The following is a 128,578-nucleotide window of genomic DNA, read 5'->3' as shown; positions in this document are numbered from 1 at the left end:
CAGTGTGTGAGCCACAATATTCCAAACCTGCTTCCAAGCTTTCCCTTACCTTGCAGCAAGAGCTGGAACTCGATCCAAACAGAACACAGCAACTTAGTTTGAATAGCGATCAGACATCACTGGTGATCTAACATTGATCCTCCATAAACCTTGATAACTAATGGCAGATGTGCTCCTGCAGTAGAGTTTAAAGCCTGGGGAACCATTAAATCACCTAACCCAACCTCCCAGATCTTTTTCAGGACACTGCATTTCCCCTACCCTACTGCATTTCAGCTACCTCTGAACACATCATCTCCCCAGAAGATATCCAAGTCCTTGTCTGTAACACTGAGGGCAAGAGAATTCACCACTCTCCTCAATAACATCCTAGATAGAGAGTAACATATCAGGGCTCTTTTGGGCTGTCTGCCACGGAAGAGACAAGACCCAAAGGTGCGAGATGCAGCCAGAGCAGTTGATCAGACTGAGGGAGCAGTTTGGCCAGAGGGCATGGACCAGAGCTCAAACGCCTCTGTGCGTCCAGCCCCCGGGCAGCACATACATACCCCGTGGGCAGCGAGCACCCCGCTCACCGAGGGGGGTCAGTACATTTGCAGCCCCGCTTCCCGCCAGGCCACACAGTGCCAGTTCACCTTTATTCTGCCCTCCAGGCAGCTTTCAGATCACGGCCAGGTGGCAGAGTGCCACAAGAGTGACATGAAAGACACCTTGAGGAATGCAGCCTCAGCTGCATTTTCCCAGCCCACGTGCCCTCAGCTGCTGCATTTCCCACACAAGGAATGTCCCCATCCCTGCCAAAACCTGACAGCCCTCTGGTCTTACTCCCCCCACAAAAGTCCACACACGCTTCATCCTGGTAAAGCCAAACTACTCCAGTAGTTCAGGTATCAGCATATCCCCAAGGAAAATATGTCTAGGACTTACACAGACGCTGTCCTCCCTGCCTGCTAAGATCCCCTTTAACATGGTTGCTTTGTTATTATCTCACCCACAGCCCTCACAAACCAAATCTGAAGCTTTGAAAGGTAGCCCTCCCTCCAAACACCAGCTAAACCTGGACACAGTTTTGTTCTCTAGAGCATCAGCATCCACACAACCCCACTCCATCCCCTTCCAACCCAAGTTAATTCATGGGCACATCATGACAAACCATCACTTTGTTACAATTACTGCACCCAGCAGAAGCATCCTCAAGCACTGCTGACACCCCCCACTTCCATGCACCACTCTCCCTGAGTGAGCTCCTGCCCTTTGTGCTCACCCACATGACTGACTGCCCATCACCTCTTTGGCACAACACTGTCTTTACCACACTTTGACACCATGCCCAAGCACCTTGTAGCCTGGGAATCCCAGATCCCTTCTGTATAACCTCCCCAGACCTCGGCTGCCAACACAATCCATGTGTACCCATAGCTGTGCATTTCATCCCCTAAATCACAAGGGAAAGTGGTGTCCTGCTCTTGGCAACACTCATATCCTCCCTTTTCTACCCTACAACTACCAGTCTGCATCACCTGAACAGGACCCCAATTGCAAGTTGCAGAGAAAAGAGGGAAGGATTCGAGCATACCAAAGCTTAAGCTTCTGCTACAAAGACAAGACCCAAACACTTTGGGAATTGGCCAGAGATGACCAGGTGTTCTGGGGCAGGAGCTGCCTCTTTCTAGGTACTGCACAAGGAGTTTTGGCCTCAGGTGGGACTTCCCAGCCTGTTGCATGAATCACAGTAGCAAGTTCACTTCCTCCCTGACCTAACGTGCAGCCTCTCCAGATACAGCCAACAGGCTGATCCAGATAAAAGAGCATTGATAATAACTTTATTTGACACATGGCATGTCCCATGATCAGAATTGACAACTCAGATGCAACAGCCCCACAGCAGCCACTTCTCTGTAAGCACTCCTCCCATTTCTACCTTTGCCCTACTTCTGCAGATAGTATGTTAAGGAAATAAGCACTGAGTTGTAAAGCCACGTACTTCCTAATTGACAAGCCCTGAGCCTAGGCAGAGCTCCCCTGTCTGCTACCTGTGCAGGCACCGTGCTCCTCTCCCCTTCCCGCCACGAGCTGACCATCAAGTGAGATGGCAGCAGCAGGGGACAAGGAGACACACTGGCATCAGGCTGGTTGGTTTTGCTGGGTGTGCACTCAGCAGGGGCAAAGATTACACGGCCAGGAGACAGCAGATATCTCAGCTGGTAAGCACCAAGTATCCTGTTCTGCAAGAATAGACCACACAAGGCATGTTGCTATGAAAAATGCTTTATGGCAGTGTGGCATGGGCACCTAGGTGCCCTCAACAAGCTCTGTATGGAGACATTGGGTCACCAAAAGCAGAATGCTTCCTTTTGCCCTGCAGTGCTCAGGAAATTACACCCTCAAAGGCTTTCTCTGCCTTCCTCAAAGGCCTTCTGCTTTCCTAACCCTTCAGGCAACCAAATAGCTCCATAAAACCTGACTTGTGCTTGCGCACACCCTGCCACGATTCCAAACAACAAGAATTTCAGGAATGTGGTTGTTGGTGCTGTTAAGGTGAGCATGGTACCAAACACACCAAGCATTGTAACTGGAACACAAGGAGCTGGCTGACTGGTTGAAAATGGTGGAATTAAGATGGCAGAGATCTCATTAGTGATTTAAGGAGTCACAGCAAAGGCCAGCTACCAAACTAAAAGAGTGCCTGGTAAAGACCACCCATAAGGAATGAGCTCACTCAGATTCCCAAGGTTTGTCTGTCTCACTAGCACCTCTTCTATCTAAGAACAAAATGGGATCTCTAGGTTTTACGTGCTGAGCATGGCACTGTTCTGCATGGGACAGATGTGGACAGCAATGGGGCAGTTATGGGGAAAGAGAGCTGTCCCTCAAAAAGGGGACAGGAAAGAAAGAGCTCAGTTGGACTCCAAATGCACTTCAAGTAGGGGTCCTGCCATAATGTAGAATTTATGTTGATCAAAAGCACGCTGGGAGCTATTGAAAACTCAAGAGAGATCAGACACTCTTCTCTCCAGCCCTCTGGCTAACTCCAATTCACCAAAATGCCACTTTCTTTATGTCGAATTCTGTCACTAGCTCCCAAACTGGCTTGTGCTGTTTTACAGCAGACAGTGGAGTGCTTCTTTAGGGGGCTCAGTCTTGGATGGGAATCCTGGGTGCTGCAGAAATGAAAGTCTTTCTTCACAGCTTGCCACTCCCCTGGGCACAGCGCCTCAATTTACTTTAACAAAAGCAAAGATATACCACAGTCCAAAGACAAACACAGGAGTTACTACTAGATTTTGTGATAACCATTCTCAGGTGTTAACCACTACTTTAGACTGAGTAAACACCAACACACTAGCATGATAAACCAGAACAAGAACCAGCTGTCAGAGCTGTGATCCAATCCTTAAATGAGGCCCTATTCAGCTAGACTAATGGGGATCTCTGTCCAGGGATTTAAGACCCATTTTTCCCCAGGGCCAGCATTTTTCCCGGGGGGGGGGGGGGGGGGGGGGGGGCAGAAATCCCTCCTCTTCATCATCCCCCCCCCCCCCCCCCCCCCCCCCCAAGCACTTCATGTCGTTCAAACTTATTAGTCACAATTTCTAGACCTTACATCACAGAAGACAGCTAATCCCCCTTTAGTTCTAGAAAGTGGGATAATCCCAGGTCACAGCCAGCCCGAGGCACTGCCCGGCTGGAAAGCAGTCAGAGTTGCCAGCAGTTTCCTTGGTGCTGATCTCTCTCACTCATTACAGGCTCCATCAACAGCAGGTTCGAGCCTCACTCCCCAGACACACCAAGCCACACCACTGACAGGCTGACTCACTGCCAAGCGCCCTTCATATCAAAGCATGTGAGAGGCAGAAAACACCCCCCCCAAAATACAGTGTCCATTCCCTTACCAGCTCCAAATTCACTGGTGCTGGTGATTCCCAGCCCCTGCTTGGATAAGTACTGCAACAGTCATCTAGGTAGTGACATCCGACATCTAGTTCTTACTCCGCCCTACCAGCAGACTGTATTGGCTTTGTGTGGCAAGGTTTTGGTAGCGGGGGGGGGGGGGGGGGGTACAGGGGTGGCTTCTGTGAGAAGCTGCTGGAAGCTTCCCCTGTGTACAAGAGAGCCAATACCAGCCAGCTCTAAGACGGACCCACCGCCAGCCAAGGCCGAGCCAATCAGCGATAGTGGTAACGCCTCTGTGATAACATTTTTAAGAAGGGAAAAAGTTGGGACAGATGGAAACGGCAGCTGGAGAGAGGAGTGAGAACATGTAAGAGAAACAACCCTGCAAACACCAAGGTCAGTGAAGAAGGAGGGGGAGGAGATGCTCCAGGCGCCGGAGCAGAGATTCCCCTGCAGCCCGTGGGGAAGACCATGGTGAGGCAGGCTGTCCCCCTGCAGCCCATGGAGGTCCACGGTGGAGCAGATATCCACCTGCAGCCCGTGGAGGACCCCACGCCGGAGCAGGTGGGTTCCCGAAGGAGGCTGTGACCCCGTGGGAACCCCACGCTGGAGCAGGCTCCTGGCAGGACCTGCAGATCTGTGGAGAGAGGAGCCCACGGAGCAGGTTTGCTGGCAGGACTTGTGACCCCGTGGGGGACCCACGCTGGAGCAGTGTGCTCCTGAAGGACTGCACGCCATGGAAAGGACCCATGCTGGAGCAGTTTGTGAAGAACTGCAGCCCGTGGGAAGGACCCACGTTGGAGAAGTTTGTGGAGGACTGTCTCCCGTGGGAGGGACCCCACGCTGGAGCAGGGGAAGAGTGTGATGAGTCCTCCGCCTGAGGAGGATGAAGCAGCAGAAAATAACATGTGATGAACTGACCATAAACCCCATCCCCGTCCCCCTGTGCCACTGGGGGGGGTTGGTAGACAATCCGGGAGTGAAGTTGTGCCTGGGAAGAAGGGAGGGGTGGAGGGAAGGTGTTCTGAGATTTGGTTTTATTTCTCATTACCCTACTCTGGTTGATTTGTAATAAATTGAGTTAATTTTCCCCAAGCTGAGTCTGTTTTGCCCATGACAGTAATTGGTGAGTGATCTCTCCTGTCCTTATCTTGACCCACAAGCTCTTTGTTATATTTTCTCTCCCCTGTCCAGCTGAGGAGGGGGAGTGATAGAACAGCTTTGGTGGGCACCTGGCATCCAGCCAGGGTCAACCCACCACACAGACAAAGGGAAATAGCTGCTCTGTCACCTCTCTGCTCCCCCAGCCTTCCTGCAGAAGCAATTGCCTTTTGTGGGACTGGGATGGGAACATGGCCTCAGGACTACCAGCCCTTGGGGAACCATGAGCCTTGGCAGCATGGCTGGCAGAGCCTGATCTTGATCCCTAACCCCCACCTCTGTTAAGTGCAGGCAGCCTGGTTTCCGAGGCCACTTTCCCACACAGCCTCACACAGGACCCCTCCCTGAGAGCTCCCTGTCGTGCCCAAGCTGGATGACAGCTGGGACAAAGCATTGCCAATCCCCAGACTCCGTATCATGGGCTCTTTGTATCGATGTACAAAGCCTGGGAGGAGACACAGAAGAGACAGCCAGTGTCTCTGCTGCCTGGGATGGATGCAGAGGTGACCTACACCCACAGTCAGTCTCCATGGGGATCAGTAACTGTTTGACTACACTTTGAGACCAGCCAGAAAAAAACCTCTCACTGCACAGAGCTACTTCTCAGGAAGTTTACCAAATCACACTATCCAAGTGCAAAACCAGGCCCCTCCGCCCTGCAGCTGTTTGTTGTACCCAAGTAAAGAATGAGACAGGCTTATGAAGCACTGTCCTACATTCAGAAATAGCGCATTCCTAGGGAGACAGGCACGCAAGCAGAGAGCAATGCTGACCTGACACGCAGACCCCTGCCTGCATCTCCGCAGGCACCGCAGGGTGCAGGCAGAGCTCTACAGCACAGGCACTCGCATATGCAGCCCCAGCTCCTGGGGCATCTGCAGCGTGTGTGGGCAGTGAGACACCACAGCAAGTAACAGCACCTTTTGCAGCCTGTTATCGGTTTGGATTTGGCTCTGGCAAGGGTGGCTTTGGAGGCTTGATGCTCTCCTCAAGACACAGGCTGCAGCTGGCATAAGGCAGCCAGAACCAGGTCTCTGCCCGCAGCTGTGAGGGCTCTAACTTGTCCATTTGCTCAAAGAAATCTTTGTCCACAGAAGCATCAGATATGGCAGTCTCAATAGCAGTAAACCTGACTGTGACCAGGAAATCTTCCACTAGAAGATAGAGAAGCTGCATGTTACAATCCAGTGGCTGATATCCTGTCAACTTGGTTCAATCCATGGTGAAACTGTGGCTCACAGGATGGGAGGAGCATCATGCTTCATGTCTCTACGTAGGACTACCCAATGCTTTTTCCACCACAGGAAAACTCACAGAAACGAGGGGGGAAAGCTCACAAAACCAAGAAGCAGCAGCAATCAGTTTCGTTTCTGTCCTAGTCAGACTCCTATTTAATCCTACAGGACATGGCACAGCCATGCCTAGAAACTCTCCATTCAAACACTGACATTTTGTGCTCTGCCCCTGCAAGAATGCCTCTCCCCTCCAGCCCTGACTCACAGCCGTCTCTTCCCTTTAAGCAACACCACCCCACTTCCTGCACAGCCGGCGATCGCTCAGCACCAGCAAGAAGCGCTGCCACATCAGCGCGCAGGCTAGTGAGACAGTCTGCTAGTAAGGCAGCTTTGTTTCTTCTGCACTCACGCTACTGCCTAAGTTCAAGTTACATTATTCCATTATTACTCTCCCTCAAACATACCCCCCTTTAAATAATAAATATTGAGCTATCTGAAATCAGAATCTGATGCTATAATTAGGCACCCCTAAAGCACACATTGCTGTGTTACACAACACAGCTCAGAGCTCCTGGGTACTGGGTGAAGCTATATTAGCATTTTATTCACATCATGAACAAACTCTTAAAGCAAAATCTCCCAAGTGTTCTTGGTTACTGAGCTTTGGTTCCAATGACAAGGCAGTCTCGGAGCATGCAAACAGATTTCCCTGGTCTGAAACTAAACCAGAGATGAATTCCAATCACTAGTGGGTGTCAGTCTACAAGACTAGACTAGAGTTAGCCAAAAGTAAATCTCCAGCACACATACAAAGCGAATGTCATGTCCTTGGCACTAACTGTTTGCACAATATCTAACCCCATTTATTGCACACAGCTTGTTAATGCTGACACAGCTGGTCACAGTCCTGTGCAAATCTCAATACCAAGCACTACTGCCAGACCAAGAAATGCCTTCAATTCATTTAAAGGATGAGCTTAAAACAAAAGCCAGGCTCCAAACTTCAAGGCTTCACTGCTCAGCCCCATTTCTGCTTTCTCTTCCCAGCAGCAACAGGGCAAGCTCCTGCCTTAATTTGTTCCTACAGCAGCACCAGGAAGCATTGAACTACCTGCAGTAACTCATTAATAAACTGGACAAATATTTCGTATTACTCATTTTCATCTCACTAACACAGTGATAGCTCCGTCCTTTTTAAAGGACTAGGTGTAAGGAAATGCCATGCTTTGCGGGAGGCCTATAGATACTGGTGGCAGTGAAAACCCTATGACATGTCCAGACAGCAGTGCTATGAGCTAGAGCCACAAGCTCTGTCCACAGCTCCCCCACGTATCTAGTGCAGTTTATAGCCAAGTATTTGCACATCTAGCTCCCACTGGATGCAGCAGGATTAAAATACTTCTTTAAAAATCCAACCCTGGGGCCATCCCTCCTACTGACTTTGCTTGGCAAGAGCCTAACTGGGTAGCACGGGGCCAAAACCTTGCCAGCTGCCCACCCAACCTGTACAGCTGTTTTGGAATCTGCATCTGCCAAACAACAGCATAAGGAAAAAACCCAAACAGGTCAACATTTTAGATGTGTCATTTCCCAAGATTACCATCAACTGTTAAGAACATTTATGTAATCAAAAGGGCAATACCAGTGGTCAAAGACAGCCCTTCAGCTGTCTCTAGTCAGCATCAACCTTTCTAAAGAAAAGGATTACCTAATTCAACCTAAAATTGAGAGCATTCTTTCAAACACAAGTCTTCTGCATTATCTGCAAGACACGATCTAAATAATTGAAAACTTCACTGAATCTAGGTCACTGACAGAGGTTTGTTTTTCAGCAAGATGTTCCAGATGGATTAGCTAATTATTTTTTTTAATTCTTGCTGACTTCCAATGTCATACTTAAGGATACCCAATAGCAGATGGAGTGGATGAGATGAGAAGTAGGAATGACACTGACAAAGGCTAATTTCAGCTTGTTGAAGCTGGGCTCCTTCTCACTCTCACGGAAGATAAAGCCACAGCTGCAGGGGAATCATGTCTGTGACTGCTGAAGGTCTACAGGTTAATTATAAGAGATGTGCAAGAAGTCTCCGGTAAAGCAAGCTTATCTTCCATTTGCAGTGCAAGGATCCACACACAGATCTCTACAGGTCTCCAAAACCACAATGGTTGAAAACCCATCCAAGGAGAGGAGAGACCAATTTCACCTCTTCAGAGGATGAATCCATGGAACAACTTCTCCTGGTTGACTATGGAAGGAGCCCTAGTGGAAGTGCCACTGCTACATGGATGGTAGCCTTTCTGAGCATCTCCCAGTATAACGCTAAGGCTCATTAGGTGTATACAGTTCATAGAATTGCGAAGGCAAATCTTTTTCAACCCTTAAATATTTTTTGCATGTTTGCAGCCACTACATCAAGCAGTCCAGAGTCCAACAGTTGACCTTACTTTTGGGTATGTTGGATTTTCCTCCCCTTTATTTATCTGCATGTAATAATAGCAAGTTACGTAGAATCAGGAAATGGCGTCGGCACAAAGCTCAAACTAATTTCCCTATTAAAGGCCTTGCGCAACCATTTTTACAGCAGGCCTTTAATGACATCTTTCATCTAGTTACAATGCTGAGATTACAGGCATTTTCAGGTAACTTGGGCAGGTCATCAATACTTTCTGGAAAACAAGTTTTCTTTTTCACATTTCTTTATCAAAGGAAATCACGGTGATTATGCTCATTTCAGAGAAACTAGAAGGTGCTATATCCTCAAAAGGGTACAAATCATATGAAAAGCAATTTGTCTCCACTTGGCACAAATAATTCTTCAAAGCTGCTTTATCACAAGCAAGCCACTTGCATCCTAAGTACTAGAAATGCAACAAACTAATGTATCAGCCAATGTTAAGCATCTACCAACTTCATCACACACCTACATTCAAGATCCCATATGAAATAAACAGTTTATTGCTCTGCTCAAGGTTTCCAGACAGCTTAAGTCAATCCGACAACAATAAACTTCAAAGAAACACTGTGTAACCGCTTAAAAAGGCTGTATTTAGAGGAAGTACTGGCTGTCCAGCCATGAAGTATCCAACTTCCAAGAACCTAATCGCTGTAGGATACCTCAAACTGCGCGTAAGAACTGAGACATTAATATATGTTACATTTTAAAATCCTCACATTTTATTCCTCCCTCTCCAAATTCCATGTCATACGTTCAGGAGATCAGCATTGGAAAGGATGAAACACTTTAGATTAGAATTGTCCTATTTCTATTAGCCAAGGAGCTCCAGCCCTACAGATCTTGTGCAGAACTCTGTGGGCCAAATTAATCCCATGCTGTTATTTCAGTGTTTCTAAAGTTTTTTTGTTTTGTTTTGTTTTTTTTTTAAAGTGCCCTGACTTTAATGGGTGTTTTGTACCAGTACTTTCTGCAGAATCAGATCTTCAATGCATTAGATGCCTAATGTCTTAAATGTTTAAAAGCTTAACTGTTTTGGAGCAGAAGTCAGTATAGTGACTGGCCCTGTCAAAATCATTATCAGCAATTAAAACCGAGGCAGATATTCTCAAGATTATTCATCTCTAAACTTCCTATTTTTTCTCATGTAAAATCAGATCATGGGATCAGAGTTCTGAACTTTAAATTTTAAAGCAATGATTTTCTTTTTTTAATTATTTAACAACCTATACTGCTTGCATACCTCTCCCACTGGTCAAGTAATTTCCTCGCGATTTGATTGCTGTGCACATCATGAGCCATATATTTGTAATATGCAACTCCCTGGGACATGCAGCCATATCCACCAGCTACAGCAAAAGTCAAACAATGGAGCCACTGTTTCAGCTTTGTCTCCTGGCTCTCCTTCTCAGCTAAGGTTTTTGTGTCTCAGCTTCCTTTCAGTGCTACTAGATCTAAGCAACCGCTGCAGCTTTCCTTAAAGGTCCACTTTCTGGAGTCCTGGGACTTTGTTAACAAACAAACAACGACAACAACAAAAACATTCCTGGCTTATAAAAAAAGAAGCTTAAACAGGAAGTAAGGTGTTGGAAGACAGAAAGACAATTCAAAGTACACCAGATGGTAAATTCAGAATTTTTAAGCCAGTCACATAAATCTGGGAGCCTAAGTCTGGTTTGGGGAAGGTTGGGGAGTAGGGGAGATTTATGTATATATTTGTGCAACTGACAGCTTTTTACCTGGCAGTATCAGAGAGCCATAGAAAAAGCCTCCTGTTAACCTGCAAACAATTTATAAGATCTGCTCTTGAGATCATGCTGTTGCTCAGCCTTCAAGTCAGACGTAGACTCCTCTGTGTTTGTGTGAGCCTCCAGGCTGCCACATCACGCACCATTCTCCTCCTCCAAAAGGCAGGATGCCCTCCTCCCTGCATAAAACCGGCAGCTCCCCATGAGCCAGCTAACCCTGCAGCAACAGGGCTGCTAACCGTCTGCTCTGACAGCACTCCCACACACAGGCTGGCAAGGTAGACTGCTACCTAGTACAAATTTGAACCAAAGCCACTCATCACAGAGCTCAGCTCTCTCCCCTCACTTCCTCACACACAGACACAATCATCGCTCCTGCAGGGCAGGGGGATGCTGTGACCATCCCCTCCCACCTACTGCAGTTAAACCAAACAGCAACTCTGCAGAGCAACTCAGCCTTCCTGCTCTTCACTGCTGCAAAGAAGGATTGCACAGAGGAGGCCCAAGCACAGCAAAGCCACCGTAACATACAGTGCTGCCCAGCATCTTACAGTGATGAGCAACCAGGCCATGGCAGCACACTATGTTGGGGCATCAGCAAGTTCTGGACATGCACCACAACACATGCTTGCTGGCAATCACTGCACAGTGGGAACAAGGCATCTGGGGGTACCCATGTGGCTTGTAGGCACCTGAAAGGCCTGGCTCTGCAACATATCAGGGCTTGCTACACCTTGCTTTTTCCACAGTGCTCTCCTGCCGAGGAACGGTTTCTGGTGGTTCATTTCCTGCCCGTCTTCATTCTTGTGGGAACAGGAGTCTAGCCATCCAGTTAGTTCTGCTCTGTGCTGGGGAACATGTAAAATCATGTCATGGCTCCAGGATTTACTAGCTCAGGTCTGCCTTTGCTGATGCTTATGCTTTTTGAAGAATGTCTTAGCATTCACCTGGCTTTGAGCTACAAAAATGTTTCTGATCCATGCTGTTAACAAAGAGCGGTGCTAAAAATCCTCTTCTAATACCTGTGTCTCAAAGGAACAATGCACCATGATCCGAGCTAAGCAGCCAGCACACAAGACTGAATTAGGCAATGCTCGTGTGGCCTGGCACTTCTTGGCAAAACTGAAGCGCAAGCATAGGCTGATATTCAATTGATCCTGAGCCAGGATCAGAGCATTAGAAAAGCAGGGTTACATATAAACTCCCTGAAACTTCATGATTTGGTCTAGAAAAGTTTGGTTTTGAGCATTTGGATAAACTCAACCCCAAAACACAGAATGCAGATACAGATCTGCAGATCTACATCCTTCTGAATTATTTGCCACACTCCCAAAATCACCCAAGTCACCGCACTTAATCCTCCCATCAAGACTTACCCTATTCTCTTAAGGCTGCCCAGACCCAGACCTCAGAGCAAGCAATTTTTCACATTTCAGGAATGGTTTCAGCTGCAAGCTTTGGGTTTAGACACTGGTCACAACAGAGCTTTGGACCTCAGTCTCCCAGTCTGGTATTGCCCATTATAATTGGAGATAAGAGCATTTCCAAGGCAAGTACCCATATGAAGAACCCCCCAAATTTCAGCACACTCAGATCTAAATTCCAGGATCACCAGACTTAAAAGAAACTCAGATTCACCAGCACACAGGTCAGCAGTGCTCTCTGTGTTCTGGCTCCCTGCTTCTCTTAGCTGCACCTTACTTTGGCGGGTCCATCTGTGCTATTTTTCTGTGGCTTGTGGCCACATGTCCAAGAGGACGAGTGCAGGAAGAATTAAAGGCTGTATGACTGCACAAAAGCATGCAACACATACAGCTCTGTATGTGTGTGTATGTGCATGGGCATGCGCACTGCCCCCCACAGAATTAACCACTGCATTTCAGGCAAATGTTGGGCAGAGTGTGTTCCCCCAGAGACATCAGTTACTCCCTCCTCGGGCCTCTTAGCTGAAACAGGCTGTCGAGTGGGTGTTTGGGGAGGGAGCTGTTGGCCGCAGAGACCACCAATGCCTCCAGGTTGAACGGAGACAGGCAAGCTCCCTTCACTGTCATTTGGCACATGGCCTGGGATGCGAGATCACGCATGTCAGCAAGCGTAACGGGTCACAGAGACATCCCACAGCCTGAAGGCATCCTGCTGTGAGCTCGGGAACCCTGCCAAAGTGAAGCTTTCATTTCTGGAGCATCCTCAACCCACTCTTGCTTTCAGCATGCCCTTCTCCTTCCTTTCCTCCATTTCTAGCAACACTGGATTCTGCTTGCTCCCCGAGAGAAATAGGGCAAACATAACCTGATTAACGAAGGGGATTTGGGCAGGAAGGGGTGGGGGAGGGAGATTAATATGCAGAGAAACACAGAGCCTTTCCCTCTCACATTAGCTCTTGTCTATTCAATAATTAAAGTGTTCTGCGGTGACTCTGACTTTGGGATTCGCTATAAAAGCTTCTTGTAAACTCTCTCCCAGCATGCAGATATCAAAAGAAAGAGAACATTTGGTCTGACAAGCTGAAATTTCTTTCAGACTCTGGGTCGGTCAGAAGCTTACAATCACTTGGATGTGAGCCTATGGCTCCATTTTAAAACATAAGGGTCCCTCTTGCTGTTGTTCATCAATTGACAGTTTGAATCCAGCCTTTATTTGGCTAGGCTGTCTTTGAAGCATGGTTTAGAAGTTAATGCAGGCTTTCTCCATTCCATAGATGGAAAAATCTCCAAGGCTGGCAGAAATTTGTACAGGCTCATATGAATAAGGAACATGCTACACAGGCTCTGGCTGCCCTCCAAGTCCATTTTGATATTCTGCTTTCTTTCCATCCATTCTTGCTTGCTTACCGTAAGACATATAGATGTTTCAGGTCAGAAACGCAAAGCTATTCACATGCAGAAAAGATGCTTCCCCTGACCTTCCAAGGAGCTATTTTTGGCTGCTCTTATACGCCTAAGACCTCTTATGGAGGTCATGCACTGAACTAACTGGCCCTCAGTAACCTTTGCCTAAGAGATATTAAATGTTACAGAGATTATTTTTTTATTATTTTAATTCTCTCCATAACCTAATATCATATTGACTCCAAATCTCCGGATATTGTTGTTACAAGGGTGCATATTTTAAAGGGGATGCAAGACTGAGATTATTACCCAGGGAATGTATGTTCAACATTACATCTAAATATATACAAACAAGAAAAATAGTAAGGACATATCCTTAATCTAGAACTTCCCAAAATTTGAGTACCCTCAGCCTTCAACTGCCTTCACTTCTCAAGACCAAACCTGGAGATAGAAATACCACTTAGCCCCAGAAGTTTCAAAGTGAAACAGATTTCTTTTCCTTATTGTGCCACTCTGGGGGCACAAACGTTTGATGAGATTAAAAATGAAGGAACACTGGGTTAGCAGCCAAACACACAGACAGAATGGTACTCCATAAAGAAAGCAACAGACCTAGCTCCTTCTGTCTGAACATGTAAATACACCACATCACATCCTGGCAGTCAGAGTCGTGGGCTCTGGTCTGTCCTGTGTCTCATGAATTCTAATGCTGACATTCTTCCACCAAACTGGCACTGCCCTGTCTGCAAACATTCCAGTCCAGAGGCTGAGAGTGAAGCAATGGGTGAGCCCCAGTGCCCCGCAGCCCGTGCAAAGGTTTGTCATGGGGCAAGGAGCTAAGGCAGACTAACGGGACTGCATATCCCTGTTGCCACTCCAAAAATTGTTCGCTGTCACACAGTGAGCAAAAGATACAGCATGCTGATATCTTTTCACTTATGACATCACAGCATTAAATATCAAAGATCTTCCACAAACACACAATGAATCCTACATAGACTATAGAATGTATAAAGCAGAAATGATGTACAACTAGCAAAAAGGATATGGAGAATATATCCTTTCTGTGAAGGGTGAAGTGTTCAGGAGACCCAGCCTCCAGAAGTCCAGCTCTTGTGCACACACATAGAGCATCCATGACACTATCTCCCAGCACCTCACATTATCATCATATTGGCATCTTTTAAAAGGGTACCTGCACTGAGATACTGCCTCTTAAGGCCAGAGCTGCATAGGGTCTAGGGATACAACTGAATCTGGATAAAGTTATGAGAAAAACAACACAAGGTTGGAGATAGCCAGTGAGAAATGGCGTACCTTGCATTTACCACGCCAGACACAGGATGCTGTTCCTCTTATTATAAGTCCCAAGCTAGAGAATCAACAGATTCTGCAAGTATCAGGATTCCCCCCATAGGGGCTAAAAGTCAGGTGCTTGCTCCCTTTGGTAATATCCACCTCCTTAAACAGGACTTACCATAGCTTGCAAAACAACAAGGCCATGCCCTGCAAATGTTTGCTAAACATTTGTGCAATTTCATCCAAATACAGGCACAGAGGGTCCACAAACCAGAAACTCCACACTTAGCACAGCACTGTGAAAATGATTCATTGGCAGTCCGTAGGCAAGCAGCAACCTTTCATTTTCTATTTAAAATCTGAGTGTAAATAAGAAAACTGAATTAATTGACAGAGATAAGGGTCAGTATTTGTGTAATACTCTTGAAAAACACAGCATACCAAGACAAGCATCATATTTGGCAATCATTCGGCCTTACTCTGCTTCCATTTTCACTTCCCTGTTTTGTTCTGCCTCTTTAGTTGATGAGCTCTTTGCTGGGGAGAACTGCTGTGCGTCTGTACAGTACCTATGCTGTGAAGCTGTGCTCCCGACGGAGATGTTCGGCTTGGTACCTGCTTGAAGTATATTAATGATTTCACTATGGCTGCATAATGAAGCTGAGTCAAAAAAGACTATTGCATGTTAGCAATGCAGACTGCATCTCTCTTTATCTACTACTTTCCTTTGGAATCACTGCCACAGTTTAGACCTTTGGTACTGAATCATGGTGCAGCATATCACATTTCAACTAAGAAACACAGGCAATTAAAATAAAAAGAAGGAATGGAAGAAAATTAAGGCCACAAAAAAAAATATTTCTTGAAAAGGATTAGAAATCAACCCCCTCCTCCTGCCAAGCCACACTTTGAACATACACGTGACCTCAAGGCTCACATACAGCTTTGCTCTGAGTAGGGTGAGGTCACCAGCACAAACCTGCAAGTGTGGGGAAAGTGCAGGCCACTGAATGCTCGCAGTGGCCAACTAACATACAGCTACAGCACATCTAGATGATGGTGTAAATCCCTAGCAGTACAACCTAGGAGAGCTTGGTCATTAAGGAAATGGTGTGTGTCTTTCCCTCGGCTACCTTCTGCTTATAAAATAAAATTAACCAGAAAAAAATTTAAAAGCCCAGGGAGCAGAACTTTTGAAGAGATAAGGCAACAGCTTTCCCTGGGGGATAGCTCCACGTCCACTACAGCAGTACGTTCTGCTGGCAGTACATATGACATAAACGGTATTTTAAAACTCTGCCTGGTAACCTCTCAGCACAGTACCTGCCTTTCACAGTTGTATATGCTGTCCCACACCCCCCAGGGCTCTGTGTTCACCCACAGAGCTGCCAACAACCACCACCACCACAAAAACAAAGATCTAAAAGAGTACCTCGTGAAGAAACAGTCAAGTTACTTTTCCCATCTGAGAACAGAAGAGCTTAACTCTGTAACACAAGCTGAAGTCACCCCTCAGGACTGCTATCCTAGGGCTGAGCCAGCCCAGCTGCAGCTCTTTTAAAGAGCCTCAGGTGCGGCCCAAGTGTGGGGACGGAAATGAAAGCAGCTGGTTGCCTACTTCCATTCTATTGCTAAGTTTGTTGAACTGCAAGTTAGACTTCATCTTTCTTCTCCAAAGAACGGATAATCATTTATTACACAGTCATCTGTAGGCACACACATTTTCCGCATTCACTGGGCATTATCTGAGAACACCACCATGTGGGATAGACTATGAGGCTCTTGTGACATCCAGGCTCTGAAAAGAGACTGCAAAACCAGAATGTGATTATCTCTTGATCTCTGGCCTTCCCACTCCACTCCAGGCACAGAACTGGGTTTTATTCACCAGGACCCACAAAGAGCTACAGAAAATGTCAGGAGCTGTAAAAGTTATGCTTTATAGCACTGATCTCTTCAGTGAAAGCTTTGAAGAGATGTATCCTGCATGCTGAAGTGTGTCCTTCATGAAAATACAGACCAAACTATTTTCAATGTCTAGGACTTCCTTGACTTTGTAACTTTACACTGCTAAAGTGAGAGCTTCCTTTTGCAGAGTCCCAACTGTGATGCTCCCATCTCCTAAATGGATGAAAGAGATAAAGGGATCAATTCACATCTTTCTTGTGCACTGTTTCTGTACAGCAGGCAGGGCAGGAAGTTCTTCCACCAAGTCTGTGTGTCTGTAATGTCGAGATGTACTCTCAGCTTTCTACAGTGAGTGGTTGTATGGCCCAGTAACTTCTCAACCATAGGATGCTGAGTTTTCAGCAATGTAACTTGGAATTTTGATTCACAGAAACGAAAGTTTGGCCACAGTGATTTTTGGTTGGCAGAGAATACATAACCTGCTATCATTTTGAATACACAAAGGGTCAATCAGATACATAAGGTGTGAAATGCTAGAAAAGTATCTCCCTCTGTATGGGAGGCAATACTGTGTCATTAAATGTACTGTGTCCCAAATGGCCTGAATCAGTAAAAACTTGTCTTTGCAGGACTCTAGCTCTTTATCCAGAGCTAACCAGCTTGTTGGCATTTGATGTGCTGAGAAGGGATCCTCGGGAAATCAAAACTGACAGCTGCAGAATTAATATGAATATTAAAATAAGGGCAAGAGGGTCTCTGCTCCAGAAGGAGTGCAGGGACGTGCCTCTGACCTTTTGCTGCTGAAGCTGCTTGCCCTCTTGAATTGGCAAGTAGCAGTGGCAGCAGTCAGCAGCCCTCCTCTGATATCGCTCCAGTTCCTTACTGTAATTTATAGAAAGTCTCCACTTACCGCAACCTGCCAGGCACTCAAGAACAAGTTAGATAACAGTAATAGTTCTGCTGCTGCCAGTTTAGAAGGCAGCAGCAAGGATGCATTAACGATTACACTCCCCTTGATAGTGAACAGGAGGCAGGTGCTGAAATGGCTGAGATTATCTTTGTGACTTTGTTAGGCAAAGACTGAATAGCAGCCCCTGCCCACGGGAGTGCCTTTCCATCTCTCTCTGACCATGTGATTTATGTGAGCATCCCATTTCCTGCAGTTCCTAAGTAAATGAGTAAGTATTCAGAGTTGCATCAAGGGAATGGGTTTGGCTTGGAAAATCCTGCACAGTGACTCATGCTTCCATGAGTAAATTAACTTCCTTAGAGAAGCAAGACAAAATCATGCATTCTACTTAGTCCAGCTACCTAGAGTGTTGATTTAGGAAGCTATTGCAAGAAATACAGTTTTATCTAGCTTTATACTGAATGCATAATCCATTGCCATTGTACTTGCAAACATAACCAATCTTTTAAGGGGAAAAGAAAAATTGGTGTAACTTGGAAGTTCTGCGTATTGAAACATGTCAGCTAGAAAACAGTTTGCAATCAAAAACATACACCTGACAAAAGGGCATTGTGGAAGTCTGGGATCTTCAGAAATTGACAGTTACTTACACAGGTCTCCATACATATTACCCTGGTGCACATTTAAAAATGGGTTGTAGAAACATATGTATAGATACCCAGAAATGAGAATTGCATCAGCTAGCCCCGCCCCCCCCATGACAATGCAAAGAAAAAGAGGGTGTGAAGCAGCAAAAGCACTGGATCTTTGTAATACCAGCGTCCTTACCATAACATGCATGCACGGAAGCAGCCAAAGAGAGGGACCTGGAGGCGTATGACCATGGCTAATCAGTTATGTGCAGAGACACCTCTTAGTGCAAGCCGAGGTGAAACTCATCTTTTAACTTTCAGTTTTCTTAGGAGATCAGTTCAAATGGTTTGATGTGGCTATACTGTCCAAATTTGAAGAACACAAAATACGGATTTTTATAGAGTATGAACCAACTTCCTGTATCTTATCCTGATAAGTATTTTGAAATTGCAAGAATTCTGGCTCTGGGAGCTTTTCTGACGTTGACAAATTAGCAGAGTATACCAAACTTCTGGTGCCAAGCTACTGCATTTTGGGGTCCAGGCCTCTCTGGTTTAGGTAAAGAACCGCCATCATTTTCATTTTGCTTTACAAAGCTGAAGTGTTTCACAATTAACTAATCCCTACAGTACCACTATCACGTTGGTAGATAAAGACCCTCCCCATTTTACAAAGGAGAAATGAAGCCATTAAAGCTGGAGGAAGTTGTTCAGGCCCCAGAATAAATCAAAAGGAAAGACAGGACTGGAACATGATGTAGCTATGTCTAGTGCCAAGTCTTTCCCTCACACACTGACATCATACAAAAGCGAAGCCCTTGGTGATGTCAGAACAAAAGCAGGACTGATCATGCTGGGAATAACACTTATGATTTTTAGGGCCAAATTAGACCTCAAATCTCAGGTAGAGCAGAGAGATTCCACTGACCTTTCCAGGGCTGGTCAGCATCAACGGTGGCTTTGGGTTACTGCTAACCTCCTAGCTGAACTGTAGCTCATACAGCAAATATGTGCAGGTCATGGTTTGGTGTCATTATTCACCCTAGCAGCACTGTCAGATTTGACGTAGTCTGTCATGAGCCAGGACCTGAGCAAATGGCAAGTGTAGAAATTAAATATCACCATGTAAAACTTCTTGCATATTAGCAAAATGGAGAGAAATTTACTAACACTTTGTAAGTGTTTTATTGAAAATAGTGAGATGCACACATTGAACTCACCTTGTATAACTGTCTCTGGACTTTATTTTTGTGATAAAGGTTTAATCGGTATCTCATAGTTTAAAGACAAACACGTTGTTTAATAAGAATGCGGCATTGTTTCCTTCTGTTATTGACCAAAGCCTGACCAAATGCCGCCTGAGGCCAGTGGAAAGGCTCCACCTGTAATTCCTAGAATAAAAATATAAATCCACATTCAGCAACTTCTATTGCTTTATTTTTCATATTTAATCTGTGAAATCTAGTATGGCAAAGAGGGCAAGCAGGCTGAGGAAGGGCCAAGCTTCCCCAGAGAGACCCTGTCACATTTCAAACATTCCCATCACTCTATCAGCACCACCTCCTGCTACTGCGATGAAAGGCAGCAGCGGAAAAAGAACAGGAAGAATAAAACTCCTTATGTATACAAGTGAGGAAAGTTGGCCCCATCCTTACAATTGAAGTCAATCACTTAAAAGAAATCAAAACAGACCTGGCCTCCATTTTCCGAGTGCAAGAAAAATGCCCTTAATTTGCTCACCCCGTTCTGTTTGTGTTGATCTGAGCCTTCTCCGATTGAAGCTCTCTGAGGCAGAAAATCAATGTCAATCACGCCAGATGACTGCTTTCCTCCAGAGCATTTGCTGCTGCTACTACGATCACAAAGGACACATAAAAGGAAAAATTTGGCAGTCGCAGCCTTCTTAGTTTTGTAACCCAGGTGAATTAACACTGGCATATTAAAAGCTAACGCTACGTTTTAACAAAACAAGGCTTCTTGATCTGCTTATCATCATCAAGGACATGTTGGGACCAGGATGGTTTTGAAACATCCTAGTTAGCTTGCTTTGGCCTACTCTACTAAAGGTAGGACCTCCGGTATCTGAATAGGCACCAGACAGCTAAGGACAACCTGATGTCTTATGTTACAAACAACAGAGATTTGGTCTCGGTTCTGTTCTCAGTAACAAGCAAGTTTATTTTGTCTGAGCCACAGGGTAAGAACAATCTTATAATACCAACATCCTTCTCTTAGGAGCCTTGGTCTCACCGCGACAGTAGTAAAATACCACTTCGTCTACATTAGTTACATATTTTTAAAATGCTCATTAACCTGTCCAGCCAGTCTTGTCTTAGAAGCCTCTTATCTTACATTTAAACTCTTCAGAAGTAAAATTTTTTATAGGGAGAAAATATGTCTTCTTCATTCCTGTCAAATGTTCATGTCCTGTCTTGCCAGATGTCTAGAACCCAAACTCTGTATGAGATGTTTAGTCCCATTCATATAAAGCCACTGTAAATTCCTGGGATGCAGAACTAAACTTCCTAATCCATCCTTGAGACTTTTGGTAGAACAAGATGCTCAGTGAACCCAGCATAATGCAGAAGGACAGAACTACATTATATGGTTTCCTTTTATTCTGCATTCATGCAGCATTAGGCCTACTCAGCATCTACCTGCACTTTCCCTTCCTTAGCGACCAGTCTCCTCTGACATGACACATCTCACAAGCATCACTCATTCCTCAAGCAGCAGCAAGGAACAAAGCACATCTAGTTTTGCAACAGATAGGTCATTATATTTAACCTCCTTAGGTAGAAGTGCTGGTCTTTATAATAAGAACCAAAATTTTGTATTTTTCTGGCTTGTTTCATGCAAATCTCCTTATTCTATGTTTCAAGCATTTTCAGATGTTTCTCACCTGTGTTTTTTGTTTCTTTTGTTTTGCTAATGGACTGTCAAAGAAATGATGAGGCTTTGGGCTACTGTTCCTGTCAGATCACCACAGCAGAAGGGAATTGTCACTGGGATGGTCTGTGACAAGGCATTAACGTGCCTTGAACAGCAGCAGAAAATTCCCTCAGCTGTAAAGCAGAGTTTGGTAGATGAATACAAGCCTTAGGTGTGATGAGATATACCCATCTTCACACCATCTGCTCTGGTCTAACGTGACCGAAGGCCATGTTTTATGCTTGCATGCACTGTGAGTGGGATGAGGTTGTGGAGAGATCAGGACCTCCATGACAACCTCCTCATTTGTACATTGGCTGACTCTAGTGACTAAAGAGGTAAACTATATAAAGTGACTTTAGAGGACAGAAAAGACATCCCAGACAAAACAGAGATGGAAAGGCTGGTACGGGTAGAGGAAGACAAAGGGGTTGATCAGTAAGGAAGGCCTTCTGCCATAGCAAGATAAGCACCTCAAAAAGGAAGTCAAGTACATTCTAAAAGCTGCAGATAGATATTGCCAAAAATCAGCCAGAGTCTGAATCCCAAAAGGAAACCAAGACGAACGTCACAAAGGTACTATAGCTACAAGAAATAATTAAAAAAAAAAAAAGGATCACTGTAAAACAAGAATGGGAAAATAAAGGTAACCCAGCTACTCACACAAGATTAAATTAATGCTTCCCTGATTTTCATTAAGGATGAACATGTTAATCCATGGGGTGAAGACAGGATGCCTAAGAAGAGGGGTAGAAGGGAGAAATGGATACAAGATAGTAAATGAACACAGCCAGCTGGCAAGCAAAACTCAAGAGTCTACTGGAGGAACCAGACATTCTCAGTCCCAGAATCCCAAGGCACAGTAAACCACAAATCCAGGTGCAAAGATTTCAAGTAAATTTACTGACTTGGAGGCATTGCCACAGGACCAGAGAACAGCAAGTATTTAAAGTGAGCCATGGTGGAAGAGGTTTGGGCCTGTGCTTTTGATGTCCGTGCAGTTCTTCTGGAAAACTTGCGAAGGCAAGTTTAACTACAAACATGAAATTCAATGAATAAAGTGATAAAAGGTAGCATGGGTTTACTAAAAGCCAGTTTTGTGGGACAACCCTGTAGTGTAGTATAAAATTGAAACTTCAGGCATCCAGGAAATAATAAAGATATATTTTGCTCTTTGTTGGTATCCTAACAAGAAATAAGCAAAGAGGAGAAGGACTTGGCTTTACTAACTAACCACAGGGTGATAAGGAGCTGACAGCGTGGCGTGACTGTGAAAAAGACAAGTGTGAGTCCCATCATGGTATTTCCAGTAAGGACAAGAAAACATCAGTGTTCCAGTTTGAGGCATTGCTGAGATGACTGTCTAAAATGCTCCATAAGGCAGCCTCTCTCAAGAGAAAAGCATTCAAACTGAGAGAGTCCTGCAGAAAGGACGTCCCAATGACCAGAGCACAGCTTGCATCACGCAAGACTGAAAAGGTTTAGCTTATGTAACCTAACAAAACAACAGATGAGCGGGAATTGGGTATGTAAATACACGGAAAGGGGAAGTAAACGACAGAGAAGGATGTCTGTAACAAAAGAAACCCAAATATCTATAGATTTAGATGGAAATCAGAAGTGAGTTTCTAGCCACCAGACAAGAGGCTCCATCTGGAACTATGACCCTAAAGCCGAACGCCTTGTGCCGGTGATGAGGAGGAGCACGGGGCTGGCTGCGAGCGGGCGGCACTGGCCGCGGCTCCCCCGGGACTGACGCGGCGGGGGGGGGGGGGGGGGGGGGTGTCACTGCCCGGGCGGCGACGGTGCGGCCTGCAAACGAGGGCAGGAACAGCTTGAACTCCCCTCGACTCTCCAGCGCCGGCACCGTTTGCCGGCTGTGCATGCACTGGGCATCTTCCTTACCCCTTCACCCATCCCGGTTAATAACAAAATGAGGGAAATTTTCCCCGACGACACGACTCTCCCTGCCAGGACTCCTCTTCACCACCCTCCTCCGCCTCAGGCTTGAGACGAGCCCGCTTAACAGCCCCCAGAAGGGCTGCAGGGTCGGCGCTGAGCTCCTCTTCGCCCGCCTCAGCTTCCCTCACGGTGCCGACCGTTACGGGCCGAACGTTCCAGAACGGCCGTTAACGGGTGGAAGGTTACCGTCCGCTCCCCCCCTCCCCTTTCCCTCCTCCCGCACCGGCCCGGTACAGCTTCCCCCTCCTCTCCACCCCGACGTGTCGGCGGGCACGTCCTCCACCGTGGCGACCCGCCCGCCTCACGTCAGCCGCCCGGCCCCTACTTAAGGCGGAGGCCGCCTCCTCTCCCCGCCGTTACAGTCGCCGCCGTGCTTGCTTGAGGACGCTCGGTAGGTGCCTTCGCGGGTTGGGGGAAGGAGGGGGGGTGGGCGTCGCTGGCCACCAGCCCCGGGGGGGACTCGGTCGAGCGGGCGGCGCCGAGCTACCGTCCGCTCGGCGCTGCCCTCTCGACCGAGTCCCCCCCGCTTGGGTCGAGGAGCTGCCAGGCACAGCCCTGGACTTGAGCCCGCCGCCGCGTTGGGTGCGGTGTGGAGAGGCACCACGCCCTCCTCGGCCGCCTTGTGCAATCAGCGTGATTTCTTCACCCCCCCCCCCCCCTCCTTCTTGAGACTCCTGCGTGCCCCCCCCGCCAACTTTAGCCTGTATGAATTAATGTGGCCCCAGGGAGCTGCCTGGTGGGAAGGGTGCTGGGAGTGGCCCCGCAAAGGGCTGTGAGGATGGGCTCAGGGCTGCGTTTGGAAAGAGAGCATTTAATATACCACCCCGGCTGCTGGCTTTCCCCTAACCTGCTTCTTTCAGGGGAATAGCACTCTGAAAACAAAAATTTTGAGTACGAAGTGTAACTGAGAAAAGCTGGAGTGGGTGCTCCCCACCAGCCCCGCGCACTGAAGTGCTTATAGTGCAAAGGGAGAACTTGGCACATGGAGAGAGCGTGCACTATACTGGGCCACACTTAGGAGACTACTGCGAGTGAAGACTGACATATCTTGGTTAACTTTTTCTAAATACGGGCACTGCTGGCTTCCTGTCCCTCCTCCCCTCCCAACCTCACAGCCCTTGTGTGCTCTGCCAACGCTGCCTGGCCTTTCCTGCTCTGAACGAGTTGCTGCCTGTTTAGCACTAACTTTAAAATCATGTTGTGTCTATACTTGCATCCATCTGCAAGGCTGCCCCTGCCTCGGGCTCTTCAGGCAAGGCAGAAGTGTGCAGCACCACCTGGGAAAGCATGGTGTTGGCTTCTGCAGGGACACTGGGGTGAAAGCACCATACTCCATCATCATCGTGGCATTTCAGTACACCTGTGGTCAGATCAGAACCCATATAAACAGGCTGCCATGTAGCTGGTAGCTAAAAAAAGTGAGGGCAGGAGAGGTGGTAACACCAGACTCTAGACATCTTAATTCAAAACTATGCAGTTTCACTTTAAAACAAATCCATAAAGTCGACTTTGAGGATCACACACTGTGCTTAAGAAGGGCTTCCCTAAGTGTTGTACAACTGCAGCTCTGGAAAGGCTTCAGGGCACAGAGTACCAGTTTTTCAGGGCAGTAGAATGGAGATTGCCAGATCATGCTGTGCTTAAAAGTACTAAAATGGTGTCCTTTACCTAAATCTAATATGGATGGTCATTTAGAACATTCTACTAATGCTGCTGGAGTGCCACCCAGCTATATAATCAACGGTTCTCAGGCTGTATTTGAGGGAAAGCTATAGCAAGCTTAAACAGTGCATTGTCATCAATAATTCAGTTTTTTAAACATTTTGCTGCATACAGGCAGTACTGCCACATGTTTTAGGCATGTGATTTAGATCCATTTTCTTACCATCCTGGAATAAAGTCAGTCTTGCTTGATACAAATATTCTGGTGTTAGTAAAAGCTCCAGAGCCTGGAGAAATAATCTGTTGCTTTCCTTGCAGCAGTACACCATGTCTGTCAAGGATCAGCTCATCCACAATGTTCACAAACAGGAGCAGAGTCATGCCCACAATAAGATCAGTGTGGTTGGTGTGGGTGCAGTTGGTATGGCCTGTGCTATCAGCATCCTGATGAAGGTAAGTGTCATGCTTGGGATGAAGCAGCACAGTTGCGACTACTCGAGGCCTAAAAGAGGGACAAAAAATAATCTCCCTTATTAGACTAATTGAACTAGCACACAAGATGAACTTTTGGTTGTCCATTTTTTTCTTCGGGCCCGAAATGAAGCAGCAGTCTTCAAGCAAGAGAACAAATAGCTGTAGTTCTTGTAAACCAAGTTTATCCCAGTATCAGATAGAACATGCTCTGTGTATCATTTTGACTTGAGAGCTGCATTTACCTTTGAATGACTTCCAGAATCCCTTCTCAGAACTGAGGCATCACTTTGTCTGAAGCAGAGAGTGTGGTGGAATAGTTCTTTGCAGTGTGGACTGGAAAAAGTGGTCCTAGACGCTCTGAATGACTTGTCCTCTGCATTGCATTATTATATTGAAAATGCTGTGTTTAACATCAGGCTTGCTTTTCTTAACTGTAAAATAGGTTGTTTACGAACAGCTATTAAATTATTCTTTATCATTGTTATGCTAAATTGTACAACTATTCCACACAGAATGTGGAGATGAAAAGTACAAAACTAACACAATAAAGTGGATATCCCGAAGACTTAAGTACTCTGCTTGGGAACAAGTAAAGTGATACAGATAAGCAAAATTGCTTAAATAGATCACTGCTTTTAAAACACTTGTAACTTCACAAATTGGGTACTTTGAGCAAAGAGGCAATAAACTTACTATTTAATCTTGGTCTCTTGTAGGACTTAGCTGATGAACTTGCCCTTGTTGATGTTGTGGAAGACAAGCTCAGAGGAGAGATGCTAGATCTCCAGCATGGCAGCCTCTTCCTTAGAACACCAAAGATCGTCTCTGGCAAAGGCAAGTAGTTGGCTCTAATGTGCTTATTGTTTCCAAATGGAGATAGCCACTTCAGATCTCAAACTGGTCATCCAAGTCTAGCACTTAGCCTGTCGTCCTAATTGTTATGAGGAAAGCTCACTTCACTTCTGCTCAGCTGACATTGTTTCATATACCTTGTTAAGGCCGGTCCAACTAGGAATCCTCTGTTCCAGAGTTCATTGCTTAGTATAGAAAGAAGAATTTCTCAAGTACTCCTGCACCTTTGAGAATTTTATTTCACAGCCAGTTAGCCTGGAATGTGTTATTGCTTCTTGGCTATAAATATCTGACAGCTTTACATTTAGTGGCAACCTGACTAGGGCAAATGCTAGTCATCTCACACCTTAGTTAATGTGCAGCTCCAGTAGCCACAGGTAGTAGGTTATGAAGGCAGAGCCTTCTTCCTTTTCTACAAAGCACTGGCACTGGATGCCATACTGACAGCTACCCCATACCCATCTGTGCCTGAGAAGTATGTAATACCATTGCCCAATTCTAGATGTTAAAATTCTGACATGCCCTTAAGGTTGCCACTTGTGGCAATGAACCACAGTCTTAAAAAAACCCTTAACTTTCTAAAGAAGCAAAGTCTAGGGTAACAATTACCAGGAGAATTTCAGCACCCTCCAACTTGAGGATTTTAGATATCAATACTGAAGGGAACTGAGAACTCCTGTTCTGAACTGTGTAGAAAGAGGTCATGTTTGACACAGCCTTTTGTTTGCAGATTACAGTGTCACTGCACACTCCAAGCTGGTCATTGTCACTGCTGGTGCCCGTCAGCAAGAAGGAGAGAGCCGCCTTAACTTGGTCCAGCGCAACGTGAATATCTTCAAATTCATCATTCCCAATGTTGTTAAATACAGTCCTGACTGCAAGCTGCTTATTGTCTCAAACCCAGGTTTGTCTTGTGTTGCCTTACAAGAGGATTTGGCTTAGAGAACAGTGTTTTCTTCAGTAAGGTGGCATTAGAGTACTAATATGACCAAGCATAGGCTTTTAGAAAACACACCGCACAACCACATAGCAAGAAGTGTCAACTTCCCTCTTCACACTCAGCAAGCTGGTCCTCTGAGAAATAAACCAAATTGCCTCCAACTTGGGTATTCAGTTGCCTTTTAAGTGATCTTTAGCATAGGACACGGGAAGGGGCACTGATAATTGCATGTGTAGCAGAAACAGCCTCTCAGTTCTGCCTTTAAAATGGTAATTTTGTTAGTCCACTGCAGGGCCTGGTGATGGGCATTACTTTATTCTCTATTCCACATAACTAGTGTGCAGATAAAATCCTTACAGATGAATGGAAGATACTATTGTAGTTATCAAACTGCTCACAAGTGGCACTTGTTATCCTCCCTGTTCTACTTACAGTGGATATTTTGACCTATGTGGCCTGGAAGATTAGTGGTTTTCCTAAACACCGCGTTATTGGTAGTGGCTGCAATCTGGACTCTGCCCGTTTCCGCCACCTCATGGGAGAAAGACTGGGCATCCATCCTCTGAGCTGCCATGGATGGATTGTTGGAGAGCATGGAGATTCCAGTGGTAAGGGTGAAATCCAGCTGGCTGTTACACAGAACTTTTTCTGATAGTTTGTTTGCAAGAAAAATCTCCAAAAGCTATACCAAAACGTTGCTCAAAAACCTTTGCACTGCAAGCACCTAAAGAATGCAAGTCCTGCTTTAAGTAGTCTGCTGCATAGAGAAACCCTAGATGATCTATATTTGACCTGAGTTACTCTGCTTGGAAAAGGTCATTAATGTAACCTGAGGAGGCTAAATATTTCTAGGCTAAGTTGTTCCCATAACTCTCCAAAAAAACAAACTGAAGCAGCAAGAGGGTTAAGTTCTCTGCAAGGGACTCCCAAAAATCTGCACTATACCTACTGGTAGTCACTCAGTTGTCTTTACTGGCATCTCTTGATTACTTCAAGATCTATATATAGGAATTGAAGTGCAGAGGGAAGTCTAGAGGACAGGAGAAAGCAACTTTCTCCTTACTTAACCTGTACTTTCTCTAGCAGCACCAGAGCAGTACTGTCTGCTTCCTGACACTCAGGAGGACTCATTTGGAGTAAATTCTTATTTTGAGCAACCTTTGCAAAATACAGAGTTACTGTCATTTTAGTTCACGTTGTCTCAGTGTTTTGCTTTAGTAAAGGTATAGTCAAATGTTGTGACATCATGCATTAAGAAAGATGTTTCTATGCTCCTAGGTTCTTGGCCTGCAATTTAGATTGGTCTCATAGGTCATACTATATTTAAAGTCCTATCTAAATCATAGTGACGTGTGTTGCAGAATAATCCAACTATATCTTCTGTTAACTGTTAATTTGAGGAGGACAAAACTAAGTTTTCTTGTGAGATAATTAATCTATGTGCAACTCTCAGTACCTGTCTGGAGTGGAGTGAATGTTGCTGGCGTCTCCCTGAAGGCTCTTCATCCAGACTTGGGAACTGATGCAGACAAGGAACACTGGAAGGATGTCCACAAGCAGGTGGTGGACAGGTAAATACTGATTTTTTTTTTTTTTTTCTTCCCCTGTAAGAGCTGTAGTGCCTCTGAACTGCAGTATCTATATCTGGTTTCATAATACCATAGCCCAAAACAAATGTCAAGATGCAGACATCGTAGAACTTGAAATAATATTTTAAGGAATAATGTAGATTTGGCAGAGTTAGTTTTTCATGGTTAGTGAACTTTAAATTAGGAAAGTGCTTTAACTTCCAACTTTCCAGTATAACTGTGGGGAGTAGTGTAAAACGGAAATAGAATTCTTCACTGCTGAGTTCATTTCAGTCCTGTCAGGAAATCAGTCAAGCTTCTGATGTCTCCAAATTGATGAAGGCACCTCCAAAAGCCCTTCTTACAAACTTTAAATATTTCAGTTGATACTTCTTGTTTTTTAACGAGTAACTTTGTCTCTGCAGTGCCTATGAGGTCATCAAACTGAAGGGGTACACATCATGGGCTATTGGCCTTTCTGTGGCAGATCTAGCTGAAACTATTATGAAGAATTTGAGGAGAGTGCACCCGATCTCTACAATTGTTAAGGTAAGCAGCCCCTTTTTGCTAACTTTTGTCCTACTGAAAACTAAAAACCTTGGGAATGCTGAAGAGCAGTGATAACTTCTAGTTTAACTTCAACTAAATTTAGTTGAGTGTTCCCAATAGGATATTTTATAAAATACATAGACATACACGAATTCTAGCCTAACTATCCCCTTACCTACTTTTCAGGGCATGCATGGAATAAAAGAAGATGTGTTCCTAAGTGTTCCTTGTGTACTGGGCAATAGTGGCATTACTGATGTAGTGAAGATGATCCTAAAACCTGAAGAAGAGGACAAATTAAGGAAGAGTGCAGATACACTTTGGGGGATCCAGAAGGAACTACAATTTTAAATCTGCTCAAGTAGTTCACTCTTTGCAGTTTAATGGGTTTAGTGGTTTGTCTTACATTGCTCTTTCCAAGTAGGTCAAATCTTTCAATGTATGTGTCTCAACTAGAACACACAAAAAGCTCAAATCTGAACAAATGAGTTTCCTGAAGATAGCATTAAGAGACTATTCTAGGGTTTTCCCTGTTCAGACACCCATTTTCTTAGCCAGAGCTAGATAACTTAGTCTTGTACAGTGAAGTGGTGTGACTGAAATCCAGCACTCAAAGCAGCACTGCCTAGAAAACCCTTTGCCTTTTCCTCACCTTGTTTAATGTTGGTTCAGAACAATAAGTAACTAATTATGATACAATGTGAAACCAAAGACTATCTTCTTGCAGTTAAAGGATTGTCAAGCCAATTGACCAACCTTCTCTGCTGGCTGAATAGCTTAAATATTTCACTGTTGGTAGGTCCAAATGTATTTTCCTAACAGTGCTTTAGAATTTTTGTGTATACAGTTGTTTGTTTTTTAGAGAACCTTATTTTTGTGTACTATGTCAGCCTAGGTGTGAGTTTGTCTCCTGAGCATGTTTAAAAAACATTAAGGTTTCTGTATACAAGACAGTGACTGTCCAACTGTAGTACCAGCTCCAACACCAAATAAACCACAAACTGTTACTTCTTTCTCCTTGTTTTTCTTTATAGGGCTTTGTCTCTAAAATGCAGCTTCACTTGGACCCATCTAAATCAAACAATAATTTCTTCAGTCACACTAACTCAAACCTCACCTGTGTAATAAGGTTATGTGTGCAGCTACTCTGTTGTAGGCCCCAGATATTTATGTAGTATACAGTCTCAAGGGAGGAATGAAAAAACAGAAGTATTTAAGTACTCAGAAGTTAAGCTTGATGCCCCTATTAATGCAGAGAAACAGGCTCTATTGCCATTGCTAGAGTGGAGAAACAATGCAACAAAGGGAAGTGTCTTCCTTACCTGTACACACAAAAATGCGTGTAGGAAGAAATCTTTCCACATCCAAGTACTTGACATCCATAAAAAGTCAACTTGCTGCTAAGCACAGAAAAGCATCTCCTCTGGAATAGCAGCCACACATAGAAACGGTGACCAAAGTTACTCCTCAAAGCAAGTTAGATAAGGAAGAACTAACTATCTTCTGTCATTAATATTTTAAAACAATATACCTCATTACAATGATGAGGGAAAGGTCTTATTCTTAGCTTTTTCTAACATTAGGACACAGTATGTAGCTTAACACAGAAATTGATCACCAGGTTAAGTCCAGGGTAGATTTTTTAATATGGACTGCAGCTGGTGATACTTCTCAGAACAAAGTATTTCATAATAAGCTGAAAGTGCTCATGAAGCAACTTCAGTAACCAAGGAAAAGCTGTAGCTACTGTACTGCTTTCTCTTCTATCCACATGACAAAAATAGCACCTGGAAAGACAGCACATAGCAATAGTGACTATGAATTGTCATGTTTTATGCCAGTGACAGAAAGATGGTATGAAGGCATTTTCAAAGCTTTCAGAAGATCCACAGGACTTGACTGACTGACTTAAAATTTTTGTTTCATGAAGTCTCACCCAGCTTTTTAATATGAACTCCAGCCTCCTCAGATCCAATGGTAACATCAAAAGCCTTAAGATGAACGCTCAGTTTTGAGCCACACTGATTACTGCACCAAGACCAAGAAACATCGGTTTTCAAGCTAGCTTTGCAGAGGCAGTCTACAAAAGCAAATGGAGGACAGCAGCACCATGAATCCCTACAGCACTCCCAACTGGGAGATGCTCTGTACAACATACCCTCTTTTGCAGACAGCGCAGTGTTTAACCACTAGGCTTGTCACTACAAGCTCTGTCCAATGCTTCCTGTGGCGTTCTGGTGTGTAGTGTTTTCTGCCTGGCAGGTAGTGCAACACCAAATGTAGCAGCCTGTCTTTTGCCTAGCATTTTCTAGTGGAAAAATGCAGTATACATCAAGGCTTCTTAAGGCACCATAAGGTATACTCCACTATGACCATGATCTGATAGTAGAACAGGCAAGTCAATGTAACAGTTGCTAGGCTCACTTCAAGAAAATAATCCTTGGATGTCAACAGCTAGGTCAAACAGCAGGGCCTTGAAATTCTGAGTCTTCGCTGGTCATAACAAAGGTTAGTTACACCAAAACATGAATTTTTCCAGTTCGGGACACTGAAAAGTCTTCCAAATCTCAGAAGTGAAAGTATGGTTAAGCTGACACTGCATAAGCCAGGCCTGTTTGTAAAGCAAGCACATCATACACAGTTCTGTAGAGGAAGAAAATATGCAACAAGTTTTATTCAGCGTAAGTCCACCAGCACAAAGATTACAGGAGATAGAAAGTGCATTAATAAAAGCTAGTCTTTACCAAAAAGAAAATATATTATTGATTCAAAATATCTTACACTTGAATGATGTAATAACTTATTCTGGGCACCTACTGATTAAGAGAAATATTAAGAGAATGGCTGCTTCATAAGGAAATCTAACTTCCCAGTTAAAGTCTGAGAATTTAGTAGAGATCACTGAGTCCAGCTGTCTTCCTTGCTTTCTGCATTAACGCCCTCAGCTGGAACTGCTTGCGAGACAGAAGACGTACATGCTGCAGAAAGAAAAGAAGAACAACAGCTGGCTATTGGGAAAGTTTTGATATGATCTTAATTATATTGCAATTCAAATTTTCAAAGCATGACATATTCCATGACCCAAACGGGATGTTAGTTTTTTGGAAACACTAAATGCATTAGTCTACTACATGGCATTTTCTTGGCTTAAAACGACCTGCAGATAGCTGCCAAATGCAATCACTATAGTATATTTTTTGTGATTTTAATTATTAACTCTGCACATATTCTTATCAAAGAGAAAAGCAGTAATATGTACTCCAAGGTGAAGTCAGATGAATGCACTTCCCATGGGGCAGAGAACAGTTCTTTTAATAGCAGATAACCAGAACTAGCAAGCTACATAAGGAGGAAATAATATGTCTCTAAGTACTGCATTGTACATAAAAGCAAAGCTTAAGTGGTAACTTGGGGTGAACCTCAACTGTTAGAAAAAGGAAGGACTGGTAACTCTTGTTACCCAGTGGCCCCACTACAGACTATTAACACTTCTGCACACTACTCCTTCCAGATTCAATGGCAACATTAATTACTCTGACATATACATTTTGTGTAGTTTTATTCCACGTTAAAAAGTGTTTTTAATCTTTTCGAAATAACAACAGATCTGTTTTTATTTCATGTGCCATCAACATGCACGTAAGTTCAAAACAAAGGTAGATTATTAGGTCAGACATCATGAAAACTTTCAGCATTAAGGACAGCAAAGAAAGGGAACAAATTGTCTAAGAGAGTCTCTGCTAGAGACACAAAACTAGCTGGCTTTCCTTTTTTTCCTCCTACAATTCTAACACTCCACTGGCTGCCTCAGCACAGGCATCCATAGACTGCAAGTGAAAAACTGTCTGAATATTCCCATCACCCTTAAAGTTAGTTTCTCCAGAATTAGGATGCAAGCCCAATGGAAAGCTTATGCTGACATTGTTGCACCCTAATGATAAATGACTTCCTATCTACAAAGCTTTTAAAATTGGTCTTTTATCTTAATTCTGAAATTCCTCTTTTAAAATTTATGTTTCAACATGTAAGTATTCATGCTCTTAGAGGATCCTCTTCAGTGAAGAAATCACTAACATTAATAAGCCGAACAAAAGAGTTTGAAGTATTATTTAAACATATTTAAAATGTACATCTTAAAAACATCCCAAGAAACCTACCTTTAAAAAGACATCTAGATCTATCACTCCACGTCTCAATGCTTCCCCAAGGTAGAAGATGGTGTCTTCAATTGCATTTTCCTCTGCATATAAGTTCAGGATCTGCTTGTAAAGTGGTGCTGTAGGAATAATAACTTCATCTATGTCATTATTTTCTGACTGACTTTCCATTTTCTCTAAGGCAGAACTGAGCTCCTCATCCTTCTTCTTGAGAAGTTCAATGTTCTTGTCAACTTCAGCCTAAAAACAATTAAGATGTTTATTTCTTAGGTCTCAAGAGCTGAATGTCGTCTTGTGATACAACTGTCAAGATGAAAGATTTTTAGACATGCCAGTTGATTCTTTACTTCTCTACTCATCTCTATTATGATTTTCACAAAAGAAAGAGCTACCAATCTATAGATTTCGGATTCTTTCATTTTAAAAAAGTAAAGGCTGTTTTAGATAATGTCAATCCATTACCAATTTGTAATTGTAGAGAAGGCATGCTAACAGTCTAAGTATTTTGAAGGTGCCACATAAGGAAAAATAACCCTTTAAACTAGCTAAAGATAATAAAAGCAAAGCCAAAATAATTATTTTCTTTGGAAATGTGTCTTTTGGAGTAAGTTCCTGTGTAAGTTTGCTGAGCGTGGATCAAACAAACACTTAACTGTATTGACAGGAAACAAAATATGCTGGCTTTACCCACTAATGGTAACTAATTTAGCTGCATCTGTACAAGATGTACCTCCTTTTGCTACTTTTGAATTTGCCTCCTGATATTTTTGATATCCCACAGCTAACATACTGGAATAGACTGTACACCACTGTGTTTTTCCTCACATTACTCAAAGCCGTACAGACTATTATATTCCACTCTCTCTGGTCCCACTGTCTTTTTTCCAGACTGAAGTCCTAGCTTACTTAGTCATGTTTCATACAGCAGCTGTCTGATATGCTGGGTCATCCTTCTTGCCTTTGCATCAAACATCTGCAGTTCTATTATGTCCTTTCCTTCCAAGATAGGAAAGACTAGAATTAAACACAACATTTTAAGTGGGCACATCATAGATTTATACAGTGACATAATGGTATCCCCTGTTCTCTAGTCCTGATTAATAATTTCTAATTATTTTTTTAAACCATATCTGAGCACTGAGCTGGTTTCAGAAACTGCTCATCAATCCCCAAACCTTACTCCCAAGCAGTAATGCAAGGAGCAGATGGACTAAGCAGATGATGTCAGGGCTTAATGAAAAACTGCAGGAATTTCTGAGCATACTGAGTAGGAGAGACTCTTGTCTGGGAAAGGGAAAGTCTGCAGGTTATACAAGAAGGCTGTGACTAAAATTAGCATCTCTGCACTAAGACACGAAAATGTTCTCCAGTGCTGCTGTTACACATAATTATCCAGAAACTGAGACACAATTATGAAATAATCTCACACCACTGACATCTTTCACAGGGAGATGGGGAAAAAGAATACTGTTCCTCTACTACTGAACAATGGCATTTGTAAGATACATGCAGGACAATGCATCTTACGGTCACTGCTATTTCTGACTTGCTTCAGTCTGAACACATGCACCTCAATTGTGAAAGAGAATATATATTTAAAAAGCAACACACTGGAAGGATTGATATTTCTATCATGCTTAATAATGAATTAATTACATGCTTCTGTTCACTACTAGGACTCAGATACAGAGCAGTGTTTCATCTCAGCTTACCACTTCTTGATCCAGGCGAGTTACCATCTCTTCCAGTTTCTGGTGTCCTTTCTTCAGGTCCTCTTCTGTCCGTTTCAAGGCATTGAGTTCAGCTTGTGCACGATCCATTTCTTCTTTCATCCGCCATCTCAGTTTATCACTGACTGCTGAAATAAGGGAAGCTCGAATGGTATCCTCGCTGATAGTTCCATCTCTACTGGGTCCTGCACAAGAAAATTCATAAGCATAAAATTAACTCTGTTCTGCACTTAAAGCCAGTCTGAAAAAAGTGGCTAACTTGCTGTATGTACTTTAGCAATACGAGACAGTAAAATAAACTGGTTTCCATAATAATTTTCAGAAGCAGTGAAGAGACCACAGTGAGATAAAACACATTAAGATGTACACAAGTAAATTTAAGAGTATGCATCCATTCATTCACTTTATTATTCTCATATCCACAATCTTCCTTTAAAAATGGGCTGGCCATTTCCCCTGAAGTCTACAATTGTTGTTAGTCTAAGTCCTTTTAAAGAAGAATAAATTTCTGGTAAACTCTACAGGAATTAATGGATACATGTATTCAACCACAATTAATGTAATGGCTGGCTTGACACAGCGTATTTGCCTATAGGTACTCTGTCTTGAGGCTTGCCAATTACTGGTTTTGGGGATTTTCTTTTTTTTTTTTTTTTTAAGATTAATAAAAATAGTTGAACACTAAGCTAACAAAAATAATTTCAATGAAAAAGATCTTAACTGCTGCCCTTTTATATTTATGGAGATCAAATAGCAGGGTCTGTTTAAGTGACAAATTACTGGACAGTATCAAGTGATTAAAAAGCTACAGTATGATCTAGTCTTTCTAATCATTCAGCCATCCTAGGGCACATATGGGAGGGCAGTAAACAATCAGCATTAACATAGAACATTTGTTATTGAGGTAATCTTACTTTAACAAGCAACATTTATTGAAAGATTATAAAGCTGAGAGAGAAATACTAATCCATCGTATTAGCATATGGTTTATAGATATATTCTAGCAGACTAAGATCAGATGGCAGTCTTTTAGGTACATGTGCAGTGTTATACTGGGCCTACCATCTGTTTTTTTAAACTTCTGCAGCATGGTACTGTAATTGGAGCGGGATAGGGGGGAACATTGTTTATAAAATTAGGTAATGGCACCCATGAAGAAGCTGTAAAAATTCTCTCTGGATAAAATACTTCTTTGATGTTAGCTGAATAAAGAGTATTAGTCAAGCATACAGAGATTCTGTGGAATTAGTTATACAATTTGATTCTAACAAAAGCGAGCATAGCTATTTTGGGTAAGTGTAAGACAAAGACGATGACATACAATTTGATTGCAGGTATACTAATTTGCCAGTTTCACTTGGTCCATCGTGCCCAAAAACCCTGGGTAGTGATTTTAGTAGTAATCAAACAAACTACTGACCAATATTGTTCTAGTATTATATAACTAGCTTCTATAAATGATTGATGTTACAATTAAACAGCAACAGAGGCTGTAACTGAGTTAAAACAACAGAGGTTACTACCTTTTTTGATTGTTTTGATTGCTAAGTACAACTTGTAATTTCAGCTTATTAAATCACATTTCCATGCAGCAATACTAGAAAATACAATAGAAGAAAAAAAATTCTCTAATATATTTCATTAGTCCCTCTCCCTCTGAAGCACTAGAAGCTTTCACATTTAAGCCTGAATATTAGCATTGCTTTTGCAAATCAGCCTTTCAATGAGACCACCTAATTTCAAGTCTGTCACTAACACCTCTTTCAATAGAAAGGTAAATCCTTTACGTCTGTTACAGGAAGTGCTGTGTATCTGCAGACCAGGAAACTCAGATTGCTCTAGAAAACGTGAAGTGGCTACTGGTTACAGAATTGTACCTGTATTTATCACAAACCACTTCAGTCATTCTTCTATGAGAATAACTAGAGCGTCACAGTTTACCCATGCTTGTGCCTCACACCTTTTAGATCAGTGAAATTTCAATTGGCTTGTAACAACTACTAATAAAGCAAGTGCCTAAACTTTCCAACTTTTATGGGTGAAATGTAGAGATTTGAAGTTCTGTAACTGGAAAGAAAATTTGCAAAAAGAAATTTTACCAGTATATCTTTTTATCCAGAGACAGTTATCAAAACCCCGAAGTTGTCACGGCATTATGTACATCATCTTTCTCAGTACCCTAGATCTCAAAAAATTACAAAGTAAAAAAATATTCATCAAGTCTCCTGTGAATCTTACATAGCTAAAGACAAAACCATTAGCAGATCTTTTGTTTTTCCTCCCCAAAGATTCAGGAAAGTGTCTCAAGTCAGCTGAAATCCAATCAACCTCTTTACCTTTCTTAATAATCACAGGCCCTCAGAAGAAGCAAAAGCGAACAAGCAACTCAAACCATACATTAATTTTGCCATTTAAACACAGTAGTTCAAACATTGGTATTTTTAGAGTAAATTACACTAACTAAGATGAACAGTGATAAATGTATTTTTGAATACGTTGCTGATAGTTCTCAATAACTAAATTACTATTAGCTAGAAATAAGATTACAATAATTTTACTACATTTATTCAGGAAAAGGGTGGGCTGTTTAGTGAAATTTTGACATTACAGTGTTCTTGGGTTAGGCTGGGTATCTTCCTGATAACCAGCAACAATCCAGAACACAGTTTAAAAATCTAAACTCTGCCATTAGAAACAAGCATCTGAATGGAAAAATTAACAATTTTCTGTTAGACCATCATTATTAAAAAAAAAAAATAAAAATTCTATTTCGAGCATCTGTTGGTATTGTTACACTAACAAATGCAAACTGTTGTTGACAGGACTGCACACCTCAGAATCCTTAAAACATCCAGAGGATTTTTTGGGCTTCTGCTGCTAACAGAACAAGATTGCATAAATTCATATCTCTTCCCTATGCTTTTTTCTCTATTCCTGTCTACAAAACCTACACTAAGCCAGGCATGTGGAAAAATAAAGCTATGCAAATGACATGAGAAGAACTATGGGGAGATGCACATCATGCTTACCAATACACCAAATTCTTCTAAAATTAAGAAAACATTAGATTTTGTTATGTAAGCACTTTACTTACATACAAATTGCACCAGAATGTGTATTTTTTTAAAAATAAGCTAATTACTATCGGAAAAAAGAGACTGAATTATTAATCAACTGGTGCAAAGATAGCCTTATGAAAACCTAAATGTCCCAACACTTGATCTGATTTACAGTTCTGGCTTAAGCAATTCACTCTGCTGCCAGTCAACAAGGTAATTTTCAATATTTCGTTAACTATCTATTAGAATCAGCAACAGAATCTGTCAGATGGCACCATGCACACAAACCCAGGAATTCATCGTTGCTGCTTCTTATGAAAAGCAGAAAAGAACAGTACTTTGTACACTGAGAAGTAAAACTTAAACCAAGTCAGTCACACTATCTGGGACAAAGAGTTTATTCACTGTTTAGGACTTCCTGTTTAAGGCAGACAATTGTAAATATACATGTTCCAAATCAAAACAAAAAGGTCCGATTTCACTTCAAGAATAGCATCAGCATGATTTCAGTTACTGTTCACTTTACATAATGAATTATTCTCTAACACAAAGTCAGAACAGTCATCACTTCTACTCCCCCCCCCCCCCCCCCCGATAGCCCTCACTCTGGGAGATTTTATACAAGGCTCACTGTAACAGTAAAGTAGGACAGAGAAAAAAAATAAAATCACAATACAACTAACACAATGGAAGTTCACATAGAAATGCCAACAGATAGGAAAGAGGTCTTCGAACATAGAAAGGATCATTTTAGTACAGCTCAATTAGATTTTATGTATCTTCTTAAAGAGCATGAACCCTTAGCATTTTCTGTTACTTCCATAATTAGCCCAGCTTGGGGAAGATTTTATGGCACATAGCCATTAAATCCACAGAGCACTGAAACCCTTAACCTTTACCAGGGAGAGTCTGGTTTCAGAAGTGACCTTACATAATCATCAAACTAGTAACTGCATCAGAAAGGTAATTAATGGCAGATGACTGAACAGAAACAAAAACCCTGAAGGACTATTTAAAAAAACCAGCTATTATTAAAAACTTAAGCTACTCTGAATGAGTATTTTCATTCAATTCAAACTAAGCTCACTGTAGGAAACACCCCACCACCACCCACACAAAACTCTAAAGCACCTGATATGCTCCTAAATAAACTATCACAATACACCATAGCCAAACAATCTGTATAGGAAATAAACATTTTCAGTGTAAAGAAAAATAAAATACTGTACTATAAAAAACCAAACAGTACTGTCAATACAGTGGATTATTAGAAACATGTTTGCATTTCATTTGGCACAGGAGATAAACCATGTATAACAGGTGTATGACTTTTATCTAGCTGCATCAAATGAATCAGTCTAATGTTAAATTGCCACTACAAAATCTGACATTACAACATGGTATTAGATGATCTAACTCAGGACTTGAAGACCCTTCTATGATATCTGGCAGATATTCCACCTCTGTTCATCTTCACTGGGGATGAAAATGAGGGAAAGAACTGAAATGGGACATATCTGCATTTTAAATTAACTCCTTACTACATAAAAGCAAAACTGGATCTGTTTGAGAAAGACACTGCAGAAAGCCGATGCCCCCTAGAAAGGTTCTTATCACCTCCCTACACAAGGGCCAGTGGAGACCACTAATTCCCAAGGACCCAACTACAGCCCCCCAACACTGAGTACTGGTTGAGCTACTTAAGTGGGACAGCATCTTTTGCATGGTAGACACACATCACCTCAGAGTGGAGATAACCACTGAAATGGCCAACAACTTTCAGAGAAGACTTTTCTAATTCAGAAGGCTGAAAGAACTTGGACACAAAGGATGGGATCAGGCACAAGAAGAATATTAGATACAACTTACTATTGTTTCCAAATTCTGTAACAACAGAACAACTCCTCAAATATTTTAAGAGTAAAGTAGAAGCATCTACCTTCCCTTGCCAAGCTGTGAACTCGCTTTGTCCCCATGTGTGTGAATGAAAATTTCAAAACACACAGTTCTGGAGGGAAGAGTGTGTATAAATAACTGAGAGTTCACACATTAAATGAAGAACCTATGGAGGCACTGTTGCGGACACATATTTAGCTAACGGTCGCAAGAGCATTTCAGACGCCTTTAGAAGGCCTTGAACAGAATAAACAAGAAGACAAAAAAAGAAAGATGCCAATTAGAAGAACACAGGTGCGCATTCCACGATAAAGGGAACTTGGCACGAAGAACCTCAATTCGGCAGTTTATCTTGACCAATTAGACTGAGACAAGTTTCGCATGTTTTAGTTAGTATAACCAATTGTGTCCTATGTTTATGCGCGTGTACAGAGTTAGTATAACCAATTATATTTTAGCTTACGGCACGTGGACAGCTGATGTTTAGCTTGACAAGGTATATAAGCACGCTGTTTGGGCAATAAAGGGAGAACAACTTTAACCGTATCGGTGTCCGGTTGTTACTCGGCTCACGTCTCCAGATGGTTCCCTGCAACAAGTGGCGCCCGAACAGGGACATGACAGTTTGCTGTAACCTCCAAAGCATCGCAGAACAGTGATACCGGGAGGCTGGACCTGACAGTTTGCTGAAACCTCCAAAGCATCGCAGACAAGTGATACCAGGAGGCTGGGGACGTGAGAAGCAGAGGTGGGCACAAGCCGAAAGTAAAGCGTCGGAGCCTGGAGTTCGCGCAGCTGAGCGACCCTCTGCGAAGTTAAGAACTGTCATGGAAGACGAGGCGGCGGTTCGGCTCCTCGCAAGTATCCTCTCAATGAGAGGGCTCGAGGCAGATATTAAAGGGATTCAAGCCCTTGTTAAGTGGGCCCGGGAGAAGGGACAGTGCCAGTCAGCTCCGCTTTTCTTCAGTCCGCAAGAATGGCGAGAGGTCGGGGGAGGAGATGGGGTCTACGCTTTCCAAAGAAGAAGAAGCAGTAGTTAAGCTCCTCCAACATATACTCTCAAAGAGAGGCATAAAGTATGATGAAGCTTGTTTAAAGCGGCTTTTAGAATGGAGCAAGGACAGAAACCTTTTAACTAGTGTGGGTACAGCTTTTGAGCTTAGTACCTGGGAAGCTATCGGAACCTCCCTATGGGATGAAATTAGTGACGGGTCTAAAGAAGTTAAAGGTCTTGCAACTTTATGGAAAGTAATTAAGACAACTCTGCAAGAAATGAAAGCAGATGGTAAAGCGGCTGCATCTGCTTTTGCTGCTCTCTCTCCCACTGCAAGCGAAGGGGAAACGTGGGGAGAAAAACATAATGCAGCGAGAGAGACTTTTGGCTTCCCTGGAGCTTGTCTACCTGCTCCTATGCCCTTGACTTCTGCTCCACTCCCTGGGACTGCCAATATTAATCAGCCATCTGACAGTTCCCAAGCCTCCCTAACCGTATGCTTAAAGGAAACCCTACAGAATCAGGAAGCGAGTAAAAATCCACCTATGAGAAAACAGCCCCCAGATATTGCCGCTCAACATGAACAAATTATACCTAGCATATACCCTCCATTGCCTCCATCTACGCCTGGGTCACCTCAAGAGCATGAAGAGGGGCCGGAGCTCACTTTTCTATTACTGACTGCAACTGCTGCAAAGCTGACACAGCTGGAGGCTGCTGTGAAGCGAGAAAAACTGCCAGCCATATCCTTTGATGCACCCTTCCCCCCCCCCGCCCTCTTCCTCCTCCCCCTCCTTCAAACCCTTTTTTACCTCTGTCCCCTCCTTGTCCTACACCTATACCTCTGCCTTCTCCACCTCCCAGGGAACTGATCCCCACCTTTCCAGAAACAACGGACCCCCGGAATAAATGGCGGGGAATTATTCGTGATGCCTTAATTGAGGGAGAAATCATAGCAGCTCCCACAGCGTTTCCGGTTATTGCTGGGGCTGGGGGTGGACCTAATCAATGGGTTAAATTTGATTGGAAAATCATAAAAGAAGCAAAGGTTGCAATTGCTCAGTATGGTTTAAAATCTCCTTTTACGCAGGCAGTTTTGTCCCCTATATTTTCTGGGTCAACCTTAACTCCACGACTCGCGAATGCTTGCTAAAACCTTGTTGTCGCCGTCACAACAGTTATATTTTTTCCATAGGTGGCAGGAACTCTGCGACGATGCAGAGGCAGGAAATAGGGGACGTCAACAAAATGATCCCTTATTTCAATGTACTGCTCAAATGCTGATGGGTTCTGGACCATTTTCAAACGCCGCTGGGCAAGCTCAATTTGATACTCAAGTTTTAATGCAATCACAGGAATTGGCATTTAAAGCTCTTCCAAAGCATACCCGAGCAAGGAAAGGTTTCTCCTTCCTATGTTAATATTCAGCAGGGAGAATCTGAACCATTTGCTCAGTTTATAGACAGACTGCATACCGCACTGGAATCTCACGCAGATCTTGATAGTAACATGAAGGTTAAGTTGCTTATCAGTTGGCGTTTGAAAATGCAAATGCGAAAACAAAGCAAGTATTGTGCATGTTACCTCGAGGTGTTACTGTTAGTGAGATGTTAGAAGCTTGCGACCGTATGGGTGAACAAGGGAAAGCTGCTCTTTTTGCTTCTGCATTTGCCGCAGCAGTGCGACCTCTACTACAAACAAAATGCGGGGAAAGGTCAGGAGGAAAGAAATGTTTTAATTGTGGAAAGCCAGGGCATTTTAAGGCGCAATGTAAAGCTTATGGTAAGGTCTCTGGTAAAACACAATGCGATCAATGTGGGAAAAGAGGCCACATGACTAAAGAATGTAAATCAAAGTACCATGTCAGCGGCAGGGTTTTGGGAAACTCCCAACTGAGCGTGAGATCCCCGCACGCTACGACACAAATACAGGGTGTCTGGACAGCGTCCCCTCCGCCACAGCAGGAAGTGCTGGAGTGGACATGGTAACAGCAGTAGAAGTAACTTTGTTGGACACAAAGGTGCACTGCATTCCTTCAAACATGAAAGGACCTCTTGGTCATGGATTATGTGCGATATTGTTGGGGCGATCATCAACATCTCGACAGGGGATTTTTGTCTTACCAGGAGTAATCGATGCTGATTACACTGGTGTGATCATGATCATGGTCCAAACAATAACGCCACCCGTGAATATTGCGAAAGGTGCACGCATAGCACAGTTCCGTTTGAATCCTGAGTACCAAAATCTAGCGAACTTTTGCGAGGAGATGCAGGTTTTGGATCCTCTGGTTCACCTGCAGTGCTATTGGCCTTAAATATTCAAAAGTCAAAATCAGAGGAGACAGTGAGAATTATGGGACCAAAAAACGAAACCATTGTTTTAAAAATGATCATTGATACGGGAGCAGATGTTACCGTAATTCCCAGAAGTAAATGGCCTAATGAATGGCAGCTAATACACACCACTGAAGGGATTTATGGAATTGGTGGGATGCAATCCACTAGTGTGAGCAAAGAGCATTTAAATTTCTGTTTTTCTGACAGCTCTGAGGTGAAAACACGACCATATGTTTTGAACGTTCCCATCGCATTGATTGGGCGAGACATCTTGAGTCAACTGGGTGCGAGGCTGACAACTCAGGGTTTTTAATCGCGGCCATTGAAGGACTGCCAATCCTAAAACTGAGATGGAAAACTGAAACACCGGTATGCGTTGATCAATGGCCGCTCAATGCAGAAAAGCTGTCCAAGATTCAAGAGTTAGTACAAGAGCAGCTAGAGGCAGGACATATAGTTCCCTCTACTAGCCCATGGAATACCCCAATTTTTACCATCCCAAAGGAAAATGGGAAATGGCGTTTGTTGCACGATCTGCATGCGATCAATGCAGTAATGCATGATATGGGAGCCTTACAACCTGGATTGCCCTCCCCGGTAATGATTCCAGTAGATTGGAACATTTTGATTATTGATCTGAAAGATTGTTTTTTACTATACCGTTACATCCTGAAGATCAAGAGAAGTTTGCTTTTACAGTACCATCAATAAATAAGGCAGAGCCTGCATGACGGGATCAATGGACAGTTTTACCACAGGGAATGAAAAACTCTCCTGCCATGTGTCAACATTTTGTTGCTTGGGCTTTGAAACCAATCAGAGAAAGATTTGCTCAATTTCTGATCTATCACTATATGAATGATATATTGATTGCAGGGAAAAATATGAATTCTGATCAAGTCCTCAAGGAATTAATACCATGTTTGGAGAAAAAGGGACTTAAAGTAGCCTCCGAGAAAATACAAGAAAGTTCTCCCTGGAACTATCTTGGTTGGGTTATCACTGCCACTCAGGTTAGGCCACAGAAAATAACGTTAAAAACGGACATCGCCACATTAAATGATGCTCAGAAACTAGTAGGTGACATTCAATGGATAAGAAATTTGTGTGGGGTTTCAAATGAGGACTTAGCACCATTATTGGCGCTTTTACCTACTAGCACTAACGCAAATGACAAACGACAGTTGTCCATAGAGCAGACAGAAGCCTTACAATGTATCATGGATAAAATCGTGAATTCTAAGGCGGCACGATATGACCCTGACCTATTGATACAGCTGATAGTTATAAATGGCGAGAAGAGTAGCGATCATCCAGTTGCATCATTAGCACAATAGGATCCAGCACTGAAAGATCCTTTGCGAATTTTAGAATGGATATTTCTAGCTTTTAGACCAAAGAAGTCGATATTAAGTCGACTTGAGTTGTTGTCTCAACTAATCATGAAAGGAAGATCTAGACTAACAGAAATAGCAGGACATGAACCTTGCCTTATCATAATCCCGTTAGTACAAGCCTATTTAGAATGGGTAATGAGACACTCCCAGGATATGCAGATTGCTTTAGCAGGATACCATGGCAAAATTGTGAATACCTACCCTGCACATAAATTGTTTTCCTTTCTGCATGGAAACAGTTTTGAGTCTTTTCCAATTAGATCTGAAACACCAGTACAAGGGCTTACAGTATTCACAGATGCCAGCAAGAATAACAGAAAGGCCGCAGTTACATGGAAAAAGGATGGTGAATGGCAAGACCACATCATACAGGGTCAGGAAAAGGACTCCTTACAGACATTAGAACTCAAAGCTGTAGTTTAAGTCTTTTCACAATGGACAGAAGTACCATTAAACATAGTGTCTGATTATGTTGTGGGAGTAGTTCAAAGGTTGGAACATGCAGTTCTAAAAGAATTAAAAAATGTTGTCCTGTCGGGTCTTTTCCGTGAACTTTTGTCGTTGTTGAATCAACGCAATGTAGCGTATTTTATTACACACATTCGCAGTCATTCTGGACTACAAGGAGGCCTACCACAAGGAAATGAACGAGCCGACATGCTAGCAGCCCCTATGTGGACAGGACCACCGGTGAATAGTTTTGAACAAGCCCGACTATCACATGCCTTTTTCCACCAAAGTGCAAAGGTGCTTTCTCGTCAATTTGCTATTTCATTAGCAAATGCACAAGGCATAGTACAATCTTGTCCTGATTGCCAACAGATTGGTTTTGGCATTGGCTTAGGAGTAAATCCTCAAGGCTTGCGGCCTCTTCAATTATGGCAAATGAATGTCACTCATATTCCTGAGTTTGGCAGGCTAAAGTATTTACACGTATCCATAGATACTTTTTCTTCGGTTATTTGGGCCACGCCATTGACAGGTGAATCAGCAAAACATGTGAAAAAACACCTAAGAGGATGTTTTGCGATTATGGGTGTTCCTCAAGCCATAAAAACAGATAATGGACCCGCGTACACTTCTCATACCTTGGCAGTTTTGTCAGCAGTGGGGTTCGACACCACACAGGCATTTCACACTCTCCAACAGGTCAAGCTATTATCGAAAGGGCACATCAGGTAATTAAAGGACTGTTAGCTAAACAAAAAACGGGGGAAATGGGTCTCTCCCCACAAGAAAGAATTTGGAAAGTTTTATATGTACTCAATTTTTTGCGGTTGGCAGGCAACGCCGATAACCCTCCCATGGTAATTCATAGCAGTGCCTTGAGCAATGATTTACCCACAGTAAAAACAACAGGAATTAAAGTAATGTATAAGGATTTGAACACAGGACAGTGGATGGGCCCAGCAGAAGTGCAAGTAACCGGTAGAGGATATATGTGTGTCATTACAGATTCTGGACCAAAGTGGGTACCGGCTTGCTGGGTAAAACTGTGGAAAGCTTCTGCCACTGTGAATGGGAGGAACACCACAACAGATGACCCGGGGGATAAGGGAGACAACGAGAGCTATTGTGTATTTTATTAGGTATAATGTTGCTTTTACTGTGTTTAATTAATTGTGTTCATAGATCTTGTAGGTCACCTTGGCCAACATAACAGGTCAAGATTCTCTGTGCATTGCAACCGCATCACAAAGCCCATGAACCCATAGACAAGATGGCTATGACTCGTGCAGCGCGCCTGGCCAGCGAGCGCATGCGTCATAGGCTCCCCATGTTGCAACCGAGGCAGATTTTGGCACACGCTGGCCACGTGTGCTGAAATCCATTCCTCTGCAAATGTATAAATACCGGGATTTTCCGAAGAGCATCGGGCTGGTGTACGGCAAGGCCATCGTTGCCTCCGTGGGGACGTCCACGTAAAGCTGGCACCTACCGATTGCTGGGCTGAGTTTGCGGCGCAAGACGGCACAAGAATGTACGGATGGTCCATCTTCCTCACAGTCCTCGGATGGATGTAGTCACAGATACTGCCGCAAGCCAAAGAAAACATCTGGATGACCCTGGCTGACGTGACCGGACAAGATTGCTCATGCCTCCATACAGCAACACCAAGCAATCCCTTTTTCACAGGTTTAATAGGGGGTTCCACTGGCATCAATGAAGTTTAAGAACTTATTGATGGAGACCCCTGTGCAGGAGGTCATGGACTCAATGGATGGGAATACCTGGTTTCCACGGATCGGGCATTCACCCTCATTGCCACCCCAGGAATCACAAATTCTGGGGTCCCTGAATACAGATTGGTGTAGTATTATCTGATTTACTGTTAGATGTAGATAGTATTAGACACACAACCTTACAAAATAGAGCTGCTCTTAAATCATTAATTAAGATAGTTTTGATTTATCTTGTAGTGGGGGTTTTTTTTGTATTTTAATTTGTGTGCCTTGTATGTTGCAATGTGTTTAAAAATTAATTGATAGATCAAGTAAGGCTGTGTTAATTGACGTAAAACAAAAAAGGGGGAATTGTTGCGGACACATATTTAGCTAACGGTCGCAAGAGCATTCCAGACGCCTTTAGAAGGCCTTGAACAGAATAAACAAGAAGACAAAAAAAGAAAGATGCCAATTAGAAGAACACAGGTGCGCATTCCACGATAAAGGGAACTTGGCACGAAGAACCTCAATTCGGCAGTTTATCTTGACCAATTAGACTGAGACAAGTTTCGCATGTTTTAGTTAGTATAACCAATTGTGTCCTATGTTTATGCGCGTGTACAGAGTTAGTATAACCAATTATATTTTAGCTTATGGCGCGTGGACAGCTGATGTTTAGCTTGACAAGGTATATAAGCACGCTATTTGGGCAATAAAGGGAGAACAACTTTAACCGTATCGGTGTCTGGTTGTTAGTCGGCTCACGTCTCCAGATGGTTCCCTGCAACAAGGCACTTGTACATCATGGCGCAAGAGACTACAAATGATTGATATTCTGAAAAAGGTTACAAACAAATCTCCGTCCTTAGCACGTAACTGCTCCAAAAGGACTATCATCCAATTAGAAAGTTACTGCACCAGCTTCCTACTTAACTAGATGACCTTTATCACTGGTTCTCAATCTGTTACACATACACCAAAAGTGAGGTGCAGAGCAGAAACCAAGCTAGTATATTTTGCCAGCAAAGGGCCAGGGAGCAGCAAACTGGAAAAGATACACGTTAACGCCCTAGACCTTGCTGCTGAAGGGAAGAAAGAAGGAAATAACAAGTAGAGACTATAAAGAAGCAACAGTGAAGAGGCTAGAGAAGAAACTCAGTAAAAATGAAGCTCATTCCAAATGCATTGGAAACCTCTGCTTTAGATAGCTATGACTTTTGGAGTAAAGAAAGTATAGAATAAACCAAGTGAGTCCAGTAGATGATTAAATGAGGACAAAAGCATAGTTATAAACCATGACCACGAAGAGAGCAACGCACACAATCAAAAGTTACCTACAGTTAAAGGGTGAGAAAGGTAGTTACATGCACTATTCTTCAAAATACTCAGAGCACACACAATGCATTGCACAAAACCAGGAATTTATCAAGTTCCTGACTGAATAAAATATAAGGCAAAGAACATAAAATGTATTTTATTCTTCCTTTGAATAACTTTTTAAATTGAAGATCAAGACTTTGGAAGGTCAGATTAAGAACAATACATTCCTCTTTCCATTTTCTTTCTTTACATATCAGTTATAGAGGGAAGCTTCACTTCAGAGTAATCCTTTCAAAGCTACTCACCAACAGTAGTCACAGGAGGCTGAGGAGGGTAGTACTGAACACTAGTGGTTGCTGGAAATGGAACACCACCCGTATAAGGATAGTTTGGGTAGCTGCTGTGACAAAGATAGATATGGTAATGTTATGTAACTATTTGTAAGATATCATCCATGTACATTATCTTTGTATGTCACCATGTTAAACTGTTTTTTACATAATAAAACGTTTAAATTGCAGGCTAACTTGTACTTTTTCTCTTTTCCTGTTCACATTAACATCTTTCACAATTTAGATTTCTGGTATGATTTAAGATGATACCATTTTATCTGAAACCCTATCTAGTTGTTATTGCCTGGTCAAGCATTTGGATCATTCCAAATTCTCTTCAATCTCTTAATCTTGCCATGCCATTTCCAACTTGCCATACGAAACCCCGAAAGTATCCAAAAGAAATTATTCTAGCTACAAACTCACAAACAGCAATTTCAATTTAATAATTTTTAGTATGAGAATAGTTAACAAGATGACTGCTGAACTGCTTTATGTAAACCTAAAAATATTGTGCAAAATAAGATTGCAAGATGAAACTCCTCCAGCAATTCTCAGCCCTGCTCTGAAGGATGAAGGAAAGCAAAAGTATTCATTTGTTCCCTGAAACAATTGCAAGATGACATATGACATGACAGACTACAAAACCTTTCTAAAATACATTTACTATCAACTGAAACAAGGACTCAAATTAGTCAGTGCTAGACTGACACACACCTGCATACAGCGGAGTATTAACCATGGCTATAAGTAAACAAAACGGTACAAGAAAACACGTAAAATAAAAAATAAGCATATTCTGTGCCTCTCCAGATAACTGCAAATTTAAAATTAAAAGTTCTTAAAACCTTTCTGTTAATTCATAAATTATATTATTTTAAAAACAGTTCTTCTATCATTCATTTTTGTACAAACATTAAGAGCACTTCAAATAAATGTGTTCAGGAGGAAAAAAATTGCCATAAGAACTTATCAAAATCCCCATTTTTCACTTCTTAAAACATAACACCCCACGTTCCTAATGCTTACAGGGTTTTAAATGTTTTAATTTTTTTTACATCAAAATGTTATATACTACAGCAATTCCTCATATGCTCCTAACACAACATCAGAACGTAAGGATATTAGCAATAAAAAGAATTAGTTATGATGTGAAAAAATGTAGGTACACACTAGGAGGCAGCAATCAGCATCTTACTATTTGCTAAGACAGAACTGCAAGTCTTCTGGAAAAGCTTCATTCCAAACTATTACACAATATACTTTAAAAGTCTTGTTTTTTATTAATAAAAAGCATTTAAAATAATTTGTGCCCTTCAAATTCTCCTAGAGTGCTCTGAATTAAGTCCACATTTATGCTGGAGTGAAGTTTTGTATTAATCCAGCAATTGTTTTGTTCAATGTTTTGAGTTGCTAATTACCCCAAACAATACTAACAAAGCTCATGAACAACCCCAGCTTGTAGGGGTACATTTCTTTCTGTATCATGTAAACATATCAACGTTATAAAAACTAATCCAATATACGAATGAAGCAAGATAACATCTGGGAGTTAGGTAATAATTTTCAAAATATATTTATCACCCAGGTATATTGTATTTGAAGCAAGCAACACCAAGAAAGCTAAACCTTTCTCAAACTTTCTTTTGGCTATTGACAAGAATTCAGTCCTCACTTTTACAAAAAACTGCTAACACGATAATTATACAACAAATATACCACAAGAAAATACAATTAAGACTAGTTACTATTCAGTGAAACTATCATGAAAGTGATGATGGTTTAAAGGGGTTCTTACCTCGGGTTTGGAGTGCTTCCTGCTGGATAGTTAGATATTCCACCTGGAATGCCCGGCATATAGGAAGCTAAATAAAGTAATGATTTTGTGTATTTTTACTTTTCAGAAGTTTAATATATATTAAGATCACATATATATTAAGCTGCAGTAAGACGCTTTTGAAAATATTATTGAACAATGCATACAGTATAACACAATGAAACAAGAGAAAGAGGTCCTTCTATGGCCAAAACCCCTCAAAAATGTGTACCCTGCATCCTCTAACACCATCACTTCTCACAACACTCCCAGACATTTCCCACGCTGCTCCTCTGCAGCTTGGCAAGAGGGATACATGCAGATGTTTGTTGTGAGCTACCTCTGTGCCAACTGACCAACACAGCTGTTTCCCCTCAAAACACATAAAGGACTAAACTTTAGTGGACCTTCCCTCCATGTATTGGCCAGTTAGAGAACTTCCTTTCTGTATACAAGCACATTTTCACAAAATGCAGGCAACTTCTGCATTTCTGAAGATTCCACCTCTACCTATCAACTGTGGTTAAAATATTTTCAAGAGTATTTTGTTTGGAGGAAGAGTATGAGAACTGTAGTTGAAGTCAATTACACACTCCTTAGAACAAGTAGCTAGAACACCTTTCACTGCATATTTATTTTTTTCTTAAGCATTACTTTAAACTAACCACTGTATGGATAAAAATGGGTATTGATTTAAAAAAGCACAAGTGGTCGTACTAAGTAAAATGTGGATAGTTAAGAAAAAGCATCTGCAGCTAGCGAACTCAATAAAAATGGCATGTTATTAATGATGACGCACATGAAGAGCTGTCTCCGTTTTTTATAATAGCTGAAAAAAGAAAATAACCTTTCCAATGCAGCCATTGTTCTCTACTCACTAAAAAACAAGTGCATAATTTAAGTACCTTCAGAGTAGCTAGACTTCACAACAGTTGATCAGCTGTTTAACAATCCAACCATATTCTTATCCAGTAATTTCTGCTATTTAGAAGTTACACTTTAAAATTTTTTTTATCAGCACATATAAATGTCTAAGGCTTTAACAGTCTTAGCCATTTTAAGTTCCTTCTTGGAACTCTGACAATTCTATTATAAAAATTATGTTTTGAATATATTTATTCCACATTTCTAGTAATTTTAGGAATATTACATCAAATAGTTGTTTTTTTTTTTTAAAGAGCTGAGCTATTTTCATCCTTTAATGCTTTCAAATTATTCAATTTTTTTAAAAGGGCTTAATTTCTTCTTAATCAGTGTAACTAGAACTTAAAAAAACCCCAAAACTAAATGTCTGTAAAATAAGGAAAAACTGATTACACTAGTAGAACTAAGTAGCTATTAATAATGTGAAAATCCTGAAACATTTCCACTAAAATTACTTCAGCTATGCTAGAACTGAGCAACTACAAGAGTAATCAAGTGTATTTCAATTGACAGTCCTTCCTTAAAGCATAATACAGGTCACAGTCTCCACTAAAACTATACTTGTACTGACACCTGCTGTTCTTGGAAAATCAGAACAGTAAAATCATCTAGTGCTCTTATAGGTAGGCTAGAGCTGGACAAGCTAAAAAGTCCCAAACACTTACCTTTAACCAACTACCCCTAATGGTCCCACTTATGTTTGCTACCCCTTTTCTCAGTGTTAAGAACCTAAGACCCTGTTAAAAATCGTTTCCACTGGAAATTGTAATGAATAGTACTTCAGCTTTTCAGATGTAACACTATGGTCTGATAAAAGCCGTATTTCAATAGAAAATGGACACAGCCTTAAAAATACAGCAAAAATATATAATCCCCAATACACCTACTCTACCATTAAATTAACGTAGAACTGCTATATCATAAAACAATCTGCAGCTAACCTGTTCCCCCTCCTGCCCCAATCTTTGGCTTGAGTAGGTCTACTCTACTGGTTTTGGTTTTTTTTTTTTTCCACCCAGTGCAGAGTGTCCTCTTGGAAGAGTTTCTAGGATTTTCTGTTTTCTACTTCCCTTTTTTCCCCCACCCACCTATCCCCAGTCCTTAAAACAAGATGCCGCCAGAAGTTTAAATAAATAAAAGATTCAGAAAGTCTTGAGAATTTTTGCAAGAAAATAAGAATGGGCACCAAGTCAGAGTACCAAATCAACAGAGAAGAATGAAAAATCACATGGCAGGGTTTTTTTCATATTCAGCCAGCAATTATTAAAAAAAAAAACAAACAACAAAAAAACCCAGGAGTGTGGGCATAGGAAACGCAAGCCATATGCTTCTGCTTATGAAATCAATGGTTGCAGGAAACTTAACAGACGGACTTGTATTATCAGAATAAAAAAAATTAAGATACAAAGAGACTTATCTGAATGATCTCTTTTTAAGGACATCTCTGAATGTTGACAGGTTACTGGTTGTTTTGAGAAGCTTGGGCGGGGTGTTTGTGTGTGTTTTGGTTTTTTTTTTCTAAATACAAACCTGATTTTTCCCTCCCTTCCAAAAGCCAAAAAACCACACACATTCTTCCAACATAGTTCAAAAAGGTCAAGTACAGCACAGGTGAATTCAATAGCCAGCAATATAGAAAGTCATTCAAGAGTAGAATACATCATTTATTGACGAACTGTGCAGAGCAACAATCACTTTGGAATATTAATACGAGTATTTGTAGAAATTAGTAGTCATGACCACTTACTAGTTGGTGGGCCTGTTGCCTGGTATGGTGGGTAGCTCGATGAAGCGGTAGGCCGAGAAAAGACTGGAGGCTCCTCACCAAACACAACAATCATGACCTGAATCAGTTCTAGCAAGTCTGACTGGGGCTGTGAGGGTAAGCAAATCACAAGCTGCTGATTTCGCTAACAGAAATTTAACCGACTAGAATAACAAAACGATACCATTCCATCAGCTCTCAAAAGCCATGTTTTTATTGGTGGGGTTTTAGTATTTTTTAAAAATATATGTATGTATATATATGTGCATATTTAACTTCTTTTCTGGATTCCTTTACAGATACCAAACCCAGCCAGCTGGTATTCAAAATGGTATAGCAAAATACAGCTGCAGCAGCGTTTACACTCAGAATAAACTGGGTAATACATGGTTCCATATCAACTGCAAGGCAATAAATGACTGAAGATGACTATGCAATGATGGGTTATAATTATTTTTTAAAAACTGAAATCCACTCTCCAACATGAAAAAAGTACAAACCCCTTAGGTGTTCAGACATTTCAATTTCATACAGCATATAGCTTTTGCTCAGATTCAGAATGGCTCAACAGAAAAAAAATACTCTAACCCACTAAGGAGTGGCACAAACGTCCTTTAAATATAGCTAAACTAGGCTTCTCAGTTTATAACTACATTGAATATAGGCATGATGTCATTTTGCCAAAATAAGGACAAGCATCAAGAATGCAGCACCAGATTAAATATCATATTTCCATATTTTCTTAGCTCTATAATCCACTTCCTTATTTTTAACCAGCCTCTCAAACTGAATGAATTCTGTAACACCTCTATCTTAGACGATCCTCTTGCTTCTTCAACACCTGCATCCTGATCTGGGCAGTCATTTTCCACTATTACTATGCAAATGCTGAACTACCACCCATGCTTAATAAATTTATTCCTGTTAATAATTTTTTACAGAACTATGCGTCTTGTACAATTCTTCTGACCTTGTCAGCACAGTTTATCTTCTTTACAAGTCCATGTTTTGGTCACAACTTCTATGAGGCCTGCACTGCTCAATGCCTTTATTTGTTGGTAAAGCAAATATATCCATATACTCGAAGCTCCAGCAATATCTATATAAAGAAGTCCAAGTGCTCATACAAGTCCATTTTAGTCACAGAGATTAATTTCAGCACAGAGATGTTTTAAGAGAATTTTTAATTCCCCTTCTGTAAATATTCTTATCTCACAGATCTTCACATCAGTGTCCTGCCAGGGAAGGATGCCTATGCTGCAGTGTTTAATCAGACAAACTGTAACTAAAGATGCAATTAACCAGGCAACAGAATGCAACACCGTGAACCTTAAGGCATTACAAATAATAAGCAGTTGTTCTCATTAAAAAAATGGTTTAAGACCTCAAATAAAGAGGATTATGGTTTTTCTTAAAAATGATACAACTATCTAAAGGAATTCAGAACTGCGCAATTTGAGAATTTCAAGTTCCCTATACTTACATATTTCCACTCATGCAGATAAGGAAGGTATATCTTTCCATTTGCATCAACATGCTTCCCAGTTTTTATTGTCATAGAGCTAGTGGGTTTAACAAAACAAATTGGGGGGTTGAAAGGGTAGGTGTCCAGCAGCCACAAGCAAATTGGGATATTGTATGTGTTACCTAGAAAAGATATTTTGAAAGATTTTAAAAGTTATTCCAACTCTTCAACTGTCCTCTCTTCTCCAGATTTATAAAAAATTCTTAAACCCAGTAAATCCAACTGCAGAGTCAGAAGCAAAAGCTGAAATCTGCTAACACCATTCAACAAAGGGCTCACAATATGGCCATAAACTCAATTTTCAGAACAATTTAACTCTGATTTACAATTATCATTTATCACTGATACATTATCTCATTTGTTCTACAATGCAACATTACTAGAATCTAATCTGAATTATCATTAGCTGCAGCAATAAATGGTTTGCAACCCTCATTCAACTGAGAAGCCTGAAAAACATGCAGTACTGAAAAAAAAAAAGAGAAATGTTACAGAGCTGTACAATACTGAAGAAGAAATGCTCAGCATTAAAATTTTATTCCACAGCAAAAATAGGGAACAGTTTCTTTAAAACATTATACTTCGGACAAGTAAAGGATTTCCAGAAAATAGTGATCACCGAAGTATTGAAGTTGAACCAGGACAAACTAGTTTTTCATGTAATTTATACATAATTTATAATAAATGCATACCTCTGTAAGGCACAGGAATGGTTCCACTGAGGCTCATCAACTCCCTAGATGAACCATCGTTAAAAACTGAAAGGGAACAAACAGTATTTTTAAAAGAAACGTATTTGCTACATTAATCTCCGTTCAGGTTCAGTAGTCCACCTATTTATTAGCATAAGTTTTCAGAAAGTTACACATATATAAACTCAGCTTGAGATGTTCTACTCCTGCACATTTATGGACTAGCAAATGATTGTCTACAGTCAGGTAACGTATTTCTGAGAAACGAATGACTAATTATTGTCAAACTACCTTCACTGCAAATAAAACTGTTTCCTCATTCAGACAGCAAGTAAAACATGTTGGAACCATACAAACTGCAAATCATACAAATCACTGCAAAGATAACCTGAACTCAAACTTAGTGTAAAGAACAACTGTCATTTTAGGATTACAAAGAATTCCTTATGCTTTGTCCAAACAAACAGGTCAGCAAGACTACTGAAAATTACTGGGCTATAGGCATTTATTACATAATCAGTAAAGGTAATTTAACTAAACAATAATACACTAAATAGGAAGAAATGCGTAGCACTTGACTCACTGCCAAATCTTAGTCTTAGCTCACAAACTGCACAGGAACCCTGACCTCAACTTACTGAGTTGCTGTATTTAGCTTTCCCCTACTTTCAATCCAATAGACTATTCTTGGCTGAATAAATCAACTTCTATTTTCTTTTTTTTTTTTTTCCTAATTTTATTTTTATTTTCCTAATTTCACCTGAAAGTTTCTAGCCATACTTCAAATGTAGCTTATTGTGTACAATTCTTTTAGTGCTAATGTCCTGCAAAGGTAGGTAGAACATGTTGGGACTTAAATAGGGGTATGTACTTCATTATTAATATAAACTTGAAAACTGTCTCAACAGCAACGTAACCATTTTCTTGCTCATTTCACTGCTCCAAATAATATCAATTATCTCTACTTGGTTGTGTGCTCAGCCTTTCCCAGGCAGCTTAGAAAGAGTTAGGTAACACAAATGGGCTTCTTGCTGCAGCTCAAAGCTATCTAGAATTCTGATCACTATCGTTACGCACGTTATGTGTACAGTATTCCAGCCACAGTCCTTTCACTATTGTTTTTGATTCTCCAGTCACTGTATGAATTTTTATTTCCGTGACAGCTGCTGGCTTGCAGCTATTCAAGTTAAAACTAATTTATCTTTTACCTATCCATGTCCCTTCTTAATACTTCTCAATCCAGATTTAGAATTTAGAAAGCAAAAGACTATAAAATCTCTGATGATGTATTAGTAATATAAATTAGGTCACAGAGGAATCCCACAGGTGACAGTTAAAAAAAGGTCAGAAGGAGGATGACCTCAGTAGCTATGCTGGCTCACTGTATCTTGTGAAACTATACCTTCAGCCTCTGGAGGTGACCCTGGATACCATCTTCATTTAATGCACTTGAATTTACTCAGAGATAACAAACAGGGATTGTCATTGTTAAATTTACATTACAAACCCCCTCATACCAATTTTCTATACACTTGACTGTTTTCTTCATGCTCTTAAGGACAGCCACAAATACTTTTAATGAAGTATTTGTTCACTGATTTACAGTTCTTTCTAAATAGAACTCTAAAAATATCTTTATATGACAGCAAAGCTGAATTTTTAAGACACCAGCAATCTCAGGACACCAACCAATATGACATCACCGAGCGATTAACTAAAAGTTAAGCTGTGAAAAATGCAACACTTCTCAGCACGTTAGACTGACTCAGTAATACAGAAAGGTTATTTTAGAAAATAACCATCTGTGTTTCCAAGGAAGTATTGATGTCAAAGATCAAAGAGAGAAACTCAAATTATGTTTTCTAGTTTTAATCTCCTTTTTCCCCACAAAACCTAGCAAATGTACCTAAACCATCAACAATTCAATAACAAAAATTTTCTCATGCACAGACTAACCATATGAATCCATGACAGGTTTGAGGTCCTTGTACTGAGTAATAACACTGGTTGTCTCCTGTACAGTTAGGTCTCTATATGTATACTAGAAAACAAAAGAGAAAGAATTACTTGAGAGACTGTGTTTTCAGTGTAATTTAATTTCATTTTATTTTACCCAAAAGACTGCATTTATGAGAGTTTACATTGATATACGGACATTCTTCTCCACTCTTATTTTGGAATAAGAATTTATTTCTCCATATTACTTAACTGAACATTGCCTATATAACTTACCAAACTTTAACAAGGTGTTAAGATGCTTTTAGTCTTAAATAAGGGTCCATACATCAAATAACCTGGGGAAAACTATTGCATTTTCATTCATGTTCTACCATAACCAACAGTATCTGAGAGATATATGTGGATCTGAAAAAAAATGTATCTCTGAACAAATATAGTGATGTTTTGAACGTTCCTGATACACAGCTATCTAGGATCTGAACCTCACATATCTTTCATAGCACTTTTCAAAGCATCACAGTGTTTATCAACCATTGATCAGTATTTTCATGTATTTTATCAACTAGAAAGCAGACATTTCAAAGCATGATATTATCAGCAATAATACTGGTTTCACCCCCTTCCTTTTATCAGGAGCAGGGAATAACTCACAGCACAGAAGTTGTGTAAACCACAGATACACTACTACAGAATTTAACAGTTTCAGAACTATAATCCACAGATAACAAAAGAGATGCTCCTGGGCAACAGAGAGCTGGTTCACCTCATGGCGCAGCTCTTTAACCTTGTGGCCATTCCTCCTGACAGCTACCATTAAAAAGAAAAGCTAACAATGTAGTCCCTTGACAATGTTTTCATTGTAATAAAATAAAATAAAAAAATTACAATCTTTAGACGTCTTAAGGAACATAGACAGCATCCTTTCATTCAACTATGGTAGGAAGACAAAGGGCGCAACACAATGAAATGTCCGATACCCAAAGCACCCAAAGCACGCAGATGTTAACAACATCTGAACAAATTAATTCAGACATTATCAAAGAGCAAAGCGTGGTGCCACAGCTAAAGGTCACCTTTGCTCCGACAAACACTCATGAGTTGTGAAGCCTGGAAACTAACTCTTCTTCCTATTATCTACAGAGATTGACAAGGATGCTACTCCTGGGCATGATAACTCTTATTTAATGAGCAGAGATGAACACACCATGCCATTTCCAATAATGCCACCTCAGCCTATAAAAAGCACCTGCGCTTTGGGGGATGCTGTGACTTATCTTCCTGAAATAACCAAGGGCAAACCAGCCACGTGGTCAGTCTGCAAAATTCTGGTCTGTGGGAAAGCAAGCAACCCCTCCAGTAGGGACGCCTGTATGTGGCACCTGCAGAGGTCAATCAGCCAGAGGGTCAAGGCAGCCCCTGGATGCTGTTTTGACAGGAGGGCTGCAGCAAAGCGTCTCAGCCTCCTCTGGAAAGTGGGTGCAGGACTGGGAGCGTGCAGGAGGGGCTTGACAGAGGAGAGACAACTTTGCTAGCATTTGAGTACATTCCTCCCTCCTTCCCCAACACCTAGCAGAAGCAAGAAACAGGTAACAGGCATTGCTAGAACATGGAGCCAGAGGTCTGTGAAATTTCAGCTAGGCCAGCCAAAGACTGGCAGTACATACACACATCACTGAATGTGTTACTACAGTATGAATAAGAGCATGCCACCAGCTACTGTAAAAAGAGGGGATCTTTTTACAGGAATGTACCTTATGGCGCAGGATATAGACTCAAGAAGATTGGCATAATCACTATCAAGAAAAGAATTGGCTTCCACTAACAGAAGCTCCTAACAAGCACAAGGATTCAGAGTCAGGACTTAACTCCACTTTTGACACAAGAGTCTCAAAGTCAGTTTAGTCAAGGAATAGATAAAACAATGCCTGCCTGCTCAGCAGATGTACTGGGAGTCTGGTATACGGTGGTTGATAGGGCTGATAAAACCCATATTTGGTTATCTGGGGTGCTTTTAAAAATTAGGCCCAAGACCTGAAAATTAAAAAATATTTTCATACGTCTCTTAAAACTAAGAACAAGAGTATTGCTGCAAATAGTTTTTACACTGAGTGATGAATAAATACTTACTTAGAGATAAGCTTGTAAGATTCCAGCTACTGCCACAAGCAAAATTAAGTGCTACATCAGCTAATAATTTCACTACTTTGATCCAGATAACTACAGAAGATCAAAGTTCTGTACATTAAAATGACATATGAAGAAGTTTTTCCTAATGAGAATGATGGCTTTTCTAGAATTTTTTATTATTTAAAGCACAAAGCATACTCTTTTGAGCTTATTTCTCTTTTCCATTCTAAGGAGTACTAACATATTACAAGACAATCTTTTCCTGCATTCATATAGTAAGCAGTGAGCATTTCCAAGAAATGTCAAAATCTCTTTGGAAAATGTAAGATCCTAGTGATTTCTACAGAACTAGCTGATTAATTTGAATTCTTAGTTTCTAAACTTTTTTTTTCCTCCTCCATTCTCAGATGGCAAATACATCCTCCTCATTTTACATATCAGGAAACAGATCACAGAGAGATGCTTTTCAAGATCAGACAGCAGGTAAGTACCTGAAGTTGAACTAAGTGCTTATGTTCACCCAAACTAGGGCTTAGGTCTTTTGTTATCTCACGCACTGAACTATTCAATATAGGAAATATCACTAAGCTTTCCTCCACAGAAGAGAAAGTGTAACTGTTTTTGAAAAATAAAGTAGTGAAATAGTAATTCATCAGCTATTAAGTACATTGCACCTTGAACATACCTATATAAAGTCAGATGGGGGTATAAAATGGGCGAGTGTGGGGGAAAAACGACACGAGATTACCTTAAATTCTGTTTCTTCTGTGCCATGGCAATAGGGAAGACAGATGTATACAAATATATACATGATCTCATTTGCTGACACTGAGTTAGTATTCAGCACTCATTTTCAAGCTGAGAAAAAAATCTGCTTATGATTGCATGAAGGTGAAAGACCCTTTAATAAGGTTTCTTAAGTTTTGACCAGACCCTCGCCTGTTGTATTTCATTTTAAAATTGTGCAAACACGATGATTAAATGTTGTTAAAAAAATCCCCCCAAACAAAACCATAACTCCCCCTAAATATTCAGCCTTAGGGGTTTTCATTTCAAGCTGCTGGACGAAGCCCAGTTCTCACCTAAAGAGTGGCACAACTACACATGGCTCTGTACGATTCACCGATTAATGATTTACCTTCCAAGAGATTTTCTTGTTTCCTTAAACAAGGGTGATAAAAACCCCACCCCTTGTCCTAGTCAATGAATTTGAACTTGCCTTCCACCTTCATTTAACCAGCGAATACAAATGATGCTATACAAGCCAACCACCCACGCGGCAGCTCTGATCCACTTCGATGCGCGACAGCCTCAGGTAGGCAAGTGGCGTCTATTCAGCTTTTACCGGCCACATCCTGCCCCAGAACTAAAGTTTTGTAGGACTACAAATAACGACAGATGTTCGGTTCTGGCACACTATCCTTCCCCTTACAAACGAAGTCAATTTACAGGTGGCCGGACACCACCTTTCCACCACCACTTCGTCCGGCCGCCGACACGACCACCCCCGGAGCTCCCCGCGCGCTGCCGGCCCGCCACAAAGACGCCGGCTGGCGAGTGTCCGTGACCGCCCGTCAGTAAGGAAGCGGGAAAGGGGAGCCGACCGATCCCGGGGGCCAGCGCCGCGGCTGAGGGAGACGCGGGGCCCCGGCTCCGTCCCTGGCCCGGGCCAGGCGCCGAGCAGCCGCGGGCGCCCCGCAGCAGGCCGCGGGCAGGACCCCGCTCCCCTCCGCCCAGCCCCTCGCTGAGGCTGCCGCCGCGGAGGGCGGCCCGCCCGACGCGCCAGGGCAGGCGGAGGGCAGGGGCGGCCCGCAACCACCCAACCGGGCCGGCGCGGAGGGGAGGGCAGGGGAGGGGACTCTCGGTGTCCCCGGCCGCACCATTACCTTGGCGAGCATTTTCTTGAGCTGGCTCTCGGAGACCGCCATGGCGGCCGGCCCCTCCTCCGCCCAACCGCCGCTGCCGCCACACACCGGCCCGGCCCAGCCGCCCCTACATAAAAACAGGAAGCGGCCGCGCGCGCCCGCTTCCGGCAGCACCGCCCGCTTCCGCCCGGCCGTGACGCCACTTCCGCGGCTGCGGCCGGGGCCGGGGCCGGGAGAGCGGAGAGCAGAGGGCCGCGGAAGGAGGGCGGGCGGCCGGGCTTGCCCTCTGCCGTTTGGCAGCGCCCGGCAGCCGCTCCCCACCCTGCCTGTCCCCGTCCCTCAGCGACGCCACGCCCTAGCAGTACTTGGCGTTATCGAAAACAGCTCACAGCACGTCTAACACATTCTTCGTAGTGCAGTTTATTGTTAAAAAGTATTTCCGGGAATTAATTTCCCAGGAGAAGGGAAGGTGCCGTCACCCGCCACGGTGACTGAGCTGCGGTCCTGCGGTTGTTTTTCAAGGAACGCCACACAAACACGAGAGTGATGAGCCAAGATGAGTTACTTGGAAGAGGGGGCAGCTTTTTATGATTAGAACTATTAATAAAAAAACCCCAAATAAACAAAGCACTTCGTTCAGATTAGAATAAGTGCTCAACAGATTAAACAAAACACGTTGAAGAACAATGTAAAACCATAATTTTATACTGTTTTTTTCCAAAGCAAGAGAAAAAAACCAACAAAAAACCAACTCCAAAGTCCAGCCATCACATTGGGTGCTTTTTTTTAACGTAGCAGCAAAGTTGGTCACCTGCAGCCATCACTAATTTTGTCCTATCACTGACCACCACAAAGAAGGAAATTTGAGCACTCCATTAAAAAAAATAATCTGAATTACTGAAGGTTTTTTTTCTTTCTATCTTAATTCTGAGACCAATATAAACTCAGAATTCCTTGTAAGTCTGGCTCTTTGAGATACAACCAGAAGGCACAAAGGAATAGATCTTTCATTCTGATACAGATCCTACTTTTGCTCAGAAAGCTTCATCAATATTTAACCAGTCACACCTCAAAACACAAACGTGGAATGACGTTCCTAAGCTGCACACAACAGGAGTGGAGCTCACATCTCCTCTGCCTGCAACATGACTCTGAGGTATAAGCAGGATGAATATAGTCTTTTACCAGTGCAGTGAATCAAGAGCTTAGAATCCCCCAAACCCCTTTATCTTAAAACCATCTGCTCTTTGATTTATCGAAAAATCCACATCCTGCTTTTTCACCACATCCCTGGCCTCCCCTGAGGAGGGTTACGGGTTCTGTTGCCTTCTCAAGTAGCTGTATTCTCCTCAGGCTGATGTAAAGCTTACTGACATCAGCTGGCTTTGGATCAAGGCCGGAACTCGCAGATACTTCCACACTACCTAACTGTCAGATTTTATTCTTTATTTGAAGCCCCCCCCCGCTCCTCCCTTTCAGGAAGGGCACCTGTTCCAATGCTGCACAGGGCAAGAGTGTTGCACGTATGTACTGAGAACTGCAGAGGCTTTAGTGCTTTGAACATCCTTACAAAATAAGAGCAAACAAGTCATGACCAGAAGGTCTCAGACATCATATTAAATACACAACATAAATTCATATCCAATACTTCAGGTTTGAAGGACACTGCTAACATCATGCTTTAGCTTTTTTTCCCCTCAGTAATAAGCAGGAGTCCATTGACATAAGAGCATCTGTGACAGCCATGAAAGATCAAGCTATCAAACTGCACCCCCCAGTGTCCTGAAGAGCTGGAGTGTGACCATATTCCAGACAAGCCCCTGATGCAGCACTTAAAAACCAGGAGGAAGATTCTAGTTGGCTCTACACACCGGAGTTTCCGCAGAGCTGGGTAAGCTGCTCTCCTAGACTGTGTCCTAATGAGGTGCAAAGAGCTAAGAATAACCCAAGAATCAGGCTATAATTAGCAACAAAAACCCACAGGTGAAAGTCACCTGAATTTAGGTAAAACATTCTTGCACATTACCCTCCTCATTTTGGCTTCCAAAAGTGCACTTTTCAAATAAGAGATTACTGTGCAGTGCAGTATTAAATAATTTAAACCAAAACTGAGAAAGCACTTTTTGAAAGCAAAGTAAAAAAAACCTTCTTGTTTTATATAGAAATCTGTATATACCAAGCAACCCTTTCTACCTAGCAAATCTCTGACTTTTGTGAGCAGACACTGTGGTTTCCCTTGTGCTTGCTTACAGTTTCAGTTGCTGCTGAAGGTCATGAATTGATCCTGCACTGCTTTGCAGTTTCTCTTGCACTAGTGGATCTTCTTCTAGTTTGACCATTTCAATCACTCCATTGGTTCCAAGAATACACGGTAGACTTAAGAATACTTCACTGTTTATATTGCAACATCCCTGAAATAACACACAAAGAACACTGTTACACAGTTACTGATTTCTGCTCTGTCTGAAGCATGGAGCTACACAAAATAACTTGATTATTTTCATTAAGCAAGGATATTCCATCATATGGCATGTTTTGTATAGGTCCAATTCCAGTTATTTTAGATGCTGTGCAATGGGTTACTCTATAGAAACTTTAAAATATTACTGTACAGATAAAAAAAATCTTGAACCATGCCACACTTGGAGGAGTTTCCCAATATAGATACATCAGACCTCTATAATGCAGGCAAAGCTTATACTGCAAAACACCATTTAACCAGTTACTTAGGTAGAACAAGCAGGGACACATGTACAGTATCATTAGGTCTTTTGGGACTGAACAAAAGAAATTTAAAAATGCAGCCAAAGAGAGCTATCCAAGGAATATTTTTCAAGTATTGATCCCATATTAATTCTGTGAGAGACTTTATTGAATTTATATCCCTATAATTCAAGTTTATACTGTAGATTTTGGTTATTTTTACGATCTGAATGGCAAAATGTACATTCTGTAGTTACTCTGCAGTTTAAAGGACTTGTCACTCCTCTGTATCTGCATTTAGTTCATAAACAATTAAAAACTTCACTTGAAAACATAATGATGAAATTAGGTGTATGTCTGTAGTTGATACAATAAGCAAGCTGCTCAACTTCCCTGCGCTGGGACATGCAAATCACCCTTCTGAAGCCTGTAAATAGAAGTGATCAGTAAATGTTTCTACATGTTTTTTTTCCTCATATGAAATGACTTAATGCTTTAATGAAGCCTCTTAGGATAAACTTTAAACAAGGTTCAGTCTACAATTTTAAGTTAAATATAGCTTCATAATCTTCTTTTCAATGTAAAGTATCAAGGAGTAAAAAAGCAGCTGTTTCAAAGCTGGTCAAATAACATACTGGCAGAAAATGCATTTTGTACTTCCATAAAAGACACACAACTCTCTTGGCCCCTGGAAAAATCTACATTCAATAATGAACACTTGGAAACTGTGACACACACATTTCTCTTCATTTGCCAAATCCAGCTATTCAGGGGGAGCTGGTCAGCAACCTTGAACGTATTTTCCCCTCTAGACTCTTGTATTTTTGGGATAATAATCCACTTTTAATACTGGTTTCAGATTAACACAACAATTGATTTTTGCTCACTTTTGGACTAGAATTGAAAGCTGGTTTTGGAAGAAAGTAACGGAAGTACTGCTACTTCAGAACAGTTACTTTAAGTAAGATGTCTGTGCTGCTGAAATTAATGGTCATATCCAGTATAAATAATATAATTACAGTGCCAACCAAAAGATATTCATAACACATTTACCTTTGCCAGAATGGATACAGAATGAACCTTCCTTTTATCTTTCAGTATACTGTCAGTCAAATCAGCAACTGAGAGCCCAACAGACCAAGATCTCTGACCTTTTCCCTTTAGAACTTCCATAGCTCTACGTAAACCAGGAAAAGGAGAAAAACATGATGTTTAGATTTTAATTATTCCTATTTTGGTTTATATGTAAAACCCAAAAGACAGATTAAGTGTACTGTATCAGGTAAAGTGTACTATAAAACCATGATTCTCTGTTTTGGAAAACAACAGAAGGGAATTAAGAATTGCTTTAAAGAATTTCTTTGTGTATATTTTACCCACACTTGTAACAATTCTCTTTTCCGTCAAGAGGTGTAACTGATATGTGGCTAATTAAATCAGATAAATTGATCCAAACATGTACTTTGAAGTAAATTGCTTTCACACAAACTCTTGAGAAAAGTGTGCTAGAAGGCTTGTCTACTTTTTTTTTTTTAAAAACACAATCGAGCTGGCAGCTCTAATATTCTAGTGTATATTCTACAAAGCTTGTCTCATCCGTAGATCGTCACAGGCACATTATTGAGAACTTCAGAAAAACAGTGGGCATATACACATATATGAAAGTGAATGACACTCAGACCTACAATTTCCTGTAAACTCAATATGTCAACATTTTAGAGCAAACTTCCTCCTCCTCATAAAGAGCTGAAGAAAAAACTCTGCAAACATCAAGTGCCTAAATATGAAGAAAAAAAAATATTAAGATTATAATGGTGTTACCTGTTAGCCACCTTTTCTCTTGAGTTACAAGCAGCCATTGGTTCCATTTGATTTGCAACTAAATTACAACTGGTCCATGATGGTACTAAATAGAAACAACCAACATTTAAATGCATATCTAAACAGTAACTAAAATAGGTACCAGATAAAGTGGGGAGAAGAAAAAAAAAATAAAACAAAAAATTCAAGCTTTCCAAACTCTCCTTCCCCCACAACCACCCAGATGTAGTTGATGACCTTCTAAGGTTTGCCGGACTGCTGAAATAAACTCTACAGTAGATCACCTGGCCAGAGACACTTGCTTAAAAATGAAGTAATACCTAATAATTCTTACATTAGCAGTAACCTACCATATATTATACCACATTTTCTTCCTCCTTCTGTACCTCTAACCTGTATTGTTATACCAAATAAAAAGCATTTGAGGCTGTATGTTCTTTTTTTTTTTTACTGTGACAAATGTCAAATACTTTTGCTACCACTTGAGGTCTACAGTCTCGGGCACACACCAAAACTGTATTATTTAGAACGATTATTAAGAAAATCTACCACCCTGCTTATGACTACCTTCATTACTTTTCTCAATTATTCTTTCATTAATCAATTCCTTAAGCACTGCCAGGACATTATATACTCATAGTCATAATAAAAGTATCACTTTACCTTTGTCTTCCCCTTGTTCACCAATAATCCAAGCATCTTTTGCCAGCGCCTGTGCTTTCAAAAGGTTTGTCAGTATATACTGAAATCTCTCAGTATCTAGATTGGCACCTACTCCAATAACTCTGCTTTTCGGAAACGCACTCAGCTTCCATGACACATATGTCATTACTTCAACTATGTATGAAAGAAAAATATGTTGACAATGAAGGACAACTCAAAATTCAACACAACTGCAGATTACGAATCACAATTACAAAAGACTCAGGACCGTGTTGTTTACTTTAGAAAAGGCATAGGCATGTAAAAACGTATCAGTAGTTTATTTCAACCTAAACCACCAAGTCAGGTGGGGAGGAGGTGAAGAAAATTCACAGTTCAAGTAAAGTTTTAAGAGAAGTCAAGTGAAACTTCAGAATGAGTCACCATGCTTCCCTCTACCAAAAATCTCACATGCTTCTAAATTTAATTCAGCCAGTATTTAGTTTCTTTTCATTTGGCAAGCACTCTTTTCTCCACCTCCACAGCTCTAAATGATAGGAAGGGTAAGAAGCACTTGAGAAATAGAAAAGGGCTGTCTTCAGTGCGTTTACAGGACAGAGAGGCTCACACGTACTTCTTTCCCTTTTAAGTAGTGCTTTTCCTTGTCTTACTTCACAGAACCACTGACCCAACAGATTTAAACTTTCCACCAAAACATAGCTGCAATATTTACTATCAACACCACATTATGTATATTAGTAGTCTGTGAGTCTGATCATATGGCACATAACACACATGCATCTATCCTTACTGCACAGAAGAAATGTATACATAAAACTCACAACTGACAAGACAACAGCTAATGGATGCTAATCTTGTAGATACAATCAGGCGGAAATTACATACAGAAACATACAGAAATACATACCTTTTACACAAAACAAAGTATACTATTTTCTTTTATCTTGGTAACAGTAAAGAAAAAACTCTCAAAGACAGTGTCCTGCTCAAAGCTGAAAAGGAAAACATCTTTCAGAGTAGCAAAAATTTTTTACTAAGTGGGTGTATTCAGCAGTAACGTACTTTTAAAACGGGCCAAAGAGAAAGCCAGCTGAGGGACAGAACATTAGGTGAAGTACCAACATACCTGGATGAGAAGCAACAACGAGAACAGTGTTCTGACTGTAGTGCGATATTGCTGGGATAATTCCTCTGAACAAATCCACATTGCTTTGTATGACATCAAGGTAAGTCTGAGCATTACCCAGAGAATTAACTGTAAGTACCACAACTTTTGAATCAGCTGAAGCAGAAAAATCTGAAAATACAACGAAATTATGTTTTTAAAATTTATGTCATTCTATCAAGTTCTGGATGCAAAACAAAGAGCCACCCTAAAGGCTGAACTGCAGCATCCAGCCTAGTTAGGGATTCTTCCCCTCCTGTCTCCCCGCCGTATCACCCAATGTGGTATTTGGGGCACTTCCACAGCACCTGTAAAACACAGCTCTCCCACAGAACTATTTTTCCCATTTCATAGTTGGCAAACACAGAAGGCAGACTGCAATTTGTCCAAAGTTACAGAGTGAGACCAGAAAACATCTAGATGGGGTTGACAGATAAGCTTTTCCAAGTTTTCTTGGCAAGAGAGGGGAAAAAAACCAAACAAACATGAAAAGGCTGCTTCATTTTTATTCTGATTTTTAAAGAAGTGGAAAGACTTTCAACTCCTTTATCTGAGGCTTCTATAATTTTTCATCTTATAGCTCAATCTAGGACATGCAGACAACCACAAGAAGTGTTCCAAAAGGCTATTTATTAACTCAAGTAAAAGACATGTATTTATTAGCCCAGGAAAACACACAACTACATTTGCTGCAGAAATTCGTAAGTCAAAGCTGCCTTCAGCGGGTAACTGCATATCTGAGTACCATACAGGCGATCAGCTTGGACACAGAAACAAGGTAATTTGACTGTCACACCACTTCTGGAACCAGCTGAAGCCAAAGCAGAGGCCTAGTGCACTGACAAATTGGAAACATACTAAGCAGGATATAATTAATATGAGCTTGCTCCAAACCTAGATATAAGCATACTAAAACAACAGGTGACAGCGTATAAGCATTTTCTAATATTGTAACACTACTAATAGCATAGCCAGCAACAACATACAAGCTTTTTGTACCACGGCTAAATGTAAATATGTAATAGGTAACCACAAAGGCACAGAGATTTGTGGTACAATTGCACAACCAGGGTTCAGGAAAAAACGTGCTAGCAGTAAAACCTGCAATATAAGATCAAAGGATGTAAAGCAGGCAATGTCAGGTGCAGAATAAACAGGTAAGATACCTGGTGGAACCAGAACACATCCCTGACCACAAAATAAGAGAAATTACATCAGAAGCACAAGAAAGCCCGCACTTCATCTTGCAGAAGGCACAAGGAGTATAAAACCACCACAGACAAGAAAGGAAGAACGGGAAAGTTGCTCAAGTCAGTTCCAGCTTCCCCTGTGAAAGAGCTTTTGAGCCGCATCACCTCAACCTCTGTGACTAAGACCATCAAAGACTGTAGCCATCACCACTAATTACAGAAACATGGCATCCACTCTGTTGAATTATACACTCACAGCTAATTGAGGACAAGATTGTTAAGAACTAATTGTTTGAATATGCAGTGATAATGATTAAGAACTAACTATCAGCCATGTGCATGTTTAATCAACATCAATCTTGGGAAGTAGTACTTTGAAACTTACCTTTATCTATCAGATCTATCAGCCTTTTTAACAGTGCTCTCACAACTGTCTCTAATTCCCTAACATACATACATTTTTCCCCCCTTCCTTCCTGTTATCAATTAATATGTACAATATGATTGAAATAACCAGGGAGCTGCTAAAGTCCTGCGTACAGCCCCCATCAGTTAATGTTTAAAATAGGGAAACAATAACTAGACATGATTTAGGGCTTAGGAACTAACTATTAGACAATGGGGCTTTATGTTTATGTCAGAAAAGGTAATGGATTGTGGTCTCGTCAATAAACCTTGAAGAATCGCTTGGAACTGCCAAGATTAGGGAAGAAGTAGGTAAAAGGTAATTCCTACATGGGGAGATTGCGACCACCGACTCATTGACCACCTACTCAAATGATACCACCTACTCAAAAGACGACAATGAAGAAGACAGAATCTGCGCACTAATTTACATGAGGGGTGAAGAAGAAAGAACCAATCATTAAGGAAAATAACAATGAATATGTATTAGTTAAGTGTATAAATGTGAGAATTTTTGAGACAAGGGTGTGCTGTCTTGAGACAGGCACCCATTCATGCGCATCAATGAAGTTAATTTGAAAATACCTCCATGCTGTGTGTTATTGCCTTGCACACCGAGTAAATGAACCCTGTTTGAGGGACAACATTCACCCTCTCTACCTATGACACTGAAGTAGTAGCTTGGCTTCTCTCTATTTCTGTGCAAGTCCAACTTCAGCATTAGCCTCTTACCTGAGGAGTACAGACTCACATACTTCTACCTCTATAAACAGAATGAAAAAAGCCCGAAATAAAAGCGATGCAAGCTTTGCTGAACCTTCCCCTCCCAATTCTGCCCTGAAAAGATGAAGAAAAGCAAGAAGCTATGAAAAGATAACATCTTTTTAAAAAGATGGTCTATATGCCAGAGCCTCTATATCTCCCCAGATGTCCTGCTCTCATTAAAATGAGCACAAGCACACACAGTACAGTACTCGCTCCCATTCCAGCAACAACATCTAATACCTTTGCTGATCTCCACATTTGGCAGAGCAAAGATCTCCAAGTCCATGGTCCCTCCTTTTGCTGCACCGTCAGAAAGATCCAAAAGAACCACCTTGTCTGCAGCACCCTGTATGAATAAAAATAATGCAGATCAACAATAAAACAAACCAAAACTTGTTCTTGTGGGGATAAGGAATAAAAACCAGTATTCCTCCAATTCCAGTGTTTGTTGTACTGTGTATAAAACAAACAAAATTACTGACCAAAATTACTGTCAAATCACAAGAAAATTAATTTACTTTAGTGAATTTAATTGGAAAATGACTCGTTATGAAACAAACAAAAAACTCAGAAAACCACCTCTAGGAAGTTATAAATGTTGATGTTACTGTTGTCTCTGAGCATACAGCTGTAATGAAGTACAGACCATCTACAGACTATCTTTTTCCAGGGGACTAGGAGATCCCAAGTGTACGAGGCCACCGCTCAGGCAAGAATCCTTTAACTAAGGATTTTCAAAGTAAGTGAATTCAATATTCAACCTTTTGTATTTAAAAAGCTGACTGAGAAAACAAGGCAAAAACTTAACACTTCTGTGTGTCCATAAGTTAACTGAAGAGAGAAATGACTCTGAGAACTGAAAGAGAGAATAAGCAGTGACATGGTTATTAAAACTGCTGAGTTATTTCTACGTGTCATACACTAAGAAATAGGTTGGAAACCTCTCTATTGATCAGGTCTGTTGCTATTTATAATAATTATGTACCTTTGCTGCAACTGCTAGCACACATGCAATGCCAAGATCTCCAGCTCCAACAACAGTAATTTTGTTAAAACATCCTTCGTTTTTGCCTCCACCAATTTTACTCTTTGATTTCATGTCAGTCTCTCCTACAATTAAAAGAAAACCACAGACTTAAGTGCTAGTCCACACTGTATCAATAAAAGTATTGCTGCTTCATAAAGGATCATGGTTGTGCCAGCGTTAAACCATATTACATAAATTTCTTCAAAATAGTGGTCAAGCCTGACCACAAAAAATTCATCACAACTTGCAAGATGTAAAACACAAATATTCCTCTCTGGATAGGAATATTTTTTCACTAAACGGAAAATATGAGCATAACGATAGCAAGAAGCTAGACACTAAAGACCGTGCAAACAATACTCCCTTTGCTACTGTTACAGGTGTGAATATATACCATGGTCATAAAATTTGTAAAATTTTTTGTATTTTGAAAAGACATGCAAAATGGAATTTGATTAAAATACAACGATCTGAGGTTGTTTAGCTAATGCTACTGGTAACACAACGATTCTCATTCTGACTATAATGCAGAGAGATATGTAACAGAAACATTGACTGACTAGAAACGTGTATTGTGCATACACACACGTGTGCTCACAAGCATGTATGTGTACACAATTACCAGAAGAAACAGCAGAAAAGGGTTAAAGGGAAAGGTTTGCACTAGTTGCCACAGATCACCATCTGTGGTTTCACTAAAAGAAGAAAAGACTAACCTGAAGAAAATACATCAGGATGAACAACAACAGGACTGAAGCCATAAAATACCCAGATAAGGAAAACACGAGAACCATGAAATTCCTGAATTTTGCCCAAGACTTACAATGGGTGAGATAAATTAATGAGGAAAAAATGCCAAATAGCATCCACTCCCAAAGGGTGTAAAAGACAAGTCCGAAATCAGCTTGTCACCACTGAACAAAACGAGCCCAAGAGACATCATATGGGCTCAACAGCCAGCACTCCTTGTCCTCAGTGTTGCACACCAGTGATTGTGCTCAGGCGGGTCTCAGGGCTTACGACTGCGGATCCGAGAATGTGGGTGAATGAGATCTGAGAGAATGAATGACTGTGACTGGGTAAAATCAACTTGTTTATAATAAAATCACATTTCCCTTCCACAAGATCTCACACAGGGTTTTGCTGCAGTTATTTCCAACAAATGAGTAGTACCAAGTCTACAGCATTTTACAGTAGGTTTAAATGCAAACATCCAAAATGAGCTGCTTATTCAAATAAAGAGAATCTGAGCTCTCAGTTCAAAAAGAGGCACTTTTGATTATACAGAGGAAATACCAAACACTGTGGACATGCAAACACCAAAAATTCAGATATTAAAATTGTGTAGGCATCTATGTTATATCGAGTAACAGCAATAAATAAAACAGGGATTGTGTAGGAACATTACAAACAAATATATGAAAACATCCACACCTTCAGTAATCTTTGCAATGTAGGAGAGAAGTTCTGATTGCCTGGCTGCATCAGAAGATGAGAGTGAATACAAAGGGAGTTCTTCCTCAAATTTTGCAATCATTTCCTTCATTAATCCAATGACAGTTGATTTAGGCTGAAATATAGCAATAGAGAAGATAAAACAGTTGACTCACTATTTCATAGAGTAGTATCAGCTGTAAACTGCAGTATTTTGTAAAGAACCACAGCTATACAAAATTTAATCAAATTATAAATATTGACACCCTTAACACTTACATTAACATTTTAGGTAAAGGAAAAGCCTGGGAAATTCTAGACCAATAATGAAAAATATATCCCATCCATTTCAGAAAACTAGCATTCATTAAATCATTTTTACTGGCTTGACAGTCATATTTAAGTAAGTTATTTAATACAGTACATAAAATCATTTAGCAACAGCCTTGGCTTTTGAATCTCTATGCCAATGTTTCAGAGTTCTGCTGTGTCCTGGTTTCAGCTGGGATAGAGTTAACTGTCTTCCTAGTAGCTGGTACAGTGCTATGTTTTGAGTTCAGTATGTGAAGAATGTTGATAACACTGATGTTTTCGGTTGTTGCTCAGTAGTGTTTATTCTAAAGTCAAGGATTTTTCAGCTTCTCATGCCCAGCCAGCGAGAAAGCTGGAGGGGCACAAGAAGTTGGCACAGGACACAGCCAGGGCACCTGACCCAAACTGGCCAACGGGGTATTCCATACCATGTGACGACCCATCTAGTATAGGAACGGGGAAGTGGGGGCGGGGAATCGCCGCTCGGGGACTGGCTGGGTGTTGGTTGGCGGGTGGTGAGCAATTGCACTGCGCATCATTTGTACATTCCAATCCTTTCATTATTACTGTTGTCATTTTATTGGTGTTATCATTATCATTATTAGTTTCTTCTTTTCTGTTCTATTAAACCGTTCTTATCTCAACCCACGGGTTTTGCTTCTTTTCCCGATTTTCTCCCCCATCCCACTGGGTGGGGGGGGAGTGAGTGAGCAGCTGCGTGGTGTTTAGTTGCTGGCTGGGGTTAAACCACGACATGCTGAAAGAGACATACCCAAAAGGTAGGAACTTCCATTGAACTTTGTTGAGGGATAGTCAATTGGTCTAGTATTATTATTCATTATTCACAGCAACAAAGGAAGAAGTATCAAAGGGTCCACATGAGACTTTTACTGCTTTGTAAAAAAGTCAGTCCCTTTTTTCTTCAGCTTAAAATAATTTTCCTTACAATCACTTATAACTTCCTTTACAATCACTCCAGACAGTCTGAAAGCTGTAATTTCAAGAGACATAACATTCTACTTCTCTTTGCACAATCATTACATACTTAAGATTAACAAAAAATGCAGAAAACAAAAAGCCCCAAACTCTATCCACTCCTCTCCATTGATCTCCATATGATAGCATGCTTTATTCCCAAATACTTTCCTCCCATCAGCCACTCCATCTCTTACATGGCTCCAGTTTTGCAGGTAGGGCAAATAAATCCTGCCACGAGCATCAACATGCTTTCCCACTAAAATGCCCATGTTCACAGTCGGCTTCAAGAAGCAAATGGGGGGAGCAAAGGGATGAGAATCCAGAATCCACAGATGAATAGGTATGTTATAGGAATTACCTGTTCAACACAAAACAAAAGCCATTGCTAACTTCCGCATTGAGAAGAGACACTAAAAACCAGGCACGTTTGCATGTGATTCACACTTCATAATATCAAAGAAAAAAAGCTTCATGGATCACTTTCTAGATTCACACTGGAAAGTATTTACATTGCTTAGGCTAGTTAATAAAAGCAGACTTGTCTGGATCAACTTGACATGCTACCGATTGTCCTTCTTAATATAAAGCTTTGTTGTTGTTTTGTTTCCCAGGGTATTCTATCAGCCAACGTGTCCGCCTTTTCTAGGCAGAGAAATCTCTTACAGCTACCCATTTCATACTTATTTTAGGACTCAACAACTGATGAAGAGAGGCATCTATTAAGAGCTTTACCTCAGACTTCAAAGGCTTTAAGTTAAAAATAAAAAATTACCAACTAGTTATTTTTGGGCACTGCCTATACAAGCATAGGGCTTGTAGAGTTCATGCAACCTCCAATAGAACCAAAGAGTTTGCCTACCCAGTCTCAAACTACATGATTTTTTTAATAGTTAATTGACTTATCTAATACCACTTTATTTCAGCATCTATGAGTGCACAAAGGCACTTGTTTATGCAGTAGAAGTGGCTTCTGCCAATTCATGCAAAATACTTTATAGCCACCTTTAAAGAAGCTGCATAGTATATTGTTAAGGGGCAGTACCCAACACATTCTACAATTAAATTCATAACTGGTAAGGAAATTATATTTGACTTATCTTACCGTATTTCACTGGAACAGTACCACTAAAATTCAGGAGTTCCTTCTGGGATCCATCCTTGAAGGCTGAAATTAAAAATGTGATTTAAAAAAATAATAATAATAAATCCTTTCAAATATGGCATGGCAATCCCATCCACGACTACCAATATACAACGCTAATTTTTCTTTAGAAATCAAATACATTGCTCCTGAAAGAACCAAGGCTAAAATGTTACTAAGGTCCCCCCTCCCCCTTTGAGATAATTCCTTAATGGAATCTTAATGAAAATTGCATTGGTACAACTAAGCACATCATTAGTCTTAAAATCCCTTGTCCTGGGTAATTCTGGTGTTGTAGCAACTTTCAGTCAGGCTAGAGATTCTGGAAGTTACACTTGATAAGCTAAAGACATCAAAGTGCTTTCAATACAGTCATGGGATATGGGAAAAATGCTGTTACATATCAAGAATTTAAAATAACATCAATCTTCTATAATTACTGACAAGTTAAAATAAAATGAAATTTAGTGAATGAGTCAGGTTTTTATATGTATGCATTCCTGAAAGAACTTTCAAAAATAGTCACATGGCATGAGAAATTTTACTGCAAGTCAAAATAAAGATAGGAACACAACTGAAAGATACACTAGATTCTATTATACACAATCTGAACCTATGACAAGTAAGAATCACAATTAGTTCAAAGTAACTATATCACTTCTTACTGTATGTGTTCATGGAGAACGTGAAGTTTGGGTAGGTCTTGTTAACATTCTTTAGTTCTTCTATGGTCAGGTCTCTGAACTTATACTGGAAAAGGTGGAGAAAAAAAAATCAGAAAAAAAATGTTTCATTTCAAAGTCTTTTTCTTTCATTACCACAGATAGGGAAAAGGAACCAAGAGAAAGTAGAAACACAAAAAGGGGAAGGTAATAATTACTTGTAGTATTATAAATGGTTTTGGTGTGAAATAAATTATCAAAAAAATTGATAAAAAAAAGCCTTAAAGGTATCGCAGGTCTGCTGTTGCTAGAATAGAACTCAAATTCTGAACATCACTCCTTATATACCATTCCTTCCTCTTTACAACTGTGTGAGCAGAGGCTTAATAAAATTTAGTCTCCTCTGCGCACCTCTGCACACACAATAATCAAAACCAATATAAAAATATAAACCCCTTAGAAAAAAGAAGCTGTCTTATTACTGATAGAGTGACTACTAAAAACTCAGATCTACCTGCACACATTTTAGAAGAGTTTCCTAAGATGTTGATTGCCATAAACATATTAAATGTGTTAAGTAATTAGCCTTTAGGAATTTTTTCCCATGTTTAAGCTGTCCTTGAGAGCTGAGAAAATTCAAACAAAATAACGCATCCCTCTTTCCCACCTACAGTAAACCTGCCCACAGATTAACAGAAGTACTGATGCTTGAAATGTGATCTGAAAGTAATTATAAGCAAGAATGAATCACTGCTGCTTCATTTAGACTGTCCCCAGCCAGTCTGATATCTGAACTTCCAAGAGATTTGCATCCTCCCACATCTTAAAGTTATCAAGACTATTTTCCATTTCCTACTTTAGAGTATCTGCTTCTCATTTTAGGAAGTCAGGAGTTGTCCTGGAACCCTCGCCTAAGCAAACACAACTGTGGCCTGACAATGGCTTAAAGAGCTGCTCACTGCACTGGAATACTTGTCATGAAGTAGTAGCTAAAATCTACACTCTCTTCAGTAAGGCACCCACCAGAAACAGCAGCAATACTACAGCTACGTGGATGGTATGACTGTTTTCCACTTCATACAAGAAAACACAAAGCTGCTGAAAGGAAACACCTTTTAGTCAGCTTCTCCACATTTGGGCTTACAGGATACTGCAAAGTCAAGCAGTTATAAAAAAAATAAAATCAAAGGTGCTCAAATTAGGAACGTGTCCACAACTTAACTCATTTTCAAAAGTGCTGATACATCTGGTTGTGAAAGCAAAGCCATCTTTCCCCAGCTGACCCCCTTCTTATTTGTAATGCAAGATGAGGCATTCCTATTGAATATTCTGTTCTTTTCCAAAGATCAGAAGATTTATGAGGTGAGTCAGATACAGACCTTTCTCATTAGGTACCTAAAATTATTTGGCACGCCCAAAATTTAAATACGCATACCTCAGTTTCTCATATGGAAATTAAAACGCCTTTACCTCAGAGCGATGCTATGAAAGCAAATCAGTGTTTCTAAAGCGTGGCGATACGAACGCAGGGATTGTCACGACAAATCCCCGAGGACATGGGCAACTCTCCACGCCGAGTAAGGTTTCAGCGGCGTGCAGCACCTCACACGTCTGTCTGTGTCCTGAACCACGGGAATAAAACGATGCGTGGGGCAACTTTAAACTCGGCTGCAGTACGGCAACGTTAACCCTGCACCTCGAACGGGACAGACGTCTTTTACAAGCGATGATCGCGACATTAAAGACGGCTCCGCGCTGCCCGCAGGGGAGGGGAGGGTGGCTGGGCGGCACAACATCCTCAGCGCTGCCCTTCCCCGCCCAGCACCTCAGATTTTGACTCGCGGGAACTCTTGCCGACCGGGGGCCGCCAGGCGCTGCATCCCTGGCGCGGCCCGCTCCCTCCTCTCCCGCTTCAGGTGAGCCGCTCCCTTCCTTCCCTCCCCCCCGCCTAAGAAACCGGCGTTTTCCACAACCCTCCCCCCAGCCCGGCGCGCCGCGGCGGCGGCTCCACGGCGGGAGGGGCCCGCGCGCCCCCTCCCTTCCGGGCGCGCGCACCTTGCCCAGCCGCTTCTTCAGCGCCTCCTCCGAGAACTCCATGGCGGCGGCGGCGGCGGCGGCGGCGGCGGCGGCGGCGCCGTGTCGTGCCGCCTCCCAACAGCCCTTGCGCGGAGCGCCCGCCCTCTCCCTCAGGGCGCTGCCCTGCCTCGGGGCGGCTGCCTCGGCGTTCAGCGGCTCTCTTCTCCGGGGGAACCGTAAAAAACAAACCAACAAAAAACAAACAAACAAAATCCTTATTTTTTTTTTATTTTCCTTCTAATGGGTCTGCGAGCCGGAGGTCACATACACGTTTCAGTACCTTACCGCGGCAGGTGAATGCAAAGAGCGCTCGGCGGCGTGCCATTTCCACCTGTCACGGTAGACACCAACCTGCCAGCCAGGCCGCAGCCTCTAAAAAAGGCCGAAATCTGTGGAAAAAAAACAACCTTACAGCTATCTGGGAGCCCGCTTAGCCGCCTTCTTCAAGACGACAGGCAAGGGTATACCACACGGGGCGCTTGTGGCCGGAGAACAGAGGTCTTGCAGGTTCCCCACGCGCTGCTCCTGGGGCACCCGCTTGGCAGGTGCGTATCCTGGAGTATGCCTGCCATTTCCTGCACTGGAAAAATGAAGTCTGCAGAAAAACATTACAGAGCCCATGTGGGAGATGAACAAACGTTCCTCCAGCAGATCGCTTCTAACGGCTGACAGCACCAGACAGTTCTCAACTACTGTCCCCCTTTCTATTTCTTCTTTCACTAAAGTAATACGAGTTTTGAATGTAATCTGGCTGTGTGCGATAACAGAGAAGTAATCTCAGGTACAAAAGCATACATAGATATTACGGGGATTTCTTCCCTCTATGTTGACAGTATCACAACTGATTTGCCACTTTATGGAGTTACAAGTATGTAAACAAAAATCTGGAATGAACTTCTTTCCCTACATTAATCTATCTCTTACTTTTTAAGCCTCCCTACCACACAGTAAAGATACCAGAAAACTGCCTTTTGGAAAGTGGACTGTGCAAGTCTGATAGCCAATTCAGTGGAAAACACGGTGGATTCAGCTAGGTGAATGGAGACAAATGCTAGTCCTATCCCCATAACCCACCAGAAAACTGCTAGATCATAACAGAACAGACCAAACATGATAGCAGCATGCTTCTACAAGTAGTTAAGATCTCTTCAAGAAAGCTCATACAATTTTTTCCTCCCTTGCTCAATGAGGCGTGAGGCAGACAGTAATCAAGAACAAAGGTTGTGGCTGGTACAGGCATAGCAGAAAATAATTAGGTTTAGAACAACCTTTATCAAGTTTTTCCATCATATGTATTGTCTACTGATGCCATTCTGCTTCTGTGCTGAAGTTGCTGTCTGTGACACAATGAATGACCTTGCAATTTCAGTGTTCAGTTTGGAGACTACCACAGCCTCAAAGGAAAGCCACGCAACTGGACCGCTCAGGATCAGTCCCTCAAGAATTGGCACTGCAGATTCCAGTACGTGCTATACATCGCTTGCCCAGCAAGTACAGTACCTCTTCAGTAATGAAGTTCTGCAAACAATCGTGATGGTAGTTAGTGACAGCAGTCATTACCTTTTGGATGTTGCTTGTTTTGTGAATAATACTGAAGAAGTGCTGTGAGGCAAGTTCAAAATAAATCTGCATCCCTGCAAAGGTGTTAGCTGTTTTATGGAAAAGAAGGTCATAGTACCACTAGCGGAACTCCTAAAAGAACAGTTTTAGATTTTAAGCTGTTTCTGCACAGTCCACTAACAAGGCAGAACCTGAGATACACTTTTTTCAAGCAGCAGCACAGGCCCTCTGCCAGGACATGTTGCTGTAGTTCAGCAGATTTACAATAACTTACACACATTGAAGATCTGCTTTTTGGCCCTTTGAGCTTTCTCAATGAATCAGCATTTGGTTATTTTTAAATATTGCTTATTAAGACATGATGTTCTCCATATCAGAGGCTGATGTATAATGTCAAGCAGATACTTTATTTTCCAGCTGTCCACATTCAATGCAACTAAGTTTCAGAAAGGAGGCATTAACAGACAACTCAGCTTAAATAAGAGAGACTGACCTTATCTTTTTCTGCCATAGGATGCTAAGATCATTACATATTGGTCTTTCTTGCACTTGAGAATCCCAGCTAGGTGGATTCACAACAGCGTCTTGTACCCAGCATTGTGAAAGCCTGTCCAGAAGCAGAAACCATAGCTTGGCACTTAGGAGGAGAGTGTCCCATGGCTGCAGCAGCAGTGGGAGTGGTGGAAATAGCCAGGCTGGTGCTCAGCCCCTAGCAAATGACAGCTGGGGCTTTGTGAACCCCAGGGCAAGGGGGAAAGGGTTATGGGACCTTGAATGGGTGAGAGGGTAGGATGCCAAACTTGCCACGGACTGGCTCTCTGTGAATGGAAGATATGGTGAGAACTGTCTTTCCTCCTTCCTGGTGTCTTACTTTGCTTGGTCCTACCCTGCCCCAAGGCCCATATTTGTGCAAAAGCTGCTGACCTCCAGGAGGGTGTTTGCAGGGCAGGATATGTGAAACAGCAGCAGCGACCTGGCACGTCACCTCCAAGCCCCCGGCCCTACTCTGCACCGTACATGCGAGGCTGACAGTATCCTAGGCGCTGTGTCCCCAACCCCACCAGCCCAGAGAAGCCCCTGCCCTGAAGAGGGGAGGAAGGAAGTTTGTCTTGGGGACTGTCACCAGTATAACCTTGCACACTGCATTCTCTGGGGTGGTGGGCTCTGTGGTAGAGACCCTCTGTGAACAGGGGGAAGTATTCTGGGCAAACTGGGTTTTGTGGTAGGAGAAACAGGAAATTAAAGTGTTACCAGGACCCCAAAAGCTGTAGTCTAGGACACATGCAATGGCAGCTGCCTTCACCCCAGCCTCCTACAGACTCTGTGGCTACATGCTTTTTTGGAGGGTGGACACATAGTGAACCCTATGATGGGCTGTTACACAATGATCTTTATGAACATTTATCTAAACCCTTTTAATAGACAATTTGAAAATAATTTTGTTTCACAAAGGTCCTAGCATAGACTAATGTTTGAGAATACAGCATTCCTTTTACATTTTTAATCTCAAGCATTTAAATTTTAAATTTCTCCCTGTTTCACAGTAAAAACAACTAGGAAAGGCTGATAGATATTTACGGTTGTTAGTAGGTTAGATGTTTGGAAACACTTAAAAAAACCCTGTGTGCATACATAACCAAAATAATCATAGAAACCAGAACAGTAACAACATACCCTTGGTAGCGACACACCACTATCATCTCAAGAGTAAGAGTGGTAATACTGTTTCTGTGCGAGGCTTGGAGGTCACCATTGACTAAGCGTGCACCCAAACTACTGATCCAAATTTTAGTACTCACTGTTCAACTCTCCTTTAAATTCAGGGTGGTATCTGTGCCCTCTGACTCAAAATCTGCTCTAAACGTCATCTGCAATGAATAACTCCGTATTAACAGATCCTAACGCCAACTAATTTCTAGATAATGAAATACCTTGCTAGCAGGCTAACGTTCTGCCTGCACAGAACACAGCCTTGCTACCCCGTACCACCCTGTACTGGTCCTCCAGTAGTTCCTCTCCCCACCATCACTTGATCTCTACTTTTTGTTACTAAAGTTCCCTTCTGTATTTCAGTTTCTGAAGCTGGCTCTTGACTTCCCGAGCCCAGCACCTCCCAAGCATTAAGCAAGGAGGAAGCCAGCAGTACAATTGTAATTTCTGAAGATATTTTCTGCTGGTTATACTTCATCTGTGTATGTTTATACACTTGCTTCAATCAGCCAAAGTAGTACGAGGCAGGCCAGAAGCACTCAGGGTAGTGCTGAAGTTGAACATGGCCAGATGGAGAGATACCATAGCTCCATGAGCAACGAGGGTGTTCTGTTAAATGCAGTCTTGAAGATAAACACACCTTGCCTTACACCATCTGTGGATGGTTGTGAGGCAGTAATGAGGCTTCCTTTACTGGACATAGTAAATCTTAATCTGCTACAAAAAGGTTCGTTCTTTTATTCTATTTGGTTATCTATTGGCCAGAGTTTTGACTAACATCTCTTCGATTTGGTGTCAATTCTAAGTTTATATGATTTCTAGAGGCAAAAATACGAAACCTAGCTTTCAGGATCAAGTCATATTATCAAACACTGTCTGCTCTAGAAAAGCTTTCAAATGATATCAACTTTCAGCACAAATAAACTGGTAAAGCCAGTGCGACTGGTAATGCCGTGCTCTTCCAAATGAGGCCATGGCATTCTGCATATATTCCTACCAAACAAGCTACAGAAAATTCCCCAAACTAGCATTTATCAAGTCATAAAGTGAGAGTTGGATGCATTGCAATTCCTTTCTCCATAAAATATCACCCTATGTATTAAAAAACATAGCATTTTGCCAGCGGTACAGGTCCTCTTACTGACTGAGATGTTTTCTTTGAGACTTGGTAGAAAAGTTAAGGTGGTTAATTATAGAGAAAATAGGCTGCAGTTTCTCAGGTGCTAAGGGAGGGGTCAAAATAAAATGACAGTCTTGTGGAACACAGAGCTAGTTCCACAGCTTGTGGCTTTTGAATTTTATTCAGCTCCACACAAAAGGAAAACAGCATCATTTTTACTGTCTTAAACTTTCATACTCCAAATACTAGTCTCATTCCTCTGCTTACCTGCGGGCATCCTGTATTTCTAAGTATGCTAGCTTAGAACAAAGCCAAGGGAAAGGGTTGTCAATCATGTGAAACTACAATTCAGGAACCATTTCAAAGAGTTTTCTCCAGTGGAGAAAATCATGCAATACTATGACTTGTCCAAATTAAGAGTAATGGAATGGAAATTACAAGTTGAACTTATAAATATTAAACCCTATGGGCAAAATCTGCAGTTCTGAAATACAGTCAAGTGATCATCCCAGATACTGAAGTTCGGGGAATAAGTGAAGACCAACTGCAACACAAGTGGCAGGAGCAAGTTTCCTCACAAAACCCAAACTGGCTTCAGCTCTGGAAATATCACAAGCAAGAGCGTTATTTATCTCAGTGTTCACCTTTGTTCTAAACCAGTAAGTCACCTGTGTGTGTGAACTACACTGCGACCATTTTATACGTCATAACTTTCAGTTTAAAAGCACCATCCAACCAAGCAGTTTTGAGGTACCCGAGGCCTCCATGCCAACTGCATATGGCAGCAAATAGTCTTCCATAAATTAGTTAATTTTTCCTGCAAGTTTCAGCATCTCTCACACTGCTCATAAACAGGGCTCCCCATAGCCCTGGCCCATATCACACGCTATATGCTGCCATCACCACCTTCCCTGAGTACAGGCAGCTAGCAAACAGAAACCAGGTTAATAAAGGGTTTGCTGGTTCACTCATTTTGGCTGGGGAAGAGGGATGTTAACAACAGCGCATCACTCTGCATGAACTCTGAAGATTCACCTTATGTGACTGGGCTGCCTGTCTACGCATCATTTACAGTCACAACTGACACTGCTGCAGAGGTCTCAAAAACAGACTTCCTGCACATTCTGTACAAATCAGGAACCAGATAAAGTGGATTGACTCACATTAGTGTCCCTCCTGTGCAAAAATAATGATAAGCAGAGTCCTTTATCAATTGCAGAGCAGCAGGACAATCAAGAGGTGTTAGCACTCTAACATATACACCACTTCTTTGTCTGGACAAATCACATTACTTACTGGATGTGTTGAGAGACCACAAAGTATTCATGCAATGCAAGAGCTGGAAGAAGCTGGCGGGGAGGAGAATTATTGTGATAGGGAGTTGAGGACAGACCCATAACAAACATCATATATCCTTACTTGTGTCATTCAAGGAAGGTAGTTACCTCTCATGAAGAAGTCCACAAAAGAGGTTAAATACATCGAGAAGTACATGTAAGGCACTTAAAAACATCCTTTTACACTCAGTGTGTGCATAAATATGCTCTCACAGTTATTCCAAGTGCACTAATAAAGCCTGGAACTCTACACTCAAGTGTTTTTCAAGTCAGAATCAAGCCCATTCCTTTAATAAGGAAAAAACCCACTGAAGCTCTTGATTCTCTTTAAATTGTCAATTGCTATCAACTTTCACACACATAATAATGATAGGAGATGGCATCAGACACTTCGTCTTTCCTCAACCAAGGAACATTGAGAAACCAAGGAACATCTGAAACACGGAAGTTGCATCCAGCATACAAAGAAATCTATGAATTTGCCAGTGCAGGGAAAAGGATATAGGTAAAAATTAAGACTCCCATGAAGAACTGAATAGAGAAATCCCCAAAGCAAAATAAGTACCAGACAGTTTGGGAAAACAAAGGCATTCATCACTTGTGGGCAGAGATGTTAGGACTAAACTGGTGACATGTTTCATTACTTCAGGAACCTCTTCTGTCATTCATTTCATCCCACAGAGTATGTTAAGCATGATATATCAAAGGCTTTTGGAATCCCTAGGCTCATGGAAAAAATAAATAAATGTTTCCATATGCATTTGAAGTGGTAAGAAAAGGCTATCTGTGGGATGACTAAACTGCAGTTCTGTCTTGTGGAACTAAAATGTTATTTCAAATAAATTTCAACTAAAATTTGCCTTCAAATGAGGGAAATCTGGAATTATTTTTTTTCTGAACCTGAGTAAAATAATTTTATCGCTTCCAGAGAAGTACAGCTTTACTGGCTGGATTAAGATAATAACTCAACGTAGAATCACTCTCCACCCTGAACAGAATATATTTGCTTTGAAATAATGACTGCTTACAGCTATTAAGATACATTAAAAATCAAGGGAATTCCATACCAGGTAAGTTTTCATGCCTGCTAAACAAGGTACTCATAGGACACTGATTAAATGCTAATTTGCAATATGATTTAAAAATATATATGTATTTTTAAGCACAAGAGCGCGCAAGCATTGCTGTTTCAAAAGAAAGGCAGATGGGCTCACTTTGATGTGTACTCATTTATCTATTTGGAAATGGGTCACAGCAGTAGCTGATCAGAACAGTCACTGGTATTTACCTCCACCTGTCAAAGCAGTAAATAGTTCCATAGGAGACAGCAATCAAGGAGGTTCAGATTATTTACACTGGAATAAGAGAATCTGAGAAAGATGCTGCTTATGAAACTGCAGGATGAAACACCACACTCCAGATAGAAGAGATTAAAGGCAACTGGCACACTTGTGTATATTATCATTCTAAAGTACATGTACCTCCAAATATATATATTATGTCACAAGTGGGAGATGCCCATGACTTTCAGACCTTTTCTGAATGCTTAAGTGACTCCATTAATTTTTCATATATTCTTGCTGGCAGCAAGAGAACAAGAGAACTATTCTTGGAGAACATTCAGCCTAATGCTGTTGTATGTGACAGCTCAGAGGAAACCAGCAGAAGAGAATTCTGAAAAATATTCCATAAAGTAAACCAATGAGAAATAGCAGTAAAATGTTTAATGCCTGTAATTTATTGTATACATACTCTGCAAAACTTATATGCATTTGGTGTGTGCAAAAGTATACACTTCCTTGACAGCACCAGAAAACAGTTAAGCTATGTATGAGTTTTTAACCTGATTTGTCACATTGTGTAAAAAGACATTGTGCACAAATGTTATCCCCAAAGAAAAAAATCATTGGCTAAAACTAGAAGCACCCTTATTTACACACTAACACTTTAATATTGCATCACACCCACTCACCAAAATAAATAGAAGTACATTCATCACAATTTAAACACCAGTCTCTCCATATATTTATTTTCTTTCTGACATGTTTTGGTCTCCAGAAATATGCTATATCTAGAAATATGCATCAGCTACTAGATTATGTTACAAAATGCAAAAAAAATAGAAAATTAGTCTTCCTGGACAATATTTTGGACTTTACACAAAAATAAATCCAGATTTCCATAGAGATCTTATATACTTCTTGAAAGATTTTTATTTTAAAGCACAGCACAGAGTTGCACACTAAGGCTTCCTGTGATATGCGAAACCCTGGCCCCCAAAAGACATCACTGTAAAGTGAAATACAGCTCAAGTGTAAATACAAGACATTTTCAAAAAGTAGTCATCAATAGAAAGTGCCCTTCATTTGATTTAGCATTAGCAGTAAAGAAGTAGCTACTGTAGTTGTGCAATCAAAGCCAGACCTGGAAGGGTTTTATGAAAAGTATGTCATTTCACACTATCAAGTTTAAGGATATAGAATCTGAGATAGCAGAAACCAACCAACCTTTTTATACTCCTACATTCATTATTTTTTGACACAATTTAGTAAAAAAGGCACATTGTCAAACAGTGAATTAAAAATCTAAAAACCAAACCAGAATTTCATTAAATACAATTGTTAGCTTAACATTAGATCCTCATAAACCAATATAAACATTCTTCCAGTTTTTCTTAACCTCAAATTCAGATGCACTTCGGACAAGTACTGAAGTACTCACATTAGATTAATACTATTAAGCTGGCAAAGAGTAAATGTGGTTTTTGGATACAAGGTCAGGAGTTAAAAACCAAAAATCCAGTTCCTTCCTAGCCAATTTACAAATATGCAGCAAATGCAAACACATTAAAACCCAAACATTTGTACAAAATTTGAAAAACATTAGCATCCCATGCCAATTATGAGAAAGTACTTCTTGACTGTAAAATTACAAATGTGTCCTTGAATAATTTTTCATATGAAATAGACAAAATTTAAGTAATGATCACTGTGTGAAGAAACAGTTATACAGTGTCTTAGGGAGGCTAGCAGAGTACATTCCAGTCACCATCTAAAAGACAAAGGACAAAGTGCTTTACAGATCAAGAGATTTAACTGATCTTGCATGGTTAAATAATCATAAAGTGGTGAAATAATCAGGTTTTATTTAACCTATATTTATCTGAAATGCAGATTTAATTCCCAACTGAACCAATTTTGAATTAATATATTTCTTTTGCTTCATAAGAGACTTTTTCCCTACCAGGCAGGAAGTTGCTCACAGCTGATGTAGCAGTCTGGGTTGACAGACCTAGAGCCTTTCTCCATCTAAAAAGAATTAAAAAGTAAAAAAACCCAGTAACTTGATCATGGTCCCAGTGTTCAATGTCTTGAATGGACAATTCTAAGAACTACAACAGAAAATTTTAGATGGTCCCAATGAAGCAGAGTGAATACAACACACTTCTAAATAAGCAGTGAGGTTACGCTATCTTGCATGGTCTCAAGCGCATACACTGAGAAACATTTTTTGTTAGTCAATATAGAAAATCAAAAATACAGAGGAGCAATGATGGCATCTTCATCTGGGCTCCCTGTCAGCTAATACTGAATTACTTCATAGAATCTATCCCAATAGCTTACTCATGTCAGTGTTTTACTGAGGCAGTGAAATGCTACAACATTGACAGAAAACATCTCAAAAAGGCAATTCTGTTTTTTCTTACATTAAGAGTCAGATGTTTAAACTTCAGCAGCTTCCAAGGTTGTTCCTTACAGGTTGCTATCTGAACTGCTTCCTAGAAGCAGCACTGTTAAGAATAGCCCCCTGACAGGAAAGGTTCCTTAGTTGTTTCTCTACAAGGTAATTTTTCCTTTTTATTCCTTTACTGCCCCCCCCCCCCAAACACACAAAGCCCTTTTTGTACTTTTCCAAGTACTTCCAGCATTAAAACATAACAGCCTCAGCAGCTGAAGCCAGAGGTACTATCAATGGAGTCCTGGAGCTCGAGGCAAAGCCAAGTAGTGATACTGGTGAGCTTTGAAGGGCAACCTGGGGAAATCAAAGTAGATGCAACACCAGATTTGAGCTTCAGACTCATAGTACAACTCCTGTAGACTTACATGAACCCTGTGCTGATTGTAAACAAATTCAGTTACTGAAAGAAACAGTCTTTAAGTGCATAGTTAGAAATAATGTGCAAATATGGGCGTTAAGGTAAGTAACTGAACTAACTCTCCTGCTATACTTAACATTTTAGATTTTTGGTTTGATGAAATTAATCACAAGTATTAACTAGTTAACATGAAGTTGTTAATATTGAAAAGCTGCAAACACATTCTAACAAAACTTAGTTCTGATGTGCTTTCTAAATAGTAAACCTAATTAGATAAATGACTGCTTCACATTTTAAATCATTTAACACATCAGATGTTTAATGCAAGAAAAAACATGTGCACCACACACAATTTGTAAAAGCAGCAGAAGCTGTTAAACAAATGTGAAGATTTACAGGGCAGGAAAAGAATTCCCAAGCATACGCTTGAGCCCAAAAGCACAAGTTACATACAAACACTAGAAATTCCTGTTTTCAGAGTGTGTATTTATCATACTGAATTAGATTGGCATTGGAATTCCTGACACAACAAAAGCCAACATACTTTTTTGGCCATATCTGTAACTGTACAATCTGCAAATAACATGCACTTTTCTGTCTAGAAATAAGGAGGTTCAAATTATTTTTATGGGTCCTCAAATCAGAAAATATGCAGCACTTTATTGCTTTGAACATCTGTGGCAACGGCTGAATTTACACCCAAGCTGCTTCTGTACAGAAGATGACATTTCAATACTTTGAGGCTCAAGTTGGGAGACAGAGTAGGATATAAAGCAATTTCTCTAAGTCTCAAGAAATATCAGGGAACAAGAATGCTATTCCTTTCTTTCAAGTGAATGCAAAATTGGTTTACTGGTATATGGGCCCACACAGTTCTGAGTCAGTGCATAGCTAGTCAGTATTTCTGCTGGCATCTTGAACTGGTTTAATCAATGGAAACATCTATTAATTTTATTCCACTTAATATGCATTAGTGCATTAATTTCTTCATAAAAAACCAACCCTGGCAAGTATTAAAAATAAATATCTTATTTAGGTCAAACTAAAGACTTGCTTTTCAGTACTTTAATCCCTTTAAATATTCTTTTGCCCTCTAACAAGCAAATGGAAACTGAAGTAGAATAAGAGATGTATGGAGGCAAAGGGTAGCAGAAACATGAACAAAGTCAACACCATAAGTCAGTTAACGTGTCCTCAGCTTCTTAGACTGTCTCTTGCGTTTTAATTCTTCTTCTTCCCGTCTCAATTCTTCTAAGTCCTCCTGAACGCCAAGTCTCAAGCTGCCAAATAAGATGAAATCCTTTATACACTACTCAAAAACATGAAATTTGACCTCTACCCCTCCCCCAAGAAAAGCAATTCTAAAATTGTTACAGCTGATTTAGCAAAAATTTTAGATCAGTTCAACAGTTAAATTTTCTTTAATTATAGCAAGAATACAGCTTTAAGAAAAGAAATCAAGATTTTATCATTAGATTAGAATCAAATCTTTTGAGGGAAAATTCTTTAAAACTTTTGTTAAAAAAAAAATCAAGATTGTGAAAAAACTGATTTTAATATGAAAAGTCATTTTTTTCTGAAAAGCAGCTGCCGAAACACACCCATCAATTCTTGCCAATGTAACTCCTACATACAAGTCATAGCATGACTGACTCTCACCAACTTCTGAGAGCCACCTAAACCTTTTACATTGGCAAGGGAGAGAATGGACATGTCAAACAGTAGAGCAGCAAAAGATGTCGCAACTTCCTGGCTTGAGGCACCATTCAGGTAGCTACAAGCACAACATTGCTCCACCCTCAGTCCATCTAGCTGCCATGACTCTGGTGAACAGGCCCATGGAGGAGACTCTGCTAATATGGTGTGTTCTAGCTACATCCCTGCATGATTTCTTCAGCTTCCTAGAAGTCAGTATGTTGAAAGGCATACTTAAAACAGTATCTGCAATCACTGATCTCCTCTTCAATAAATAAGGGCAGGAGAGTCTTGCTGGTTTGATACTAGGAATGGGTGCATAGCAAAGTTACCATTTTGTGATCAGCTACTGCCTCATTTGCAGCCCTACCAAGTGCATTTGTACATCCACAGTTCATTATGAAGCAACGTAAGGCAGTGTAGCATGCACCTCAATGGAAAAAGTTCAACCACACAACAATGAGGACTCGACTGTTCTGGGCTAAACTGCTCCAGTACAGGCTCTAAAATGGATTTTATGACTAAACAAGCATAGCAAAGTCATCCTGAATTCAGGAAACTGCAGTCATCCAAATTAAGAATAGAAACAAACAGGATCTATGTGATAAAACTCTGGCTTGAAGCATCAGTTTTCAACTCAGAACTTAACTATAATTTTAGTGGGCCTGCTTGGTTAGAAAAAATTCCTCATTTCAAGGGTCACAATGCTTTTAACCAAACTCTCAGTGAAAAGTAGCTGAGCACTGAAATAGTTAAACTCAATTTTACTCAAGTTTACCTCCCCTTCCTTTATGCTGCATGTGCAGTTAAAAGTTTAGCCAGGTATTCAACTCTGCAAAACCTCACTCTAGGTCTTCAACAGAGAATTCAGTAAACAGCAATATCACTGTAAAATTCCAGTTGTTTCCTCTAACTCCATTTAACAGACTATAGCTTTGCACGAGCTGGAGCTATTCCCCAGGAGCAAGGAGGAATAAGGACACCAACTAACTTAAAAAAGGTGCAAGTTTCCAGTGCTCAAGGCACCTTCTGAATAACAAGATAAACATTTCAGGAGAACAAGAAAATTTGGTAACTCAGTACATTCCAATATTTTCCATTATCTATAAAAACCTCTTATAACTTTCACAAAGCTTGTTCCACCAGCCATTAGAAATCAAAAAGAAAATGAGTTTATGAACACCAGATTTTATAATAGCAACCTAAGAATTGTGCAGCTCTAAAGGCCAAAACCAATGGTCAAAACGAATATGAAAATATAATCTTCATATTTGAATTCAGCAATTACAAAAGTTTGTCAAAGTACTTTTTATACATACATAGAAATATACACACACAAACACATGTATATAGATAAAACCAAATAAATCTTCTTCCAGTCCTCAAACTAGCAGAATATTGTAATGTTTGGGACAAATTGAAGGGTTTAGCTTTTCAACTGAAATGTAAAGTATTTTTTTAAAAGATTTTTGGGCAAAAGTTGGGTGTGGGTTTTTTTTTTTTGTTGTTTGTTTAAACAAGCAAAGTTTGGGATGCATGAGAATGAACATACAGGATTTATTCACTGTACCCACCACTGGCTGGCTGAGTTTCATCTTTACCTAAGCTTTCTTATAAAAAATGGTAAGGCTTATTTACCTCTGCTATAAAAAGCAGCAAATACCCACTCTAACTTAGCCCCATGACTTGGGCAATAAATAATCTTCCCACTTTCTGAGCTTAAATCCGTGCATACCTCCTAGCTTCTTCTTTCTGTTGCTCTCTCCAGCTGCTCTCCATGTAACGTAAGGCATAATCACTTTCATCTTTGTATCTGGAAATTAAATATTAGTTTTCAGCACAATAAAAACCATGATAATGTACAGTTGAGTTATGAATTCACATCCCTTCTTAGAAAGAATAATTACCTTGTCATACACAGATTTTAATGTTTTGAAAGAATCTAAGTTACAAGCCTTTAAAATGCTTGCTCTCTTATACCTTATTGTCAGACAAGACTGAAGTATTGAAATAAGCCAAATAAGAGCCTTCATTTTCCAGCAGTTCCTAGTCATACGAAGTTAGATCCTCTTACAGAACAGCTAACACCATTGCATTCAGGCAGCTACATCTGATGAATTCTGAAATAATACAGACTGCTATAGAAAGCATTTTAACATCCAATAATAGGGAAGAATTGCTATGAACTATACAGGCAAGACATGGAAGAAGCTGTGTTATTTTCCAACTATGTCCTATTGCATCAAATGTTATTGCTTCCCAGAAGAGCATGGCAAGCAGTGTGAAAATTCAAGGTCCCTTCTGCACAGAAGCAGCTCTAATGCTTGTTAAATTTCTGGAATACAAAACCATTTTTGGATAGCAGCAATTACCCTATTTCTAGAACATTTTTACCTGTTGAACCATATTAATTTCTGTTGTTCTGTTGCTTGTTCTGCAATATCTTAAAACTGACATTTTTCTTACCTTTTCCGGTCATAGCCAAATATTTCCCGAATATGTTTTGATATTTCTTCTTGGGGTTCCCCTTCATCTTCAATGAAGTCATCCATTTCAGAGTCATATTCATCATCATCATCATCATCATCTTCTATTTGTCTCTTGTAACTAATAGGTGGTCTTCCAAGACCTAAATGACAGGGGAAGTGAAAAAAAAAAAACCCCAACATCATTAATATAACATTAATTTAACAGTACTCCTCCTTGCTATATCTTGGGCACATTTATTTTACAGCTCTGGCCTTCAAGGTGGAAAACTTCTGCCTCAAGTTAACTAGCAATTCTCAGAAACTCAGTAAAAAGAAATACTTCCTCTAAGTAGTGCTACAGAAGATCACGTATCAGTATCACCAATGGCATCCTGAGGAAACTACCAGACAGAAGTCCATGTTCTTGTTCAAGGTTTTCTAGGCACTTATTTGCTAGAGTCCATGCTGCTTGTTCCTGTTCAGAAATACATTTTTAGAACTGCTTGCTTACTGATAAGATGAATTTGCCAAAACATTTAAATATCAGTCACAAGTTTGCTGTGTGGTTTTAATTTTCATGTACCACTTTAAGCATCTGTTATTTAAGCCACTACAAAATTTTAAAGACTAAGCATAATTAAGCAATGCAGGAAGTGAATCCTTCAATTCTTTTCCTTATAACAGCATTTGTCTATCAACATCCATCACAGGCTGCTTGGTTTTCTTTCATGTAATACGTCACACCCCAGGCGTGTGAATCCTGTATTTCAAGGAATGTGAGCATAGGTAAAAAATAAAAAGTTGCAAAGAAGAAAAAAAAACCCCTTCTACTGTTAAATGCACTCTTTAAAAGGCAAATATGGTATTTTGTCCAAGTCTTCCTAATTGCATCTATAATGGTCAAAGACCCTCAGTGGCCTTAACTCAGACATATATAAAAAATACAAAACAAATAACTAAGTGAAAAAATTATTTGCTCTAGAACTTTATACCTTGTGGATGAAACACAGGTCTATGCCCTTGAAAAGACCTCATTCCATTTATCTGTCCATTGCTAGGTCTTGTGACTAGGTTTTTAGAAGAAATAGTTTCCGATACAACAGTACACTTCGGTTTTACAGTTGCACCCAAGCCACTGCCTGGTCGCCCAGGTCCTGCACTTGGGCCGATGCCTGGCCTTCCTGGTCCTGTTCCCAAGCTGCTGCCTGGTCGCTTGGCTCCTGTGCTCGGGCTGACTCCTGGCCTTCCTGGTCCTGTTCCCAAGCTGCTGCCAGGTCGCTTGGCTCCTGTGCTCAGGCTGACTCCTGGCCTTCCTGGTCCTGTTCCCAAGCTGCTGCCTGGTCGTCCAGGTCCAGTGCTTGGGCTGATGCCTGGCCTTCCTGGTCCTGTACCCATGCTGCTGCCTGGTCGCCCACATCCTGCATTTGTGCTGATACCTGGCCTTCCCGGTCCAGTGCCTAAGCTGCTGCCTGGTCGCCCAAGTCCCATGTTTGAGCTGCTGCCTGGTCGCCCAGGTCCCATGTTTGAGCTGCCAGCTGGCCTTCCAGGTCCCACGCTTGAGCCACCACCCAGTCGCCCAGGTCCTGTGCTTGAGCTGCTGCCTGGCCTTCCAGGTCCTGCAGCTGAGCCACTGCCCAGTCGCCCAGGTCCAGGGCTTGAACCACATCCTGGCCTTCCAGGTCCCACACCAGAATTGCTGCTTGATCGCCCAGGTCCTGCACTTGAACCGCCACCTGGATGTCCAGGTCCTCCTTTTCCTAAGCTGCTGCCCGATCGTTTTGCATTGGAGTTGATTCCATGCTGAAGAGCTGCAGCATTTCCTGATTTTGTAAGGGCAGACTTTTTCAGGCTGGATTCTTTAGCAGATGGTAGCCTCTGAGCCCCATTAGCTGCTGGTTTTGAGGGTGGCACATGAGAGCTTGAGCCAGACTTTCCAATACCATTGACAGGTAATTTACTATGACTGCTACCAGTAGAGCTTTTTAAGGAGCCATTTTGTGAGTTTTTTTCCATTTGATCAAATCTGGAAGATGATGACGACCGTGAGTGTTTTTCAGTCAATGCTGGTGCTTTGGATTTCTTACCAATACCACTCATAGAAGACGACAGACTGCCTTTTGGTGTGGAATGTTTATCTACTAAGCTTTTGTTAAGTTTTGCATTTACAGATTCTTTCCGAGAAGTCATTTTTTTTGAAGAACTGGATATCCCTGTACTCTTAATCTCCTTCTCACTTTTCTTATGCATTTCTACTCTTTTGTTTTTGCGTCCCAAATACTCCCTCTCTCTCAATTCTTCTGCTGTTCTGGGTCTCTCTTCTACCTTTTTCACTGGTTTTATTTCCACGGGTTCATACTGTTTTTTTTCTGCAAGTCTTAAGAGCTCTGCAAAGTTCAGAGGTGCTGGTGCACTTTTGGGAGGCGCCTTTGGTTTCACTGCAACTTTGGATGGTTTCTCTTCATATTCTTCTTGCTCATGCTCAGATTCAGTCTGACTGTATTCAAGTTGCTCAGTTTCATCTTCTGTTGCATGCTCAGCCTCTGGGGCCTGAGCGACATTCTCACAAGTCCTCCTCTTTTTAGGCTTCTCTTCAACAGGAATGCCATTATAGCCATAAAAATTATCCTTTGTTCGTGAGGCCATAGCTCTTGCCTTTCTGTCATGTTTCAGTTCAATACGTCTAGCCAAGAGTTCTTCTTTCTTTCTTCTTTCTTCCAGTGCTACAAAAGAAAGCCAGGAGAAAGTTATGCAAAAGCACTACCTTTTATTTCAATTTCTTCCAAACTGATAAACCATTTAGGACAGTAATTTAAGGATATCTGGCTAACAGCTACTCAAAATAGACCAGAAAGTGATCAGAGGTCTGCCAACAGGGCAAGCTAACCCACCTGAATCAGCTTCTCTGACAAACAAAGGCAAACAATTAAGTTAAATGCTGCTATTGCAAAACCCACTAAGGTGATTCAACCGAAGCAGCTCTCCAGAATGCTATGCAAACTAAGGAGAATTACTGTGTGAGGAGGTACAGGACTTACAGGATGTCTGGGTAATAGAAGGAGTTCTGAGACGGAGCAAGAGAATTTTGAGGCTGTACAGAATTTACTAGCAGATGTTTAAAGGAAGATGAGGAAAGGGAGGGAATCAAAGAGTATTGAGTATTGTGTGTAGAGGAGTATAGAGGAGAGACAGAAGCAGCCAGCCACAGATAACCAAGCTGCTGGTCACTACGTTTGTCTGGAGCCCTGTGCCCTATCTCCACAGTCTGTCCTATATTCTTACTGAACTGTTTTTAGCTATTTTCTGCATAAGTATGCTATCCACTTTGAGTCGGTGCATGATCTGCTGACAAAATTCAGGCTGAGCTAGCTGGTGAATAGGATGAGAGGTCTGAACACCAGATAGCAGACAGACCAAGGGAGTGGGGGCCAAATACCAGAAAGACTCAGGAAAAGCATCAATTCCTAGAAAATAGATTGGGCTACTCATGCTTTGGGTGCCTGTAAAGGTACCATCATCCCCTGTCTATGTTATTGTCAAGGGCCATGACTGTACAGAGTGAGTGTGCATGCATGCCTATGTGGAATTCATGCTCAGTCTTGCTTCTGGCTGGACCTGCCAGCACGGATAAGGAGCAGGCTCATGACTGGCCCAGGAGAGGAAGAATACCTGGGCCATCCAGTCCATCAGATTTGGTTACCTTTAGCAAAACATTAACATCAAAAGCAATGCAGCATTAGCTCATTCTATAGGCTACTTAAATGAAATATAATACAGTGGAAAAACTGTCGCTCAAACAAAGCCTCTGCCATACAAATTTAAAATTCAGACTGTATCAATACACTAGATTAAGACACAACAGGAACTTTTACCATTTTTTCACACAGATAAAGCTTTTTGAAGTTGCCAAAAAGTCCAGATGGTTTCTTGCAATATCTCTTCACCTTAACTACTTCCTGATCTCCAACAGCAAATGCTAGTGTAGCTGATTAATATTTAACTCCTTAAGAAAGCACGCAAACATCCCTAGTCCTTACTTAGTTCTGGCTTTCCCTCAGCATCAGTTATGTGCATAAATTCCAGAAACAGATGTGTAGCTGTGTTGAAGATTAACCTAAAATGTGAAGTGATCTGTGTCTTTCTATGCAAGATGTTCTTTGTATGTATATTAAGCTGACAGTCTAAAGACACTTAATCATTTGTAATCAGAAAAGAAAACAGCTAGCATTCTTTAACCAAAGACATCCTGGAGTAATTTGGCCTTGAAAAATCTCGAAGAAGAATTAAAAGACCAAGAAGAAGGAAACATCCCACCCTAGAAGGCACTGACAGTTGAGTAATTGATAATGGGCATGAAGTCAGTGGACATCTGCAGTAACTGGGGGAAAGGCAAAGGCAGCAGGCGGAGATTGTGACCACCAACTCAATTCAAGACCAAAAAGACCTACCCCTCCCTCCTCGAGCATGCACTGTAGAATAAAAGAACACTGTACCTTGAATTCCAAGCAGGGAAAACCTTAGCCCAATAGAAATGGTGGCAGATAAGCAACTACCAAAAATTATTTTGGGGAAGGACTTTGGTAACTAAGTGGGTGAATCTAAAACTGTATAAATTACTTGCTTAACTGCAGGGTGTGCTAGCTTTGTGGAATTACCACCTAGCACCCATCTTTGTGCAAATATGAAATAAATAATGTCTCTCCTGAGTGCGTGACTATTGGCTCATTGCACACTGGGTGACAAACCTGCTTTTCAGACAACAGCTGTATTTGCAAGAGCTTTGAATAGGATGACAAAGTCTCAAAAAGTCAATGAAAGTCTCCCATAGGAAATATTTTGGACTGTTACCTTTTTTTCTTTTTTCTTCTTCTTGCCGTCTGAGAAATGCTTGCACTGCTGCAGACTCTACACCCTTGACTTTTGGAACCTTTTTGGGAGGACCAACAGCCAAACTGTACCTTTTCTGCAAAGAACGAAGAAGTATGTCAGAAAAGTTAAGAAATGTAAAAATCTTAAAGTTTTTAAAACTGAGGAGTTGTGTAACAGTCATGTACTTGACTTTAAGCATAGAGATGGTACAGAATACACAACAATGAATTCCCATTGAAGCCGAGAGCTGTGACAGATACACTTGACTCCTAGCTGTACTTTGGTTCAGGCTAAGTACCAACAGGCCTGATGTCCTTGGGGTGAACTTGTGAGCTAGAAAGCCCCTGGCTCACATACAAGAGAGTGAAGGTGTCTTGAAAAATATTTTGAAAGGAGGTTTCGAAACCCAAAAGTGCAAAATAACCAAAATACAAAACAAGATACCAGAGCTAAAACAAAGACATCTGTCTCATCTATACTATTGACTAGCAGCCAACTACTTCACCCTATAAATATTACCATCAGGATGGGCCCAATTTGAGCTCTCCCTGAATTGCAGCTGGACTGCATGCCAGGTAACTCTCCCCTTGAGCAGGGATGCCTCTCAAGGTTAGAGATTCCTTACCTGAGACTGAGATCCTTCCTTACCCAAGGCAAAGAGATCCCTTACCCGCGACAGATCCTTGGTAAGTGACTGATAGCATGCTGAAAAGCAAGGGGGTCCACTCTGAGCCTTGTGACTCAACAGGAGTGTCCTCCTTACTCTTTGCATCTCCAGTCTGTGTGAATCATTTTAACTCAATTAAAACTCAATTTTCCTTTCTATGTTTCTTCCACGTAGTAATTAATTAATAAGGTGAACCTTGCCATCAAACTTATTGAACCATGTCAAAGCACTGTTAAACTTTGTTGAATTCCATCAAACTTAAACTCTGTCAAATTATTATTTTATGTCAATAAAATATATTGCTGCTTCTCTTTTGAGTGAAGTGCATTCCATTCCTCTGCAACAAGAGTGCACTCCACTTTCTGAAAGAATGAACAGGAAACCAGAAGACAGGTAGGTAAACCAAGAGAAATGAGTGAAAGGCACTAGACTGAGAAGGAATGCAATAGCTGCATCAGTAATGGAATAAAAATATTTCAGTTCAGTCTTAGTCTTTGACCAAGCACGAAACAAAAGCAGACTACAGCCCAAGCTGCCAGAGTCTGTTCAATTCCAGACTGCAGGTTTACTGGAAGTCTTTTTTGTAGACACTCATTTCAGTTTCAGGTTATCTTATTAAGTGAAAATAAATAAATCAACTCAAAAAAATGGAATTACTCCAAAAGTAAGTTGGAACTGATTTGACCAGCATAATTAGTAGGTTCATCTAAAACCAGTGATACTGATTTTAGTTCCTGCTGCAGTGATCTTAAACAGAAGACTACTGTACATCAAGGAGTTAGTGATCAGCATACCAGTTGACCTGAATAGGTGCAGGCCTGCACTCTACTGTACTTATCACCCGAGACCACTGGATGAACTCAGCAGACTAATTGTGACAGAATATGCAGCTCCCACTTGGCACCTGGCAATTACACCACTTGCATGTAGAGTAATTTGCCTGGAGAAGAGAAGGCTCCAAGGAGACCTTATTGCAGCCTTTCAATACTTAAAGGGGGCTTGTAAGAAAGATGGGGACAGACTTTTCAGTAGGGCCTGTAGTGATAGGACAGGGGGAATGGTTTTAAACTAAAAGAGCATAGATTCAGACTAGAGATAAGAAAGAAATTTTTTATGATGAGGGTGGTGAAACACTGGAACAGGTTGCCCAGAGAGGTGGTAGATCTTCCATCCCTGGAAGCATTCCAGGCCGGGTTGGACGGGGCTCTGAGCAACCTGATCTAGTTGAAGATGTCCCTGCTCATTGCGGGGGTGGGGGCGGGGGGGGGATTGAACTAGGTGACCTTTAAAGGCCCCTTCCAACCCAAACTATTCTATGATTCTATGTCTCATTATAGCTTGAAGTGAAGCAGCAGCTTTGCATATAACATCCTTTTGCTTGGAAATGATAAACAGAGCTGTTTACTTCCAAGAACATCCTATAAAAGTTCTAAAGACTACAATGCTGGTGATCCTCACTACAGACAGGATTTGCACAGCTTGCCATGCCTAGATGTCTGTCCAGTGCTGTACAACTCAGGGTTCCAGCAGCTGAAGAGATGTAAAGTTATCTATGCTATCCCCTTTTTTCCTTCTCTGGTTATATGCAATGTTATTTTAATCAATATGTTAAGAGTGCAAGTGCCTTTCTTACTGGGATCTATAACAAACACTTGCACTAGTGTGCTACACCTGTCCTGACATTACCTTTCATAAATGTACCAATCATCAGACTGGGCTTTAGAATGATAAAATGGAAAGAAACAAAGACTTTTTTGAACTTCTTCCCACAAACAGACTAGAGAAGAAAAAGCAGTAAGACAGAGACACTTGCAAAGATAAATACAATAGAAGCCAGTTAAACCCAGAAGCAGATGGAAAGCAGAAGAATACATTTAGAAAAAATCCCAAACTCTTTGAGGTTTGAGAGGTTTGGGGGTTTTTTGGATTTCAGTAGTAAGACAATAGATTATAACCTAAACCAAGATATTCCACATGGAAAGTCAGAATCCCCACCAAATGAAAGAGCTGTGAAATACAGTCCCAAATGAAAACAATATAACTAATAAAAAAAGCCATCCAAGTCAGTATTCCCATAAATATCTTCCTATCCGGATATAGCCTTATGAAACTTAACTAAAAAAATTAAATTAAAATATCTGGTAAAGATACCTACATCCAAATGTTTTAGAAGCAATAATCAGGCAAGCTAGTAGCATAACTCCCTATAGATTTCTATATCATCCAATGGCAGCCTTCATTCTAATTTCTGATTCATTGAAACAGCAGCACATGAATAGATCCTTGAATTACTTTAATTACTAACATGCAAACCCATACATTAGCTTGTATATATACATGCACTAAGAAGCAAGGTTCAGAGACTCATTTGTAAAATGCAGCCAAAACTGGCTCCAAGAAGGGCAGCTACAATACCAGCTATTTGTAGTCGCCTTTAGTAATTTCTAAGAAAAATGACTAAAACAAAATTACAAAGATACACCATCCACGTACGTTGCAGTAGTAAAACCTGACATGTTGCCTCATCACATTAAAGGCCTACCACATTTACCGAGATTTACATCTGCGCAAAAGAATTTACCACAATCTGAGAACTGATTTTGCAAATCCTTATCATTTGGAGAAGTTCCAACTCTGAACAATTTTTGGTACTTACAATTGAAATTATTACAATTGATCATCATAGGTAGGACTATTTAAAGGATAAGCAGATAGCTGGAGCTGGGCCCCTCTCTTCTGGGAAGCCGAGATCCTTCCCTCCCCAACTTGTGTTGTTTACACCAAAAGTATTCTAAGACCTAACTGTTCAGGAAATCCAAACCATGATGCAGTATTGCCTCTCAATTTTTGCTCAAATGTAGCCCATGACTCAGTGGCCCAAAGTAATCTGGCATGCTCCATCTAAATTGGAACAGATAAGAGAGGCAAAGCAATCCATGTATTATCAGTGAAAATCCTTTCAGAAAAAGGTTGAAGCAAATTAGTACCTTAGAAACAATTTGAGGTACTCTGTAGTATACTTGTGTTAGTATAATGTCAATGTAACTTATCTTACAAAGTTAAACATGTCATGTTTTGCCATTGGTAACCTAATTTGGCAAAGCTTGGTTTCATTATTCAATTTCTACACAGTTTTTAAAAACAGACAAAACAGAGGATTTTCAAACAGAGGATATGGTTGGACTTGCTCTTAAGGGTCTTTTCCAACCTAAATGATTCTATGATTCTGAAAGAGTTTTACGCCTAAGGAGCACCTCTGAAAACTGCTAAACAGCAGGGACAAATGTAGATTGATGTATCCTGTTAGGAAGCCTTATAAAGAATTAAAGTGATGGGGAAGCAGCTTTCAGGCTTTGTTTTGCTGCACTACGACCAACAGTCCTATCCAGGAGCAGGTTTGTAAAGCAGCTTGACAGACATGCTGTTTTCTCACTGCCACTAGTATGGCAAATTGTGCAAAACTCAAGATTTAAAAGTCTTCCTATCAGTAGCATTTCTTGATATTGACTAACAACTGCAAACATAGCTAAACGATTCATAAATGAATACCCATTTTCTGAACTGTGAATCACTACTAATGTTGATAAAAGTTTTGTTCACCATTTAGAAATCACATAAAATAACCAGCTTTAGTCTTTTTAAAAGCACTGAACCATGCACATGTTCCACAAGCACTGATAAAGTTTTACATACACTGCAAGTGAACATGCATCAGATTTCAAGTAAACCAGACAAAATAAGCCAGGGCATGTCACTACTTTATCATCCAAGCAGCAGCTGCGCTATTCTGGCTTTTCATAGCTATTGCCAACTTGGTTAAATCAACAGAGAAACAGAAACGTTTACCCTTTAGAAGACAGCAGGTCAAGCCATTACCAGAACACTGCACTACTCAAGTTGTAAACCCTGATTATCTCTCTGGGCAGCACTGAGTGACAGCTCTAACTGAATACTGCTGAGATACACAAACTGGGCACTGCTTTACCCAAAGGAAAAAGTAAAGACTGCGGAAGTGTCTGTCTTCAACTGTGTACCCTCATGAAATGACAAGTCTTTTCCTACCAGTGAGTAGTGTTTCTCCTGAGGTTTCTCATTTTTTACCTTAATCTCTGCAAATTGTGCCATAACTACCTACCCAATAACTGAATCTGACTAATTGAAAGGGTTAAAGCTCCAAGGACAAGGAGATGTTGTAAATAAAGGTATGACTCCTGTTCCCTATGAAGATAATGACCTTAAGCCCTTTTTCAGATAAATTAGCTTGGTTTGTCAGTATGGTTTGCATCAAAAGTATGTTAATCAAGGAAGATTAGATAGAGTAACCCACAAACATTCTTTAGGTTAAGCTATCCAAACATGTAAAATGTGCCACTGCGCAGAATCCGAGGAAGAGGTCAACTAGCAGACAAGTGATGAAGACTATCAAAGACCACCAGAGGACCCCAAAAGACCACCAAAAGAAGACTGCACATGCGGATCAGACATTTACATGTATTAATGAGTTCTCAGAAATTCTATGAGTATGTATAACTTTAATGTATATAATCTCTAAAGGTTTGCCCAATCGTTGGAGCACTCGTGGTGGACTCATCCCCCAGTGCTGCCCAGCGTTGTCATAAAGGATGCCTGCTTAATAGTAACTTCATTGCTATTGAGTTTTATTTCGGGGAACTCTGAATAGTCTGTTTCCCCTAAGGGGAGATTCAGACCTTAAGAAGTACCCATGAATTTTGTTTCATAATGGTATTTTAAGAGTATGGTGGAAAGTCCATTACAGCGCAAAATCTTGTTTGCCACTTACAGCCAGAATAAACTGTTTCAGTAGGCTATCTAGCATATGAAGTTACATGGCTGACAAAGCAGCAGATTCTTCTCTGAAAAGCATACCTCAAACCAAAAAGATTAAAAGAAGATTGGTATTAATATGGCAAATAAATAAAACAACCCACCAGGCTGTATGTGGCTATACATTCATACACATGCATACTGACTTGAGAGACATATGTATCAGTGTGGTAGGTTGACCCTGTCTGGGTGCCAGGTGCCCACCAAAGCAGCCCTATCACTCCCCCTTCCTCAGCTGGACAGGGGAGAGAAAATGTAAGAAAAGGGTCATGGTTCAAGATAAGGACAGTTTAATAAAGTGAAAACAAAGGTCACACACAAAAGCAAAGAAAAACAAATTATGTTATTGTCTATTTCCCATCAGCAGGCGATGTCTGGCCACTTTCTGGGAAGCAGGGCTTCAGTACGCATAGTGGTTGCTCCGGAAGACGAAAATGCCCCCTTCCATCTCCCTTTACTTAGCTTTTATATCTGAGCTGACATCATATGGTATGGAATATCTGTTTGGTTAGTTTAGGTCAGCTGTCCTGGCTATGTCCCCTCCCAAGATCTTGCCCAGCCCCAACCTGCCGTTGAGGGGGGAAAAAATGTTGGAGAGACAGCCTTGATGCTGTGCCAGCACTGCTCAACAGTGGCCAAAACACTGGTGTGTTATCAACACCTTTCTAGCTACCAATGCAGAGCACAGCACTACGAGGGCTGCTATGGGGACAATTAACTCCATCTCAGCCAGACCCAATACAATCAGATATAATTCATATACATATAAATAAGACATCCATCCCTCAAATACAGAGTGTCAGTGTCTAGTACCCAGCAGGTGAGCTCCAGGTCACAAATTTAACTGTGTAATCTGCAACCAAGGTTTTGCTCTTAAATCACTGGTTTTCTTTAAAACGTGGCACACGATCCTCATACAGTTGCACCTATTTTGATGTCAGCATTCAAGTGCCAAATCTTGGACTGTAAAACGGATTTTATAGAATAATTGTAAACTTTGTGGCATCCAGATGAAGCCCCAAAATGTCTAGACCAAATACTAGACCCAGACACAAGCAACAGAAGTAGCATTGGCTTTAATGATGATCAGTATTTACACACATAGCAATGCAAAGTATGAGTGATCAATTCTGCCAAACCTGATTCTCAAGTAGAACACCTGTGCAACTAATAATTTTTGCTATCAGCTTGCACACACTACATAAAGACAATTCCACTTGTGCTATCTAGTATGGGCAATTTGCAGAGGTTCTCACAGGGTGGGGTTTTTTTGTTTGCTTGTTTTTCAGGAGCAAGTTGTGACCCCTGTACAATGTTACAACACTTCTTTCTTACCATTCATCGAGAAGTAGCGTTCTCCAATGGGAAGTCCCACATTTCCCCCTAAATATTCTTCAAGGTATAACTTTCTGATAACATCACTAATGGTTCATTCACCTAGTTAAGCCACACATACATCCTTGTTTGTGTCACTCCTCTCACAATGCCCTAATACTAGTTCCTCAAAATGCAACTTTCCAAATTGTAAGTGGTCATTTGTGTTAACTGCCCAGGGGCCTCTGCTATCATCCTGTGCGGGTACTTCCAAGGCCTCTGCTACAGTCTTATCACTGTCCACTCTGGAGACCCTATGCTGGGGTTACCAGCAGTTCACTCTGCAGTTAAGACTTTCTTAGAATATGTGCACATAATGCTTTCTCAACTACTGTTATCAATATCTAGTTATGACAAAGTAAACGGTAGTTACCAAGCACGCTTAAATTTGTTTGATTCTCTTCAGGTACTAACAACCCCTACCAAGAGAAAGGCTTTAGTGATAAGAGTATTTTAACTGTCAGCTCATGCTGTTCTCGTCTGCCATAACCAATTTAACAGGGTCATACATTTTACTCCTAAAAATGCAAAAATAATTTTCTTAAGATTTTGCAACTGCTGTCACAACACCCAAGCTGAACCATCAGCTGAAAAAAATACTGAAATTTCTTCTGTTAAATGTTGTTTCACACAGTAAAAAAAAAAAAAAATTTAAAAAGCATACTTCATGCTTTCCTTTCTATAATGGTATTGTGGTCCCCATTTTCATCTGCTTATGCAAAAAGAGAGACCAGGAATAGAAATGCTGAAAGTTTTACACGTTTTAGTCCATGTTTACAAGTGCCTGGAACTTAACTATCAAGTTCAGTCAAGTTGAGAGTAAAAGCCCTCCTTGCCCCTTGCCAACTTTTTACATTGCGTGTCTTGCAGTTCTCCTCGTGTGGATGCTGAGATAAAACAAAGCATTTCTACGCCCTGCTTTGAGACAAGTTTTAACCATGTAATAAATGCATGCACACCAATTGAATAGGAGTCTGATTCTGCGGCAGCAATCTGTACTTCACAGCCATTCTCCATGTTTCTCTTGCAGGGCTTCTCTTGCAGATGGGACAAATGTTCAATAGTTTGTAGATTACAATTTCATGGGCAGGCTCTGTAACACACAGGGTCCTCTGAACAAACTCTGGGGTTTTGCTACTGGTTTACTTTGCAAATACTTCATTTCTGTTAGCTACCTGTATCTGTCAACCTTACTGGAGGCTATTTTGGAACAATTCATACTCACTATGTATCAGCCTGACTTAAAATGAGACTTCAGCAAGTGCTGACATTGACAACAAGCTGTTTCAGTTTTGGGTCACCTCTTTGTGGTTAAATGCTATTCTGTATCAGATTTTTTGTAAGTTCTGTACACCAAAGATTTATCCTCAGTTAAAAGGAGTAGGGAGCTATATGAGCTCATTTCTAATAAATTATTAATGACAACAGAAACAAAGTTAAATGAAAGAATGACTTGGTTCCAACTATGCTCAGTGTTTTTTAAAAAAAAACTGCAATACAACTTCATACTTTTAAGAATATCTTCCCTACAAACATCTCTAAGTGCTTCACCACATCCATTATGCCACGTAAAACTTGCAGCATAACAGAGTATACCAATTTCACCAGAAAGAGAAGAGCAACATAGAAAGTATTTAAATTTGACTGAAATCAACATTGAAGCTCATAACTGGTATCAAGCCTAATCAAAGCAAGATCACATTGGAAATCTAATGAACTGCTAATATGAACACATGTAACATGATACATACACACAATACTGAAGCCCCTATGGAACACTGTGAGAAAAAACAGGGCTCTTTTCAGCAACTGCTATGAAGATTATTAGCAGCACATCATTAATAATTTATACACTAGTTCATATATGTACTGGGTTTTTTAGAAACAAACCCTGATGCAACTAACAGGGCATTGAAAGGCTGATCTCAGCAATGTTCCTTACGAATCTGGATTTCCATAGGGAGATGAACAAGCAGATCAGATTTTACAGGGACATGATGCAATACCATTTTTGTGCAGGTCCCTCTTTTATGATACAAGACCACATTATTTCTTAAATAGAGTTTTTCTATAGTTTCTACTTTTGATACATATCTATACACACTACTTGTGCATGTTACTCTCTCTTATTACAACAGACATGGAATATTTAGTTTAGTGCACTGCAAAGTTTATTTTAAACTTCTCAAAGGGAAATTCAGGATATATGCTGATTAATGCAGGCACTAACATTTCTGGAAACCTGTTAACTTTACATACCAGTAAATTTTGTAATTTGTCTGTATGGAATTTTTAATAAAAGTATTTAAGATTAATTATATTCTTCTTACATGAACATATTTTATGTACTAGCTTTAATCTAGTGGAGTTACTTTGATGTCCATTGATCAGAAAACCTCCATAGGCCTTCTTCTGAAGCCTAACAGCTGCAGATAACCTCAAGCAGTGCCAAGTGCAGCTTCACTTTTGCTCAGAGACTGAGGCCAACTTTACAGTTAAAAACTGCACCATTAACGTGCTAGAATGGCAGGAAACCAACCTGCTTCAGCTATGGATTGAATTGCACTCTCGCTTCATGAGTTAATCAGGTAAGCAAATCCTAATCCTGCCTTTTCTAAAAAGAGTAACAAAACCCTCATCCATTGCACGAGCAGGATTGCCTCCCTCCACCACCACATCTGCAATAGAGAACATAGCAGATATTTCGTCAACTCATCATCACGTTTTATAACTATTTGTGACAAAAAATAGTGGTACCATACATTAAAGCTGCATGAGAAAACTAAGAAAGTAAAAAAGTTTTAAACATCTAAAGTAAGAACTACAATAACCCAATGACTATTTAGTAGAACAGCTTGTTTTAAGAGCCACAAAACAGGCATTTAAATATCTTGAAGTATTTATGTATTTGATATTTTCATATTTATGTTACAAACCAGATTTCTATGTAGAGTCAGAGATAAATTAAATCAGGCTAAATATTAAAGAGTACACTTTAAAAGATTTTTAAACTACAATGGAATCTGATGAATTACACGTTATCTACCATATGGTTGGTCCATATTATCAACTGGTCACAATAGTGGTGAACATTTCCAAAGTTTTGCTAGTGATATAGAGAAACTGAGATACTCTCAATTCTACATCGTCTCTATTTCAGCAGTGTCAGAACTAAAGAGTACGCTTTTTCTGGTTTTCCTGTAGGTTATGCTAAAAACAACTACCCCTCTCATTTATGCTGGTTTAAGCGAGCTAATCATTGAAACACAGAACTCTGGCACTTGGTTAAAGAACAGACAGGAAAAGCATTTCCCTAGCTGGTGGCAGCCGAAGAGAAAATATTTTTTTATCCAAATAAGCACACACATGACTTAGAATTTGGGTCCTGCCAAAGGCATGGAAACCAGTACACTGAGGTACCAAAAAGCCACAGGCCCTTCCTACTGCCAGGCTTCATTCAGCCAAGTAAGTGGGTTATTTCATACTGAATCAACATAAAACTGATAGCTTGAGTTAAAATACAAACTGCTGAAATACAGACTTTAGAGTAATATTCAGAATAAACCAAATGCCTTTCACCAATCATCTCCACATAGTCGTTGCAGGGTATTCCTTAGCAATAGATACAAAGGTATTGGACAATGCAGCACATGCATCCAAAACTTGTCATTCTTGGTCTCCGACGTGGCAGACTTCTGTTTTCAGAGCAAACAAAAGGACTTATCCGACTTTTAACCACCATAACCACTGCCTTCCCCCGCACACCGCCTTTGCTCTCAGGATCTCGGTATTTTCAGCGACCAGAAGTCGCAAACCCCGGCTGCCCCTTCCCAGCTCCAAGCCTGCCGAGACCTGTTGACAGAAGGAGCCCCGCTTCGTCCCCCACCACCACCACCCCGGCACGCAGACGCTTCTCCAGCCCCCAACCAAAAGCGAGTACCTCCCGACGGCGAGCCGAAAGGCCCGGCCCCGGTCTCGGGCCGGGCAGGCTCCGCGAGTGCCAGCCAGGCCCTTAAGCCGGCTTCCTCGGGCGGGTTCCCAGGCGGGTGCCGAGGCCCGGGGCAGAGGCCCAAACAAGACCCTCGACGCCGGCCCCGTGAGGGGAGCGCGGGGCGGCCGGGCCCGCCAGCCCCTGTACGGCCCGGGGAACCGCCCCACCCCCACCCCCCCCGCCCCGGGCGCGGCGGGGGGGCAAGAGAGTGCGGGCAGCCGGGCTGTAACGGTCGCCGTGCCTCGGCCTCACGCTTCTTCCCCCCCCCCCGCCAACAGCCCCAGCCGCCCCCGAGCTCACCGGCACCGAGTTCAGCCCCTGCTGCTCCGAGGCCATCACGAGAATATTGCGGAAATCCATGGCTGTCTCGGGGACGGGGGGGGGGGGGGGCGGCGAGGCGGCCGCCCTGCTCCTCCCCGCTCCCCTCCGCACCCGGCAGTAGGCGCCGCCGCCCGCCCGCCCCGCCGAGCCCAGCCCAGCCCCGCCGCTCGGCCCCGCTCGCTTCCGGCCGCCGCCGCGTACCCTTTATATCACCTCGCCTCGCGCCGGCGTCACACCGCCGCGCGTCACTTCCCTTGTGACGAGCCCCCTCGCCTCAGGAAACGCGTCCGTTGGGGGGAGGGGCGGCGAGGGCGGCCGCTGGCGCCGGCGCCTCCGCGGGAGCCCCGGGGGAACGGCGGGGCGCGGGGCCGCGGCCAGGGCGGCCTAATAAGGGCCGGCGGGGCCGCCCCCGCCCTGCCCGCGGCCCTCCGCGAGCAGCTGGCGCCGCTGATGCCTCGTTTTGTCCCCTCGGGCCCTCGCGTGCCTGGGTTTCGCCCGGAGAAACGCCCGGTCAGCCCTCCGGCCTTGGCGCAGAGGCGTGTCAGCACATGAGCGCACGCTGCCGCTGCCTAACTTTATTTATCTGGTTTTTTTGTTTTTAAACGGCAGCCCTTGGTGTTTCGGTGGCGGTGGGGTTTGTGGGGTTTTGAAGGGGAAAAGGCAGTCGCTCCGAGGCACTCCCTGACACCCGACCCCGTCCCTCTCGCCTTGCCGGCCAGCCCTGCGAGGTCAGCGCCAGCCGCCGGCTCGGCCGCTGAGGGGACGGGCGGCCGAGCAGAAATCCTGTAACAAAGGAGGAATACGTATTAAAGTTTCCCCAGCCATCTTTCTTCGTGTATCGAGGCTTGGAAAACGGTGCTTGGCTTCTAGGGATGTCACAGTTACAGCAGCAGTACGCTCCTGGCAGCGAGAGCACCACCTGGTAAACAGGGCTCCCAGGAGCAACGCTGACCTTTGGAGTGGCCGAACGAAATGCTGTTTGTGTGTGTTCAAATATATTTCCAAGCCTCTGACAACCCAGAAAATTGTGCAAGGAACCAGCTGACTCAAGACACTTCCCTTGAATCAGTTGTCGGCTCTTTTCCTGTTATCTGAGATCCATCTGACAAAAATTCCTCTATTCCCCACTGCTTCTCATAGAAACCTGGGCACTGAAAGGAAGCTTTTTTTTCTTTATGTTATCCTTCTTTAACATAAATTCTTCTTTGACATTGCTATTACTTGACCACTCTTCACTTTCAGTTCCTCCTGGTTCCTGCCTTTTCCAGTCTCCCTTTGCCCCTTTGCTGCTCTCACTTTATTTTTTCCGTATCTGAAATTCCTTTCTGGGTGTAGCTATAGGCCACGTTGCAGCCTGGTGTGAAGACACCCAGTGTGGCCCTAATTGAGGGGAGGGACAGGACAATTTATTGGAGTGAGGCACTGCATCAGTTAACTGGCATGGCTTTTGTAGTTCTTGAACTACAGGAGATCTGCAGTTGTTCCTGTAATGGTTGCTCTGGTATCTCTGTGTGGCATCTCTCTGTGCAGGGCAGACACTCCTTCTGATCTCCCACTGCTTTCTCTTGGGCCACAGTCCTGATTTAACCCCTTGTCCTGTAAGAACTTGATCTTTCTCTCTTCCCCTTTTAATTCTCATCTCCATAAGGCACTGCACTGACTTTTTACTTCTGACTCAGACCTAGATCACCTCTTCTGGTTTCTGCCCTCTTTATATTATTACTTTCTTTAAATTTCTAAGTATTTTTTAATTTTAAGATCTTTTAGTCAGTCTCTCTTCACAGGCAGTGAGTGGTTCACCGATTTTTCTCTCATTTTTGGCATTCTCTTACCCCTTGTGGTACTGCCAAGAAGGATATGATGCCATTTTCTGGTAGTCTTATCTGCCACCCCATCGCTGCTGTGGTGCTTCTTTAATCAGAATTTCCCTGCTCCATCTTGAATTTCTTGTATCTATCTCCACTGCACCCTTCCTTGAGAGGCCTTTTAGTATGACTCAGATTCCTGTATAACAAAACAGTATTGACAGAGCGATGATTGTTGCTCTTTGGCTTTTACGTTTGCTTACTTTGGTCTGTGTTAGAGTTGGCAGGAATACTTGGCTAAATGCAGTCTTCATTCTGCTGACTGCAATCCTGAAGATGAGTGGAGAAAATCTCTCCCTGCATCTAAAAGAGGAGTTACGACCAGGCCAGGGGATGGCATTGCAGTTGTTTGTTGCATGCCACTTTTTGGAAACCTTTAACCACAGTCGTTACCTTTTCCTGTATATGACAATACTGTGATATCACATGTCCTCCAGCACAGGGGATTTACAGCTGTGTCAGGGCCAATGGGAGAAATAATAGCACTGTGTAAATGTATGCTGCAGGCATTTTATAGGGCAGTAGGAAGCGACGCTGAGCTGTGTCAGGATTCCCAGATTGCACCCATGGCACTTAAACCCAGATCTAGCATATGTTACATGTCAGTGCAATGCCTTGATGTGGTGCAGTCTGTTTTTCTGACAGATGTGCAACAACAAATGGGAGCCTCCGTGCCATGTATGCCTACAGCTCTGTCCTCCCTGTATCTTAAATCACTTCGTGTTCACTCTTTATAATCTTTGCATACATTTACAATGTGACAAATTGATCCAGACTAGGCCTGCCAGGATTCCCAAGTACAGTTAGTCTGTCAGCAACAAAAGAAGAAACAACTTTTGTGCTTTTAAGCCAAATTGGTATTTCTGTTAAATAAAAACCAAGATAGAAAATGTTTCCTCCTCATTTTGAAACTCTCTGATCTGTCTGATTCTGTGCATGTTGAATCTCAAACTTGCTTTGAAAGAATTGTAAAAGTCAGTGAATTTAAACCTACATCTTCCAGAAAACCAGAATAACTCCTCTCAGATCTCCCAAGAACCTGTAATTTCTGCCTCTGAAAAAGATCAGATAGATGTATTCTTTTTGTGTATACCTTTTTAAGCAAGAACTTGGTTAAGTTTTATTTTTATTAAATATCTTCACATTAGGAAATTACTTTGGACTAGAACTGTTTAGAAGACTTAGAAAACATAACACAGTATTCCGCCACAAAGTGTCTTCGTCGCAAGTTTTTAATCAGCTGTACTCAAGAACAGTTTCTCGCCCCAGCCATGCACACTTGGAGCATGTGACTAATCCTATTAACTTTAAGTGAAGTGTGTTTAAGTGTTTAAAGGATTAGAGTCTTAATTACAGGCCATCTGCAGAGGTCAAATATCAAAGGCTGTTCAGAGCCTGAGTTTTAGCATTTTCTGAATGAGTAATATTTTTGTGAGTTTTCCTTTCCCCTTTTCATCCAGCATCCTTTCTGCAGTAAATTAAATGGATGTTCCAATATGGCCCTTTACTAAATGAACTGAATCATCCTAATGTCCAACAGACGGGTCTCGAGATCATCAGCCATTTAGACATTAGCAGAGCTGGCAGTATGTGCTCAAAAGAAGCCTAGGACTTGGAAAACACAGGTTTGAACAAATCAAGTTTGCATAGCATGGTGCCAGCCTACTTTATAACTGCTTCTGATTTGAATTATTAACCATTAGGATTTTTTTCCTAATGATATATTAAATAGAAATGGAAAGCAAGAGTCTCGGGATGATAATTAGCTGGTATTGACAATGTATAATTTAGACTTAGATGTCTAAATTATGACCTTTGGCTCCAAACAGGAATATCAGAAAAACAGGGATGGGAATTGTCTCCTTCCTCCAACCCAAAAAGCAGGATCAATTATATTTAGATGATTTCTGACAGATACTTGTCCAATCTGCACTTGAAAACTCAAAAACCAAGGCTGTCATACCCCATAGTAATCTCTCTTGCTCTTTTTTATCTGCACCATGAGAAAGCTGTTTGTAACATCTAACCCAGATCTCTGTTGCCCACCGAGACTTTCCAGCAGATGAGATGAGTTTATTGCCCTCTCCCTTAGAAATACAATGCACATATTTAAGGCCCCCCTACTGGGTCTCCCCTTTCTCTAGAGCAAACCAATCCAATTCCTCCAATGTTTCCTCATAAAACCTCTAATTCTCTATTCCAGCCAAAGCAGAATACAATACTCCAACTGAAGGTTTGCTAGCCCCAAGCATAATAGAAGAATAGCTTCATTTGCCTGGCAAACGATACTCCTTTTTCTATAGCCCCTAGTGATACTTGCCTTTTTTGTAGTGGTGTAGCTGACTCCCCTTTGGTTTGTGATCCCTGCTAACCACCAAGTCTGTTTATACAGTGATGCTATCAGATCAGTAATTCCACAGCCTGCATTTGTGATGTTGGTAATTCTGCAGAGAGTGAAAGCATGTCCTTTGAATCACTTTCTTTCCCCCAGCTGTAATTTGCCAAGTTCATTGAGATCCTAGCCCTATCCTCCAACACTTCCTGCCCCTCCCAGCCAGTGTGTTTGGTAAGCAAGTTGTCTGTTCTGCCATCCAAATTATTTAATGAAAATATCAAATTGGTGTTATGGAGATGCTCCTGCAACATTCTGCTTAATGCGTCCAGCCAAGTTAACAACATACTCTTGCTAAATATTCTGTGGGTGCAGTTTACACCCAGCTGCATATTCATCCATTCGTGTTTTTCTGGACTTGCTTGTGAGATGGATGGTCGTGTGAGACAGTGTTAGAAGTCTTTCTAAAACCAAGATATCTGGCATCTGTAGCTTTTCTGCTATACACAGGAGCAGTTACCTAATAAGAGCTGGAAATTAGCTTGTTTGACATGATTTATTCTGGGCAAAGTAATCTCACTGATACTAATTTCTTTTCTAGGTACTTAATGGAGGGAGAGGTTTAACTCGAGCAGCTCATTGTTTAATGGCTCAGCTGGTCACGGAAGGGGTACAGCTTCCTAACAGAGGAATGCAGACGAGACAAACTAAACTCAGGGAATGTGAATTCCTCTGTACATGATCTAAAATTATCAGTCATCTAAAATGCATATATTTCAAATGCAGAGCAATCACAAAATATCACTTTTACATTGCTGTACAGTGGGGACAGAAACAAACTTAAGATGCCAAGAAACAAACTTCCCTTGTCTTTAAAAGTGATTTCAAGTAACTGTCTTGGATTTTTTAGGACACTTTTCAGCTTCATGCTTTAAACAAAGGCTATGAACCTTTCTGGTCCGGAGATAAGTGCAAACAAATACAGTTGTGCCCCACCAAGCAGTTAGCTATGTAGCACTCTGTGACTGCCTGTGAGCATTCAGTGTACCCTGAAGTCAGTGGGTGAACTGTATTACAAGGGTGAAGAACTGGGCCCTCTGGACCACCTATCAAATCAGGACACCTATGAAAATACTAACATCTTCATGAAAAAAACCCTCATGAACAAAAAGTAAGTCTGCCAGAAAGTGAGGATAATGATACTGAATAACACCAGCTGGTGGAATAGCTGTATATGCAAAGGGTTCTCTTAACCAGAGAAGAAAGAAGATTAAGAATGGGAAAAAGAAAATACATATATTTAATTTAGCTGTTTAGATTATTCAATAGTTTAGCTAGCTAAAGCATCTTGAAAGTGCCTGTTGCTTAAACATGTCAAAAATCCAAAAAGATAAGTGTATGGGAAATAGACAAAAAAACTCTCTATGTCATGTTGCATAAGGATATATAGATAGTAGGATGAACTATTTAAGCAACCAATATATTAATAAGAATTATGAAAATAAGATGCAAGGAAAGGATTGTTTTACAAGAATAACCTCCTTTCCAAAGTTGCTAAAAAGAAGGCAATGAAAAAAAATCACCATTACAGTAAATGTGGAAAAAACAGTATTTAAACATTGAGTGGCAGCCATAGTGCCCAGATAGTATAGAGTTAATAGGAAAGCAAACAACACATGTAACACAGACTGCAAAGCAGTAAGGGCTTTCCTCCATGATGGGGTTAGGCTGATTTAGATCACTGGAGAAACACAAGCCTCTGGGAAGAGCATCCCAGATAAGAAAACCTGGACTGAGAGACAACTGCCCCAGTTCAGCGAGCCGTTTCCAGTAGATCCATCATTCAGTGCTGGCAAGCTCCCCGCCCTAGAAACCACCCCGAACCAAAACCCCCATCTGCATTTTATCCAAGCTCCCAACTAAGAGGCCAAGTATTTGCACGGAATACAAACTCCGAGAAAATGTCAGCTGCATAGAAAGCAACAGTTAGCACCATCGCGCAGCTGTGAGCGCACACATGCACGTACAGAGATACATGCGTACGTGCCGGCTATATAGTTACTTTGACTAGGCGTCCCTCTCTGTCCCCATCTCACGTGGCCGGTGGCATCCCCAGAAGGATGCAGTGCGGTGTCACTGCCGCCTGCTCATCCGCACGCCAGCTCATATGGCTGGTAACAGGAGTTTGTTCCTTCTACCTGGGAGCAAAGCCGTACCTAAGAGATGGGAACTGCGAGCAACGCTAGAAATGACGGCGTTGAGCAGTGGCTGGTGGGCAGGGGGAGATGTGGCCTTGGACTCCTCGCTGGCCATCCCGGGTCCCGGGTCCCGGGTCCGGGCTGGGTTGATGACGGCAGATGGCGGTCGTGGCTTGAGTGCAGCGGCAGCCGAAGCCTGCGCTGGGTGGAGGTGTTGCACAATCGCATGTTCAGGCGAGCATCTGTGACCCTTGCTTGGTGCCAGCCGCTGTTGTTCATGCTGGCTGCTTCGCAGGCACTCTGGTACACGATGTCCTCTGCGCTGAAAGGCTCAGCAGAGCCCCCCGCCCGAGCCTTCCAGGAGGAGATCTTGCCACAAAACGCTGCTGAGAGCTAAGTGAACAACAAAAAGAGCATACCAAAGGTTTATCTATTTTACTGAAAGTATTCGAAGCTCTTAATAATCATATGTGCCTACGAAGCCGAGAAATGTGTGTTTGCCACATGCAGTTGCAGATGGTTGTGGCATCTGAAGCAGATCAAATGGATTGTACTTTTTCTCATATTGCTATGGAGCCAAAGCATCTTCTTTTCAAACACTTAGAGACATATTTGGATTTATTTCCCAAACAGTGCTGAAAGCCTGATATAAAGATCTACTTTGTTTTGGGGGGCTATGGCGTTCCTGAAAGTTAGGCTCCTAGCTGTTTTTACAGATCTCTACTATATCACACATGAAAATAAAAAGAATATAATAAGCTGCCTCCTCTACCTACTGCACCTCTTTATCTCATCCTCTCCCTCCCTTGAAGAAACGTGCCCAGATTATCAAGTACCCCCACCCTCCAAGATTAACAAATACAATCTCTTTTGCATATTATCAGGGAACAAGCTGCAGAATCAAGGGCACAAAAGAACCTGCACCTATCAGATCAGTGCTATCCTGAGTGTTTCCTTCACTTACGTTCCGCTAATGTAGCAAAGTTCAATGCAAAACCACATAGAAGAGGAAGTTTATTTTATTTTAAACTGCATACTTTCTCTCACAGACTGTTCTCACTCCTCCTTTCATGTGTGGAGACATGCTAGCTCCAGTATAGATCTAGGAGTCAGAGCTGGAGAAAAACTGCCTCCACCGTAGGTCTGAGATCCACCCAGGAGGCAGCCCTTGGCTTTCCAGACCCTGGTGCCTTCAGAAGCTACACGTGCTATTCCTTTGGCCCCTTCTTGTTGTTCCTTGATGATTTCACACTCGTGCATTGCTATTCATACTTCATTCATACCAAGCTTAATGCTTCTATGTCAAATCTCTACGGGTGTACAGTCACGTTAGAGAAGTCTTTACCTGTTGGCCAGGTTGTAAACAATTCAATGTAATCTCACACTTCAGTCATCATCAGGAAGCTAATCAAAAGCAAGTGCAGACTGAAAACAGCAGCATAAGATGTTACCTATGTGAAACAGAATTTAGCAAACAGGCTGCTGCCTCCTACATGAACTCTGTCTTTTGAGTGTAGCCCCCATATTGAGCACTTCACAGTAGTGTAATATCACACGCAATTTTCTCAGCATGGTTCTCTGCAGTGATAAGCTGTATTTACCATGCAGTTAGCATAGTCAAAAATTGAGAATGTTATATTTAAAACTAATAAAATAAATTCTCGATTATCATCTTCTGATAAGTCTGGCTTTGTGCAGTGTGCTGAGCCTCAGTGCAGGGATTGTGGACTTGGAAATAAGGAACATAAAGTCATTTGGAGCAATGTAGTTTCAGTTAAACAAACATAAGGGTATACTCATTCCAATACATGCTCAGCAAATAATTTGGCTTCATATATTTAAGCTTTTATGTAATTGCTTGTTAGCTAAACTTATTTCAGCCTCCATTCTGCAGATTTATCACAGATTTCCTAGAAGGAGGTTGTAATTTTGGAGCATATTGTACTCATTTGGTGTAATTGTGAGAAATAAAACATGTGTGGCATTGTAATGAATGATATGATCATTTCTGACTTTCCTTCAACAAAACTATCTTATTAACAATTCTACATTGAAATAGATCACCATTTTATTCCTGGCACAAAAATTTAAGGGAAAAGCAATCTGTTTTGTCAGAGCATACCTTGGTAAATCTAATTCCATTCCAATAAATGAGCAGTGCAAAGAGGATTGGAGCTTACCATGTGTATTGGTTTTGTGTGGCAAGGTTTTGGTAGCGGGTGGGGTTACAGGGGTGGCTTCTGTAAGAAGCTGCTGGAAGCTTCCCCTGTGTTTGACAGAGCCCATACCAGCCGGCTCTAAGACAGACCCGCCGCCGGCCAAGGCCAAGCCAATCAGCGATAGTGGTAACGCCTCTGTGATAACATTTTTAAGAAGGAAAAAAGTTGGGACGGCGGTATTCGGCAGCCGGAGAGAGGAGTGAGAACATGTAAGAGAAACAACCCTGCGGACACCAAGGTCAGTGAAGAAGGAGGGGGAGGAGATGCTCCAGGCGCCGGAGCGGAGATTCCCCTGCAGCCCGTGGTGAAGACCATGGTGAGGCAGGCTGTCCCCCTGCAGTCCATGGAGGTCCACGGTGGAGCAGATATCCACCTGCAGCCCGTGGAGGACCCCACGCCGGAGCAGGTGGGTTCCCGAAGGAGGCTGTGACCCCGTGGGAACCCCACGCTGGAGCAGGCTCCTGGCAGGACCTGCAGATCTGTGGAGAGAGGAGCCCACGGAGCAGGTTTGCTGGCAGGACTTGTGACCCCGTGGGGGACCCACGCTGGAGCAGTGTGCTCCTGAAGGACTGCACGCCATGGAAAGGACCCATGCTGGAGCAGTTCGTGAAGAACTGCAGCCCGTGGGAAGGACCCACGTTGGAGAAGTTCGTGGAGGACTGTCTCCCGTGGGTGGGACCCCACGCTGGAGCAGGGGAAGAGTGTGATGAGTCCTCCCCCTGAGGGGGATGAAGCGGCAGAAAATAACGTGTGATGAACTGACCGTAAACCCCATCCCCGTCCCCCTGTGCCGCTGGGGGGGGGTGGTAGAGAATCCGGGAGTGAAGTTGTGCCCGGGAAGAAGGGAGGGGTGGAGGGAAGGTGTTCTGAGATTTGGTTTTATTTCTCATTACCCTGCTCCGGTTGATTTGTAATAAATCAAGTTAATTTTTCCCCAAACTGAGTCTGTTTTGCCCGTGACGGTAATTGGTGAGTGATCTCTCCTATCCTTATCTCGACCCACAAGCTCTTTGTTATATTTTTCTCTCCCCTGTCCAGTTGAGAAGGAGGGGGAGTGATAGAACAGCTCTGGTGGGCACCTGGCATCCAGCCAGGGTTAACCCATCACACCATGAAATACCAAAATAAAGGTCAGATTTGTAGTAAGCATAAATCAACATTCTTGCATGGCTTAAGTGGATTTATGCCCACTTACACTAGGCAAGAATCTGGCTCATTACCACTGGATGAACTACAAATACAGCGACAAGCAGGAGTTTGAGTTTTAACACTTATTTCCTTGACTTGTTAGCTTAAATCAGATTCTAAATATTTTGAAGACTTTTTGTTCACTGTAACTGAGGAGGAAGTTAGTCTGGAAGTTGCTTAAATTCCCTCCCTTGAAAGTAAGCTTTTCAAACAAGGTCTGTGCAGCATTATTAAACATCTTGAGCGGAATGAATTGTTGTCAGCTTTTCCAATGCATACATTTCAGGTTTTGAAATGTAGCCTTTTGGGCAACATAAATAACACAAAATCAGTTGATTGATTGTCCAAGGTTGTGATAATTTGGTGGTGCTCAGCAGGAGATGATTTGGTGTTATAAACTCATTCCCCTTTGAAGCACTGTCCTCCAGATAGCGCCGTGTGAATATTTAAAAAGCATGCAGCACACAGAAATTGAGCAGAAGGCAGTACAGGGAGGAGCAAGCCCATGCTAGGATCTGTGCAGAATTGCAGGAGAGTCTGAATAATCATCTCACAGGGTTTTACATTCGACAGGGTCACATCAAGCTTTTCTTGGAGCAGGCATCCTACAAGCGTTTGTGGATGGCCTAAGCCAGCACAGCTGCTGAGAGGAGAAACCTCTGCCCTGCCTGCATTGCTGGCTTTTCCATCGCCCCTTATTTGTGCTGGCATCAGGATTTGTACAATTGCACAATGAAGCTGACCGGGAACCATCTGGCTGGAAGCAAACCTAACAACAACAACAAGTTAGTTCCCCTAAGGCCACAGCTTTCAGCAGTGCAGCCAGCCTGTTGTTCACTGAACTCTGCTCTCCCAGTGGGCTGGAGAAGGAGGTGAAGGTCACTGCTCTGCAGAAGGATGGCTACCTGCCATTTTCCCTGTTAGATGGGCTCAAGTGCAGTTGGGACAATGGATTCCAGTCCCAAACCACTGACTCCTTGGCCCTCAGCAGGGCTGGAGGGAGGAGGGGGAGAGACACGCAGGAGAGAAACCGGGGCCATGGGGAATGTCCCTGTTGGGCAAAGATGGAGGAGATCATAGACCAAGCACTTCACCTACAGGATCTCTGCCTTGAGACCAGCCAGGCTCTGGCAAAGTCAGATTTGGTTTGTGAAACCCAAAAACTGCTCACAGATTTTTTTCCCCTGGGTATCGACTGACAAATAATGAATGCTTTTATGCTGTGCCATTCTCTCCGCTTCCTTTGCTGTTGCTAAAGTTGTTTGACTGTTTTCTCCTCCCACCTTGGTGTCTGTCACCAGATCCTCTAGCAAAGTCAAACTCCTAGGTATCATTCACTATCACAGAAAGTGAAAAATCCCAGTGTTTACTGCATAGTGCTAAGAAGTGTGAAGAAAACCTCCGAAAAAACACCATTATTTGAACAGAAAGGTCCTTTTTAACTAGAAAATGTGTTCAAAAGTATTTTTACTGAAGCATTTGAAAAAACATGCATATTTAGGAGCAGAATAGCCTAGTTGCAGAACTGTGCTATTATATCTCAGAAACTTCAAGGCAGGTCTGTGGCTGGAAGGGAAACTGTGCGGAGAAGCAGCAGGCACTGCAAGAAGCCGTGTTGATGAGCAAGCAGGAACACCCTCCGGGGGATCCCTTGCCCACCTGATCTGTCTTTTAGATGAATCACAAAGCAGAGGCCACTTCCACTTACAGATGTCAAATATCTCTTAGTATTTCCCACGATCATAGGAGTTTTAGCCTTCATGTCTGTCTTAGTTAAATGCTGCTCTTACTAATTCTGTTTCCCTTGTATAAATTCCCTGGCAGTTTTCAGTTCAGTTAGTTAAATAAACCATCATTTCCTGCCTCAAATGTCAACTATTGTGGCCCAGGGTTCCCTAAGGGTCTCGCTGCCTTTAGATCAGCTGCTTCACAATCTGAGCACATTCTCCTCCTTCTTTAAGGCATTTTCTCTGCTTTTTTAACATGAGGACTTCCCCTGCACAGAAAATCCAGGCTTTAACAGTAAAGATAATAGGCAGGTCATTTTCTTCAGCATCAGAGGGATTGCAGGAAGCAGTGCAGCTATGGCACTGAATTGTAGATTCAGCAAGATACAGTTCATGTCACTCAAAGGAGACATCCATCAGTTGGGGTTTCAAACGGTTGAGGGGCATTGCAAAGTTATGAGTCAAGACTTGGACTCTCTTCTTGGGAGTCAGAGGCCTCCACCATGTTACAACATCCTTTTTGGCCTGTATTCCCAGGCTGCCTCCCTATATGGGATTCTGCACTTCTGCTTTTTGGTAAACAACCCTGAAACCTTCCGAAGATATCTTTGGACTTTCCTCTACAGGTGAGGATGTCAGGGATCCTTTATCAGGCAAACTGCTGACCCAACAACAAAGTGCAAATAGCTGCAGATTTTGAGGTTGCAGTTACAATTTTAACTCTTTCCTCAGAATTAGCATGCTAGAGGTGGAGAATCGATACCCTCCTTTCTGGTAAACGATATCCAAGATAAGCGTCTCATATACATTGCAAATGCTACTCACCATTCGCTTAATAAATGCCACTTCCTCCTGAAGGTGCTGCCGTGTTTGAGCAGTGGAACGAAGGATACTGATCCCTGTTGGGTCCAGTGCTAGAGAATTGCAGGGTCTGACATAGAATTTTCACTCTTAAGAAGCTTCCTGATGTACTTGTTCAGTAGTGCATGGTTGAGCTGGTCTGCAGGTCCCCTCCTGCCAGCCAGTCTCCCCGTCTCCATTCAAATCCACACCACTTCTGCTGGGAGCTAAGGCCACGGACTTGTTTGCATGTTTTGAAATATGATATAAGCAGGCAGCATTAGTCAGAACACTGATGATGAGTGACTCTTACCTAATACAACAATAATACCGCACTCCACAGGCAATAGTATCTCTTTCTTAAAACGGGAAAGCTTGACTCTTGCACATTTTTCCAAATGCCCAAAATATGTGAAGATCCCAGGCAAAGGCTGTCCTACAGAGGGACCTGCAGAGTGCTTAGGGCCCTGGCTGTAAAGCTGGGCAGCTCTCCACCTGTGTGGTAAGGTAAGGAGGTCTCTTGCCCTCAGAGAAATCACCAGGCTTGGGTGTTACAAGACTGGCCTCTGCCTGCTGCTTACCTCCAGGTCCTTTCTGTGTGAATGGCTTTTGTGATGAGTGCAGGGCAGACAAATTGTGATGGCTTGTTTATACAGTCACACATTCAAAATGAAAGGTCAAATCCCAAGGTCCTTAGTGAGGCAAAGCTCTTAGCCAAGTGTGTGTTTCACAACCTAGGCCACACTGCGTAACCAGTTTGACAGTGGGAGACCTCATTGATTTCTGTAGAGTTATCTGAATAACACCTGGCTTAAACCCTATCATTGTCGAGGTCCCTGTCACGTGCAAAAAAGATGACTTTCCTGATGTCTGCTCAGTATAAACTCTTGTCCCAAAATTTTCCCAAAGCCTACACAAAAGAGCAAGACACTGGGTCTTCTAATTTATGCTTTTTGAACCTAAAGCAGTGAGAACCTCCTGATGTGCAGAGCAGAGGAACTGAAGAGGGCTGGGGAGCTCTCTGGTGCTGGCCATGCCCTCTCCCGCACTGCTCAGCAGCACTAGCAGGGAAGGGAGCTGTTGCTGTTTCTTTGCTGACCTCTAGAAGAATTTGGTTTTCTCTACCTCACTCTAGTTGTCTTGCTTTATGTCACCTCCTGGCAGCTGTCATATAATACATGAGCTGCTGTGATATTAAAGAAAACAAAACCCAGTAACAACAGCATCTTTCTTTCCAAGTTTGAGTGTTTACAGAAAGTTTGCTGCTTCTTGAATCTTCCATGTCAAAAAAACCCCCCAAAACCCACTTAGAAGCCCTATCACTTTTGCAGTGTAGGGGGAAAGATTTGAGGCAAACGTGTCTATGTAAATGCTTACATTGCTGGATAAATGAACATTATCAAATAAAAACTTGGTACCAGTTTTACTGGCATTTAAATTCAAATCTGTATGGTTTGCAAGCCTCTGCTTCAGAAGTACCTGTAAATACTTAGGGAAAAGATTTAACTTCATTTGGAATTGGTTTGGGTCTGGCTGAGATGGAGTTAGTTTTCCCCATAGCAGCCCTCATAGTGCTGCGCTGTGTATTGGTAGCTAGAAAGGTGTTGATAACACACTGGTGTTTTGGCCACTGCTGAGCAGTGCTCGCACAGCATCAAGGCTGTCTCTCCAACATTCCCCTCTCCTCACCAGTAGACCGGGGGGTGGACAAGATCTTGGGAGGGGACATAGCCAGGACAGCTGACCCGAACTCACCAAAGGGATATTCCATACCATATGACTTCTGCTCAGCAATAAAAGCAAAGAGAAAGGAGGAGGAAGTGGGAGCATTCATTATCTATGTTTGTCTTCTGGAACAACCGCTATACGTACTGAAGCCCTACTTCCCTGAAAGTGGCCAGACATTGCCTGCTGATGGGAAGTAGAGAATAAAATCTTTTGTTTTCCTCTGCTTTCACGCATGACCTTTGCTTTTGCTTTATTACACTGTCCTTGTCTCAACCCACAACCCCTTCGTTATATTTTCTCTCCCTTGTCCAGCTGAGGAGGGGAGTGATAGAGCGGCTTTGGTGGGCACGTGGCCTCCAGCCAGGGTCAACCCACCACAGGAATAAAAGGAAAAGTTTACAACCTGGCTTTGTGGCACAGAAATCTGGTTCTAGAGCTAAAACTGGGATATGGAATTGCTATTGACATCTCTTCTCATTCATATATTTACCTGAAATTTGGGGGAGAAGATCTCTCTCAAACAAGCTGGGCCATGTTCAAGTCTTTGCTGATAATGCCCAGGGCAAATTCACAACTCTAACATTTCATGAGCACAACTGATGGCTCTGAGGAGTTTGACTAGCTGCCAAATTGATATGTCTGTGTATCCCATCAGTGACTGTTATATATCATTTGTTTTGGGTTTTTTTTTCCTGATCTCTATTAAATTGATTTTTGGCCAGTTTGTTTGGCAATCTTGCTGAAGCACTGCAAAGTGGACATGAGATAGGAACAATGCTAAGCAACCAGATGTAAAAAGGCTGGAGCAATAAGAAAGTGTATTTGTTTTTTGCTGTTTAAACACGATTCACCAGCTGGGAAACTGTCTTGCAGGTTATACTACAGTTCCATTAAACTAATCCAGAGCACAAACACATCACACAATGTGGTCTTACAAACACGCCTCACGCAAATACCCCTGCATGCAGGAAGCGATATGGCAGGAATGGCTTAGGTGGCAGTTGCTGGAGACACAGACAGGAACAAAGGGCTGTCTAGGAGGAATGGGATATTAGGTCAGATGTGTCACATCTAGGTAAGGCTACATTTTCTCTGTGTGTCAGGGATCTCCATCCACCTGTCAGCAGCTGCTCTGAAATCCTGCAGGATCACTGGAGCACTGGCAGAGCCAGGATGAAGAGAGATGAGAAAAGTGCCAGGAAAGAGGGGCTGAAGAGAGGACTTCAGCCAGTCACCTGGAGTATTGCATGAATGCCAAATTTGTGCCATAAGCACAAAATTAAAGGCCCTGAATACAAAATTAAGACCCTAAATACAGGCAGCTAAAAAACTAAAATGCTGCTGTGGTAGATTATGACAGATACTGCATTGCTTACTTCTTGAGTTGCGGACCCTGGCCCTGCTCATAATATTCATCCTGCCATACTGGTGGGCTGTCAGACAGCATCACTCCGTTGGCCTCCTCTCCATCAGCCAAGAAATTTCTGCCTCTCCTCCAGTGATGAGGAAGATGGGGACCGTCAGAGAGCAAGGAAACACAGGCTACCTTCTGCACTGCTGTTGATTTTACCAATTAAGTTACTTGGACAAGTAACTTTAGGTAGGCAGCACTTGAAAACACCGAGAGAAGACCATTAATGGCAGAGATCTCTGCTGCATCCCCACCCTACTGGCTGGCATCCTTCCAGCTTGCACAAACCCAAACCCTTTATGCCTCTTCTTTTCCTGGTCTGAGAAAGAGAACATGCCAAGCAGAACAGTATAAATTACATCATTAGGTGGGATAATGTCACCCAGACCTTCGCTTGCCAGTCACAAAACTGCTCCTAGTTGCAATACCAGAAAGTAGCTTCTGAGGCAGCAGATCCCATTAATTGGCCCCACTTTGGCCTCTTCTGTGCCTACTTTGACACATGTGCAGGATTAAACAGCTCCACCCCCACTATTTTAGCCCTTCCCTGACTTCCCTGACCTCACTTGGAGCTCCGCTGGCCCAGCAAGGTGGGCCAAACCCTGTATGAGAGAGCCCCGGGTTCAAGAGCTTAGGTGAGGTTACTTCCACCATCATTAATAGCTCTTCTTCAGAGCTGTTTCATACCTGACAGTCTGAAAATTTTAAGGATAAAAATGGCCACTGCCCACTATTGGAAAGGGGAGAACTTTTACTTTGCTTTGTAAGATTTATTTCTAGGCTTGCGACTTCACAAGAAAAAAATCGATCAAAATGGCATCGTTCTGATTCCCGTCACACCCTTTTCGTTATTTTCTGTCTTGATTTTAGAGGCTGTTAATTTTAATAACTGTTTGCAGTTGAAATCAATGCCATGCAACACTGAAAAGGCTGAAATCCTAGCTTTCCCGAGAGAAAACACTTCCCCACCCATTCCTATGGGACAGGGCAGTGTTCAGCCATGTGTCTGTTCAGCAGCTCAGGATGCCTCTCGGACGTCCTGTTTTCATCTTGTGTCCTTCCCCATGTTACTCTGGACATGGTAACTCACAACCACAGCAGGTTTACATGCCTCCAAATACACAAATCTGCCTAAGTATAGGGACTTCAAAGAGCTGAGGTATAGGGGAATGTGGTGGTTAAACACTGTCATATGTATTACGTTATTGCAGTCTATTTTTAGCTGCTGTGGTGGTTGTGTATTGCAACCCCAAGTCACCTCTGAACTTATAGTCGCAAAAATGAAACTGAAAAACAAATTAATTGGATCTGCAGACTGGCCAAAAAGGAATCCTGTCTCAATACTTATAGAAAAAACAAACATAAACAACTGTAAAAATGTCTTTTTGTTCTCTTTGGTTAAACATAAACTTCCTGTGTGGCTGATCTTTTGGCTGTATAGTAAATGTCCTAGCATCCGTGCTGTGAATAATTGTCACTGGGACTTTGTGGGTTTTTAGGTCAGTGCCACAAAAATGTTATGGCTATTCCAAAGTGCAAGGGCTGACTGCCAGGTTTTGCACCTATTGTTTTGGGCCTGAACCTTTTTTTCACTTAAATCTTTTTTACTTTAGTGTACCTGTGCTGAAATGAGTTCCTTGAGCATAGTCGCTCCTGATTTGCATCAGTGGAAGCCAGAAGAGCATCAGCCCACTCATGCTCTGTTTTCTTGGCCACTTTGAAATTCAGGGAGTCAACCCAAATCGACCTATCAGTGGAGTGATGTCATTTCTCATCTCATGCAGGTCGCTTTTTTAGCTTTGTTCTCTGCTGTCTGTGAATGCAGAGGGGCTTTTCCACATGTTTGCTATTTGATTTTATGTTTTCTCATGCCCAATCTGTCTGACTGCCTTTGCTTTTCAGTTGCTGTTTCTCAAAATGGCTCCAACAACCCTCTTTTGCCATCTCAGAGCAAAGGCACAATTGCATTATTGTACTGAGTGAATGCATTTTCTCATACATGTAGCTGAATGGGAGATTATTTAAATATGTTAAACACTCTCCTAATTGGAATAATGACATACTAGGAATGGGAGTGTGAGGAGAATTTATATTCAGACTCCTGAATTTCAGTGAATGAGTAATCAACACTCCACTTCCTAGAAGGTTAAACAATTTTTTTAAGCAAATGGTTACAGTAAAAACACCATTTGACTGCATTAAAACAAACAAACAAACGGAAACCCAGGAATGGGTATTTCTGGTGATCTTTAGATCACCTGAAAGCTTTGTGGACCCCTTGGCAAAGGAGAAGCTGACTTGAAACGCTGACGGCTGGCTGACACCTCAGGACTGTGCCACCAGCCCCTGCCCCATGCCTGTCCCAGCCATCCTGTTTCTCCTTACCTTGTGCTATCCTGGCCCTGGCGTCAACACCAGCGCTCGAAAGCACGTGCTCTGAGCCAGACTGGGGGGGCTATCTGGCTTAAAAAATAACCTGGCAAAATATGTTTTCTTGTCTCTGTGTGTGCATGTTTGAAAGCGGGCTCGGTTTCCCTGTGTGATTCATGGAAAGGCTGTACCAAGGTCTGTGCTGGCACGAGGGCAGGCAGGAGCAAGGGGGGAAATGGAGCAACCACAGGAGCTGGGAAGGAAGATATCACTAACTGATATTGCTGTCAAATATTGTATCTATCTTCTGAAGCCACTGCCTTAGACCAGAGCAGTAGAAGCTTGTCCCTTAGCAAGTTTGTCCCATCTTTACATCTTTGCTTACAGTCTTATTCTTATTGACAGGTTGGTCATTCTTTTGGTCAGTTTATTGCTATAAAGTCAATTATATGTAGTTATTCAAAATGAGTGTGTAGTGGTCTAATCTAACCTAATCTAATCATTTTTATATACAAAATCTCATTTTCCTGTAGTCATATTCACAGTAATTACATCAACACTTTTGATTATTTAATTAAAAAAGGCTTTAAGCAGTTCTGAGTGATTAAGCTTTGTTGCCACTATTCTCTTTTGCATCCTCCAGTCCTTGCTTTTCTTTTTATTGTTTCTTTCCTGCAAATTGTTTCTAGAATTAATTTCATTGGGCTTGATCTGAAGCCCATGGAGGTGAAAGCACAGGGCACGGGTCAAGGACTTGAAAGAAAAACACCTGTTTTACTGTGTGTTCCTATTGTTATTTCAGCTAGTTTCATCAAACTAATGATATTGATGCAGAAATGCAAGCTCTTGTAGGCACAACACTGGAAAGTAAAAGTCTATACTACAGTTATTACAACAGTACTTAGAAATGCCAACCACAGCGCAGGTTGCACTGTGCCTCACTCATGCATCCAGCAAGAGATGGACAGTGAAAGACAAACAGGCCATTTGTGGCAGAACTGAGACTTAAATCCAGACAACATAAGTGCAAATTTAGTGTCTGTCCTCCTCCCCACTCCCAGCTATGCTTCTCGTTCTGCTGAAGTGCAACAGCACATGTACCTGTATAAGTGCAATACTCTGTAATCATTGCCTTGTCTGATAATGTTACAGGAGGCAGAACATAAACACAAAAGGAAGGGCTGACCCTTGGGCGTTTCTATCAATCCCAGTGCTGTTTGCTTGCACAGCAGCAATTACGGACCCCGCCACTGACAGCTATGAATAACTCTTTCCAGTATTTCCCTGATAAGAAGACTCTTTGCAAGAGATCATGCCTACAAGTCTCACAGGGCTCAAAGTTTCCTAATCCTTTTGCCATTCCACTTTTCAGCATTATCAGATGCACTGCAATATCCAGCCTTGGTGGACAGGCTTCAGCTGGAGGGACTTTTGCTGCCCAGTTAATGTGGTCCTGATAGAAAGCAGCCATCCATGACTGAGTGTAGTAAAAACATAAAAATTCCAGCTCAAGTTGAAGCAAATTCTTGCTCCCATTAATTACTCAAAACAAAACATTAGTGTTAGTGCACTGTCCCTGCTGGAAAGTATACCATGCTCTCATGTAACTACAAAGTTAGCCTTAACTGCTAAAAGAGCTGTATTTTTTCACAGCAGCAGCATGAACACACATGAGATACCATGAGATGGAAAGCAGGCACTTAGCAGTGTACCCCGAAGTCAGTAGTTCTGGACAGACATATGGGCTGATCTCAGCATGTTTACTTCACAGCAAAACCACATTGTTGTCTTCTGACTGTTTCCACCTCAGGAAAACAAATGAACGTTAACTGTCCAGAAGTTTTAAAACCGAAAAAAGCTTAAAAAAAATTTAAAGCCTATTTTTAGCAATGAAGATAAGTTTCAAATCTCTTCTTTAAGCTTCTCAAACATTTGTAATTTTCCTCTTGATCTAAATCCAGATTCAGTTATTTATGCTGGATTTATTGTTCATTATGCTTTGGCCACTTGCTGACCCTGTCTCAGAGTCTACATGAACTCTGGTGACAAACAGAGGTTCCTTTGTGTCAAACAGGAAAAATTTAAAACTATTTATCTGATACGACAATACCGATAATAGTGCAGAGAAGCACTTTGGACTTCTCCTAAAGGGTACGCTGATCTTCATTATCTTCTATTTGCATTTCTTTTTCCCCTGTGGAAGAAAGATTAGGAGAAAGCCATCTTAGCCCTGTGCTTAGCAGAAATACCAAAGATGATAACTGCAAGGACACATTGTTTACCTGATCAATAAGAGTGACTTTGGAGTGCAATTTAACATGCTTTCTAGATAACTGTCTTAGACTTCAGTTCCTAAATGCTGCCTAACTCTCAACTGCCAAAACACAGATTTTTAAATGACTTGTCTCCTACAGCTGGTTAGTAATAGGGACAGGAATTTGCACGTACCATCTAGATCTTCCTCTGTAAAATAATTTTTCTTCTTTAGCTAAAAATCTTCAATAGTCTAAATAAAAATTCTAGTTTAACCATCTCAATCTTGCATAAGGTGAGGCACAGGAAAAGTGAAAAGGCAACAGAATGGCTATGGTCCAGTGAGCAAGGTACAACTGTTGTATTCTTTCCTGAAATGAAAAGTGCTTGTTGAAAAGCAATCTTCTGGTAAGGCAAGCAGAGACAGCCACCCCAAGAAGGGAACCACTGGTAACCAGATTTTTATGTTTCTCAGGGCCTGAAATTGTTTTCCAAAGACATCAGTTAATGTCAGCTTTGCCTACTTCTGATCTTACTTCTAAAGTTCCTCTGTATTTTGCCCACAGGCAAATGTCTGAAGCTTGGACATTTTTAAGGTATACCTGTGGAGGAGCTGAAAAACGTCCCAAATGAGCTTAGAATATTTCCATACTTGCAAGAACAAAAAATAATGATTTAATTACCTCACATCCCCATGTTCCTGGGACGGAGCCTTGACAGGGGCAAACATGAGCTTGCTGTCCTTCCTCTACCTGATGCCCTGGAAGCATGAGGTGGGTCAGGAAGCTGCCTAGCAGTCTCGTTGTGCCAGCCTGGTGCTACTGCACTGCTGCTTAGCCTAAAATCTCCTCTTTCCTTCACTCTCTGCTCTTGGCAGCTGTGGTAAAGCCTCGGTGCACCAGGTGGAAAGGATTGGCACCGGCACCAGCACCAGCATCAGCATCTCCCCTTCCCATCAGGAGACTCATGCCCTCCATTTGCAGC

At 41.8% G+C, this 128,578-nt stretch overlaps 3 protein-coding genes and 1 long non-coding RNA gene across 13 annotated transcripts; 1 reads left to right on the top strand and 3 right to left on the bottom strand.

Moving 5' to 3' along the window:
- The first annotated feature begins 15,637 nt into the window (after positions 1–15,637).
- LOC128152351 (L-lactate dehydrogenase A chain) lies at positions 15,638–30,016 on the top strand. 3 transcript variants are annotated; one of them, XM_052810529.1, is made up of 8 exons: positions 15,638–15,643; positions 24,950–25,079; positions 25,817–25,934; positions 26,683–26,856; positions 27,327–27,500; positions 28,346–28,463; positions 28,886–29,009; positions 29,196–30,016. In XM_052810529.1, the coding sequence occupies exons 2-8, from the start codon at positions 24,954–24,956 to the stop codon at positions 29,358–29,360; spliced, it is 999 nt and encodes a 332-aa protein (XP_052666489.1). In that variant the 5' UTR covers positions 15,638–15,643; positions 24,950–24,953; the 3' UTR covers positions 29,361–30,016. The 3 variants fall into 3 exon arrangements, with proteins under 3 accessions (XP_052666489.1, XP_052666487.1, XP_052666488.1); XM_052810527.1 differs by lacking the exon at positions 15,638–15,643 and adding an exon at positions 23,222–23,355 and having other exon boundaries at positions 24,945–25,079; XM_052810528.1 differs by lacking the exon at positions 15,638–15,643 and adding an exon at positions 23,335–23,355 and having other exon boundaries at positions 24,948–25,079.
- On the bottom strand, positions 19,288–23,211 carry LOC128152354 (uncharacterized). Of its 2 annotated transcripts, none has more exons than XR_008238623.1 (3): positions 22,908–23,211; positions 19,812–19,923; positions 19,288–19,462 (listed from the first exon to the last, which is right to left on the bottom strand). It is a non-coding gene; the product is annotated as an uncharacterized LOC128152354 (long non-coding RNA). The 2 variants fall into 2 exon arrangements; XR_008238624.1 differs by having other exon boundaries at positions 19,812–19,920.
- Positions 30,017–31,650: 1,634 nt separating the features above from the next.
- TSG101 (tumor susceptibility 101) lies at positions 31,651–77,458 on the bottom strand. 7 transcript variants are annotated; one of them, XM_052810520.1, is made up of 15 exons: positions 77,393–77,458; positions 75,341–75,425; positions 74,637–74,699; positions 73,729–73,892; positions 72,245–72,380; positions 70,769–70,893; positions 70,024–70,129; positions 67,385–67,555; positions 66,259–66,432; positions 65,596–65,680; positions 64,828–64,951; positions 63,322–63,482; positions 57,077–57,161; positions 55,121–55,186; positions 54,454–54,550 (listed from the first exon to the last, which is right to left on the bottom strand). In XM_052810520.1, the coding sequence occupies exons 1-13, from the start codon at positions 77,432–77,434 to the stop codon at positions 57,143–57,145; spliced, it is 1,455 nt and encodes a 484-aa protein (XP_052666480.1). In that variant the 5' UTR covers positions 77,435–77,458; the 3' UTR covers positions 54,454–54,550; positions 55,121–55,186; positions 57,077–57,142. The 7 variants fall into 7 exon arrangements, with proteins under 7 accessions (XP_052666484.1, XP_052666485.1, XP_052666480.1 ...); XM_052810522.1 differs by lacking the exon at positions 54,454–54,550 and adding an exon at positions 76,773–76,952 and having other exon boundaries at positions 55,117–55,186; positions 77,393–77,409; XM_052810521.1 differs by lacking the exons at positions 54,454–54,550; positions 77,393–77,458 and adding an exon at positions 76,808–77,268 and having other exon boundaries at positions 55,117–55,186.
- A 7,399-nt stretch (positions 77,459–84,857) lies between these two features.
- On the bottom strand, positions 84,858–107,632 carry SPTY2D1 (SPT2 chromatin protein domain containing 1). The gene is made up of 6 exons (XM_052810976.1): positions 107,443–107,632; positions 96,245–96,359; positions 92,392–94,119; positions 91,398–91,560; positions 90,667–90,744; positions 84,858–88,516 (listed from the first exon to the last, which is right to left on the bottom strand). Exons 1-6 carry the CDS (start codon positions 107,500–107,502, stop codon positions 88,420–88,422), a joined length of 2,241 nt encoding a protein of 746 aa, XP_052666936.1. The 5' UTR covers positions 107,503–107,632; the 3' UTR covers positions 84,858–88,419.
- Between the last annotated feature and the right edge of the window lie 20,946 nt (positions 107,633–128,578).

Source organism: Harpia harpyja, chromosome 16, assembly GCF_026419915.1.
Source record: "Harpia harpyja isolate bHarHar1 chromosome 16, bHarHar1 primary haplotype, whole genome shotgun sequence".
In the NCBI taxonomy this organism is placed as follows: Eukaryota; Metazoa; Chordata; class Aves; order Accipitriformes; family Accipitridae; genus Harpia; species Harpia harpyja.
Note: the sequence above shows the minus strand (reverse complement) of the source record. Positions and strands in the feature narration are given on the sequence as shown.

Coding starts and splice junctions, on each gene's coding strand:
- LOC128152351 (XM_052810529.1), top strand. CDS start 24,954: ATGTCTGTCAAGGATCAGCTCATCCACAATGTTCACAAACAGGAGCAG. Junction 25,080..25,816: donor CTATCAGCATCCTGATGAAG/GTAAGTGTCATG, acceptor GGTCTCTTGTAG/GACTTAGCTGATGAACTTGC. Junction 28,464..28,885: donor CACAAGCAGGTGGTGGACAG/GTAAATACTGAT, acceptor TTGTCTCTGCAG/TGCCTATGAGGTCATCAAAC.
- TSG101 (XM_052810520.1), bottom strand. CDS start 77,434: ATGGAGTTCTCGGAGGAGGCGCTGAAGAAGCGGCTGGGCAAG. Junction 72,381..73,728: donor ACCTGCAAAACTGGAGCCAT/GTAAGAGATGGA, acceptor GCTATATTTCAG/CCTAAATCAACTGTCATTGG. Junction 65,681..66,258: donor TGAACAAGGGGAAGACAAAG/GTAAAGTGATAC, acceptor GTTTCTATTTAG/TACCATCATGGACCAGTTGT.
- SPTY2D1 (XM_052810976.1), bottom strand. CDS start 107,502: ATGGATTTCCGCAATATTCTCGTGATGGCCTCGGAGCAGCAGGGGCTG. Junction 91,561..92,391: donor ACCTGTGTTTCATCCACAAG/GTATAAAGTTCT, acceptor CCTGTCATTTAG/GTCTTGGAAGACCACCTATT. Junction 90,745..91,397: donor TTTGGCTATGACCGGAAAAG/GTAAGAAAAATG, acceptor TTTAATTTCCAG/ATACAAAGATGAAAGTGATT.